Source organism: Corythoichthys intestinalis, chromosome 10 (genome assembly GCF_030265065.1).
Source record: "Corythoichthys intestinalis isolate RoL2023-P3 chromosome 10, ASM3026506v1, whole genome shotgun sequence".
NCBI lineage: Eukaryota > Metazoa > Chordata > Actinopteri > Syngnathiformes > Syngnathidae > Corythoichthys > Corythoichthys intestinalis.
This window is the reverse complement of record NC_080404.1, coordinates 52,873,818-53,017,996: the sequence shown is the minus strand read 5'-3', so window position 1 is coordinate 53,017,996 and position 144,179 is coordinate 52,873,818. Positions and strand designations below refer to the sequence as shown.

General features: G+C 39.7%; 2 protein-coding genes across 2 annotated transcripts; one reads left to right on the top strand and one right to left on the bottom strand.

Annotated features, from left to right (window-relative positions):
- The first annotated feature begins 34,951 nt into the window (after positions 1–34,951).
- ppp1r3cb (protein phosphatase 1, regulatory subunit 3Cb) lies at positions 34,952–39,904 on the top strand. The gene is made up of 2 exons (XM_057847389.1): positions 34,952–35,119; positions 38,803–39,904. The coding sequence occupies exons 1-2, from the start codon at positions 35,106–35,108 to the stop codon at positions 39,707–39,709; spliced, it is 921 nt and encodes a 306-aa protein (XP_057703372.1). The 5' UTR covers positions 34,952–35,105; the 3' UTR covers positions 39,710–39,904.
- A 30,606-nt stretch (positions 39,905–70,510) lies between these two features.
- Positions 70,511–140,873, bottom strand: hectd2 (HECT domain containing 2). The gene is made up of 22 exons (XM_057847387.1): positions 140,487–140,873; positions 129,985–130,108; positions 122,032–122,170; positions 119,618–119,720; positions 119,467–119,556; positions 119,330–119,394; positions 116,973–117,018; positions 116,793–116,902; positions 113,954–114,102; positions 113,762–113,885; positions 112,273–112,369; positions 112,096–112,203; positions 111,896–112,028; positions 109,411–109,502; positions 109,082–109,146; positions 105,940–106,033; positions 103,536–103,610; positions 92,798–92,885; positions 88,704–88,810; positions 86,213–86,328; positions 80,054–80,197; positions 70,511–73,878 (listed from the first exon to the last, which is right to left on the bottom strand). The coding sequence occupies exons 1-22, from the start codon at positions 140,550–140,552 to the stop codon at positions 73,758–73,760; spliced, it is 2,256 nt and encodes a 751-aa protein (XP_057703370.1). The 5' UTR covers positions 140,553–140,873; the 3' UTR covers positions 70,511–73,757.
- Between the last annotated feature and the right edge of the window lie 3,306 nt (positions 140,874–144,179).

The window sequence follows — 144,179 nt, the reverse complement described above, 5'->3', positions numbered from 1 at the left end:
GAATGCCTAATTTTATATTCTTTGTAGATCTTTTGAAATCCCTAACCAGACTCGTAAGGGTCTACAATCTTCTTTCTGAAGGACTCAGACACCATTGTGTTTTCTCTCACTTCAACAGTCAGGGGCACGCCAAACTAAATGTGAGATTTAAATAAGACAAGCCTTCTTGACTTCATGTTCTAATCATGTGAACTTGATGTGATAGCCCTGTGTGTGATTTTAGCTATTTTAAGTGGGATTGAATGTGGGGGTGTCCTAATTTATTCCTCAACAGAAATTGCAATACTGTATATTAAATTACATTTTACAGAAAGTTATTTTAAAAATTAGGGCTGTCAAATGTATCGCATTAACAGGCGGTAATTAATTTTTTTTAAATTAATCAAGTTAAAATATTTGACGCAATTAACGCATGGACGGAATGACCCGCTCATGCATTGCCTCAAACAGTTTACAATAATGCCGTTTTAGCACATTGAGAGCAAAAAGGCAGAGAAATGCGAGTGGACACACGAGTTCATTGGACTGCGCCTTGTATTTGGCTTAAGCTTTGGCAGCCACTACTAACAGTCATGGTTGCCCAACTTCCCATCATGTATTTGGGCAGAGCAGGAGACGATCTTTTTCTTAACAAGCCTAATTGAACACAACGCAGAACATGCTGTATACCATTTCCAGCCACTACTGGCAGTCATGGTTGCCCAACTTCCCATCATGCATTTGGGCGGAGCAAGAGACGATCTTTTTCTTAACACACTTAATTGAACACAACGCAGAACATACTGAATACCATTTGCAGCCATCACTGACAGTCATGGTTGCCCAACTTCCCATCATGTATTTGGGCAGAGCAGGAGACGATCTTTTTCTTAACACACCTAATTGAACACAACGCAGAACATGCTGTATACCATTTGCAGCCACCACTGACAGTCATGGTTGCCCAACTTCCCATCATGCATTCGGGCAGAACAGTTAAGTCACTACAGTATCATTTAGTGAAAGCACAACAAAAATAATATTCCTATCTCTCCAAAAACTAATATTCACAAAAAGAAAAGCGCTATATGCAAAGAGAACTGGCATTCCCAATCAAATAGCTATGCAAAATACACATATATGTTAATAATGTTAATGCCATCTTGTGGATTTATTGTTATAATAAACAAATACAGTACTTATGTACAGAATGTTGAATGTTTATGTCCGTCTTGTGTCTTGTCTTTCCATTCTAACAATAATTTACAGAAAAATATGGCATATTTTAGAAATGGTTTGAATTGCGATTAATTACGATTAATTAATTTTTAAGTTGTGATTAACTCTATTAAAAATTTTAATTGTTTGACAGCCCTAAAAAAAAATATATATATATATATATATATATATATATATATATATATATTTTCAGTTTTAATTGTTTAGTTCTATTAATTGAATCTCTCAAGATTGTTAAAATTGATATTAAATATCCATATGACCAAAATGTTAGAAAACACACAGGTTTCCATAGGGTGTCAAATTTTTTCCACATGACTGTATGTTTGCTGTATTGTGTTGATGAGTTTTATGTCGGTGTGCATCGTTGTTTGGTGTGTGTCTGTCACGGTTTGTATGCGCTTTGTGTGTTTTTATCTCATTGCGAAATGTTTGCCATTAAGTATCGTCTTTCGGGTTTTGTTCGGTGCGGTCGCGAACTCGGGGCGGGGGGCGATTAGGCCATGTTCTGTAGCCGCCGCGATCTGCGCGGCGGCGGCTAATTGCCTCCGCGGGACGGCGGCCGTGACAGCTCGGCGGCGAGGAATGGCACACACAAGGTCACACACAAGGTCAATTGTGTTCACGCTGTCAATTGTCCGCTAATGAACACGGACGCCTCGTTAGCTCGGGTTCAGCGAGTACACAAACGGCGGCGCGGCCCCACAAGCCTGTTTCACGCTCGGCTGCTCGCCGGACAAATCATATCATCGCAACTTTCGTCATTCCGACGTCAGCCCGAGTCATCGGGAAAATGAAGCGCCGAAAATTCTGCCGGCGTCGGACAGAAACGCGCTATCTTAGCTTAGCGTGATGTGCCTATGTCACAGTAACTCGAAACACAAAAAAACAACATGTTAGTACAAGTTATAGAAATTTTATATTAAAACCCCTCTTAATGTTTTCGTGTTAATAAAATTTGTAAAATTTTCAATCAAAAAATAAACAAACTACTAACATTTATCTTTTAAGAACTACAAGTCTTTCTATCCATGGATCACTTTAACAGAATGTTAATGCCATCTTGCTGATTTATTGTTATAATAAACAAATACAGTACTTATGTACAGTATGTTGAATGTATATATCCGTCTTGTGTCTTATCTTTCCATTCCAACAATAATTTACAGAAAAATATGGCATATTTTATAGATGGTTTGAATTGCGATTAGTTACGATTAATTAATTTTTAAGGTGTAATTAACTCGATTAAAAATTTTTATCGTTTCACAGCCTTAGTATTGATTGATGGTTGATTTGTTCGATTCAAACCTTTGTTTTTCTAAAAACTTGTAAAGATTCAATTTTGAAAACTTCAAGAATAATGCTAACTCCGATGAAGGTCAGACTTTCAGTAGCAAAATTAGTGGTGTGTTCCCCACCTCCACAACATTGACGTCTTTTTACATAAACTCTCGGACAACTTTTTTTTTTCATACAGTTTGTTGCGTCCACGTGAGTATAATTCATTGATATATAACTCGATTAAAATTTTTAATCGTTTGACAGCCCTAGTTTGAATGCAAAAATAAATTTGAAACTAAAAAAAATGCATTTGAAAGCCATTTTTCTTAGAATTGTGTTTGTTTTTTTAATGAAGCAACTTTTTTGATTCAAGTAATGTTGTACTTATGTACAGTATGTTGAATGTATATATCCGTTTTGTGTCTTATCTTTCCATTCCAACAAAAATTTCAGTGGCGCCTCCAGAATTTTTTTATAGGGGTGGCCAGATGGGTCCACTTAAAATCTTGGGGTGGCCAAGACTAAAAGCCATAATTTCAGGTTTTCATTATATTATTGCAGTAAAAAGGTCAGGGGAAAACTATCAGAAAGACTTAAGGACACGGCTACTGATATACTTTGGTGTATTGTGTAATATTTGATGTTACTAATGATTTAATGTGCATAGTCCATAAACTGTCCAGTCAACATTTTGAGTTCCACAACAATTCTGTTTTATTGTGTTATGCATATGTTAGGCATAAGGTGTACATTTAACTAGGGCTCTCAAACGATTTAAATTTTTAATCGAGTTAATCACAGTTTAAAAATTAATTAATCGTAATTAACCGCAATTCAAACCATCTCTAAAATATGCCATATTTTTCTGTAAATTATTGTTGGAATGGAAAGATAAGACAAGACGGATATATACATTCAACATACGGTACATAAGTACTGTATTTGTTTAATATAACAATAAATCCAAAAGATGACATTAACATTATTAACATTTATTCTGTGAAAGGGATCGACGGATAGAAAGACTTGTAATTCTTAAAGGATAAACGTGAGTTTGTATATTGTGACTAAATATTGCCATCTAGTGTATTTGTTGAGCTTTCAGTAAATGATACTGTAGCGACTTAACTGTTCTGCCAAAATGCATGATGGGAAGTGGTGCAACCATGACTGTGTGTGGTGGCTGCAAATGCTATATCTTCTCTGCGTTGGGTACACTACATGGTGTTAAGAAAAAGATCAACTCCTGTCATTCTTCCCCACATCGCTTCCCACAATAATTATAGTTGCTGTGGGAGAGATGACAAAGCTTTTGCCAATTAAAAGCACGGCCCCAATGAATGCTTGTATCTACTCCACTCTGCCTCTTATCTCTGTATATAAGTAAAACGGCGCCATTGTAGGCTGTTTGCGGCAATGCGTGAATGAGTCGTACCGCGAATGCGTTAATTGGGATAAATATTTTCATGTGATTAACTTTTTTTAAATTACCGCCCGTTAACGCGATAAATTTGACAGCCCTACATTTAACAAAACATAATAAATGCTTTCATTTGGGATGAAATGCATAACTGATGCTACAACAATCTAACGATATACTGACAAGCGGGGTGGCCAGTGGGGGGGCCAACCAACCCCCTGGTGGCACCACTGAAAAATTTACAGAAAATTATGGCATATTTTATAGATGGTTTGAATTGCGATTAATTACGATTAATTTTTAAGCTGTGCTTACCTCGATTAAAAATTTTAATCGTTTGACAGCCCTAATTAAAATCCCTCTTAATATTTTTGTTTTCGGCCATGTCCCTTTTCTTTTTGTGAACATGATTTTTTTGAGAGATAGGACTATTATTTTTGTTGTGCTTTCACTAAATGATACTGTAGCGACTTAACTGTTCCGCCCAAATGCATGATGGGAAGTTGGGCAACCATGACTGTCAGTGGTGGCTGCAAATGGTATACAGTATGTTCTGCGTTGTGTTCAATTAGGTGTGTTAAGAAAAAGAACGTCTCCTGTTCTGCCCAAATGCATGATGGGAAGTTGGGCAACCATGACTGTCAGTGGTGGCTGCAAATAGTATACAGTATGTTCTGCGTTGTGTTCCAATAGGCATGTTAAGAAAAAGATTTTCTCTTGCAACCGCCCAAATGCATGATTGCATGATTGTTCGTAGTGGTCGCCAAAGCTATATATTAAATCTGGATATTTGATTAATTAAATAGTTAATTAATTATTAGTCAAATCATCTTTTACATGACAATACTATTTCAGCCTTTTTGTATTGTGTCACAATCTTAAAACTAGGGCTGTCAAACGATTAAAATTTTTAATCGAGTTAATTACAGCTTAAAAATTAATCGTAATTAATCGCAATTCAAACCATCTATAAAATATGCCATATTTTTCTGTAAATTATTGTTAGAATGGAAAGATAAGACACAAGATGGATATATACATTCAACATACGGTACATAAGGACTGTATTTATTTATTTCACAATAAATCAACAAGATGGCATTAACATTATTAACATTCTGTTAAAGCGATCCATGGAAAGAAAGACTTGTAGTTCTTAAAAGAAAAATGTTAGTACAAGTTATAGAAATTTTATATTAAAACCCCTCTTAATGTTTTCGTTTTAATAAAATTTGTAAAATTTTCAATCAAAAAATAAACTAGTAGCCCGCCATTGTTGATGTCAATAATTACTTACACAATGCTCATGGGTGCTGAAGCCTATAAAATCAGTCATACCCAAGCGCCAGCAGAGGGCGACAAAACTCCATAAAACACAATTAACAAGTGGGCATTTCACTCTACTGTCATTTAAATCTCTCTGAGCGGGACATGAGCGTTATTTGCGTCAAATATTCTAAAGGGATTAATTTTAAAAATTAATTACCGCCCGTTAACGCGATAATTTTGACAGCCCTAAAAATTACTATAACTTGTACTCAAATTTATCTTTTAAGAACTACAAGTCTTTCTATCCATGGATCGCTTTAACAGAATGTTAAAAATGGTATTGCCATCTTGTGGATTTATTGTTATAATAAACAAATACAGTACTTATGTACAGTATGTTGAATGTATATATCAGTCTTGTCATATCTTTCCATTCCAACAATAATTTACAGAAAAATATGGCATATTTTATAGATGAATTCCGATTAATTACGATTAATTAATTTTTACGCTGTGATTAACTTGATTAAAAATGTTCATCGTTTGACAGCCCTAAAATATATCGATCGCTTCCACACACATCCAAGCGGTTCATTTCATTCAGGAGCGTAAAATACAGCATCTAATATGAAATAAACATGTTTTTTTGTGTCACAGGCACTTTAAAGTCACATTTTGTTGTAATATTGCATACTTTACGTAAAATGTATGTATGCAGTACGTAATTGCAATAGTTTGAATCACCTCAAAATATTACGTAACGTATGCAAAGTTATGTCAATTCGTAAAGTACAATTAGCCGTGCTACATATATTGCGTAAAGTACGTAAACTAACATAATCTTAAAACTTTAATTTTGTAATATTACGATTTTAATCTCATAATGTTACAATTCTTTTCTCGTAATATTACTTTATTCTGTTAATATTACAACTTCAAAAACAGTCAATTGAGTGCCCTCTAAATGTAAACAACATTTGGCTCGCGTAAAAATTACATTTAATTTTTTATATGTTGGATTAAATGTAATCTGAAATTTGTTGCATTGAACATCACAACAATATCTTGGATGATGCACCGTTGAGTGTGAGAGCGGCGTCCCAGATGAAAGTGGGATATGGTAAAACGTGCCTTGAAGCAACAAAGCGAGCGATGACGAGGAAAAGAAAAGACGGAGAAGAATAAAGAGGTGTTTTGTTCGCGGTTGGCCTTTTCCACCCGGGACACCCCTGGTGGCACGTTCAAGCGGCCGGGCCCGCGGCCAATCGCCTGGTCCCGCTTGCCCCGTCACCCCGCATCATCGGGGGTCAAAGGCTGCCGCGCCTCCCAATTAACGAGCCGACGAGCCCCCCTGGCGGCCCCCCGGTCATCGCCGACCGCCCAAACGCTAGATATCGCCCTCACTGGCGCCCAATCGGTTCGTTTATTAATCTAGAAAACGGAATTTTTGTTGAATTTGCTTGGGGACGCAACGTTCTCCCGGCCGGTAACTTGTTCCCAATTTCCACTGGAATGAACCGTGGTTGGAATTGACCTAATTGACTTGATGTATCCGCCTTTTGGCTTTGGTAGATAAAGCCGTTTTTGGCATTGACCGTTAGACAGCGAAAAACTGTGAAGAAAAACCTTTTCTCAATTTTCGGGAAAACCTGTGAATAATCAGTAAACTGTTGAAATCAGAAAAAAATACGGGAAAAAATATTAGGACTGTGATAAACAGAAAAACCTTGGAAAAAGTGCAAAAAACTGAAATCGAAAAACCACAAAACCGAAACCTGTGAAAAACAGCACAAACCGGGAAAAGTGAAAATTAGGGTTGTTCCGATCATGTTTTTTTACTCCCGATCCGATCCAGATCGTTTTAGTTTGAGTGTCTGCCGATCCCGATATTTCCCGATCCGATTGCTTTTTTTTTTGCTCTCAATTCAATTCCAATTATTCCCGATAATTTTTCCCGATCATATACATTTTGGCAATGCATTAAGAAAAAAATGAATACAACTCGGACGTGCATATACATTCAACATACAGTACATAAGTACTGTATTTGTTTATTATGACAATAAATCCTCAAGATGGCATTTACATTATTAACATTCTTTCTGTGAGAGGGATCCACGGATAGAAAGACTTGTAATTCTTAAAGGATAAATGTGACTTTGTATATTGTGACTAAATATTGCCATCTAGTGTATTTGTTGAGCTTTCAGTAAATGATACTGTAGCCATTTAACTGTTCTGCCCAAATGCATGATGGGAAGTTGTTGAGGTAATTATCGAGATTTGATTGATTAAATATTTGCTTGATTGATTGATTGAATGTTTGCTTGTGTTCATATATACCATAAATAATACATATTGCCATATTTTTCTTATTAATATAACCAGTAAATGATTATTGCTTGCTATACTAGGTTGTAGTATAATGCTTAAGTGTTACAAAGAGTAAAAGAGGGTCGGGATGACAACTGCCTTGCTTCATGGCCGCATCATTGCGTAACTAGACCTTCCGAGACATCTTCAGCACCTGGCGTCTGGACTTTCGTCTAGACCTTCGAGGACAATTTTCCATCCGAGGACATCTTCCATGGCCACAGTGTTGCATAACTGAAGTGTCTGGGTAATTTTGACTGTTTACATGATTGTTTACATGAGCCTTTGCTTACACACGTGTACTCACTTAGTTCCACCTACATGCACACACATATCCAATCAAAATCAAATGGGTGTCTCCAGCTTGCTTCCCCCTCCCTCAGGGCGGCATCCATTTTGTATTAGGACAAACCCCTAAATAAAATACCAAGGAGGATTTTTTATTAAGATCAATTTTGGTGACTGTCACTAGTCACTCTTTTGCTCTCCTTGGCCAAGAAAATTGAGTGTCTTCTCTCCTTATTTTGGGGTAATTTTATAATGTCTACCTCAGGATCTATTTTTGAACTTGACAGAAGTGCAACCATGACTGTGCACCAATTGATATATCTTCTCTGCGTTGGGAAATAACATTGGGTGTTAAGAAAAAGATCAACTACTACCTTTATTCCCCACATTGCTTCCCACGATATATTTAATTGTTGAGAGAGGGATTTTAAGGCTTTAGCCAATTAAAAATGGCTTCAAAGACTGCCAAAATCCACTCTACTGATTTTACGTTGCCCTTTAGCTCTATATATTGGTAAAACGGCGCCATTATAGATTAAACGCGACAATGCGTGAGTCGGTCGTGCAGCGCAGGCGTTAATTGCGTTAAATATTTTAACGTGATTAATTAAAAAAATATATATTACCTCCGTCAACGTGCTAAATTTGATAGCCCTACTTTGAGCCAAAACTAAAGACTCTAGATGAGTGTAAGACATTTTGTTGGTAACGTTAAATACAATTAGAAAACGTTTTAATTAAAAAAATATATATATACATATTAAAAAAAGGCATGTCCGATATTTTTTTGCCGATTCCGATACTTTGAAAATGACATGATTGGACCGATCACGCCGATCGATCGGGACATCTTTACTGAAAATCCACAAAAAAAAACCACAAACAAAAAACTGTCATGTTGGAAGACCCAGTCGCGACCCATTTCCAAAGCTCTAATTGAGGGAAGGAGGTTATTCCCCAAAATCTCACAATACATGACACTGGTCATCTTCTTCTTAATACAATACTGTCGTCCAGGCCCATATGCAGAAAAACACCCCCAAAGCATGATGCTATCACCCTATGTTTCACAGTAGGGATGGTGTGGTACTTGTCATTCTTCTTCTTCCAAACACTATGAGTGAAATTAAGACCAAAAAGGTCCATTTTGATCTCAAATGACAGTGTTGCTAATAACAGCGTTAGAATGTAACGGCGTTACTAACGGCGTTATTTTTTTCAGTAGTGAGTACCGTAATTTCCCGAATATAACGCACACTTTTTTTCCCCAAAATCAACTTGTAAAATCATGGTGGGCATTATAAACGGCTACATGGATGGAGACACAAATATATATACTGTATATGTATATATATATATATATATATATATATATATATATATATATATATATATATATATATATATATACCGATTTTTTTTTTTTTTTTTTGACACGGCCACGTTGTGTTGAAGAAACGTATGCGGCGATCCGTTGCCGAACATTACGGTACGTGACGTCACCATTTTGTTTCGGTAATACTTCACTCTGATCGGCCGAATGATTTTGTCTGTGTTAAATTCTGCTTTTTTCACTCTTCATAAAGCACAGCATTTAGTTTCTTGAACTCATTTGAGTCAACGTTTATTGCAGCTCCGCAACTCGGACCATAACAAACCTAATAACAGACTTCCTGTGTGTGTCCTTCAATTGTATCTGTCCCTCGGGAAACTCAAACCCAAATAACAATAGTTCCTATTAGAGGATCACGTCATTTTCAAAGTATCGGAATCGGCAAAAAAAATATCGGACATGCCTTTTTTTTTTTTTTAAATATATATATATTTTTTAATTAAATTGTTTTCTAATTTTATTTAACGTTACAGATAATATGTTACACTCATCCACAGTCTTTAGTTTAGTTTAATTATATTTTATTTTTATTATTTCATATACCCACAAGGTTTATTTACATTTCGAAAACCAGAAACCATTCATTTACGAATGTGATGTGCACTTTAGTTTACATATTTAAATGTTCAGATATTAGGATTTGAATGTGGCAAAATAACATGTTTTTTCTCTCAAATATATTGTTATTAAGGGCGTAACGGTACATGTATTTGTATTGAACCGTTTCGGTACGGAGCGCTCGGTTTGGAACGGAGGCGTACCGAACGAGTTTCTGACGTAATGTAACCCTTACTTTTCGAGGCTGTGAGTCGATCGAGTTACAGTTTCTTTGTGTAGATTATATTTACTCCGTCTTCTTTTCTGTAATGAAGACCAACGCGTTACGACAGTATATATAACCCAGAAACGTCAACAGCGCGACAACGTGGCCGCCGCGAGAACGCAGTGAAACGCGGGCGTTAAAATCAATCAGCCAATGCAAACCAGTCGCAGTGCGGCCGCGTGTTAGACGCCTCCCAGAAGCGGCTCAACGCAACACACGCGAAAAGAACGACAGAGTTTATTATTTGACGTGAGACGCGACCATCCTGCGTCAATACTACTACCGGTAGCTAGGATCGGGCAGACCGGAAGTCACTCGTGTAAAAATACAGTGGATCCGGTCGATTTTCAGACTAAGATGCAATCGTAACCCACTTTTTGAGTCCATCAGATCTCTTGAGTGGTAGATCGGGGCACAGTTGACTTGTCTTTGTTGATTTACTGCTGTTTTCTCTGCTATAATAATAACCAACACGGCCCCGTGTTCAATACAAAACCCTCCTACCACAACAAAACAAGTAGGAACTAATATCCACATAGGAACTAAAGTTATACAACATAATAACATACAATATAAATGAATACTACACCACATTTGTAAAATATAAACACATAATAAAATAAATAATAGGCCATTTGAATAAAATAAATTTAAATGAGTTAAAACACTATGGAGGTAGATTTGTGTCTTTATTATTCAATCCCCCCCCAAAAAGTTGCCTCAATCAAAATATTTATTTTCAATCAAAGAAAAAGTACCTTCAATCAAAAAATATGTGTTTGAATGCAAAAACAAATTTGAAACTCAAAAAAATGTATTTGGAACCTATTTTTCTGTGATTATTTTTTTTTTAAATTATTAATTATAATATAATAAATATAATATAATAATTATATTATTATAATTATATTATAATTATAATAATTATAATTTAAGTTTTTTTTTTATTGAAACAACTTTTTGACTGACGTAATGTAGTTATGCCTTTGGACCACATTTTGGCCAGGACATTTGTGTCTTTATTATTCAATCAAAAAATAAGTTGCTTCAAACAAAATATATATATATTTTCAACAGAAAAATCAGCTAAATCAAAAATTTAAAAAATTCAATCGTAGAAAAAAAGTTTTTGAATGTGAAAAATTATTTGAGACTCAGAAATTTGCATTTGAACACTTAATTTTTCATTGAATTTGTTTTCTTTGATTGAAGCAATGCTTTTTGTGTTTTGGCCATATTATGGGTAGTACATTTGTGTCTAAATCATTCAATCCCAATAAAAGTTGATTCAGTCAAAAAAAAAAAAAAAAAAACTATTTTTAATCAAAGAAAAAAGTCACTTGCAAAAATAATTTTTCTTTTGAAAATATTTTATTTGAAATCTTTATTTCTTTTTATTGAAGTGTCACTTTTTTGAAAAGCAAAAAGTTTTTTTGATTGAAGTGATTTTTCTTTTGAAAATATATATATTCTTTGACTGAATAATAAAGACACAAATATCCTGGCCAAAATGTGGTCCAAACGCAAAACTACATGACGTCAATCAAAAAAGTTGTTTCAATCAAAAAAACTTGACTTAAATAAAAAAAAAAGAGAAAGAAAAATAGGTTAAAAATACATTTTTTGAGTTTCAAATTTATTTTTGCATTCAAACACATTTTTTGATTGAAGTGACTTTTTCTTTGATTGAAAATAAATATTTTGATTGAAGCAACTTTTTTTGGATTGAATAATAAAGACACAAATCTACCTCCATAAAACACCTTTAATTAAATAATAAGAATAATACACAGATCCTGCTTACACAGTTAAATTTATTAATTTCTGTGTGGCGCTTTAACTTGAGAAAATCCACCAATAAAGCTTTTGAAAACCGTTCATAAGAAAAAAAAAAAGATTCACTGAGGTATTTCATTTGTAAAATACATGTTAAAATATTTGTCATTGGGATTGCTTTTCTCTTTAGCAGAGGACTTCTTTTTTCTTCTTTCGTTCAGAAAGAAAGCTGACCAATATGCGGGGTCTGAAAGGCAAATTGTTGTTGGATTATTATCTTGAAATACCCGCTACTTTTTCAGCAGAATTCCAGCTTTGTATAGGCTAATGTTCCTATTGTTGAAAGCACAAAAGTGTTTTATAAACAACTAGCACATTTATATTTTGCATTTTGTTTTCTTACTGTACCGAAAATGAACTGAACCGTGACCTCAAAACTGAGGTACGTACCGAACCGAGATTTTTTTTGTACCGTTACACCCCTAATTGTTATAATCATTTGTTTCGGATGTACTGTAATTATTTTCTGTATAAAAATTAATTTGGTGTTGTAAAAGTCTTTTTTCAAACTTGAGTCTTGAAAAAGAGGGGGTGTCTTATAATCAGGGCCGTCTTATATCCGGGCCAATATGGTAATATATGCAGAGGCGTCGCGTCCCATTAGGCAACCCAGGCAATTGCCTAGGGCCCCCAGCCAGCAGGGCCCCCCAGAGGGCCAACAGATTTAGCACACGCAGCTTTACTGCACTGTCGCAGCGACAAGTGTAGGGAGTGTTTCAATACCATGGAATCATTTGGCAGATTATCTAACGATTCTGTTATCAATCCCAATCAGCACGAACCATGTCACTTAGATTATACATGTTTAAGACAGTCCAATCAGCTATTAATAACACATGATTGTTTTTAAGAGTGACTCACCAAGTACTCTCTGGAAAGTCCTTGCCGAGTTGTTTTACGTTGATTTTCACAGGCCACCTCAATATTCATGTGACTACTTAAAGAAATGGTGATTTTTCCCAAAAAGTCTATCAATGGTATCCATCGTATTCCTCGTCGAATACTCTATATGCATCTATAATAATCCTAAACAATTTAATTAGCAATTTTAATACTCTTTTTAGCAAGGTTCCTTGGGTATGCGTTCGTTCCAATAGCAACCAGTCCTGTTATTGTTCAAAGTCACAAGCGCTGCGTATTCTGGGAGCGAGAATAGGCGTAAGGCGCGCATTTCGAGCAGAGTAATCTGAGTGCGTCCATGAACAAATGTAAGTACATCCATATGAGTCAGTGAAAAGTGCTTAGTTTTTGCCACTTTTATGGCCAAGATGACCGCATGTGCACGCAGCGCGCACTCGCACTCCGCCACCTTTGTGTTCATTATACTGCGCGAGTATGTATGTGTGTCACGTGACTCGGAGTGAGAGTGGGCGGCGATCTGGCCTTTTTTTTAATTGGCAAAATGAAGAGAAGTTATCCTTCTGGAAGTGAAAAAAGGGGAAAAAAAGCAGAAGAGGAGAAAAGGAAGCAAGACTGCGTTGAGCGTACTATGTTGCTGTAGTTTTATGTCCGAATGTAGTAGAAGCACTGCAGACTAGTAGTAGTACTTTTTAGAGATGTCCCGATCGATCGGGTCCGATCATGTCATTTTCAAAGTATCTGAACCGGCAAAAAAATATCGGCCATTCCTTTTAAAAATTTGTTGTTGTTTTTTTTTTTTTTAATTAAATCGTTTTCTAATTGTATTTAACATTACAGACATAATATGTTACACTCATCCAGAGTCTTTAGTTTAGGCTTAAGGTAGGGTTATCGAATTTATCCCGATAACGGCGGTAATTAATTTTTTTAAATAATGTATCACGTTAAAATATTTAACGCAATTAATGCATGCGTTGCACGACCCACTCACGCATTGTCGCGCTCAATCTGTAATGGCGCAGTTTACCTATATAGAGAGATAACAGGCAGCGTAAAATGAGTAGAGTGAATTTTGGCAGCCTTTGGAACCTTTTTTTAAATGGCTAAAGCCTTACAATCCCTCTCCCTATGATTAGAAATATCATGGGAAGCAATGTTGGGAAGCAAGGTAGCAATTGATCTTTTCCTAAACACCTTATGTTATTTTCCAACGCAGAGAAGATATATCAATTGGTAGCACTATGCACAGTCATGGTTCCACTTCCCATCATGCATTTGGGCATGGCTACAGTATCATTTACTGAAAGCTCAACAAATACACTAGATGGCAATATTTAGTCACAATATAAAAAGTCACAAGTCTTTCTATCCGTGGATCCCTCTCACAGAAAGAATGTTAATAATGTAAATGCCATTTTGAGGATTTATTGTCATTATCAACAAATACAGTACTTATGTACTGTATGTTGAATGTATATATTCGTCCAAGTTTTATTCATTTTTTTCTTAATGCATTGCCAAAATGTATATGATCGGGAAAAATTATCGGGAATGATTGGAATTGAATCGGGAGCAAAAAAAAAAGCAATCGGATCGGGAAATATCGGGGTCGGCAGATACTCAAACTAAAACGATTGGGATCAAAAAAACATGATCGGAACAACCCTAGTTAGGAGTTCATAAACGCTTACAATTTCCTTTCGCCGGACACGCAAAATGACGCCGCGGGACAGATTTGCCCCCCGGGTCACCAGTTTAACACTTCTGGTTGTAAGTGGCGATATGTTAAAATGACTGTAAAATGATTGGAGCAAATCTGGTTCATCGCCCAGACCTGTACAAGTCAAGCGCATCCTTGGCCCCCGCCACCTGAAGGCGGCGGTCCCGCGGGGGGTATTTTTTTGCGTATACGGGCAGCGGGGAGGCTTGCGCTGGCCGTTGTCCCGGCGCTAACTGTTCACCCTTGTAATGAGATCATGCCCGCTGAAGGCTCCGGAACAAAAGGCCGCAAATTGTCATTAAATGCGCAGCGCTGTGGCGGCGCTGGGCCGGCGCCCTTTGATCGGCCAAGCCTTTCACGGCCGCTAATGGCTCCTGACAGGCGCCGCCAACAGATTCTGTGACAAACTTGTCGATCCGGCCGAGGGGATTTTTGAACTTTGCCCGCTCCCGCGGTCCGGTCCGGCCCGGGCCGGCCGGCTCTGTCAAACAATCACATCCGTGACCCAATTGAGCACTGGTCCCTCCTCGATAACCTCAATGAGCTCTATGTTGGCCCGCTTTGTTTCGACGCTCATTAAACACTTGCCTGCTTCCTGCCTTCAATACAAACACTGAGGGTAGGCGGGGGCCCGGGGCGCCACGCACGGGCCGCGCCGGGGGGGCCTACGGCATTCGGGGCGCAGGTGCAAGCGTGGAGGGACGGAGCCGAGGGACTTTCCCACCGAGCGCTCATTAGGTCATGACAATCTGCTCTGACAAAGGACACGTCGTGACCCCCACCGTGCGCCCGCTTATCTGAATATGCCTTTTATAAGCACGCATACAACTGATGCTTAACCCCCGGCCGAAGAACGATGGAGATCGCCGGCCTAGTGAGAACTTTTGCACGTCGACTTAGTACGGGATGTGAAAACCGCCTGGAAGTTGCACTGAAGAGCTTCCGCAGGCTCAACAAAACAAAATGTTGGCCCACGACGGTTGGAATGTGGCGCGAGCGTACCGGTGCGACATGACTCAGGCGACAGCTGAGTACCAGACTCTTTACCTCTTCTGATGAGTGTAGCGCCGATTCCGATATTAGCGATACAGCACTAAAATCACATCATCGGTATCAGGGAGTAAAAAATTTTAAACGCTCCTATGCTGCGCAATATCCACTCTTAAAGATGCAACTGCCGAAGCTGCCCCACCCAAGATGGCTGCTGTAAAAAAAAGGAGCGCTTCAAGAAGATGATAGACCTCCAATCGTGTGGTATTCAATCATCCTTCTGCTAGGAATTTAAATTAATTTATCACTAGTAGGCGTCCAATCCACTGGAGCGGTTAGCAGCGGTCGGGACGAGGATCAGCACCTCCGAATCCAAGACCACGGTCCTCAGTTGGAAAAGAGTGGCGTACCCTCACCGGGTTGAGGATGAGATCCTGCCCCAATTGGAGGAGTTTAAGTATCTTAGGGTCTTGTTCACAAGTGAGGGTAGGAAGGAGCAGGAAATCGACAGGCGGATCGGTGCAGCGATGCGGACTCTGCACCATTCCTTTTTGGTGAAAAAGGAGCTGGGCCAAAAGGCAAAGCTCTCGATTAACCAGTCGATCTACATTCCTACCTTCACTTATGGTCAAGACCTGCGGTTCGTGACCAAAAGAACAAGATCCCAGATACAAGCGGCCGCAGGGTGTCCGGGCTCTCTCTTAGAGATAGGGTGAGAAGCTCGGTCATCCGAGAAACGACTCAAGGTCGAGCCGCTACTCCTCGCCTTGAGAGGATCCAACTGAGGTGGCTCGGGCATCTGGTTTGGATGCCTCCTGGACGCCTCCCTGGAGAGGTGTTCCGGGCATGTCCCACCGGCGGGAGGCCCCGGAGACGACCCAGGACACGTGGATTTGAAATGGTCCACTTTTGTGCGACCTATCCCGTTAAGACTGTCAAGTTAATGCCTGACTCGAGTCGGAAAAACACGAAAAAATCAAGACCTGCGGCATGAACCTAGCCTATAGCCTCTCTCAGCTGGCCTGGGAATGCCTTGGGATCCCGCCAGAGGAGTTGGTTGAAGTGGCCGGGGAGAGGGAAGTCTGGGCTTTCCTTTTAAAACTGCTGCCCCCACGACCCTATCCTGGATTAATCAGGAGATGATGAATGGATGGATGGATGGATGGATGGATGGATGGATGGATGGATGGATGGATGGATGGATGGATGGATGGATGGATGGATGGATGGAGAACGAAAAGTGGTATTTGGTAAAAAAAAAAAAAAAAAAAAAAAAGCCATATCCCAAAATGCATTTTGCCACATACCAAAAAAAAATGCCACATACCAAATAAAAATGCCACATAACAAAATCCATTTTGCCACATACCAAAAAAAAAAAATGCCACATTTTGCCACATACCAAAAAAAAGCGCCACATTTTGCCACATACCAAAAAATGCTACATACCAAAATCAATTTTGCCACATACCACAAAAAAAAAGCCACATACCAAAATCAATTTTGCCAAATACCAAATACAAATGCCACTTACCAAAATCAATTTTGCCACATACCAAAAAATGCCACATAACAGAATCCATTTTGCCACATACCAAAAAATGCCACATACCAAAATCCATTTTGCCACATAACAAATACAAATGCCACTTACCAAAATCCATTTTGCCACATACCAAAAAAATGCCACATACGAAATAAAAATGGCACTCGCCAAAATCCATTTTGCCACATACCAAAATCAATTTTGCCACATACCAAACAAAATATGCCACATACTAAAATACATTTTGCCACATACCAAATAAAAATGCCACATACCAAAATCAATTATGCCACATACCAAATAAAAATGCCACATACCAAAATCAATTATGCCACATACCAAAATCCACGTTGCCACATACCAAATAAAAATCCCACATAACAAAATCCATTTTGCCTCATACCAGAAAAATGCCACATACCAAAATCAATTTTTCCACATACCAATTACAAATGCCACTTACCAAAATCCATTTTGCCACATACCAAAAAAATGCCACGTAACAGAATCCATTTTGCCACATACTAAATACAAATACCACATACCAAAATCCATTTTGCCACATACAAAAAAATCCCACATACCAAAATAAATTTTTCCACGTACCAAATACAAATGCCACTTACCAAAATCCATTTTGCCACATACCAAAAAACATGCCACATAACAGAATCCATTTTGCCATATACCAAATACAAATACCACATACCAAAATCCATTTTGCCACATACCAAAATCAAATTTTCCACGTACTAAATACAAATGCCACGCACCAAAATCCATTTTGCCACATACCAAAAACTGCCACACACCAAAATCCATTTTGCCACATACCAAATAAAAATGCCACACACCAAAATCCATTTTGCCAAATACCACTTTTAGTTCTAGCTGCCCCTCTTGATGGATGGATGGACGGACGGATGGATATCCAATCCGTTGGAAGTATGAGGGCTAAAGCAAATGTTCATTCGCTGTCAGCCCATCGTCTTTAAATGGAGAGGACATCTAGCACCGTCAATGTCAGCCAATGAGTAAATAGCAGATGCTTTGACATTGATCAAATAATCTTTAAAAAATCTGCTGCAAAATAAGATCATTATGAATTCATTTGAATGTCACTGTAATGACTTTGATGGGAACGTCGCCCCTACCAACATACCCACCCTGAGGCCATGTTGGTAGGGGCGAGAGGTTTTTATGCTTTTGCTGTGAATTGAAATGAGTTTATCACTAGTAGACATTCAATCCATTTGAAGTGGGATGGTCGTAACGAATGAATGTTTGACTGGGTGTTTGAATTGGTATCGGGAGCCACTTATACCTGAACTTTTGTGCTTATGCAACAAACAGAATCTAAGACTAGACATTCCTTGCGGGTCCCCCCAGGGGGGCGCTGGAGAGCATCTCTTTGAAGACATGATGATTTTCCTGCCAGACTTCAAGGCCCGTGTTGGTAACCTGGAGGCTGTGATTAGAAGGAACAAGAGAGGAACCGACCGGTTGGACTTCTGCGTTAATCGCGTCGCGTCAATCCCAAACCTGTCGGAACAAAGCTCCGTCATCAGACTCCCAAATTCACTTTTGCTCTTTTTTGAAAGGCCCGTGACTGACCCCCTCCTTCCCTTCCTCGGATCCCAGAGGCCCCCGGGGCGACGAGCTCACGCTTCCTCTCGGCCCCTCCCCCACAGGAAAGACCCCAGACTGGGATCGGTCGGGTGCCCCCCCATCCCTCCCGCCTTCGGAAATACCTGAGCTGATCCAAGATGCACGCGCGTGCACCTCCGCCACGTGGGGAATTTCTCTTATTTTGAAAAGAAGAGATTCCAGCCTCTGACTTCCAATCGGCTAGTAACGTTATTCTAACCTTGAATAAGCAAAACGCGAGTTTGCATTCTTTGAGTGTCGTTACAGGTTGCTAAAAGTATCAATTCTTAAATGTCATTTCTGGATATGATATTTGATTGCAAAGATAACGATACTCAGGGAACCTGGCAGACACAGTAATAGGGTGGTTGATGGGTCCCAGACTTATTTTTTATGGTGTGGCTCCTGGGGCGTAACCCCCTATTCGCCTGGTTTCTGGTTGCCGGGATATCGGGGCTCCGGTCCTGCTCCACCCCGCGGCAGCTTCTCGGCGCGTTCCTGCTTCGGCCTTACCCTCTCTTTTCTGCCTGGGTATCCTCCTTGGACTCCGGCTGGGTGCCGGTGGGTTGGCGGGGTGTCACCCACTCTGGGTGGGGACCTTGTCCTGCCCAGAGTCAAGTGGGCATGGGAGTCCTGCGGTGTGCCGTGTTCCTTGGGGGGTTGCGGCAGTGACTGGTGAAGGCCATGAAGGACCACCCTGGCTCCCAGGGGGGATGACGGCAGCCCCCTTGCTGGAGCTGCTGGAGGAGGGACTGGCTGCGCTTGCTCACCCTCTCCAATTGGCTGGGGGGGACGTGGCCCTGGGGCGGCCCACACGTAGCATTTTCACTTGTCTGCAGGACTATCACAAGTCTGATGGGATTCACACATGACTGGGTGCAATTAGACACACTCAAGTAGAAAAACTATCGGTGCCAGGCTTAGTAATCAGGCAGCATAGAATCGGATGTCAACATATCCACACTTACATGTGATTCCCTTCCCTGCTCGCTCCTTTCTCCTATAAACGAAACACAATGAATCATCATCACAATGGGAGTACATCAGACTCCCATGTGATATATTAAAACTTCAGACCAATAGTACACTCAGATTCCCATTCTCAATGTCATGCAACTGAACAGGATAGGTTAAAAATTTAATAGAAAAAAAACTTTATTTAAACATTACTGGCTTTTTTAAAACATAGAAGGTGTTTCAGATATCTTTAGCTTCAATACCCTTTTTAATTATTCTTTGATAAGATATATGTGAAAAATTATCACCCCCCCCCCCAAAAAAACAGCAACATTTTTTCAGTTTAATCTAACACGTACATATCTATATCTGCCGTCATCGCTCAAGAGAAAATGGCATCGGTTCGCGCATGCGCAGTAGCAATCCACCGCGATCTGATAGCCCATCACGATTGGCTAATGACACTCCCAGTTCACATAGGTTGAACGTCTATCCAGGAGTGAAAGTCAAAAGTCTGAGACGGAACGGGGCGGAACGATGGTTTGATCCCGAAAATATGACAGCAACTGTCAAACCTACATGTTAAAAAAAAAATGCCACACACATCTCCAAAAAGAATTTAATAATGTCAAATTTACATACATAAGTAGTAACAACAAGCCCAATGAAGTGCTTGTGTAGCGTCTTCAATTTCCACCTATATTTATTATTTATTTTTCCAGCATTGACCTCCACAGCAGCAGCAGATGTCGGAGTCTGACGAGTTGCGTCGATGTGCACATGCGCTCAGCTAACCACCCTCCCTGGCCTGTACTCCAGTTATCCGTTCAATTGGCTGACATACTGACATGTGAACAGCATGGATAGTTAGCTCTGATTGGATCAAATGCACATGTTTTCTAGGACAAAAAAAAAAAGAATTAATTGAAATAATGCGATAAAAAAGGGCAGTGCTACAGAAAATTGATCAGGTCTTAAGAGAAAGTAAAGAGTTGAAGAGACTTATTTTATTATATTTGGTGGGGAGGTTCAGAACATAATGTTAACCTTATAATGCCGGACCCCAGAAATATTGAACAGAAAATTCAGATTTTTCAATTTGAAAGCTTTATGTGGTCTTAAACGTACTAAAAAAACAATTTGAACATTTTTTTTTTAATTTGTATATGGCGGAAAACACTCAGGTGACTTGAAGTTCTGCTCCGAGACCCCCAATTTGGCCAAATTTTAAAATTGTTCTATATGCATGTGTGATACATAATTGGAAAGCTTAAAACCTTAATTTTCTGGGGGAAGAAAACATTTGAACAGGAGGACATTTTAAAAAATATTTTTTTAGGGCTGTCAAAATTATCGCGCTAACAGGCGGTAATTAATTTTTTAAATTAATCACGTTAAATTATTTGATGCAATTAACGCACATGCCCCGCTCAAACAGATTAAAATGCACAGTGCAATTGTGTTTTTGGGAGTTTTGTCGCCCTCTTCTGGTACTTGGGTGCGACTGATTTTATGGGCTTCAGCACCCATGAGCATTGTGTAATTATTGACATCAACAATGGCAGGCTTAGTTTATTTTTTGATTGAAAATGTTACAAATTTTATTAAAACGAAAACATTAAGAGGGGTTTTAATATAACATTTCTATAACTTGTACTAACATTTATCTTTTAAGAACTACAAGTCTTTCTATCCATGGATCGTTTTAACAGAATGTTAATAATGTTAATGCGATCTTGTGGATTTATTGTTATAGTAAACAAATACAGTACTTATGTACCGTATGAATGTATATATCCATTTTGTGTCTTATCTTTCCATTCCAACAATAACTTACAGAAAAATATGGTATATTTTATAGATAGTTTGAATTGCGATTAATTACGATTAATTAATTTTTAAGCTGTAATTAACTCGATTAAAAATTTTAAACGTTTGACAGCCCTAATTTTTCTAAAACCCTAACTCGTGGTGAGAGCATGAGAGAGCACAATTAAAGACACCATAATTTTAATGAGATATTATCGCGTACTTACCTTGTTTCAATCCAAAAACTCCATGTACCATGTCTCACCTCCTGTCAAGACACAACTGTGAATGGCCACAGCCGGACTTTTGGGGGATTTTATGGGTGAAACACGGTAATATAACAAGGATCACAATGCAGAATTCGCAGACATAAAGGAGTGGTCGAGATTTTCTTTTTCAAATATTTACCATTTTAAACTTTTCAGTTTTTCTTTGTTTTGATCAATTATTTATCACTTAAAATATCCGGGGAAAATGCAACAGTAACAAAAAATAAAAATAAAAATACAACTAAGCGATAGTTATGAGGTAGAAATCCGAGACTTATTGACAGACACAATTTTTTTCATTGTGATGTAATTTGTTTAAAACTTTGAAATATGCGAGTGAATAATTTTACAAAGACGTTTTTTTTTTTTTGCTAAATATTAGACATCAATTAATGATTCTAAGTTAAAAATGATAGACATTTCGAATAATATATATAATTACTTACCTTCTTTTTATGGCTGGGTTGAAACAAAACCGGTTTCCAGGGTAAATTCGGACAAATTAAAAATAGTTTGGGGACTTAATGCATATAGACACATTGTTCAATCAAACACAACGGTTCATTAGGCTTAAAATACAGCAGTTTATTTGAAAGAGGGGTACAAGAGCAGAAACTACTTTTTCAGGCTTGTCTGTGTTTTCCGCCATATATATGTTCTCTAATTGTTATAATAAATGATACATTAAGCATTACATGCAGTTCTCGTGGTTAAACAAATATAAGTAAAGTGAGATTGAACTCAAAAAGGTTTTTAAACATTTCTGACTGCAATGAGTCCAGAAATGCTTGTCTCAAATGTGATACATTTGGCAGTATACAGTAGTTTATGTGTGCACTTTGGACTTATTTTTGTTCATTTACCTATGTTAGGCTACTTATTTCCTTATAATATAAAAAAAAGTCAATGTTTGTATTATCTTCAAAATATATTCCATTTGACTGTGCATAATGTAAGTCATTTGTGCTTATTTTATTTTGTGTATGTTACTTTAAAATACAATTTTCAATGAAAATCAGTGTTTTGGACACTGTAGTTTCTCGAATTCTCAAATTCTATTTGCCGACGAGTGGAAAACAGCTCTTTTGACGCTTCATCGCAGTGTAGCAAAACATGGAATGATGGCGCCATCTGACGGCTGCTTGAATGACTGCAACACACAAAGCTCATCTCATTTCTCCAATCAATCCCTCTCAATGGTGTACCGCAGAGCCGTATAAAGAGTCGCGACACTCTTTGATGTCGCCGCAGGTGGTCACGTGGTTCCTGTAGGGTGTGGGTAGTAGGGATGGGCGATACCAGTGATTTTGGATTCGATCCGATACGAAGTAATACCAAGGCCAAATATCGCGATCCCGATCCGATTTCGATACCGGAAGTTCATATATATATATATATATGTATATATATATATATGTTAGGGCCTTAAGCACGTATCACGATACATTGAGCAGATTTACCTCGATAACGATAAATGACGATAAATTTACCCAAGCAGACTGTTATATAATTTGAAAATCTGAATCAATGCATGAAATACAGATTAACCGTTTCTTGTTGATTTATTTACCAGCTTTCAATTTAATATACTTAACAATTGTATATGCAGTCTAAACATTAAGTATACAAAAATTTATTGCAAACAATAAGAATTCAAGCATGAACATTTGAAACAGCTTGTATGGCTTGAACAATGTACATCGTCAAAATCAATATGCCTGTGCAAACATGTCATTGTAACACAAATTACTTACAGCTTGAACAGTACACTTCAAAAAGACAATTTATTGTTAATGGCTGCTGTGACATAATTACTCAACACAAGTGTTTACTGCAAGGTTTCAGGTTTTTTTTCCCCAGTGCATTTTTTAATACATACACATACACATTAAAACTGCATTGATCTAATGACACAGAATTAAGCACATACAGAAAAATAGCTGGGGCCATTAAACAGTTATATTATAATTTTCACTGTTAGATTGTACTTTATGCTGTATGCTTCACCATCACAAAAGCTATCAGAGAAATCACACACAGACAAGAGATACACAATAACGTGATAAACTAATGCTGCATTCCAGAGAAGTGGGAAGTCGGATTTATCGCACTCGGATGGTATCAGTTCCGACCTCAAAGCGTTCCAAGCAAATGTAAACAACAAAGATGGCTGATCGCGACGAGGTGTTTTTTATTTTGGCCGTCCAAAGACATTTTGACCTCCAGCGAACCTGCCTTCCTATAAGCGATCAAATAATAGAGGGAAAACGACGGCTGCGTTATAGCCCACGCTGTAAACTGCCTTTTTTTAGTTACATCCTTTGCTGATCGTCAATATAAAAACATAGCACAACAAAGATAATTCACTGTATGAGAAAAAAATACATGGCGTCGCAAATAAACTTGATTTACTTCATTATTGTGTTATCATTCAATACATTTTCATGAGCGCCATTTTGTCCAGTGACGTCAGATTGAAGCAACTTGGAAGTCGGGGTAGTTATTTTTTCTCCGACTTCGCGACTTGGACCTGCCAGTTCGAGTGGCGTTCCAATGATATCTTCCTACTCGGAGGTCGGAAAAGTCCGACATCCCACTTTTCAACGCAGCATAATTGCTAGATGCAGTCCGAGACCAATCCACTCATTAAGTTCAGCTGTTTCGACAAGTTTAGAGCCGCTATCCGACTCCATCACGTTCATTTGTAGCGTTAACCGCTAGCGTTAGCCACTAGCGTTAGCCTGTGGCTTGGCTACCAGTAGAGAGCATTGAAAGCATCCTCTTTGGAAATCGTGAGAACAAGGGAGGACAGCGAGTGAAAGCCCGTCTGGGTGCCGCCAAGAGTCTATTTAATATCGGGTGAAAGTTTGGCGAACCTCCCTTAAGCAACACTCCATCACGTTTGCTTGTAGCGTTAGCCACTAGCGTTAGCCTACCGGGCTTATTTGTTTGGCTTCCTGATAACCACGTGACTCCATACGTAAGCACACTGTCTGCTTTCTTAAAGGGGAATGAACATAGCCGAACAACACAGAGTCAAAGCGGGATGAAAAGACTATATTTTCTTGTTTTATTAAATTACCGAATTTACCGTCATGGTCAAAATGACGTCGGTCATCGTAAAGAATTTCGGTAACGGTAAATTTTCGGTTTACCGCCCTGCTCTAATATATGTTATATAAACCCTACTCACATGACGTCACAACCACGCCCACGCGCCATATTGTCCGTCAACTTGTCGTGTTGACGCATTACCGCTACGTAAATTCCTCCTATTATGGCATGTTTTTCTGCTCGTTAACATTAATAATCAAAATGGTGAAGGCGTGTGTGGCGGCCGGTTGCAATAACAGAGAAGATAGACGGAGAGACTTGAAGTTCTACCGAATTCCGAGAGACCCGCAGAGGAGAGCGAGATGGACTGCTGCAATTCGACGAAAAAACTGGGCTCCAAACGATTACCACAGATTATGTAGTAGTCATTATATATCTGGTAAGATGCATTTAATATATATTTCGAGGGTTTGGGCCTGACAACCACAATTAAGATCATTGCTAGGCTAATCGCCGACAACATACACTCAGACGTTGTGAATGAACTACCTGAAAATATATAATTATAAGAGGATAATAAGACAGTTGTCATACAATTAATTAAAGATACACGATAATATCGGTCACCGATAATTATCGGTCGATAATGGCAATTATGACGTCACACAGATAATCCAGATAATAAAAAAATTCAACCGATAATGCAATCTGATAATTATATACTTAATTTTGCCTCCAAATGTGCGCAACCGAAGAATTCAGCACGCCTCCTCAACCCCTCCCCTATCTGAAGCCCCTGAGGGAGGAGGGGTTGAGGAGGCAGAGTTACAGGACAAGAAGTAGTTGAATATTAAAGCGGCTGTTACTAAAAAAACGACGCTCTCGCCATCTGCGAAACATGTACCGCAGAAGTTCCACGAGGCAGAAAGAAAGCGTCCTCATTCAAAACCACTAACCCAGCTGCCATTTAAAACTGCAAAGATTTTTGGAACGAATACGAGGCTGCTGCTAGCGGGAATGCTAAAGCTATTGTAAACACTAACTAAGGGGCAGTTTACATGGCGACTCTGCGACACAAAGACGCAATGACTGAGTAGCGGAATTGCCTCGCGTGCATATGGTGTCGGCGAAGACGGAAGGCGAAGACGAAAAATTCTGAATCCTGCCTCGAAAGTGGAAGAATTCGATTGCGGGGGATTGAGGGGGGCTTGCTTCGCATGCATATCAAAGGCTACTGCCGCGCCGGACCCGCGCCGATAACGTCAGCACTCCTACACGTCACATTGGGCGTGCGCAGCGGTGCTATTTAACATTAAAAATTGCAAATGGCGGAACGTCGGCTTTAATTTACTGTTTTAATAATATTTTAAAATTTAAATATGTTGAATGTTTCCATTTTTGTGCCTTTTGGTGCAAAAGGAAAATGCCATTGCTTCGAATGGGCGGGCATGTTTTCTTCCGGGCTGAGGAGCCCCGTGGGGTCAAAGTGCATCAATCGCTGTCGCCTTGTAAATCTGCACTGCCATCTAGGGATTGGCTTGAATACTACATCGTTTTCATGCAGAATTGCGACATTGTTCGAATGGAAACGAAACCATGTAAATGCACATTTGAAATTTTTCGTCTTCTTGGAGAGTCACCATGTAAACGGCCCCTAAGTTAAACTACAGGGCTTGTGACGATACAGAGTCGGGCTGTTTGGGAATGCAGCCCAAGGCGGGTGGTAAATTCGCATCTAAGGCTAAACACTGGCACGACTGGAGACCGACAGTCGGCAAGTAGCCGTCTTCAGACTTAGCCTGATGCTCTGGCCGGTCCGGTTCCCCGGCTTCGGGACCTCCGGCGAACACCCCAGTTTCTCGAGCGTTCCCCCACGGCGTGCGAGCAGAGCCAGGACTCGAATACGCCGCGGTGAACCGGCTGGGGCGGGCGGATTATCCGGTACGAACGTAGCTGCCGCCGAGACGAGACATGTTGTTGTTTTTTTTTACCTAAATGACCCGAGAACCAAAGCCCTGGATAAAAAAAATAATGCAGTTTATACGACCACCATTCTTCATGAAAAAGTGATGTCCAGTAAGGAAGCTTATCATGACGGCACAGTGGTTAGATGATAATTTAAACATGGAGAAAACGAAGTAAGCCAGTCAATAATGCATTCAGTATGTAAAATGACGAGCGGTCAGATGACTTTGTAACGCTGCCTTTATTTTCGGCTTAACAAAACTCAGGCACAAAACAGCACGCACGCGGATGCGAGCTCCAACTCCGTCCAAATAGTACTGCCGTGTATCAGTTTAGCTGCTGTAAAGCAAATGTCGTGAAAGCTGCAAATGTAAACAAAACGCTGCAGAATGGGTACATGACATCTCGCTCTTTTGAGTTAATCATTTTCACAGTGTGCAAGTGTGCAACAAAGCATATAACATTAGCAATCACTTTTCAAATTATTTAACTTACTTCTCTGATCAGGGAAGTCACAGTAGATAAACAGTCACAGTAGATAATCAAATTCTTAAATCTATATTCTGTAGTCACAAATATTATTCAAAATCTTTCCTTCTTCCAAGTTTTTTTTTTTTTTTAGGATTAAGTATAATAATGTATTGCTTAAAACAAGGCTGTTAAGACTATTTTCAGCTAGCTATTTTTCTTCCAAGAAATCTGAGAGAAATTCACTTGAAGCGATGGCAGATAATTTCACTTATTGCCAATAGATTTACACTTAAAACTGACTAGCTTTAAGGAGGTGTGTTTTGCAGTGTATTAATGTTATATATGTTAGGAATGGCTTACTTTTAAAGGCATTTTTGTGCAACTTAGGTATTTACTCTTTAAGTTATTGTTGCCAAAAGTTTACCATTACTCAATGTCAGGCAATCTGTCATTATTTAGATGTTTGAATTGACGACTTGTTCATATTTTATGTTTAAAAAAAAAAGAGCAATAAATTATATTTTTGCACAGTAATATTTTCTTTTGTGTATACTTAAAAATTTTACATAAATCTTTTAATAGAATTATCGGCTTGACGTTATTGGTTATCGGTTGGAATGAGGAGGAAATTATCGGTTATCGGTATCGGTTGAAAAATGTATTATCGTGCATCCCTACAATTAATTTACAATTTCACTATTGAGGTCAAAAGCCAAAAAATAAGTTCAACTAGGGACAATCTGGAGTAGTGCTATCGCACTTCATATTTATTACATATTATATATGTATGTAGTGAGAGTGCTATCGCTAAATCATATAAACATTAAAAGCCCTAGCTCCATTGACAAATGACATGAAATACATTAGACTTGACAGTGGATGTTAGCAAGAACAAAAGATTTTGAATAGAAAATTTCGTAACTCACCTTCCCGAGCACAAGATAGATTCCTGCCGAATTTTCGTGGACGAGGACCTGTTTCACCCAACCAGCAACAAAGTATTTATAAGCCTCCAAGCTCTTAAAGTTTTTCAAACTTTCGTGAGAATAGGCTGATTTTGTGTGGAGAAGATAGTTGTAAATATCAGGGTAGCAGATGTCAGGCAGAGACGGCGAAGACAGCGGGTCGAAAAACATCGATTTAGGCATCAAATATGGATCTGGCGAATGGATAAACTGAAGCTTTTCCACATAACGCCTTTTATGCAACGCATCCAATGAGTTTACAGCGTCAGATAACACCGGGGCTTCCATGAATTGCTCTATAAATTGCACGACTAATTGAAACCATTGAGAATAGGGCTTTAAAATGACGGACAATATGGTGGCCGGATACAGCGACATGTCATTTTGTGACGTAGGTGAGTAGGGTCTATTGCCGACATTGGCAGCCATATTATTGTTTTATAAAATAACATGAAAGGAGGAAGGTTGTTGACCTATTACCTTAGTTTGAGGAGTAAATGGTCGTATGGCAAAGTTATGGTGTGGTGAGCAATGTAAAAAAAAAAAAAAAAGAATCTTATTTTTAGTCCAAGTCTGGGAAAATGAGACAAAAAAGCTCAGTTCATCACATTGGATTATTTCATTTAGCCTATGTAAAACAAAATACTGAAAGCGTACAGTTTCTTCCATTGATTTCAACATGATGTAAAGTTTTGACCTCTAATAGACTAATAATACAGAGGCTATGTTTAAGAGCTCCATCTAGTGTTAAAACTGAAAAGTGCAACGGGTTGTAGGCAGAATTTCAGCTTCTTGTGCGACCACTATTCATTGATATTTTCATCATTTGGGCAACGTAGTTTGGACACCACTGCACTATGCAGTCAGGCCAGTAGGTGGTGCTCTCGTTTATGGACTTTTGTGAAGTCGTGTTGCTGTGCGTGTAGCTGTGTTTGACTTGGACCGGGACACGGCGTGGACTTTGGTCCTCGGTGTCTGTCCACGACGTTTGAACATGCACTCTGTCTAGCAGCGACACGGCCGTCGATTGGCTCCTAGGTTCGGTCAGGTGACACTTTAAGTAGGTCAGACTTCTCGTTCCCCCTGAGCGGGACTCAAGCCGCGAAAGCGGTTGTCCAATGGTCTGTGCGGGACGTGCTATCTTTTTATCTCCAGCGTGTACTAAAGTTTTACTGAGGTCTCGCCCCGGCGGCGACCTCGTTGATGCTGCAATCTTTCGCTAAGCAACCGCAACAATGACACACCTCTGGTTGATATGTTTCTCGCTTGGGGGGTTGCGCGACGTTTGGAACGGTGCCCCACATGTCAATAGACTGTGGAACGACCTGACCACAAAATGGTCTCCAAATATGTCGTCCAATGTTTGCTGACATTGATTTTGTTATTATTATTACCGACATGAGACTTGACAAGCTGTTCTTTTTGTATTTATTTACCCAGTCCTCTAACGTATTACATAATATTTCTGCGCCATGAACAGTGATACACGTCCAATCCAAAATGTCCAAATGGATTGGACGTCTAATGCAGCAATGACCTACCATAACTTAATCAATCTACAATACATTATGGTACAATTCAAATGTCAATTTTGGATTTTTTTTTACAGTATTTTGAGCGTAAAGTCACCCAAAATTGACAGGAAGTGACCAATGATTGCCCAAAAAAACAGGAAGTCTAATGTCAATGTTAACGAATGAACAAATGTTCATTCTCTGCTACCCTCCTGCTTCAAATTGATTGGACGTCGACTCATTTCAGTTCATGGCAGAAAAATGATTGGAGGCCATACGATATGCATAGCTTGCGGCCATCTTGGGTGGGGTGACCCATACATACAGAGGGGCATATAGTATTTAGTCAACCACTAATTGTGCAAGTTCTCCCACTTGAAAATATTAGAGAGGCCTGTAATTGTCAATATGGGTAAACCTCCAGGATCTTGAAATGCTTCTTACAAAGCCACTCCTTTGTTGCCTTGGCTGTGTGTTTGGGATCATTGTCATGCTGAAAGACCAAGCCACGTCTCATCTTCAATGCCCTTGCTGATGGAAGGAGATTTTCACTCAAAATCTCTCGATACATGGCCCCATTCATTCTTTCCTTTACACAGATCAGTCGTCCTGGTACCTTTGCAGAAAAACAGCCCCAAAGCATGACAATTCCACCCCCATGCTTCACAGTGGGTATGGTGTTCTTCGGATGCAATTCAGTATTCTTTTTCCTGCAAACACAAGAACCTGTGTTTCTACCAAAAAGTTCTATTTTGGTTTCATCTGACCATAACACATTCTCCCAGTCCTCTTCTGGATCATCCAAATGCTCTCTAGCGAACCGCAGACGTGCCTGGACGTGTACATTCTTCAGCAGGGGGACACGTCTGGCAGTGCAGGATTTGAGTCCCTGGCGGCGCATCGTGTTACTGATAGTAGCCTTTGTTTCTGTGGTCCCAGCTCTCTGTAGGTCATTCACTAGGTCCCCCCGTGTGGTTCTGGGATTTTTGCTCACCGTTCTTGTTATCATTTTGACTCCAAAGGGTGAGATCTTGCATGGAGCCCCAGATCGAGGGAGATTATGAGTGGTCTTGTATGTCTTCCATTTTCTAATAATTGCTCCCAAAGTTGATTTCTTTACACCAAGCGTTTTACCTATTGCAGATTCAGTCTTCCCAGCCTGGTGCAGGTCTACAATTTTGTCTCTGGTGCCCTTCGACAGCTCTTTGGTCTTGGCCATAGTGGAGTTTGGAGTGCGACTGACTGAGTTTGTGTACAGGTGTTTTTATTACCGATAATGAGTTAAAACAGGTGGCATTAATACAGGTAACGAGTGGAGCCTTGTTAGACCTTGTTAGAAGACAGCCAGAAATATTGCTTGTTTGTAGGTGACCAAATACTTATTTTCCTCTCTAATTCGGAAATAAATTATTTAAAAATCAAACAATGTCATTTTCTGTTTTTTTTCCACATTCTGTCTCTCATGGTTGAGGTTTACCCATGTTGACAATTACAGGCCTCTCTAATCTTTTCAAGTAGGAGAACTTACACAATTGATGGTTGACTAAATACTTATTTGCCCCACTGTATTTTATTAGGGCCCGAGCACCAACAGGCACGAGGCCCTTTTGTTTTGCAAAGGATTATTATTGTTTTTTCATGGCAAATGAAAATGGCCAATTTGGAGGTCTGAACATGCTCGAAAACACACCAAAATTTGCACATACATGCGACCAGGGCCGGCCCAGCCTATACGCAGACTATGCAGCTGCTTGGGGCCCCTACAACTAGGGGGCCCCCCAATCTGGCAATTGTTTAATTTATATTCTATTTTGTTTACTACAGTTTGCTTTATTTGACTTTTGTGAGTTTTGATACTTGATTACAAGCTTAAAAAAATAACTTCCTTAAATTCTTTCTTTCCTACTTTAGAAAAAGGTTTGGCGCTATCTACTGTAAGTACTGACAATCATTGGGGGTGAGAAGTTTGAAGTATGCAGTGCAACAAAATCTGATTAATATACAAATTATGGACGTATGGGTCGGATTGCATGTATGGGTTTCACAGTACACTGTGACGAAATGGTGGGCCAAAAATATGGGCCCCTTTGCCTTATTTTGCTTAGGGCCCCCAAATGGCCTGCATGCGACCTCGCGTAAATTTCGATAATTTTGCAAGGTTGGGGAAAAATGTCACAAAATGACTAAGTGGCGCCCCTTTGAATTTTTAAAAAAGGCCTCTCATTTAGGTTTTTTCAACGTAGCGCGATGAAATTTGGGGAGTCAATACATTGTGCAAAATTGCTTCAAAAAGTCTCTTCCACGCATAATCCAAACACAACAGGAAATCGGGTATTTTTTGATTGAATGTTAAAAAACATGCAATTTTAGTCGAAAACCAGCGTGCAGGTTTGAGACCTGGCTTCTGGTTTTTGAAATGTAAATAAACCAATCAATTGTGATAAAACATCAAAATTGCAATAACTGCATTAACCATCAAAGTGAAGTCTAAATGTAACTGTAGTCTTGAAACAAATCTGAATAAGGAAAAACACTGCAATAAAATAATGCAAACTGGTTAAACTTGAGAGTAGCTGAGATCTGTCATGACAGAACATCGCTTCAATGATATCTGGCACCATCTAGCGTCGTGAATGGGGAGAGTAGCTGAGATCTGTCATGACAGAACATCGCTTCAATGATATCTGGCGCCATCTAGCGTTGTAAATGGGTATAATGTCTCGAGCCCCTCTTTTTCAGTCTTATTTCGATGCAAAAAACGCAGTCTTATATTCAGGCCAATACGGTAATGTAAAATATTTGTGTCATTCAACTAGTCCTCAGTCGACATATCACAAATGATTTTGAAAATATTTTACAAAGGTTGAAAAGTTACCTAGTGTTGCTTTAAAAAGCATCGATGTATTTGACAGTGTATGTCAACTAGGTACTTTAACTGTAAACATGTGCACAAGAGAGGACGCGAGGACACCAGGCGAATACTTTTAAAGACGCGTGAAGAAACAAAAGAGCGCCTGAGGACAAGGCAACACCTATAGAGACCTACAGATATAAATATATGGACACTGTATACTGTAAAAGATGGCATGCGCACAGACCGTCCCAGCCGGGATCAAACGCGCAAAGGAAAGTCTTCTTATCACAAGTGCTCTGTAAACATGTCCAATATTGATTGTGTCTCTAATCTGTTCAATAAAATAAATGTTCAGACAAGCGTTGGTCTTGTCCATGTGAACGTGCTTGCCACCTGACGTGAACTTTTACACGCTGCCTATGTCTCTGTCCTTATTTTCTGATGATTTAACCCCTGTATTTACATTTTGCAAAATAAACCACCCATTACAAACGATGCCAATGTGTGTTGGGAGTCTTTGCTAGCTGACTATATTTACTAAAGCAACTGAATTGCGTTTGCAACTTCAAGCATTACAAGTATGTAGTAATGTGTAGTACGTGGTGCGCACGAGAAACAATCTGGTGCGCACCAGACAGTATGTGGTACGCACTGGAAACTATCTGGTGTGCACGAGAAACCATTTTGGTGCACACCAAATTGTGTGTGGTGCGCACTAAAAACGATCTGGTTCACACCAGATAGTATGTGGTGTGCACTAGAAACAATCTGGTGCGCACCAGATGGTATGCGGTGTGCACTAGAAATAATCTGGTGCGCACCAGATAGTATGTGGTGCGCATTAGAAACGATCTGGTGTGCACCAGATAATATGTGGTGAGCACTTGAAACCATCTGGTGCGCACGACAAACAATCTGGTGCGCACCAGATAGTATGTAGTGCGCACTACAAATTTTCTTGTGCCTACCAAATAGTATGTGGTGTGTACTAGAGACAATCTGGTGCACATGAGAAACAATCTGGTATGCACCAGATAGTATGTGGTGCGCACTATAAACTTTTTGGTGCGCGTCAGATAGTATGTGGTGCGCACTAGAAACGATATGGCTCCTCCCGTTTTGCGCTTGCCATGGACCGCTTCTCATTAGAGATGTCCCGATCGATCAGCATCGATCACGTCATTTTCAAAGTATCGGAATCGGCAAAAAAATATCGGACATGCCTTTAAAATTTTTTTTTTTTTTTTTTAAATTAAATCGTTTTCTAATTCTAATTAACGTTACAGACATAATATGTTACACTCATCCAGAGTCTTTAGTTTAGGCTTAAGGTAGGATTATCAAATTTATCCCGTTAACTGCGGTAATTTTTTTTTTTTCAATTCATCACGTTAAATATTTAATGCAATTAACGCATGCGCTGCACGACCCACTCACGCATTGTCGCGTTCAATCTGTAATGGCGCCGTTTGACCTATATATAGAGCTAAAAGGCAGCGTAAAATGAGTAGAGTGAATTTTGGCAGACTTTGGAGCCTTTTTTTAAGTGGCTAAAGCCTTACAATCCCTCTACCTATGATTTGAAATATAGTGGGAAGCAATGTGGGGAAGAAAGGTAGTAATTGATCTTTTTCTTAACACCCTATGTTATTTCCCAACGCAGAGAAGATATATCAATTGGTACCACTACGCACAGTCATGGTTGCACTTCCAATCATGCATTTGGGCAGAACAGTTAAATGGCTACAGTACAATTTACTGAAAGCCCAACAAATACACTAGATGGCAATATTTAGTCACAATATACAAAGTCACATTTATCCTTTAAGAATTACAAGTCTTTCTATCCGTGGATCCCTCTCACAGAAAGAATGTTAATAATGTAAATGCCATCTTGAGGATTTATTGTCATAATAAACAAATACAGTACTTATGTACTGTATGTTGAATGTATATATTCGTCCGAGTTTTATTCATTTTTTTCTTAATGCATTGCTAAAATGTATATGATCGGGTAAATTCATCGGGAATGATTGGAATTGAATCGGGAGCAAAAAAAAAAAAGCAATCGGATCGGGAAATATCGGGATCGGCAGATACTCAAACTAAAATGATCGGGATCGGATCGGGAGCAAAAAAACATGATCGGAACAACCCTACTTCTCACACTTGACTGCTCTACCCACCTCTGCCAACGAACCACGTGGCAATGACGCCCCCATTCCCAGTGCCGCCCCCGTTTTACAGACCACAGAAAGACCCCTATAAAAATAGTCGCTTACCATATCAAATCGACCGGCAGAGGGCGCCGCTCGCGCGTTTAACTTGCCGCCATCTTGCAGAAGTGGAGCGACCTGGAGAAGCTGTCCCGCCCCCCTTCGGTGCCGCTCCCTGATTGGCCACCTCGGCAAGCTTGCAACGCTAGAAAGTCAGGAGAGCACAACAGCTTCGCCACTGGCTGAAAAACTGCGAGACCAGCGACCCGGCGAGGGGGTGGAGGAGAAAAAAAAGACTCGAGCATGCCCGGAATGTTCTAGAAGCCATTTCTTGCACTGCTGGGATCTCATCTTTACGTTCCCATGAGTTCTGCCAGGTGAGAGCTCCATTCGCGAGACTTTGGCACAACTGCGAGTCGTTCATTTGCCGTAGTCACTTGGTCACGTCGCTTCCGCTTTCGGGGGCCACGTCCTGTTGCGAACAACTCGTTTGGCTACTTTTCATCTGCTTTGAGCAGAAAAACAAATTTCTCAGGCTTGCACCGAAAGTTCAATCGACTTTGTTGCTTGCTTCCAACACCCCCCTCCAAAAAAATAAACATTAAACACTCTCCACTTAATTTATGTTGACACTGATGACGTAGATTTGTATCAAATTTAATTAGCTCTCATCCCTTGTCAAAATGTCCTCAACTGAAAGAGTTTAAAAATGGAGTAAGATTGCACTTTTCTTCCAGAAAGTCATGTCACCTGGCTACACCCAAAATGACGCTAGTGGAAATGGCATATTTGACCGACCTATATTTAACTCTTAGCTAGCAATTTACAAAAAAAGTTTGTTCCTCTCGCAGAAAGTACAAATATTCACAATAACTGTCGCCAGCAAACTCTATAGTTGCCCGAAGAGGTGCCTGACGTTAAATACTCTTTGGTTCAAGCATTGAAAGCATCAGTAACGTGAAATTGACCCCTTGATTAACCGAGAAAATAATTAACAGTACAATAAACCGGGTGCATTTTCGCTCAAGGACTGCCATTGACGGCGCTAGACGTCCAATCTAATGAAACTAATTTGAATTTGGTGCAGAAGAATGAAAAGACCTTTCATTGCCCCTACCAAAATGGCCTTAGAGCGGCCATGGTGGTAGGTATGGAGCCCCCCCAAAGGGACCACGACAGAAATAAAATAAATTCAAACAATCTGGTACGCACCTGGCATTATATAGAATGTAAGCTGGCAGACATTTGCTATACAAGTTAGCCATTTTTTCTTATGTTGTACTTTGATACTAATTTTTTTTTTTATATTGATTGAGGCTAAGATCAGGAGCTAGTTGAGCCCAAGATTGAAGTAAATAAAGCTCAACTAAATTTTGTAATATTGTTTTTAGCACGCTGAAACTAAGCCTGGGTGATATGACAAAAATGTTCTTATCAGTCGATCCCGATATTTTTTTTTCTTTTAAATTTGAGGTCTGATTTTTGCCGCTGAATAAGTTGACGAAACCCGATACTGGTTTAACCGATCTTTAATGTCAGAACAAAGATGCATGCATGGTTAACAACTACTAAACAGCATTTCAAAAATATAAGAAATATTGCACAACATTAAAAGTTAACAAAACGCTGAACATTGCACAAAATCTGATGTAGATGTGATGCAATCCAAAAAAAATAAATAAGCATAAATGGACAAACTTATTTTAATTTAAACTCAGCAACATGTTAAATTCTTTTGTGCATGAAGTTGTAAGAGTGTCTGACAATGTCAACAAAATATGCAAAAGAAAATGTTCAGTTTAAAAAATGTGAGAGATACACAAACCAGAAAAATAAGTTTGTCCACAGTATCGAGCTCTGGCGTTCACGTCGCATTAGCGCCCTATGGTGTACGGGTGGTTTAATTATTACAGTTTAAATCTTATCGATTTTTATCAAACGTTTTTTTTTTATTTCTGTTGACAAAAATAATATGACGATAAATATTGTTATTGGTTTATCGTCCAGGTTAGCCGAAGCTGCTGGTGTCCGACGGGTGCCTGAGCATAGCCTCAAATGATTTACAGTGGTCCCTCAGTACTTCGCGCTTAAAACCTCGCGCTCTCAGTCCAGCGCCTTTTTTTTTTTTCTTCTTTTTTTTCCCAATTGAAAAAAAAAAATACAGATGAGCTATCCCAAGCCGATCACGTAGTCCCACTCTCACTACCACCCTCCATCCCGCTCTCTGTTGGTCAGGCAATGAGTGCACTGGAATTGCTAATTAAAGTTAACGATGATTGACGTTTAATTTTTGAACTTGCCAAAGAAGCGGAATTCAAAGCGCTGCATGCTTCAGTCATCATTTAACTTGTTAAACAGTTGCTGTGGCAACTCATTGTGTGTAATTGTCATTGTGTGCAGCTTGAGTGAATTTGAGTGGGCTCACTCAATGAAACATTTCATAAAATCATGTTTCATTTCATTCTAAAATCTCAATTTTCTGGGGAAAGAACCCTTTTGAACAGGGGGGCATTAAAAAAAAAATCTATACCCCTAAACCTTAACTCAAGGTGAGAGCATGAGAGAGCATAATTAAAAGAGACCATGATTTTAAAGAGATCGCGTACTTACCGTGTTTTGATCCAAAAACTCCGTGAAGCATGTCTCACAGAGTGTCAAGACACAGCTGTGAATGGCCACAGCTGGATTTTTTGGAGATTTTATGGATTAAACACGGTAATATAACAAGGTTCGCATGCAGAAATCGCAGACATCAATGAGTGGTTGAGATTTTCTTTTTCAAATATTTACCCTTTTAAACGTTTTTTTTTCAATTTTTTCAATTTTTCTTTGTTTGGATTTTTTATTATTTATTATCTAAAATATCGGGGAAAATGTGACAGTAACAAAAAAAATACAATTAAGCGATAGTTATGAGGTAGCTATCCGTGACTTATTTACAAACGCAATTTTTTTTCATTGTGACGTAGTTCGTTTAAAAGTTTAAAATATTTGAGTGAATAATTTTATAAAGTTTTTTATCAACTAAATATTAGACATCAATTAATGATTCTAAGCTAAAAATGATAGACATTTTGAACAATATAAGTACTTTCTTTTTATGGCTGGGTTTAAACAAAAGCGGTTGCGCTACACCTGTAAACGGGGGTTTCCAGGGTAAAACGGACAAATTAAAAATAGTTCGGGGGCTTAATGCGCCATGAATCTGCTATGGCAGCATATAGACATATTGTTCTATCAAACACAACAGTTGTTTTGGCTTAAAATACACCACTTTATTTTAAAGAGGGGTGCAAGAGCAGAAACTTCTTTTTCAGTCTTGTCTGTGTTTTCCTTCATATACTTTTTTTTTTTTTTTTTAATTTAGGGAAAAAGTGAAAAAACATCTAATACATATACATCTTTCCAATGCTAATTTTAAATGAGTACATTGAACATAATTTTTGGGGGGTTGGGGGTGGTTACTTCGCAGTTTTTCACATATCACGGTGCGTTGTGGTCCCCATTAACCACGAAAAATGAGGGATCACTGTAAAAATAAATAAATAAATAAATGAAGATCTTACATAAGAACAACTGGCTAACTTGCATGGCAAAAGTCCGCTAGCTTAAATGCTATATAATGTTAATGTTTACCAAATTGTTTCTGGTGCACACAAGATGGTTTAAATGTCCCTTTAGGGGTGCCGTAGATAGGCTATCAAAGTCAATGCAATGACATTAAAATGAAGTCATAACAAGCTTATTTCTTTTAAAGGATTTTTTAATCAAAGTCAAAGCATTTGCCTTTTATTCAGTGACTGCCCAATGGATTAAACGTCAATTCGGGGGAAAAAAAGTCATTGAAATTCACAGTGGAAAGATGATTGGACGATCGGCGGTTGGAAACTAGATCTAGAGAAGTACATACTGCATAGCATCGGCACGTTATTTCTTTGTACTCCCTGATGCAGATGTCATTTTTCGTAGCGTACGGGTCCAATACTAGTCAAAAGCAGTTCATTTTGCCATATTGTTCGTGATGGAGTTGTTTCTAAGCACGTCCCTTCCTGTGTGGCAGCCTTCTCAGGTCTTTCAGTCCGTCCGCGATGCCCGGCCCGGTCTTGCCCATGGACGTGGCAGTGCGCTTCTACATCAGCCACTCTCCTCCTCCTCTCAGGGGCTTCCTCGGCTCCTACGAGGCCCCCCGCCGTCGGAGCAAGCGTGAGCGGGCGACGGCGCTCAGGCCCTGCCTTCAGAGGGCGGCGGCGCTGGACGAGGGCTGGAGCGCCAGAGGCCAGAAGAAGAAAGTGGTGTTCGCCGACTCCAAGGGAATGTCGCTCACCGTTGTTCGCGTCTTCTCTAAGAACGAGGAGGAACGTTGCGGCGGCGCCGGCGAGGAGCTCCAGTTCGACATGAGCGACTTGGAGAACGCGGCCGCCGAGCTGAAGATCCAGCCGGCCCGCGGCTTGGCGCTGGACTTCAAGCAGCCCTCGGCCGACTACCTGGACTTTCGGAATCGTCTGATCCGGGACTCGGTCTGCCTGGAGAACTGCTCGCTGCAGGGGCGCTCGCTCACCGGCACCGTCAAGGTCCGCAACGTGAGCTTTCAAAAGTCCGTGCTGGTGCGGGCCACCTACGACTCGTGGGCCAGCTTCGTGGACGTGGACTGCACCTTCATGAACAACGTCTACGGCGCACACGACACAGACACATTCGCCTTCGCGGTGGACCTGCCCGAGGACATCCCGCCGCATCACCGCGTGGAGTTCTGCGTACGTTTCCAGGTCCCCGACCGGACCTTCTGGGACAACAACGATGGCAAGAACTACACCCTCAAACACGCAGGCTGGGCCAGCACTCAGGAGGACGTGAAGCCTGCCGCCAAGATCCCGGAGATGGACCCGGACCAGCTGGGGAGTCCGCGCATGTGCAGCGGCTTCTTCCCGGGCTGGCAAAGCTGGAACCACGCCGTTCCCTACTGGTGAACCTTCTTTCAGACTCTGAAATCTCTCTGCACCTTGGACGCGTTGTCGGAAGGCGACGGCGTTTTGCCGTATGCGCTTCCGCGGCTTTGTGATTTGCACACAGACAGACTGGGACGAATGCGTGAAGCGCAATCAAGTTTTACTTTTTCTGCAAATGATTTTGAGTTTGGAATAAAAGTTTCTATTTAAACACTGCTCCTGTGTTTTTTTTCACATGATGGCGGCAGCGTTGCTGTGTCACATTTCAAATGTTGAATAGGTGGTTTTGCTGTGAATTGGAATGAGTTTATCATTAGTAGACATCCAATCCGTTTGGTGTGGGTAGCTTTAACACTCAAAACAAGATGTAGAAAATGCTTTGACTGGATTTAAAATAAAATATGTTTAGGATGTTATAAATTTGCAGTGTAGAACATCAAAAGTAACTTCAGTTACTTTGCTGAATAACTACTCTTACAATGAAATAACTTGACTTTCTAACTCACTTTTGGGTGAAGTAATTTGTATCTGTAACATTACATTTTTTAAAAGTAAGATTTACAACACAGATTGGTCACACCCCTAGACGCGACATTGCAAATCATCACAGCTGAGACAATTGAAAACATCACAGCTTGACACGAGGCGACACAAGTTGATGTGACGCAACCCGACAGGATTCATTTCCTTTGAATGTTGCATGACTGATTTGAGAAATATTTCAAAATGCCCGAGTTTCGCCAGACACATCACATCCTGTTGAGAGCGCTCATAACATTCCGAGTTGACACGCAAGTCTTCATCGGGCCAAGGAGTGTGAACTTGCGGTATGGCGGCGATGACCTCAACTCTCTTTACAATCAGCAGTACTCGCTAAGTGTGACTTGTTTGCTGCAAGTAAAAAAACAGGAAATGTTTTTGTTTTGATGAAGAAATGATTGTTTAACGCTAGTGCCGCCACGGTTACTACAAATCATTTCCATACCTAAAGATTCGATCAATCAATCAACTTTATTTGTATAGCACATTTAAAAATCCGCCAAGGAGACCAAAGTGCTTTACATAGCATAACAGCAAAATAAGTCAACTTTGAAAGATAAAACAAACACATAAAATAAAATAAATAAAAGACGAGGTCATGAACTGTCATTGCACATTAAAAGCTGAAGAAAAAATGTTTTAAGACGTGATTTAAAATCCGTAAGTGAGGGGGCCTGTCTAATAGTAAGTGGTAATTGGTTCCACAGCCTGGGCGCCATCACCGCAAATGCACGGTCACCCCTAAGCCTCAGCCTTGATCTTTGGACTACTAGAAGCAGGTGGTCAGCTGATCTGAGGGTTCTGGTTGGAGTTTAAGGCTGAAGCAGTTCTGACAGCTATGGCGGCGCATTATTCAAACATTTAAAACCAAATAATAATATCTTAAAATTTATTCGGTAATGTACCGGGAGCCAGTGAAGAGATGCTAAAATCGGGGTGATATGTTTGCGCCTGCGGGTTCTAGTTAGGAGTCGAGCAGCAGAGTTTTGTACAAGTTGCAGACGGGCCAGTGCCACCTGACCGACACCTGCATAAAAAGAATTACCGTAATCCAGCCGAGTTATGACAAAAGCAGGAATCAATTTTTCCATATCAGAGCATGAAACAATAGATTTCACCTTAGCAATCTGGCGAAGCTGATAAAAACAGTCCCGTACAACACAATAAATCTGCTTCTCAAATTTAAAATTAGAATCAAACTGGACCCCTAGATTTTTGACATAATTCTTAAGAAACTGAGACAATGAACCGAGGTCAACATTCAGGGAGGCCTGGCTACTTGGTTTGAACACCATGACTTCAGACTTGCTGTCATTCAAACTTAAAAAATTACATGAGAGCCACGACTTTATATCGTTGAGGCATTCAATAAGTTGACAGAAAGTGCCATTTTGCACCATTGGAAAATAGATCTGACAGTCATCAGCATACAAATTAAATAAAACACCATGTTTCCTATTAACAGAACCAAGAGGCAATAAATAAAGCGAAAATAAAAGAGGGCCGAGAACAGATCCCTGGGGAACCCCGTGTGGAAGCGATGCCTTTTTGGACATGAAATTGGCCATTTTCACACAAAAACTCATTCATTCATTTAGGTAAGACTTAAACCATTCAAGAGCGACAAAAGATTGTCTAAAACGTCTAGTTTGGGCTTCAAAACACTACTGTATGTAAATTCTCTAATACACATATTAGGGGTGTGACAAAATATGGATATATCGTGACACTTTAAATCCTAAAAGGTTATTGATATGCTCCTGCCAAGAATCAATTGAATGTTTTAAAAACGTGTCACTGTTTAAAAACAATTTGCTACCAAAATCTTCGACCATTAGTTTACTCTCTGTTAAATCTTAGACTGCCATTAATGGCGCTAGACGCTTTAGACTAGCAGGGGTGAATGAATAAAACCAGAGCCATAGAATTCATCAGGGGCGCCGTATAGGGGTGAAGTGATATGATTTCTAAGGGCCCATGCTGATGGGGCCCACAAAGAAAATTAGAACATTAGGTAATCGTTTGCAAATTTAAATATGAATCATAATTTTAATAGGAATAAAACGAACGGTTTCTTTTTCTTGTTTTGTTTTTGGCAAAAAGTAAAAGTGTTGAGTGTTGTTGCATGGCTGCCGCCACATTGACTAACAGACTAGCATTGTACTTCGACATATTTACATAAAATAAATGCAAATTGCCCTTTTTTTTGCTCATTTAACCAAGAATCGAGACTGTTTTACATCCATATCTATAAAGAATTCAGGGGATTTTAGCATTTATTCACAAGAATTTTCAACGGAGAAAGCTCTTTGTTTACATATGGTGGCTGCTAATTTCCTTACAGACTTGCCTAATAGTTCGCAATGTTTATGTAAAATAAATGCTACCTGTACGTTTTTTTTTTTGTTTTTTTTTTTGCTTTTAACCAAGAACCGAGACTGTTTTACATCCATGTCTATAAAGAATTCAGGGATTTAAGCATTTATTCACAAGAATTTTCAATGGAAAAAGCCATTGTGGCAGCCCCCTTATCAAAACACAGAGCTAACAGACTAGCATCATTGTTCGACATGGTTACGTAAAATAAATGCTAACTGCACGGCTTTTTTGCTTTTAATCTGAATCGAGACTGTTTTATGTCCATATCTATAAAGAATTCTGGGATTTAAGCATTTATTCACAAGAATTTTCACTGGAAAAGCTCTGTTTACATAAGGCAGCCGCTAGCTATATTTACTAACAGACTAGCATTGTACTTCGACATATTTACGTAAAATTTATACTAACTGCACGTTTCTTTGTTTTTAACCAAAAATCGAGACTGTCTTATGTCCATATCTGTAAAGAATTCAGGGATTGAAGCATTAATCCACAAGAATTTTCAACAAAAAAAGCTCTTTGTCTGTGATTACACTCGGTCAGCTTTGACGGCCTCGGCCCCCTATTTATCGGGACCGTGCAGGCCGCTCCCTGTGTCTCGTCAATACATTATGACGTCTATGTACACAATTTAGAAATATCCTTTTTTTTTTTTTTTTTTTTTTTTTTAACTTTTTGTTTTAAAAAGGGAAATGTAACCATTCTTAAATGTATTTTACCCATTTAAAAAATAATAATTAAAAAATATACATATATCCTCAGATTCCTGTCGTTTTCAATGAGAACCTAACCCTAACCCCTTAACAGTAAATATTCTTTCTTTTTAATGTTTAGTTTTTAAACTGAGGGGAAGGAAACACTTAAAATTTATAATTATAAGTTTTTAATTATAATTTATAATTTTGAATTGAAAAAATATATAATTTTAATGAAAACAATATAAGGTAAATATTATCAGATTTTTGTAATTTTCTTTGAAAGCTAAGTTAAACAGTAAATATATTTATTTTGTTATGTTTATTTTGTAATGGGGAAAGGAGCCACAAAAAAATATAATTTTAGTTATTTAGATTTTTTTTTTAATTTAAAAAAAAAAAAAAAAAAAGTTAAATATTCTCAGATTTCTGTAGTTTTCAATGAAAGCAGATGTAAATATTCTTATTTTCTTTAATAGAAAAGCGCCGGCGTCGCCAGACATACTATTTTCCTAGGGTACGTGCCCCAGTATTGTTCTGCAGTGCCCCAGTATAAATTTCACCTGTAAAAGAAAAATAAATACTTTGGAGTTTTAAGTCTACATAGCATAATCTACAGAATGCGCCTATTTAATATCGTCATGATATTCTATGCACTACCTATACACAATCTGGATATGGCTGCTTAATGTGGTAATTTATGCATGTAATTTTGGCTGTGATAGGCATATGTGTGACACTTCCGGAAAGCACCATTGGGAGATATGCTGCGTTCAAGTATCTCGGGAGATCTGAGCTTCCAAGTTGAAAAACCGTTCTGATGTGTTGTAAAGTCGTAATGTGGGGTAAAAAACCATGAGTGCTATATAGAAGAGTAGCATATTTTATTGCTTCAACGATACATCACAAGTTGAGTGACTGCTTTGCGCTTTTTATAGACACCATTCAATAGAAATTCATTTTTTCGATGGTTTGAACAACACATGAATGCAGCATCATTATTTCATTGCGGGTGAGTGCCAATCATACAGTCCACGGTGCAAATTTTATCTTCCCACCTGCCTAACAGGTTAGTGCCAAATAAACTGCCCATACTTGATACTCGTTTTTACCACTAAGTTGACGTTTGTTTGGTCGCCAATTCCCATGAATTGTGAATTTAAATGGTTCAACTTTACTCTCAGGCAGTTAACTGCTGTAAACTACTCTGTTGGGTAATTGAAGTAGCAGATTAGCTGTCGTCTTTTAGCTAGCTTGCTATGATTACAATGACAATGAATTGCGATTTGAGTGAGAGGCTCTCACTCGAGCGTTGTCTAATATTGTGTTAATATGATGCGTGGTACTTGAACTGTATGACTATTGATGCGGTTTATTGCTATTTGTTTATTTGACAAAAATTAGTAGAATCAATCTGTATTAATTAATCGCCTATCTTTGTGATACAACCTCTCACAATTTTGTATGTGTGCTCATCATCATTTGCAGCTGTATTACAAGCATTTTATTTGTTACTGCAGTCCCTGTAATCTGAAAAAGATGTATTGTTTTTTATTTATGTTTGACTCAAACAGCATTACTCTTGCAAATGGATATTAGAAAGTTATTTAATGCCGCAAGGAGGAATCAGAGAGGTAAGCTAGGTGACATAGGCGGAGTTTGACTTTGGGGGCGGGGGGGGCATAACATGTTGATGACCCCAAAACGCAGCGTCAGCAATAAAATTAACTTACAAGAATATTAATAATAATAAAATGACAATGAGCGTTTTTTTGTTTCCCGTCATTCTTGAGGGGAATTCTAAATCAGGGTGCTTAGGGAATACTTTTCGCCAATATCGTCAACCATTGAATATGGTACGCCTGCCGGTGTCTTGCCAATGTAGTTACCCCACTCAAAAATTGTATCCCCTAGGTGGAGCAATATGGAGGTAGATTTGTGTCTTTATTATTCAATAAAAAAAAAAAAAAAGTTGCTTCAATCAAAAAATGTCGCTTCAATCTAAAAAAGTGTCTTCGAATGCAAAAATAAATTTGAAACTCAAAAAAATGCATTTGAAAGTTATTTTTCTTTGATTGAATTGCTTCAATCAAAAAAAAAAACTTTTGATTGAAGTAATGTTGATTTGTGTTTGGGCCATATTTTGGCTAGGGTGTTTTGCCTTTATTATTCAATCAAAAAATAAGTTGCTTCAAAAAATGTATGTTTTCAAAAAGAAAAATCACTTCAATCAAAAAAAAAAGAATTTCAATCATAAACGTTTTTGGATGCGAAAAAAATATTTGAGATTGAAAAATTTGCATTTGAACACTTAATTTTTCATTGAAAAAGTGATCTTTAATTGAAGCAATCCTTTTTGTATTTGGGCCATATTATGGGTAGGACATTTGTGTCTAAATCATTCAATCCCAAATAAAGTTGCTTAAATAAAATAAAAAAAATATTTTCAATCAAAGAAAAAAATCATTTGAAAAATTAAATTGCCTTCCCCTATTTTTTATTTTATTTTAATTTTATTTTTTTGGGTGAAAATTATATGCAAAGCAAATGACCGTCTAAGATGCTAGTCACATGATCTGTTCGAAAAATAATTTTGACCCGTTATGAAAATATTTTTTTTTTGTTCATTTCATTCATTTGTGTTAGTTTTATTGCTTTACAACTTTTATATATATATAGGAAAGTCAATTTCATGCAATGACACTTTTCGGTCACCAGGAGGGGCCTGCCCCCCCTTAAAATCCGCTTATGCTAGGTAACCCACCTAGGCAACATAAACCACTTTTAGGTCGCAACCTTCACGTTGAGAAAACACTGTTACATAACAGTTACAGTGATGTATCCTCATTTCTGTCCAGACAAAGTACAGCAGCAGAGTGCAGGAAGAGGTGAAGGAGAGCTGGAAGTTGATGAACATGAGCAGAGGTGAACTGACGATCAACAAGGAATGTCCTAGTTTTGGTTTTGAATACTGATGGCTGATATACAAAAAAAGGCTTTTTTTTTTTTTCAGAAACATGTCTTTGATTATATGTACATAGTTTAAAGCTTTATTTCTGACTTTTTATGATAGATACACTGCTGACCAAAAGTATTGGCACCCCTGCAATTCTGTTAGATAATGCTCAATTTCTCCCAGAAAATGATTGCAATTACAAATGCTTATGTAGTAATTTCTTCATTTATTTTGCTTGCAATGAAAAAACACAAAAATTAATGAAAAAAAAATCTATCATTATCATTTTACACAAAACTCCCAAAAATGGGCCGGCCAAAAGTATTAGCACCCTCACCCTAATACTTTGTAGCACAAACTTTAGATAAAATAACTGCGAACAACCGCTTCCGGTATCCATCAATGAGTTTCTTACAATGCTCTGCTGGAATTTTAGACCATTCTTTTTTGGCCAACTGCTCCAAGTCTCTGAGATTTGAAGGGTGCCTTCTCCAAACTGCCATTTTCAGATCTCTCTACAGGTGTTCTATGGGATTCAGGTCTGGACTCATTGCTGGCCACTTTAGAAGTTTCCAGTGCTTTGTCTCAAGCCATTTTCTAGTGCTTTTTGAAGTGTGTTTTGGGTCATTGTCCTGCTGGAAGACCCATGACCTCTGATGGAGACCCAGTTTTGTCGCACTGTTATGCTGCAAAATTTGTTGGTAGTCTTCAGATTTCATAATGCCTTGCACATGATCAACCAGTCCAGTGCCAGAGGCAGCAAAGCAACCCCAAAACATCATGGAACCTCCGCCATGTTTGATGGTTGATGCCATTTCCCAAAAAGCGCTACTTTTGTCTCATCTGACCAGAGAACATCTTCCAAAATGTTTTTGACTTTATTAGGTACGTTTTGGCAAACTCCAGCCTGGCTTTTTATGTCTCTGGGTCAGAAGTGGGGTTTTCCTGGGTACCCTACAATAGAGTCCCTTTTCATTCAGATGCCGACAGATGGTACCGGTTGTCACTGTTGTACCCTCAGACTGCGGAACAGCTTGAACTTGTTTGGATGTTAGTCGAGGTCCTTTATCCACCACCCGCACAATCTTTCGTTGAAATCTCTCGTCAATTTCTCTTTTCCGTCCACATCTAGGGAGGTTAGCCAAAGTGCCATGGGCTTTACACTTATTGGTGACACTGCGCACGGTAGACACAGGAACATTCGGGTGGTTGGAGATGGACTTGTAGCCCTGAGATTGCCCATGCTTCCTCACAATTTTGCTTCTCAAGTCCTCAGACAGTTCTTTGGTCTTCTTTCTTTTCTCCATGCTCTATGTGGTACACACAAGGACACAGGACAGAGGTTGAGTCAACTTTAGTCCATTTTAACTGGCTGCAAGTGTGATTTAGTTATTGCCACCACCTGTTATGTGCCACAGGTAGGTAACAGGTGCTGTTAATTACACAAATTAGAGAAGCATCATATGATTTTTCAAAAGGTGCCAATACTTTTGTAAAAAGTAAAAAATCCCTATTCTCTCTTGTGTTTTTTCATTGCAAGCAAAATAAATGAAATCATTTGTAATTTTAATTCTTTAGAAAAATATGTATTAAATAAGAAAATCAAAAGGTAAATATTCTCAGATTTCTGTAGTTCTCAATGAAAGCAGATGATCTTAACACAATTTTTTTTTTCATGTTTATTTTTTTAAAGGGCTAAAAAGTAACAACTTTCCTAAAATGATATTTTTAAGGTATTTTTGTAAGAAATCCAATTTCTGGAAATGTTACATAATCTTCAACTTTTTGGGATTCTAAATAATGCACATTTTCAGCTCGACTGTAAAGCCCAGCTAAGCAGATGAGCTGATAATTCAACTCGTGTTGAAAAAAAATAACGATTAATCTGCTATTATTGCTCAAAAACATCTAATACAAATGCTCCAATGTTGTGAGCTAAATCTGACCGTCAACTTGCAAATGTAGGTGAGTGTGGAAAGTCCTTGTTTGCTTATGTAAGTGCTGTGTGCAAAAAATGCCGAGTCACTGTGAAAACCAATAAAAAGGATTCGATGCCAGGGTCGCTGCCGCCGCCCAAATGTGCGTGCCAGACGTCTTATGCAAGGGTCATGTGCGAGCACGCGACGTCTGTTTGAAATATTGCAAATGTCCGTGTGGACTATTGTTTGCCGTGCAGGTCCTCGATCCTTTGATCAAGCGCGGAAATGCACAACATCCACTTTTTTGCACGCTCGCTCGTACAAATAGATGATCATCATATGGCCTATTTTTCCTATTTGTGTCATACAGACAGGTTAAACTTGGTTCGCTGAGGCTTTCTCAGCAGTGGAGAGTGGGCGGGACTTTACCTGAGCGCCAAGCGGGCGAGGCCCGAGCCTGTCCTCGTTGCCCCGCCCCTCCTTTTTTCTGCTTACATAAGCAAAAAAATTTTGTTGCGCAAATATTTTTTGTTTGATTTCATTTAAATGTCATTTTATTTCATGGAGCCTTAAAAACTTGCAATTCTGAGGTCAAAGGTCAGGCGTTGGCCTCGCCCCTGACTTTCTGCTTACTATAGGCAAAAAATGTTGCCCAAATATTTTTATTCAATTGATCTTGCATTTTACTTCATGAATTATTAGCATGTAAGACTCACGATTCTGGGGTCAAAGGTCAGGAATCAGTCTTCCTGTGCTGATTTTTCTTGTCTGCTTGGCTTTTCTCCAGGTGCAGTCGTACCTGTACTTACGAAATTAATTGGTTCTGGAATTATTTTCTTAACTTGAAAACTCTGTAAATAGAGACGCGTTCTCCATGTAAATGCCCTAATCCGTTCCAATTCCCTCAAAATTCAGACATAAATCAATCTTGTATAATGCATAAAACTACATGTTACAATTAGATTATTGCACAATAAACATAAAATCTGAGTTGTGCGTAATGTAAAAAAACAAGAATAAAGAATAAAATTTAACACTCATGTAAAGCTGTCGGAACACGAGGGGCTAATGAAGAGGACGGTGGGATACACATACAGTAGAGGTCCCTCTTGGCCAATTGGATGCCAGGAATGCTGGGCAATAGCCAATGGCAGAGCAGCTGTAAGTATGTTACGTCCAGTAAACTCTGCGAGCCATACTGTATTTCTACCTTTTGTATCCTGAAATTTCTTTCTTAACAAGAGTCAATATTTTCCCGTTGAGGTGTGTCTTAACCTGTAAAGTCTGTATGTAGAGAAGTTCTTAAGTAGAGGTACCACTGTACTTCGGTTTCATCGCGTATTTGTTGAGTTAGTTACTAAAAGAACAAAATGTATTCAGGTAGTCCCCGGTTTATGAACGAGTTCCGTTCCTACGCTGGCGACATAAACCGAGTTTCCGCGCAAGTCTGAATTAACCCTTTTAGTACCCTTAATCTCAAAATAACTATCCAAAAACAAGTATTATACGTAATATTAATATTCCTCCCTTAAAGCAACACCAGGTAACTTTTCAGTTTTGGTTGATTTTAGCGACGCCGGTGGACAAAAGTGGTAGTGTTTTTCCTTTAAGAAGACTGCGTTTCCCATGAGGACCAGCGCACACCCGCACAGTGTCGTAAAATCATGATCTCCCGGTCGCCTGCAGCTGTATTAAACAACATTTCTGTTGCCAGCGGCTGTGTGAAGGCAAGGCAAATATATTTATATAGCACAATTCAACACAAGGCAATTCAAAGTGCTTTACATCACATGAAGATGATAGAAATCACAATAAAATCAATAGAACGTAAAAACAAAGACAATCGAAATAGGAAATAAAATTATACACAAAAATCGCATTAAATCACGAATAGAATAAAAAATACAAAAAATTAAATAAAAACTACTACTACTGCTAATAATTTAAATCAGCAATGGAGATAAGAATAGAAAGCAAATAGATTGAAATATATAGACAGTTATGGATAAGCAGTGCTAAACAAAAGTGTTTTTAGCCCTGATTTAAAAGAGCTAACAGTTTGAGCATACTTCAGACCTTCAGACACAGACATGTAGAGTTGTGTGTCATCTGCATAGGTGTGATCGGAGATGTCATACTGTTCCATAATCTGAGCTAGGGGAAGCATATAGATGTTAAATAAGAGTGGTTCAAGAATTGACCCTTGAAGGACTCCACACGTGAATTTAGTGCGTTCTGACTGATGGTTTCCGATGTGAAGGATGAATAGTAACGAGGAAATGAATCCGGTTGTGGCTAAACAATAGCATATGACGGTTAGAACCGTGTGGCTTAGTGGCTAACCTCCTTTCTTTATACTTCTGTCTTTATATCGAAAGAGGGAACTTACGTTTGCCGTTAAGCAGTCAGCATTTTGTATGGCAGGGTTCTTGCCACCCTCCTCAAAATTAATTGGTGTCGGTGAAAGCGATACGGACCCCCTCAAGATATAAAAGAGGTGTCAATCAACTAGTGGTCAGTCAACATATCACGTTATGAAAATATTTTATAAAGGTTGAAAAGTTATCTAGTGTTGCTTTAAAATCGATCACACCATAGTTCTTCTTACAACTGACATTTATTAATTTGTCACCATCAAACTATGAACACACATTTGGAAAATACAATCATGACAGAGCGTATAATAAATCAATAAAGCCATATTTGCATACAAAAACATACCTCAATGTCTGCACAAAAATACCGAGGGAAATAATGTCCAGATCTTGGCTAATTCAACAAGGAAAACGGCAGCTATTAGTGGCATCGATCCAGGGATGAAAATGAACGCTGCTGAATAAGCTAGCAGGCTAATAGTGAGCTAACGGGGTCATCGCCAAGCCTGCGCTGTTTACAGTTTCTCTTACTACTTGGAATGTTAACTGGCATTCACCCCGCTTCCCAAGTGCAAGCAATGCTCGAAACCAACAAAGTAGTGGTTGCGTGACGTCAAACAAGTCCGAGTGCAACAAAGGAAAGTGGACCTCACATATAGTATAATGAAATACGAGATATTCACAGCAATTAGTAATACTGTACTTCCCATCAATGCTAAGAGTTGGCAGACAAGACACTTATGTGACTTAAAAAAAAAAAAAAGAAAAACGACTGGAGACAAAACGACTGGCGAAACTCCAGCGTCGTAAAGTCGAAATCACTTAAGTCGGGTACATCGTAACCTTGGGACAACCTGTATTAAAAAACGGGGGTACACGTCCAATCTCTTGGAACTGGGAGGGTTGGCAGCCAATGAATGACAGAAACAGGTGAGCTGGCATTGGAATCAAGACACCCAGCAGCTGATCCGACAGGTTGGAGTTGAGTTACTTTTACAGCAGCTGTCACTCACGTCGGGATCGGAGCATTCTGTTCAGTACCAATATGGAATGTACACATCACATGCTGCGATAAAAGTCCGCATGGATGGCTTGAAATAACTGTGAAGTACAAAGGACACCCAAAGGATTTAAATGAAGTGAATTTGCGAGGTTACAAAGAGCTAAAGGTATGAGATGAATTTTCGGAGGCCTGCAAGAACTGAGGATGACCTTAAAGAATTGAAAAGGACTGAAACTGATGCTGGGGACATTAGGGATTCAAAAGACTTGCAAGAACTGAAACTTGGAAGGACGTGAAGGATTTAAAAGAACTGTAAAGGATCTAGTAGACTTGAGATACCTTTGAACAACTTAAAATGACTGAAATAGATCTTGGCGATCTAAGACTGAAAAGAACGGAAAACGTTCCTTAGTTTAGAAGGACTTACAGGAAACAAAATTGACATTGGGGACATCAACCGTTTTGAAAACATGGGAAAATAAAATAGATCTCAGGGAACATATGGAACTGTAAACTGAAAAATAACTGAACCTAATGTCAGAGACCTGAAGGAATTGGAAGAAATACAAATGATCCTGGTATTTCATAGAGCTGGGAATCTTTGGGCACCTAACGATTCGATTACGATTACGATTCAAAGGCTCCGATTCGATTATAAAACGATTACTGATGCACCCCCCTCCTTTTTTTCCCCTCTTTTTTTCTTTTTCTTTTTTTTTTTTTTTCTTTCATGTTTTGTACATTAGTTCAAAAATTGTTCAAAAATCCTTTCAGGCTAAACCAAACTACTATTTCAGTATCAAGTTAACATAACAGTAAACAAATATACAAAAATAACAGTAAATAAAAAAAACTCCAGTCCCCATTCTGTATCAGCAGCTTTAAACTACATTCAATTAATTTAATGTTGTGAATGAACTGTTACAGTTGTTAGAATTGCTCCCGTTATTCCATAATTTCCCTTCTGTCTACTTTTGTCAAAGTTTTAAAACTATTTCATCATTTAAAGATAGATTCAAGACAAGATTCCGCCGATTTAGGAGTATTTTAGATAAAAAGTTAATTAGGTTCGCTACAACAGAGCCTTTTAGAGAGATCTACTGCTTTAAGATGGCGGCTGTTTACTTACGCCGGAAAGTCTGTCATTTCGCATCTCTGTTTAATAACATATGTTCTAACAGCGACGTCGTCTGTCATTTTGCATCTAGTTTTACAAATATATGATATCTACTGTAGCCGTATGTTTGTAGCAACTAGCAACTGGGCGTTGCTTGTAGCGGGTGTCAGCTGCAATCAGGTATGATTGTTTTTTTTATCTAGCGGCATGAGTTGAACATAATATTTACTCTCGGTCCGTTCCTCATTGCGTCCCAAAGACCGCGCTATGTTTTACTTCCGTTTTACCTGGTATAATTCAATAATCGGAATTTTGATATTAGTGAATCGTTCTTGAATCTTCCACGGCCGAATCGCGAATAATCTAAGAATCGGAAATTTCGCACGTCTCTAGTATTTCGTAGGCCTGAAATACCTCTGATGGACTTGGCACGGATCTCGAAAACCTACAATACTCTAGAACTGAGAAAACAGAAAATGCTTCTAAATATCAGAAAGGCCCGAAGCCCCTTTAAGGACTTGAAAACTTGGCAACCTGAAGAACTTGAAAGAACTAAAGTTCTTAAAGGGAACCTCAGACTTAAAGACTTGTAGGCTTTATAAGCCACAGTTGTTCTTTTTTACTGAAATATTTTATTAGAGATATACAGCATTGGCTCGAATATAAGACGGTGTTTTTTTGCATTGAAATAACACTGAAAAAGAGGTGGTCATCTTATATTCGTGGTCTAGACATTATACCTATTCACGACGCTAGATGGCGCCAGATATCATTGAAGCGATGTTCTGTCATGACAGATCCCAGCTACTCTCAAGTTTAACCAGTTTGCATTATTTTATTGCAATGTTTTTCCTTATTCAGATTTGTTTCAAGACTACACTTTGATGGTTAATGCTGTTATTGCAATTTTGTTGTTTTATCACAATAGATTGGTTTATTTACATTTCAAAAACCAGAAGCCATTCATTTACGAATGTGATTGCACTTTAGTTTACATGTTTAAATGTTCAGATATTAAGATATGAATGAGGCAAAATAATATGCTTTTTCTCTCTCAAATATATTGTTATAATCATTTGTTTAGGATGTACTGTAATTATTTTCTGTATAAAAAAAATAATTTTGTGTTCAAAAAGTCTTTTTTCAAACTTGAGTCTTGGAAAAGAGGGGTCGTCTTTTAATCAGGGCCGTCTTATATTCGGGCCAATACGGTATATACTATTGCCATTGATTTAACAATATATAACATTTAGTATATGTTTTGACCTACGGAGGGTGCCATGTTTTACTTGCGCAATGCATGCTGGACGTGATGCCGCGGTTGGGCTGGATTGGGACAATAGCTGTGCTAGCTAGCAAGCAAAGCTAGAATGACAACCAGCATGATTTTGTCACATTCTGCTGATGGCCAGAATTTTTTGTTAGAGCCGTGGGGTGAGTTCCCAAAGTTGTACCTGCATCCAATTCCAGCTTATTAGCAGTGTCTTTGAACCGATCCTAGGCAGCTTGCCGAGATATTGACTTGCTGCCATTTGACAGTTTGTATTCTAGACCCTTTCGTTGCACGTTGCATCTTATCCTTGGTTTTTCGTTCGTCTGCCTCCCACCGCGGTTTTCCCTCTTTTTTTTTTTCCCGAACTACTGCCACGGACCCTTTTTGTGTCTCCCTTTTCCCGATTGCGTTTTTTTGTGTGTGTGTTCAATAAACCCTTTTACGCAGTCCCCATGTTATTGTTATCTGCTTACCTACGCATTCGTGGACCGTAACACTGTCAGGTTCTGCCATACAGAGAAGACAGACAACGCATGTGGGTTGCGATTGCTTTATAAGGAAATTCATGACTCTGCCATCATGCGGAAGTATAGTCCTGTAGTCTACACGCTTGTCTGTCACGCGGGTTCGCATGCCGCTGAAGACCTTCATTTAATTTTGCTTTACTTTTGCTGCATGTTTTGTGAAATTTCGACAGTGCTTTCCAGCTCATTATTTTTCTGCTCGGGTTCAAATTGGAAGGTCAGAACCAACGACATGTTTAAGTAGCTAAAGAGTGACACTGTGGAAGCACGGCAGCGCAGCCCAGTGGCATCACCGCCCGGAGTGCATTGAGTCGTCAACAACAATGGTGACCAACTAGGTAAACTAATTTTATAAATTTTATTAAAACAAAAACATTAAGCGGGATTTTAATATCAAATTACTGTATTGGCCCGAATATAAGACTGTTTTTTGCATTGAAATAACACTGAAAAAGAAGGGGTCGTGTTATATTCGCAGTCTAGACATTATACCCATTCACGACGCTAGATGGCGCCAGATATCATTGAAGCGACGTTCTGTCATGACAGATCTCAGCTACTCTCCCCATTCACAACGCTAGATGGCGCCAGATATCATTGAAGTGATGTTGTCATGACAGATCTCAGCTGCTCTCAAGTTTGCATTATTTTACTGCAGTGTTTTTCCTTATTCAGATTTGTTTCAAGACTACAGTTACAGTTAGACTTCACTTTGATGGTTAATGCAGTTATTGCAATTTTGTTGTTTTTTCACAATAGATTGGTTTATTTACATTTCAAAAACCAGAAGCCATTCATTTACGAATGTGATTGTACTTTAGTTTACATATTTAAATGTTCAGATATTAAGATTTGAATGAGGCAAAATAACATGCTTTTTCGCTCAAATATATTGTTATAATCATTTGTTTCGGTTGTACTGTAATTTTCTGTCTAAAAATTAATTTGGTGTTCAAAAAGTATTTTTTCAAACTTGAGTCTTGAAAAAGAGGGGGTCGTCTTATTCAATTTTATTTGTATAGCCCTGGATCACAACAAGGACGTCTCAAAGGGCTTTGCAGAGGCAATATGATACACAATCAGAAACAGCAAAAGAAGCAACAAAGATGAATAAATAAAGTTCAAGTCCTGGGTATTCCCCATCCTTAGACCCTCCATGTCGGCAAGGAAAAACTCCAAAAACTCCAGTCTTCGGGAGAAAAATGAGAAACCTTGGGGAATACCACAGTCAGGAGAGATCCACTCCTAGGACGGATAGACGGGAAGCCCCAGGACCGCTAATGGGAATTAGCAGGCGAAGTTACAGTCCGTAAAGATGCAGTGGAGTAAAGGAACAAGAGGAGGTCCATCTAGCCAGATGAGACGGGGGTAGCAACGAGGACGTCCATCCAGCCAGGGCTCCGGACAGTCAGGAGGCTGCAGCTGAAAAATAGCCCCTCCCCAGAGGGGAAGGGGGAAAAGGGACACCGGGTGACTAGTGATGAAGAGACTAGACAACTAGATATTAACATTGGAAAATAGAAATAAAGTAAGATAAGTGGTAGGTAGAGTGAGAAAAAGGAGATAGAACTCAGTGGCTGTACTTCCCCCAGCATTATAGCTTCTAGTGCAGCTTAGACTAAACTGTGAGTCTACTCCGACTTCAACTAGCCTGACCATAAGCTTTGTCGAATAGGAACAATTTTAATCTAATCTTAAATGTGCAGACTGTCTCGGCTTCTTTAATATTAGCTGGAAGCTGATTCCATAAAACGGGTTTGGTGGCTAAAGGCTCTAGCTCCGACAGTACTTTTAGAAATCCTGGGAACTACCAGTAGACCTGCATTCTGAGAGCAGCGTGTTCTGTTGGGGCGGTATGGAACCTGAGCATCAGTGAGATAAGATGGCCCCAACCCATTAATAGTCTTAAATGTAAGAAGGAGGATTTTAAATTTAATTCTAAACTCGACTGGAAGCCAGTGAAGGGCCTGTAGCACAGGGTTGATTTGCTCTCTTCTATTGGTTCCTATTAAAAGTCTTGCTGCTGCGTTTTGGACTAGCTGAAGACCTTTTAGAGAACTTTTAGGACAAGCTGCAAGTAGGGAGTTACAGTAATCCAATCTCGATGTAACGAACGCGTTAATTTTTCTGTATTGCTTTTAGATAAAATATTTCTAATTTTGGCTATGTTGCGATCTTATAATCAGGGCCATCTTATATTCGGGCCAATACAGTATTATAACTCGTTTTAGCATTTATCTTTAGGAATTACATGTCTTTCTATCCGTGGTTTAATCTTGGACATTAAATGACCTGAAAGACCAGAGAAGTCCTGAAGACTACAAAAGTGCTTCTGCCGTTTGGTCTATGGATTTTTCTCCTGGAGATTTTCATCAGATCTGAGGTGACCCACTTGAAATGGATGATTAGGGCTAGGCCGTCTTTATCTTATCTCATTCTATTTTCACTCCGGCATTCTTTGGTCTATCTCCACTTATCTCCGTTTATCTACACTCTAGATTAGCTTCTAAAGTTAGCACTAGTCCGCTCTGCGTTGCGAAAAATCACACTTGCTTAAAGTGTTACGATGATCAGAAGATGTATGCTGATTAGTGCTAGCTTGTCTCAATTGTTTTACAGCCTTATTTAGCATTAAGCTAACAGACTTCGCATGGACGAAATAATATTGTAGTGTTTGTCTTTTAACTAAACAAAGCTAGTAAATAGTCATGTGATGGCATTACATCCACGGTCAGAGTTCAGTGGTCAATTTCAGGGGCATGGAATCAGCGGTGTGTGTTTATGTGTGTGTTTGTATGGCCGCGTGAAGGTGACGAGAGGCCCCATCAGGCACGTGACCGCTGAAGATAAGAAGAACCTTGATGGATTTGGACACCACAGGTCAAACATTGATCACTATAGCTCCTTCATGCTGATTGGCTGACAAATCAGCAGAGGCCTTCACTTCCTGTGTATTGATGTCCACAGCAATGAATGAGTTCAATGGGGTACACACAGAAAGACTGCTGATTTTCGTACAGCTCTAGTCCTGTATAGTACTGGAGAGGATTAAATTTCTTCGTTTTTCTGTTCAAAAATTTTGTTTTTAGTTGAGGTTTTGTTTGTGTTTGTGTTAGTTTTTCATTGATACTGGACATTTGTTGACCCTGAAATAAGATTAATGCTCAAAAAGAAATACTCACTGTATATTTTGGACTGAAAGTCGCACCAGGCAAAAAATGCGCAATGAAGAGGAAAAAAACATACTGTATTTTGAATTGATTTGCAACCAATGGGCGCACCATATTAAAGGCGCAGGCTCATTTTTGGGTGATATTTTTTTATTTACTACACACAAGGCGCACAGCATTGGGCACATGAAAAACATGCTAGTGCGGATGCTAGCCCGCATGCTAGCCTTTTTTTTTTTTTTTAACAGACAGCGGGAGCAAAATTGAGGTCAATTGTACTTATTTAAAGAATTTAACAAAGTACCTACATCAGTCTTCATCAATCCACAAATCCATCAAAGTCCTCATCTTCTCTATCCGAATTTGAACAGCTGGGCTAGGTCTCCATCAAACACGGCAGCTCAACTTTTCTTTATGCAGCGTCTTCCTCTTAGAAATCACCATAGATAGCAGTTTCTTTTTGTTTCGCGTAGCTGATAGCTCTGAGTTTGAACTGGGCGTCGTAAGTGTGTCTTTTTACAGTAGATGCCATTTTCGGGGGTCCCTCGCCAAACCAATATTGTTTAGCCGAACGCACACACTCGAACGTTACAGCTACTGGGCGAACGTCCCGTAACACGCAACCTTCTCCCTTTAAGGTTCTCATGCGGTTCTCACTTACGTTTGCCTTTTCAAAAATTGCTCAGTCAGACAGACACATTTTGGTACTCAGTCCACATAATAGGCGCACCACATTATCAGGCGCAGCATCCATTTTGGAGAAAATTTTGACTTTTAGGTGCGCCTTATAGTTGTGAAATTACGGTGTGTGTGTGTGTGCGTGTGTGTGTATACTGTATATTTATATGGCGGAAAACACAGACAAGACTGAGAAAGCAGTTTCTGCTCTTGCACTCCTCTTTAAAAGAAACTGCTGTATTTTAAACCAAAACAACTGTTGTGTTTGATAGAACAATATGTCTATATGCTGTCATAGCAGATCCATGGCGCATTAAGCCCCCTAACTATGAAACTGCCATGAAACTGCTATGGCAGCATGGAGACATATTGTTTTACAGAGGTTAATTTTAAAGGGGTGCAAGATCAGAAACTGCTTTTTCAGCCTTGTCTGTGTTTTCCGCCATATATGTATATATATATAATGTTTTCGTCTGTGAAATTAAAACGTTTTAGTCAAAAAAAAAAAAAAAAAAAAGGTTTCCAACAATTTCGAATGACCATAGACAGACGAGCAGATATTGTAGCGTCTACAAGGACAACGCCAACTTGGTGATGATAATACAGGTAGTTCCCTTGGTTACGACGTACTCAACTTTTCTAAGCCAGATTCTCGTCTGGCTGCCATTGATAGCGCTAGACATCCTATCCGTTCGGAGTGGCAGGCTGGCAGTGTATAAAAAAAACATTCATATTGTTTGTCTGACTGGCTATGTGTACAGTATATCGTAGACGTGTAACAATACTGTATAGTGTTTCTTCAAACTATACAGAATTGCCCCTTCATGTAAAAATAAATTAAAATACATGAGCTTAGTTTCAAATGGCATAAAAAATAAATAAATGAGGATCTAACTACAACAAAAGAACACTTAGCTAACCGGCACAACAAAAATTCGCTAGCTTAAATGCTATGGAATGCTAATGTTGTTTTACAATGCGCTTAACAAATCATTCTAACTCATATTCCCACACACAAAAAAAAGGCTACATATACCTATAAATTACGAATGCATTCAAAAACATTAGCTCAAACAAAAACTTATGTTGGTCTTAACAGGGAGCAGCTGGATTCAGCCATGTTAAATGGTGTACTTCATATTCACTGTTGCAAAGAGAGGGCAGTGTATCCACCCAAATCAATAAAACAAAATGCAAACACTTTCAAAACAAACCATTACAACGCCACTCTAAATACTCGAAGCAGCAAAATTTGTTTCGAAGCTTTGTTCCAATCAAATTACTCAAGTTAATCGATTAATCTTTGCAGCACTAGGTACATGACGCATAAACAACAAACTGAAACCTAGTGTTGGGAATCTCTGGCATGAAGCCGATTCGATATGTATCTAGATACACAGGTTACGATTCGATTTAAAAACGATACATTTTTAAGGCCGAGCGATTCGATACGATTAGATACAGTTTAAGAACGACACGGTTCGATACAGAGTGAAAACGATACGATAGTAAACATTTGTTGTGTGTTTTCGTACAGTATTTTAAACATATAAAAGACCACATTTCTAATAGCAAAATTAACAAAATTTCATACCAATGTTATGTTTTATTATTTATGAAAAAAAAAAATAAGGCTGACTATATGACCGTCATTTTGTTGGATGGGATTGATAATAAAATAAAACTCCAGTGACAGACAACAATAAAGTGCAGTAATTTAACTACTGTATTTCCTAATATTAATTATATGCAGCAGCTCTAGAAAAAAAAAGAATTAAACCTGCTAGTGTTATCATAAATAAATGATAAATTGTGCTTTACCACTGGTATAACTGGGGGAATAAAAACATGGCATTTTAGACAGACAGGTCAATAATCATTACTTTAACCTTATACACAGCAAAGTCATTCACTTATTTTACAGCATTCACATTTTTTATTCCTCATGACTGTCCATATCTTTTTTGAAGGGCAGATTTTTCTTGAGGTGGATCAACTAATCCACATGTTCATGTTTAAGTAGACTGCGTTTCGTGGAAACAAAATCTCCAGAGGGTCGCGCTGCCCTTTCCACCATTGTAGTGAGTTATTTTTCAACTCATGATCTCTGTACCGCTCCACACTTCACATTACTCTGTCCAATGCGAACAGATCTGGCTGCCTTCATCACTTCAAGGTCCGACTTTTGTTTTCCTGGGTGCATTGAAAATCAATCGCTGCACGTCGCTGGCATCAGTGCTTAAACTGTCCATTGTTTTAGCATGTCGCTTCGTTGCCACTACTAGTTTCGTTTTGGGCTGTGAAGAAAACACTACGGAGCATGCGTTGCAGTGGTTTTGTTAGCTCTTGCGTTGTTATGACACGCCCGTGACGATCGGGTAATGACGGCGACAAGTAGCAGTTCTGCTGAAATGCATGGGAAGTTGAGGCAACCACGAGTGTGAGTGGTGCTTGTCCATATTGTATGCGTGCGGTCTCAATCTAAGTGCGCTTTGTGGTGAATGACACAAGCGCAGCATGTGAAGTAAAAGCTAAATTGTTATCATATTAAGCAATGCATTGAGCTAGGCATTAGAAGCCGATTCTTGTGCTCGCGATAGCCGGATTCTAGAGGTGTGCAAAATTTCCGATTCTTAGATTATTCGCGATTCGACCGTGGAAGATTCGAGAACGATTCACAAACATCCAAATTTCGATTATTGAAATATGCCAAGTAAAGCGGAAGTACCACACACTCAGCGCAGTCTTCGGGACGGAACAGGGCGGGAGTAGCTAAACATCATGCTTCTCATTACCCGTCCCCTCGGGTAATGCCAACGCTCAACTCACGGCTCTAGCTCAACTCATGCCACGAGATAAAAAAACACAACAACATACCTGACTGCTGCCGAAAAGCTGCTACATGTAGAGCTACATAATGTTATGGTAGATATCATTTATATAGGACTAGATGCCATATAGACTCGGTAGCGGTAGCAGCACATCATCAAAAAGCTAGATGTGGGCGTTAGAAACGGCCGCCATCTTAAAGCAGTAGACTTCCCTCCAAGGCTGTTGTAGCGAACCTTCCAAGCAAACCTAATTAACTTTTTATCTAAAATACTCCTAAATCGGTAAAATATTTACTTGAATCTATCTTTAAAATAGTTTTTAAACTTTCACATGTCAAAAGTAGACAAAAGGGAAATTATGGAATAACGGGAGCAACTTTAACAACTTTAACGGTTGATTCACAACATTAAATTAATTGAATGTAGTTTAAAGCTGCTGATACAGAATGGGGACTGGAGTTTTTTTATTTAATGTTATTTTTGAATATTTGCTTACTGCTATATGTTAACTTGATACTGAAATAGTAGTTTGGTTTAGCCTGAGAGTATTTTTGAACAATTTTGGAACTAATGTACAAAACTTAAAAAAATAAATAAATAAATTTAAAAAAAAAAATTTTAAAAGGAGGGGGGTGCATCAATAATCGTTTTATAATCGAATCGGAGCCTCTGAATCGTAATCGTAATCGAATCGTTAGGTGCCCAAAGATTCCCAGCTCTACCGGATTCTATCTCTACTATCGGTTCATTGAATATTTAATGGCTAATTACTGTCGAATGGTAAGTTGACTATCGATACAGCTTTATCTCTCACCTGTAATCCTGGATATCCGGTCGTATCGGTTTATCGTTCTCAAGCTTACTGAAAATGTGCCTGGTATGTTAATATGACATAGCTATTAAAACTTATTCAGAAAACTGTAGCATAAATAACCTGCTAACAAGTTTACCAAACTATCAGTATCACTCCAAATCACTAAATGTGTTCATAATTCCACACAAAAGTCGCACCCCTGGCCAAACTATGGAAAAAACAAAAAAAAAAACACTGCTTAATAAAATGTGAATAAAAAGAAAACCCATACCATTAATTTTAAAAACAGATTAACTAGTGATGGCCAACAATAAATCTTTAAAATACCCCCCCCCCTCCCATAGTATTTAATGTGTGCCTTATAAAAGTTTAATAACATTAAACGTTTTTTTGGATGACCAAAAAGTGACTTATTTTGGTCATTTAAATAGGCGTAATGATTAATTTTATTGATTCTTAAGTTAATAAAGTACACGTACTGTACACATAAAGGGCAAACATGTATGGACACAAACAGATCAAACATACACACAAAACTATTGACTTAAACTAATTGGTGTGTGTGAGATGTTGTCAATCATATTTTTGTGTGCCTGTCCCGGAATGTCATGTCCTGTCCTGTCTGTGCACGTTTGTGGGTCCGCCCACTCTTTCAACACATGTGAAGCCTACACACGTTTTTTTATGCAACATATAGTCTCTGTTCGGACACTTAATGGACTGTGGGATGCGTGTGTGTACATAAGTTGTACGTTTATGTAACGAAATATTGCGCGTGGTTTGTCTTCAAACGTGTAACTAGTGTTGCATCGATACTAGTGCCGGTATCGTTACTAATACGGCACTAAAGTGACATCGTATATTGGAGTACTGAGGAATAACCTGCCGATGCTGTGCAATTTGTACTTTTGGGATCTCGTTCCCAAAAATCCCAACCATAGGTTGCCCTACCCAAGATGGCCGCCAGCTATGCACGCCACTGTGAAAAGGAGTGCTTGTCGCCCTTCCCAAGATTATAACAGGAGAAGGGTCCACTCGTGTGGTGTCCAATCGTCCTCATGCTGTGAATTTCACTGATTTTATCACTAGTAGACGTCCAATCCATTTGAAGCGGGGGGGCTGAAAGCAAATGCTCATTCAAAATGGATTGGATGTCTAGCACCGTCAATGGCAACCAATGAGTAAATAGCAGATGCTTTGTCAGTGGTAAAATAATCTTTTAAAAATAAGTTGTGTAATTAACTTTTTAAGCTTCTGCTGTGAATTGAGTTTATTCGATGTGCAATCTATTTGAAGCGGGAGAACTGATAGCGAATGAGCTAACAAACGTCCGTGCTGCCAGCCCCTCCACTGCAGATCGGTCTGGCACATCGATCAGGACTAATATTGGCCCATTCTTCTCTACAAAACTACTGTGGTTCTGTCAGATAACTGGGATGTCTGGCATGAATCGCTGTCTTTAGGTTATGCCACAGGATCTCAATTGGATTCAAGTCTGGACTTTGACTTGCAGCATCCAGCTCCTTTTTAGCTGTCTGACAGACAGCCTCAGGTTTTTCTGCAAAACTTTTGAATTCATTCTTCCATTAATGATTGCAAGTTGTCCAGACCCTGAGGGAGCAAAACAGCCCCAAATCAGTATACTCCCTCCACCATGCCTCACGGTGGGGAAGAGTTGTTGATGTTGGTGAGCTGTTCCATTTTTCCTCCACACATGACGTTGTGTGTTACTCCCAAACAATTCAACTTTGGTTTCATCAGTCCACAAAATATTTTCCTAAGGATTTTGTGGCGTGTTCAAGTGCGTTTTTGCAAACATTAAACGAGCAACAATGTGTTTTTTAGACGGTAGTGGCTTCCTTCTTGGAGCCCTCCCATGAACACCATTCCTGGCCATTGTTTTACACATAATTGACGTGTGCACAGAGATATTAGACTGTGCCAGTGATTTATGTAAGTCTTTAGCAGACGCACTAGGGTTCTTTTTTACCTTACTGAGTATTCTGCGTAAGCATGTCGCGATATGCAATAAGTCCAATTATTGCACAGCAAATAAAAATGAGGGCGGTAATTCGCCGGCTGCGATTTATCACCGCGTGCATGCATGCGTGCATACATATGTGCGTGTTTGTGCTGTGTGCACTTGGCACACATGCGTGTTGATTACATATGAGACTCCTGTAGCTTTCACAGATGTTTATTGGCCATCAACGCGCCGTAGAATTAACGTTCAGATATTCAAAATAAGGAAAAACACTTCTATATTAAACATTGTAAAATGTTAGCATTGCTACATTAAGGCTAATGGAAAAAAAGACAACGTACTAACCACTTTAGTCTGCTATAAAACATTGACAGTCTTCTCCATAACGCAAAATTGCAGTTAAATGGTGACACATAACACATGAAAACTCGCTGGATTAAAGAATTTGCAAGCGATGCGAACATTTCAAAATAAAAGCCAAACCCTAACCTAACCTAAAACCCTAACTAGCTTTAAAATGACTCATTATGCATTGCACGTTTTTTAAAATATTTTAATATAGTTTGTGTTTTATTTAAGAATAACAATTTATTGCATTTCAATAGGTGATTTATTGGGATGTATTATCACTACATTCGTGGTTGAATTGGTTAAAAAAACAGGCAATCATATCGCTATAATTTATGAGACAATACATCGCCTATCAACATTTTTTTTATCGCGACAGGCCTAATTCTGCGCTGAACTCTTGGCATCGTCTTTGGTGGACGGCCACTCCTTGGGAGCGAAGCAAAAGTGCCAAACTCTCTCCATTTGTAGACAACTTCTCTGACTGTCGATTAATGAACATTTAGACTTTTAGAGATGGTTTTGTATCCTTTCCCAGCTTTATACAAATCAACAGTCCTTAATCGCAGGTCTTCAGACAGGTCTTTTGACCGACCCGTGATGAACATCAGACAATGCTTCTCATCCAGACAGTTCTTACCAGGTGTGTGTTTTATGTTTTGCAGGGCAGCTTTAAACCTTTCATCAGTGATTGGGCACACACCTGGCTTAAACTATTTGGTAAAAATTGGTTTCAATTGCTCTTTAAGTCTCCTTAGGCAGAGGGTTCACTTACTTATTTTTCCTCCTTCTGTCATTGTTTGCATGTTACCCTTATTAAAATATGAAAACCTATAAATGTTTGGGTGTTTTTAGTTAAGTTTTTTCATCTGTGTGATTTTGACAAAGATTATATCACATTTGGTGATTTTATGCAGAAATCTTAGAAATTCCCAAAGGTTCAGATACTTTTTCATACCACTGTAATTAGAAAAAAATATCGTTTGTTGTGTTTTTCAACTTTTATCAGTCCAGTATCGGCATTGGTATTGGGAAGCAAAAAATGGCATCAGTGCAACACAAGTTGTGATATCGACTTGTGTGAAATTGTGTCATGTTGACATCTTTGTTTTTTTTTTTTTTTTTTTTTTAATAGCTGGAAAGAATGTTGACAGCCATGTTGTGTCACTATGGGCCTAAGAGTCAAAGTGGGGAGGAGCTTAGGGGGAGAAAGGAGCGGGGCTGATGTTTGGCGGACGCGGTATGCGAGAGGGAAAGTTTGTTTCCAAACAAGATGAGAACAAACAAAGCGAGGACTTTGAATGGAGCCTGAAAGGGGGGCGACGGATTCCTGATGTAGGCTAAGTAAAAGAATGTCAATACTTAAATGGCCAATAAGAACTTGGCCGCACCACTGAATCCTGATGGAAAACAGATCAATGAATAAAAAAGGTTCTTTTGAGGTCATTGCCTGAGAAACTGGCAATGCGTTGACTATGCTGTCAAACAAGATAAAAACGAGAGTTACTCAATGACTACTTTGGCCATGGCCTACTTACTCCATATACTCACTTCCTGGAACTATACAGTGTGAATGCTCAATCTAGCTCAATATTTCTTTATGTACTTATATAAGCATACCTACCTAAATACTATTTTACTCATTGGCTGCCAATAACAGGCCTAGTCGTCCAATCCATTTTGACCGGGAGAGGCGAATGAACGAACAAGCGCCGTCAATGGCACTAAAATCATCATTTTTCATTGTATACATTAATTTTTTTATTACCGTCATCCACATCAATAGACGTTACATAGCGTTAATTTATTATTTTCTATTCTTTACAGGGCAAGTGATGATTTTTAGTAATAAAAATAATAATAAATAAATTGATAAATAAGTTAATGCTATCTGGAAACGATCTAATAAACATTAGCATTATACATCAATTAAGCTAGTAGACTCTCACTGTGCAAGTTAGCCAATTGTTGTAAACATTAGCATTATATAGCATTTAAGCTAGCCGACTTTTGCTATGCAAGTTGGCCAATTGTTGCACTGTTTCAGTTGGCTTTTTATTTTTAATCAATGTTTACAATGGCTGTCTAACTTGCATGGCAAAAGTCTGCTAGCTTAAATGGGTAAAGCTTACTTTTAGTGGTCCCTAACTGTCGACCAACACATGCACTCCCCTAAACCCAACCCTGACTGTTACTGTTCCTATCTGTCGACCAATCCCATGCATTCCCCTAAACCCAACAGTCAAAATCACACAGATGAAAAAAACGGTATCTGCTTTAACTTAAACCACCCAAAAATTTATAAGTTTTCATATTTTAATAAGGATAGCATGCAAACAATGATAGGAGGAAAAAAATAGGTGAACCCGCTGCCTAAGAAGTCTTAAAGAGCATATGAAACCAATTTTTACCAAACAGTTTAAGCCAGGTGTGTGCCCAATATCTTATGAAAGGTTTAAAGCTGCTCTGCAAAACATAAAACACACACCAAGTAAGAATGTATTGATGAGAAGCACTTTCTGATGTGCATCACGGCTTGGTCAAAAGACCTGTCTGAAGACCTGCGATCAAAGATAGTTGATTTGTATAAAGCTGGAAAAGGATACAAAACCATCTCTAAAAGTCTGGATGTTCATCAATCGACAGTCAGAGAAGTTGTCTACTAATGGAGAGAATTTGGCACTTTTGCTTCTCTCCCAAGGAGTGGCCGTCCACCAAAGACGACGCCAAGAGTTCAGCGCAGAATACTCAGTGAGGTAAAAAAGAACCCTAGAGTGTCTGCTAAAGACTTACAGAAATCACCGGCACAGTTTAATATCTCTGTGTACACATCTACTATATGTAAAACTTTGCCCAAGAATGGTGTTCATGGGAGGAGTCCACGGAGGAAGCAACTGCTGTCTCAAAAAACATTGTTGCTCGTTTAATGTTTGCAAAAAGTCGCTTGGACACTCCACAAAAGTTTTGGCAAAATATTTTGAGGACTGATGAAACCAAAGTTGAGTTGTTTGGGAGTAACACACATCATCATGTGTGGAGGAAAAATGGAACACCTCACCAAAATCAAAGACTCATCCCCACAATGAAGCATGGTGGGGGGAGCATCATGATTTTGGCCTGTTTTGCTACCTCAGGGCCTGGAAAATTTGCAATCATTAATGGAAGAATGAAATCAAAAGTTTTGCAGGAAAACCTGAGGCCGTGTGTTAGACAGTTGAAGCTAAAATGAGTAAATGCATTCGTCAAATCAATGAATGGATGTGCCAGAATTTTCTCCAGTTAAATGTGGAGAAGACAGAGGTGATCATTTTTGGGCCAAAAAAGGAAAGGTCAAAGATAAGCAGCCAACTTAGCACAATGTCACTTACAGCTACAAATCAAGTCAGAAACCTTGGCGTAATTATTGACTCAGACCTAAAATTTGATAGCCATCTAAAGTCCGGCACTAAATCCGCTTATTACCACCTAAAAAATATAACCAGAATTAAGGGGCTTCAGACTCAACAAGACATGGAAAAACTTATGCATGCATTCATTTTCAGCAGATTGGACTACTGCAACGGTATATTTACAGGTCTTGATAAAAAATCAGTCAGGAAGCTGCAGCTAGTACAGAATGCTGCATCCAGAGTCCTCACAAATACAAGGAAGCTGGACCACATTACACCGGTTTTGAAATCGTTACACTGGCTTCCAGTGAGTCAAAGGATAGACTATAAAATACTACTGCTCGTCTAGAAAACACTTACTGGCCTTGGACCAAAATACATGCTTGACTTGTTAGATTCCTATGAGACATCTAGACCCCTAAGGTCGTCTGGAACGGGTCTTCTGCATGTTCCAAGAACAAGAACCAAGCAGGGTGAGGCAGCATTTAGTTATTATGCTCCTCACCTCTGGAACAAGTTACCCCAACGTCTGAAGTATGCTCAAACTGTTAGCTCCTTTAAATCAGGGCTAAAAACGCTTTTGTTTGGCACTGCATATCCATAACTGTCTATATATTTCAACCTACCTGCCTTCTATTCCTCTTGTGCTTATCTCCATTGCTGATTTCAATGATTATTAGTAGTAGTAGTTTTTGCTTTATTTTTATTTTTGTTTTATTTTTATTTATTCATTTTTATTCTGTGATTAAATGCGATCATTTGTCTTGGTTTTTACGTTGTGTTGATTTAAATGTGATTTTTATGGTCTTCATGTGATGTAAAGCACTTTAAATTGCCTTGTGTTGAATTGTGCTATATAAATAAATGTGCCTTGCCTTGCCTAAAAAGGAGATTGATGCTGCAACAAGACAATGATCCAAAACACAGAAGTAAATCAACTTCAGAATGGTTTCAGAAAAACAGAATACACATTCTGGAGTGGCCAAATCAAAGTCCAGACTTGAACCCAATTGAGATGCTGTAGCATGATCTAAAGACAGCGATTCATGCCAAACATCCCAGGAATCTGACTGAAGTACAGCAGTTTTGTAGAGAATAGGCCAAGATTAGTCCTGATGGATCTGCCAGACCGATCTGCAGTTACAGGAAGCGTCTGGTTGAAGTTATTGCTGCCAAAGGGGGGGCACAAAATATTAAATGTGATGGTTCACTTAGTTATTTTTCCCCTTCTTTCATTATTGTTATGCTATCCTCATTAAAATATGTTTTAGTTAAAGCAGACACTGTTTTTTCATTAGTAACAGTGAGGGTTGGGATTAGGGCAGTACTTCTCAAATAGTGGGGCGCGCCCCCCCAGGGGGGCGCAGAGCGATGCCAAGGGTGGCGCATGTGACCTCGGGGAATATGCTTTTTTTTTTTTCCCTTTTTTGCCATACTAGAATAAATTGTACTTGCGCATCCACTCAGTGGATGGCAGTGGCGCTCTCATTTTCAAAGTGCGCGCAGTATTTTTGAAGTAAGCAAGAGCACAAAGACGAGAGATATGAAGAGCTGTGCGCTGTTTTCGAAAGCCGTTTTCTGGCCGGACTCACGCAGCGATCCACTGTCTTCTCCGGTTCTCACGTGTCCGCCTGAGACGTGCCATTTTCGGCTTGGGATCGTCACGACGACCGCCGTCACCTACGGTTCTCCCTCGGCCGCCGAGAATGTGCTTTTTTCGGGCCGTTTGCCTTTTGGCTTTGACATTTAATACAGTGGTAGGTGAGGAAAGACCACTGTTTACTGTGTCTGAAAAAAACATGATTGTAGCTGACAGCCGGAAGCCAAATCAATTAAGACGCCACTTAAAGACTTTAGACCCCAATCTCATTGATAAGCCGCTTGGTTGTTTTTCAGCGAAAACGTGCCGAATATTGCCAATAATCGTGTTTTATAAGTAAACCAGTGAGCACTGTTAGCATGCTCAGTGGAAAATAACCCCACACTATTGCAAACTGGAGGTGATACTGTGAGCAGCGAGCAGCGAAAATAAAAACTGTCCTTTTGTCCAAAGACACTTTTTTTTCCCTTTTTTTTTTCCTTCTATTCAGTTTTGTTTTTTCGGTCAATTTTTTTGGCATATTGTCCTCATGAGTTAACGTTTCTAATCAATTTGAATTTGTTATTATTTACTGATTTTATTTTTCAGTATCAAATGTTAAAAATGTACTTGAGTGTATTTTTACAGTTTGGATGTGACTTTTTTTTTTTTAAATTCAGGCAAATTGATGCACGTTAAGTGACAAATGATACTATTTACAGTGGCGGCAGAGTTTGGGGGGGGCGCGAAACATTTACGCCTTCCTTGGGGGGGTCGTAACAGAAAATAATTGAGAAGCACTGGATTAGGGGAATGCATGTGATTGGTTGACAGATAGGTACAGTATCAGTGAGGGTTGGGTTTAGGGGAATGACTGTGTTTATAGCATTTAAGCGGTAAAGCTTACTCTTAGTAGTCCCTAACTGTTGTCTTTGTCGACCAATCACATGCATTCCCCTAAACCCAACCCTCAGTGTTATTGTTGGGTTTAGGGGAATGATGTGATTGGTCAACCCAACCCCACTGTTACTGTTGGGTTTAGGGGAATGCATGTAATTGGTCGACAGTTAGATGACAGTTAGGGACCACTAAAAGTAAGCTATACCGCTTAAATGCTATATAATGTTAATGTTTACAACAATTAGCTAAGTTGCATAGCAAAAGTCCGCTAACTTAAATGCTATACAATGCTAATGTTTACAACAATTGGCCAACTTGCATAGCAAAGGTATGCAAGCTTAAATACTATAAATAATGCTAATGTTTAGAACAATTGGCTACCTCGCATAGCAAAATTCCGCTAGCTAAAAATGATACATGGCGGAAAACATTCAGGTGACTTGAAGTTCCGCTCCGAGATCAGTGGAAAGCTTAAAACCTCAATTTTCTGGGGGAAGAATTTTTTTTTAAAAGGAGGGCATTTAAAAAAATAAAAAATAAACAGTGAAACCCTATCTGGAGGTGAGGGCATGAAAGAGCAGAATTAAAGATGCCATGACTTAAATGAGGTACTGGAATTTAAAATGAATAAAAACAGCTTCAGCAAAGATTTTTAATGTCACTTTTACATCAACAAACAGGAAGTGGACACGCTCGTCTCACCGAAAGTAGCTTCTCTGGGCTAAAAAAACAAAAAAAAAACAATGTTGACACACTGCTCGTCAACACTTCTAATCAATTCGGCTTCCTGTCACCACGTTTTAGTTATGTTCCTGTTGTCAGCTTCCCATCATCAGGTTCTAGTCGTCAGGTTCCAGAAAACATCTTCTGATCGTCAGGTTCTAGTCATTGTTTCCCATCAACTAGTAACAGCTAGATAATGGTTGTCATCTTTAGATTCTGGCCCTCAGCTTCCAGTCATCAAATTTAAGCCGTTAATTTCTAGTGGTTAAGTCCTGTTGTCAGTTTCTTTTAATCGGGTTCTAGTTACTTCCAGGTTTTCATGTTCTGTTTATCAGCTTCTTGTCATAATGATCTAGTTATTCCAGAAATTAACTTCTGATCGTCAGGTTTTAGTCATCTAGTAAGCAGGTTCCTAGGAATCCACTTTGGGTCTTCAAATTCTGGTGTCAGGTACTGTACTTGTCAGTTGGTTCTAGTCATTGTTTCTAGTCTACAGGTACTCGCTAGTTAAAGGTGGTTATCGCCAAATTCTAGGGTTTCATTTCTAGTGTTCACATTCTGCTTCTCAGTTTCTCTACATCATGTTCTAGGTAATAGGTGCAGATTTTCATGTTCTGTTTATCAGCTTCCCATCATCAGGGTCTAGTTGTCAAGTTCTAGAAATCATCTTCTGATCCTAAAGTTCTAGTCAGCAGGTACTAGGAATCAACTTTGGATCATCAAGTTTTGGTGTCAGGTATTGTTACAAGGTTCTAGTCAACAGGCACTCGCTAGTTAAAGGTGGCCATCGTCAAGTTCTAGGCTTCAGTTTCTAGTGTTCACGTTCTGTTTCTCAGCTTCTATACATCATGTTCTAGATAATAGATGCAGGTTTTCATGTTCTGGTTATCAGCTTTCCATCATCAGGACCTAGTTATCGGGTTCCAGAAATCATCTTCTGATCCTCAGGTTGTAATCATCTAGTCATCAGGTTCTAGGAATCAACATTGGGTTGTCAAATTATGGTGTCAGGTACTTGTCAGTAGTTTTGAGTCAACAGATAATTCTAGGCTTAAGTTTCAAGTGTTCACGTTCTGGTTCTTAGTTTCTCGTCATAATGTTCTAGGGAAGGGTGTACGTTTTCATGTTCTGTTTATAAGCTTTACATCATCAGAGTCTGGTTATCAGGTTCCAGAAATCATCTGCTGATCCTCAGGTTCTAGTCATGTAGTCAGCAGGTTCTAGGGTCATCAAATTCTGGTGTTAGTTTCTCGTCATAATATTCTAGATAATAGGTGCAGGTTTTCATGTTCTGTTTATCAGCTTCCCATCATCAGGGTCTTGTCATCAGGTTCCAGAAATCATCTTCTGATCCTCATGTTGTAGTCATTTAGCCAGCAGATTCTAGGAATCAAGTATGGGTCGTCAAATTCTGGTGTCAGGTACTTGTCAGTAGGTTCTAGTCTACGGGTAATTCTAGGCTTCAGTTTCTTGTGTTCACGTTCTTAGTTTCTCGTCATAATGTTCTAGGGAAGGGTGTAGGTTTTCATGTTCTGTTTATAAGCTTTACATCATCAGAGTCTGGTTATCAGGTTCCAGAAATCAACTTCTGATCCTCAGGTTCTAGTCATGTAGTCAGCAGGTTCTAGGGTCATCAAATTCTGGTGTCAGGTACTTGTCAGTAGGTTCTAATGATTTTCTTCTAGTCAACAGGTACTCGCTAGTTAAAAGGTGGTTGTCGTCAAATTGTAGGCTTCTGTTTCTAGTGTTCACCTTCTGGTTTTCAGTTTCTCTTCATCAAGTTCTGTTGCTTTCAGTTTTGCAGGTGAGTTGCAAGTTCTGAGGTTCCAGTTTTTAGGTCTTGGGGTCCAATAATCTGGTTTTAATTGTCAGGTTCTGGTAATCAGCATGGAGTTGTAAGCTCCTGGTCACCAGCTTCTACTTCCTGGGTTCAAGTTAACCTTTCCTCACTTTTAGTTGTTAGAGTGTCGGTAGCTTTTAGCAGACGGGTTCAAGCCATCAGATTTGATTAGTAAAGTCTTCAGGGCCTCGTTGTTACTCGCCATGTTGTGCTTGCCACTTTGTCGTCATCTGGTTCTAGTCATCGCTTTCTGGTGGTCTCCTTCTCACGGCTATGATGTTGACTTGCGGAGCCCTCCGGAGCGAGAGAGACAAAGAAGTTTTGTGAGCGAGCGAGTGAGCAGCTCGTGGTTGCCGTGTTCACGGGGGGCTGTTCTGACCCACATTCACCTACTTGGCTCCTAGCCAGCACCATTTTGGGGCACTGTGCGAGTTACCTTGGAAACCAGGCCAGAAAAACAGAGAGGCGCAGCCAGAGTTTGAGGGAAGAACAACTTTTCTGAAACCTATCCGCCTTCTGGTTTATTTGCCTAGTCTGCTTCCAGCTCGGTCTACTGCAAAGCTAATGCTAAAGTTAGCCCGCACCAGTATTGCAGGTGTCAAGTCGTCTAGTGGTGAGAATGTAGTCAAACGTCTTCAGAAATCTAGTTGCCTGGCGTCATTTTTTTTTTTTTTTTTTTGCGTTTCAGTGGCACTTCCTGTTCAGTCTAATGCTAAGCTAGTGCCGAGGCTAACACGCGTCAGTGACAATCAGACAGCCGTCAATCAAAAGCTTTCAAGTGCTACGACGTCACAACACGCCGCAATGTCAAACGTGACAAATACTCGAGCCTGGCAACATTTTTGCACAACAGCTGCTAACTTCCTTAGCGAGTAGCTTAGCTCTATTTGCATCTCGATGCGACGAACACGGCGGCACTGCGAAGCGCTTGCAGCGCTAACTTGTCCGGGAGCTTATAAGCCATCCCGTTAAATAAGAGCAGAAATAGCTAAACAAATAGTTGGAGGCGTGGCCGGCGAGGGCGGGGCGGAGTCACTCCAGGCCAAACCCCTCCGCATTAGAGATGGCGATGGTGAGTTTGTGTTTGAGTTCCTTCCTGCTGCGGTACGGCGGCAAGCAGATCTGATTGAAGCACGTGTGTGACACAGGAAGCCTGAGGACATAAAAATTCATGTTTAGAAAGACGCTTATTTCAAGAGGAAGTGTTTTTTTTTTTTTTTTTTTTTTTTTTTTTTGTGTTGCACCAACTTTTTGGCACCTGATACCGATTCCGAAATGGTGTGTGGTCTCGAAAGATATTGATACTGTACCCATAGTGTGTCTTTTGTGATGTTTTCGTCAACGATGACGATAACGACAATATTTTGTCAACGAACATTTAGCGTGGAGAGTGTCATCTTAAACTCTTAGACTTTAACTTCCACTTTATTTACATACAGTTCGTGAAGCTCCTATGTGATACATTCAAACTTTTCAGAACGTAAGGACACTCAAATTCCTATTCTCCATATGTAAGCAGCTGAACAGGACAGGTTTAAAAAGAAGGACGATTGGACATCTATCATCATCATCGAAAGCGGTGTACGTAGCTGGCGGCCATTTTGGGTAGGGGGACAAGTAGTAGTTGCAAACTAGTCCAGAAAAAGTACATATTGCAGAACATCTGTGTCAGTGTTGTTAATCTTAATATAAAAAATTACTTACAGTTACAAATTACTTCTCTCAAAAAGTAATTGAGTTAGTAACTCAGTTACCAATCAATGTCAGCGTAATTACTCGCCAAATAACCGACGTTTCTTTTCATGTTGTACACGTTATTACATGATCCATTCAATATTATCTTTCACATTAAATATGTTTATATTGACTGATTGAATTGAACGGTTTTTCATTCCCCCCCCAAAAAAAACGTAGGTCACATTTTCCTTTTTTTTTTTTTTTTATTTCACCTATATAACAGTGTTATGGTGTACAAACTATAACTTTTAAATGCTTTGAGAAATAAGCGTTAAGGTTTTTCCTGTTGTACTGAACCCGCACCGAACCGTGATATGTACTTACATATTTTTCAATATGCAGTTGAGACTGAATCTCTTCTCTCACCTATCTTTGATTTAGTTGTTTTGCTTAAAAAAATAAATCAAGGTTTATGGATACATCATTCAAGAAAAGTTTAGGGCAAGTGACTATTTTTTTGGTACCGTAATTTCCCGAATATAATGCGCACCCCAAATTTACTTGTAAAATCTAGGGGAAATTATTGTACCCGTTTATAACGTGCACCCTAATTTTAGCACCAATAAATAGAAGAATACAAGAAAACAGAGCTCGTGTACAGATACAAATGTCATTTTACCGAATGGTGAAACACAGCATAAGCATAGCATATTGGTAGTTCAAAACATTACCATAAAATGACAATATTTACGGTAATAATATGATTTGACAACTTCTCCAACTTACCGGAATCTAGGAGAAAACAAAACAGATGTGACTTTTCTTTTAAAGGCTATTGTATAACTTGCTCATTTCATCATGATGAATAAATGTTTCTTCCATGGATTGATACGGTAAAATGAAAGTGAGAACGTCAGTCGGAAATCCGTGAGAGCTCATCACTGTCAATACGACAGTAGGAACGTAGGAACTATTGTTATTTGGGTTTGAGTTTCCCGAGGAACAGATATAGTTGACGGACACAGGAAGTCTGTGTGCTCACGTTTGTTATGGTCCGAGTTGCGGAGCTGCAATAAACGTTGACTCAAATGAGTTCAAGAAACTTAAGTCTGTGCTTTATGAAGAGTGAAAAAAGCTGAATTTAACACAGACGAAATCATTCGGCCGATCAGAGTGAAGTATTCCCGAAACAAAATGGTGACGGCACGTAGCGTAATGGTCGGCAACGGGTCGCCGCATACGTTTCTTCAACACAACGTGGCCGTGTCAATAAAAAAAAATCGGTTTTTATATATATATCTGTAATATATATATATTTGTGTCTCCATCCATGTACCCGTTTATAATGCGCACCATGATTTTACAAGTTGATTTTGGGGAAAAAAAGTGCGCGTTATATTCGGGAAATTACGGTAATTAAAAACTAATTATTGTGATATTGTAGCATATATAAGTACAAGGCCAACTTGGTGATAATAATGCATACTCAATAGGAATTCAGTCCATTATTTTCAATTAATTGTACCCACCTGAACGACATGAACTGTATGCAAAAAAACAAAAAAAAGTTGCCCGAGAGTTTAAGATGACGCTCGCCACGCTAACTGCTAATTCTGGTGAGAACGCGAATGCTATGCTAACACTCCAAGCCACCTAGCATCGCGTCTTCAATGGCGTCACATCCCCCTTCCCTCCTCCCACTCTGCTCTCTCCGTGTCTTCCGCATCATTCACCCAAATTCTAGTAACATGCGTCTTCACATCCTCAGTAACTGAAACGGCGTTGCAAAGATGGGAAAAGCAATTGCTGTAATTTTCGGTCTATAAGCCACTACTTTTTCGTCCTCATTTTGAATTCTGCGGCTTATAGTCCAGTGCATCTTATTTATTTATTTATTTATTTGGATTATCGAATTGGCCCGAATATAAGGCGGCCCTGATTATAAGACAACCCCCTCTTTTTCAAGACTCAAGTTTGAAAAAAGACTTTGAACACCAAATAATTTTTATACAGAAAATAATTACAGTACGTCCGAAACAAATGATTATAGCAATATATTTTACAGAAAAAGCATGTTATTTTGCCTCATTCAAATCTTAATATCTGAACATTTAAATATGTAAACTAAAGTCCAATCACATTCGTAAATGAATGGCTTCTGGTTTTTGAAATGTAAATAAACAAATCTATTGTGATAAAACAACAAAATTGCAATAATTGCATTAACCATCAAAGCGAAGTCTAACTGTAACTGTAGTCTTGAAACAAATCTGAATAAGGAAAAACATTGCAATAAAAACTGGTTAAACTTGAGAGTAGCTGAGATCTGTCATGACAGAACATATCTGGCGCCATCTAGCTTCGTGAATGGGTATAATGTCTAGACCTCGAATATGGGACGACCCCCACTTTTTCGGTCTTATTGAGAGTAGCTGAGATCTGTCATGACAGAACATATCTGGCGCCATCTAGCTTCGTGAATAGGTATAATGTCTAGACCTCGAAAAGAAGACGACCCCCACTTTTTCGGTCTTATTTCAATGCAAAAAACACTCTTATATTCGGGCCAATACGGTATTAGGTAAAACTTTTTTGACAGCGGCGTCATAAGACCGTCATAATTATGACATGACACTATCATGGGCATTAATCAATGATTATGACAGATGTCATTAAGTGTGTTCTGGCAAATTATGTCACTAACTCCATTTATGTCCAGCTCTTTTACGTCCATTCAAAAGTGAGATATTTGCCAGATGACACAAAATGACAGGTCATAAGCATTCATTAATGCTCATGGCAGTGTCATGTCATAATTATGATGGTCTTATGATAGTCTGATGGTGTCTCCTTCAAATAAAGTGTTACCAAATTCCATAATTTGCAATTAATGAAACAACTAGAACAGTAACTGAAGAAATAATCAGGACAGGACATGAATTTTGATTTATTTACATCTGTAGCGCTGCAATGCACAGTGTTGTCAGTAACGCATTAGTTAGTAATGCGTTACTGTAATCTGATTACTTTTTTCAGTAACGAGTAATCTAATGCGTTCATTTTTCTACACCAGTAATCTGATTAAAGTTAGTTTCCTTAGTGTCTCTGCGTTACTATTTTTTCATTGCCTCATAACCTATGTAGAATGAAGAATATTGTACTCATGTACGAAGAGCATTTTGAATAGAAAATGCTAAAATAAAAGGTTCCCGGTACGTGTTTCCATGACAACCTCTTAGCTATTTCCTGTTTTGGTCTCGCGTCATGTGTTGTGGGACTGAGGCGGGTGGACATTTGTGCCGAATATTGAGACGTTGAGAGGGAATGTTGATCTGTGGATATCCATGAATGAAGGTGAGTATTTTTCCCTTCATTCTGGAGGGTATCAGCAAAAGGTTGGACCCCTAAATGCGCGTCCATTTCGTAGCTTTGCCGTAGGAACGATGGGCAGTCGTCGCTCCAAGTTGGCAAGCTTTGTTTAAATCACATGCGTGTTGCACATTCATGCCGTGAGGTGATGTGTTCGTTTGGCATCTGTGGGATGTGTTGTAAGTCCGACTGAGTGTAAAGTGCTTAGTTGCTGCCATGTTTTGTGGCCAAATTGACCGCGTGTATGTTGAGAGGAGTACTTCCGGGTTGTTCATGTGCACGGCTGCACGCGCATCCGCGCCCGCCACCACCTTTGTGTTTATATACCCTACCCACCGACGTCACAAAACCACGTGCTCGCTGTATGGTTCCGCCCACTTGTCCGGCATTTTGTCTCTGTATTAGCATTGGTTTCAATTGATCGAGGAATTTAAAATGCATTTCATGGAAGACCCGGTGCTTTCTGATACCGTAAACTCACTGGATGTGTTGCATAAAAGGCGTTATGTGGAAAAGCTTCGTTCTATACAGTCGCCAGATCCATATTTGATGCCTAAATCGATGATTTTTGACCGGCTGCCTTCGCCGTCTCTGCCTGACCCTGATATTTACAACTATCTTGTCCACACAAAATCAGCCTATTCTCACGAAAGTTTGAAAAACTTTAAGAGCTTGGAGGCTTATAAATGTTACGTTGCTGGTTGGGTGAAACAGGTCCTCGTACACGAAAATTCGGCAGGAATCTTGTGCTCGGAAGGTGAGTTACGAAATTTTCATTTCAAAATCTTTTGTTCTTGCTAACATCCACTGTCAAGTCTAATGTATTTCATGTCATTTGTCAATGGAGCTAGGGCTTTTAATGTTTATATGGATTAGCGATAGCACTCTCACTACATACATACGTGTATGTTGTCGGCGATTAGCCTAGCAATGATCTTAATTGTGGTTGTCAGCCCAAAACCCTCTAAATATATATTAAATGCATCTTACCAGATATAAAATGACTACTACATAATCTGTGGTAATCGTTTGGAGCCCAGTTTTCTCGTCGAATTGCAGCAGCCCATCTCGCTCTCTCCTCTCCGTGTCTCTCGGAATCCGGTAGAACTTCAAGTCTCTCCGTCTATCTTCTCTGTTATTGCAACCGACCGCCACACACGCCTTCACCATTTTGATTATTAATGTTAACGAGCAGAAAAACACGCCGTAAATAGGAGGAATGTACGTAGCCGTAACAGGTCAACACGATGTGTTGACGGACAAGTGGGCGGCACCAGTCAGGAGAGCGGAGTTGTGATGTCACGTGGGTAGGGTCTATTGCACTGTACAATCCACTTGTGTGTTGTTGATTATTGTGCCGCCGGTTTGCATTGTTTTACATTGGCACTGATATGCTGTTAACCATAACCCGAAATTCAGAAGTTTTGACATTCGGCTCAATCTTAGAGTTAGCGGGGTTTAATTGGTCGGTGGCGTTGATTTCCCCAAATTCCAAGCAGTTTGTCAGATATTTGTTAGTTTCAGGGCTCTGGAGTAGACAAGCTTGCGCGAAATTCTGATATTCGCCTTTAAATTCAATCATCGGAAAGTCAATTACATGTGATGATATTTTTCTATTGTCATTCTTATTTTGAGGCGGCAAAGGGAGAAAAATGGGTAAAAAGTAACTGATAATTACTTTTAAAGTAACTTAGTTACTTTGATAATGAAGTAATCAGTAACTAGATTACTTTTTTGAGGCGTAATCAGGTATTAAATTTTTCAAGTAATCTGTGACAACACTGGTTGGGAGGCATGTTGGATGGCAACAGTGTTGACAGCAGGTGGCAGAAGAGGCTGACTGTCTCCCCCAAGAGAACAGTGATGACCAAATGAAGCAATGAAGCTTCGCAGCTAATTAGTTCAAAGCTTCATGGTGGTTTATTTAGTCTTATGATGCCGCTGTCAAATTAAGTATTACCGGTTGATATCTTTTGGTGTAAATATCCCATAATACAGTGAGGACACGTTTTCGTGTCAAACTTGGTGGGTAGCGGCTTATATATAGTCAGGCGCGCCTTATTGTCTGAAAATTACGGTAATTAGATTACTACTGACAAAAATAACAAAACTGATCGTGGTGTTATATCTAAGTACTCCTCGATACCGATGATGTCATTTCAGTGCGTTATTGGTACAGACAGTATTATCGGTGCGACACTAGTTTTTTCACATGGTCCGAAAGGGGGAAAATGTGGTTTTGAATAATGCCATAACAGAAAAAAATCACAAAGTGTCGGTACCAGTCGGTGGGGGCGTCAATCTTGGAAATTTTGAAGTTGAGGTCAGCCATTCCTCCCACCGGAACGCGGTCGCTTCCTGTCGCGAAGTGAAGGAGCTTCTTTTGAAGATCCACGGGGAACGACAGCACCACCTCCCAGAAAATCCTACATGAACACAACTTGCCTTAAAAAGTGGACTTACGTAATAACGTCACTATGTACCATCATAATAAGCTATTGAATTCATTGTTAGGGCCCGAGCACCAACATGGTGCGAAGGCCCTATTGTTCTGCAAAGGATTATTATTATTCTTTCTTCATGGCAAATGAAAATGGCCCATTTGGAGGTCTTAACATGCTCAAAAATTCACCAAAATTTGCACAAACATGCGGATTCGAGAAAATTTCGGTAATTTGGCAATGTTGTGAAAAAATGTCAAAAAATGGCTCAGTGGCGCCCCCTGGAATTTTTAAAAAAGGCCTCTCCATTTAGGTTTTTTCAACATAGAGCGGTGAAATTTGGGGAGTCGAAACCTTGGGCCAAAATGCTTCAAAAAGTCTCTTGCACCCATATTCCAAACCCAACAGGTGTTTTGGATTGAATATTGAAAAACATGTCACTTTTGTCGAAAACTAGGGTGCACGTTTGAGACCATTGCACCGAGGCAGTTAGTTGGATCCTCCTCAAAATTGGTGAGACTCTTCATGAGACATATGAGATGTTAAGTTATCAAAATGGTGAGTTTTCAATCACGGGCCTGGCCTGGGCGGAGTACCAAAGTCTGGTTTATTTGGGGATTAGGGTTAGGGTTTAGGGGTAGGGCTTCTTCAGGGCAAATGAAAATGGTCAATTTGAAGTTCTGAACATGCTCAAAAACTCATTAAAATTTGCACATATCAAAATGGTGAGTTTTCATTCACGGGCTGACCTGTGCGGGGCGTTTTTTTTTTTTTTGTGTTAGGTTTTAGGGTTCACACTCTGCTACTTCTTCTGTGGGAGAGAAAAAATACGATGTACTTTTCAATGACATATATTAGGGATAAATTGGTTCATCTGATGACAGCAGTGAAGAACTGCTTTGACTCATTAAGGCTGTTGCTTCACACTCTGCTACTTCATCTGTAGGAGAAAAAAAGATACGATGTATTTTTCATTGTGCCAAAGTAGATGGGGTGCCAAAGTCGGACATTTTTTTGACAAAACACCAAATTCAGAAAATGACTAATAACTCCCCCATACAACGTTCAATCTGTTTCATATTTGGCATGTACGTGATGTATCCCAGCCTGAACTCGACTTTATTGAAATATCACCCATTAGGCCTGGCGCCCCCTGCTGGGAACAGGAAATGGCCTTTTTTACGAGACCGACTCCTCCTCGAAGGGTAAAAAAAACCTAATGACCCCCCAAAAAAATCACCGAAAAGAAATTGGAGAAATCAACACAGGACTCCCGAGGGCCCGTTGAGTCCTGCTTGCAGGGCTAGTTATTAATGTTGCTACAACCCCTAGCAAAAAGTATGGAATCACCAGTCTCTGACGAGCACTCACTAAGACATGTTATTATGTAGAACAAACCTAGATAAAAAGCTTGAAAAAATAATGAATTAGTTCAAAAGTGCAATTCCTTGGCATTCAGAAACACTAAAACAAATGAATAAAAAACAATTGTGGTGGTCAGTAAATGTTACTTTTATACAGCAAGTGCAGGGAAATATAGAATCACTCCATTCTGAAGAAAAAAATATGGAATCATTCCATTTTGAGTAGAAAATACAGACACACACAGTCAATTTCCTTTCCTTAACTGGGCCCCTGCCTCAGATTAGATCTGCTTGTTAGTCAACAGTTAAAAACAGTGCAGTTATCACACCTAGGACGGCTGCTGGACTAAGTGGATTCACAAGAATCATGGCTCCAACAAGAGAGCAGTCTCTTGAGATCAAGGAGAGGATTATCAAACTTCTTGAAGAAGGTAACGCTACACGTATGGTTGCCAAAGATGTGGGCTGTTCGCAGTCAGCTGGACCAAGTACAAACAGCATGGCAAGGTTGTTCAAGTTCAGCGTACTGGTAGACTGAGGAAGACATCCAAACATCATGACAAACAAGTAAAGGCCATGTCTTGAAAACAGAAGATGTACTACAAGACAAATGAAGAAGAAATGGGAGGAAGCTGGAAGCAAGGTATGTGACAGAACTGTGCAAAATGGCTTAAAGCAGGGGTCCCCAAACTACGGCCCGCAGGCCGGATACGGCCCGCCTCCACATTTGGTCCGGCCCCTTGAACAATTTTTTTTTTTTTTTCCGTCAATAGTGTTATTTATTTCCTGGTTTTTTTTCTGTGAAGAACCCAGAGAGGGTTATTTGGTTATTATCGATTTAATTAATAGTGTTATTATTGTTTATTATATTATTAATAGTGTTATTATTATTTATTATATTATAATTTATTAATAGGGCTGTCAAACGATTAAAAATTTTAATCGAGTTAATCACAGCTCAAAAATGAATTAATCATAATTAATCGCAATTCAAACCATCTACAAAATATGCCATATTTTTCTGTAAATTGTTGTTGGAATGGAAAGAAGACAAAAAACGGATATGTATACACAACATACATTACATAAGTACTGTATTTGTTTATTATAACAATAAAGCAAGATAGCAATAGCATTATTAACTGTTAAAGCGATCCATGGATAGAAAGACCTGTAGTTCTTAAAAGGTAAATGTTAGTACAAGTTATAGAAATTGTATATTAAAACCCCTCTTAATGTTTTCGTTTTATTAAAATGTGTAAAATTTTCAATCAAAAAATAAACTAGTAGCTCGCCATTGTTGATGTCAATAATTACACAATGGTGCTGAAACCCATAAAATCAGTCGCACCCAACCGCCAGCAGAGGGCGACAAAACACCCAAAAACACAAGTAACAAGTGCACATGACACTGTGCTGTCATTTTAATCTGTTTGAGCGGGGCATGTGCGTTAAATGCGTCAAATATTTTAACGTGATTAATTTTAAAAAATTAATTACCACCCGTCAACGCGATAATTTTGACAGCCCTATATATTATATTTAGAGGTGATTTTCAAAGTATCGGAATCGGCAAAAAAATATCGGCCATGCCTTTTTTTAATATATATATATTTTTTAATTAAATCGTTTTGTAATTGTATTTAACGTTACAGACATAATGTGTTACACTCATCCAGAGTCTTTAGTTTAGACTTAAGGTAGGGTTATCAAAGTTATACCGATAACGGCGATAATTAATTTTTTTAAAAATGTATCACGTTAAAATATTTAACGCAATTAATGCATGCGCTGCACGACACACTCACACATTGTCGTGCTCAATCTGTAATGGCGCCGTTTTACCTATATAGAGAGATAAAAGGCAGCGTAAAATGAGTAGAGTGAATTTTGGCAGCCTTTAGAGCCTATTTTTAATTGGCTAAAGCCCTACAATCCCTCTTCCCCCGATTAGATATATCATGGGAAGCAATGTGGGGAAGCAAGGTAGCAATTGATCTTTTTCTTAACACCTTATGTTATTTCCCAACGAAGAGAAGATATATCAATTGGTAGCACTACGCACAGTCATGGTTCCACTTCCCATCATGCATTTAGGCATGGCTACAGTATCATTTACTGAAAGCTCAACAAATATACGAGATGGCAATATTTAGTCACAATATACAAAGTCACAAGTCTTTCTATCCGTGGATCCCTCTCACAGAAAGAATGTTAATAATGTAAATGCCATCTTGAGGATTTATTGTCATAATAAACAAATACAGTACTTATGTACTGTATGTTGAATGTATATATTCGTCCGAGTTTTATTCAATTTTTTCTTAATGAATTGCCAAAATATATATGATCGGGAAAAATTATCAAATGATTGGAATTGAGTTGGGAGCAAAAAAAAGCAATCGGATCGGGAAATATCAGGATCGGCAGATACCCAAACTAAAATGATCGGGATCAGATCGGGAGCAAAAAAAAACATGATCGGAACAACCTTAATTATATTATATTGTATTATATTGTTATTATTTTTTTAATTGTATTTACTTTTTTTCCGTGAAGAATCCAGAAAGGGTTATTTGAGTGTGGCTTTCTGAAAAACAATAAATTTTTACATATAAGCAGTCCTGCAATCGTCACACCTTTTCTGTTGCAAACTGACCCCGGCCCCTCATCAGAGAAGGGAAAAGTAATGTGGCCCTCGCAGGAAAAGTTTGGGAATCTGGAGTCAAATTATGTGACAGAACTGAGCAAAATCGCCCTAAAGGAAATGGGATTTTCATACAGGAAAGCTAAAAGGAAACCATCATTAACACTTAAACAGCACCAAGACTGCAGTGGGCTAAGGAGAGGCAATCATGGACTGTGAATGACTGGATGAAGGTTATTTTCAGTGATGAGTCAAGAATCTGCATTGGATAAGGTGATGATGTTGGAACTTTTGTTTGGTGCCGATTCCAGTGAGATTTACAAAGATGACTGCCTGAAGAAAACATCAAAATTCCGTCAGTCCTTGATTATATGGGGCTGCATGTCAAGCAAAAGCACTGGAGAGATGGTTGTGGTTAAATCTTCAATAAATGCACAAGTTTACATTGAAATTTTAGACAGCTTTCGTATCCTTTCAATGGAAAATATGTTTGTCATTTTCCAAGATGACAATGCATCATGCCACAGAGCTAAAACTGTTCAAGCATTCCTTGGAGAAAGACTCATCCACACAATGTCATGGCCAGCAAATAGCCCAGATCTCAACCCTATTAAAAACCTGTGGTGGAAATGGAGAAAAATGGTCCACAGCAAGGCTCTGACCTGCAAGGATGATCTGGCAACTGCAATCAAAGAGAGTTGGCACCAAATTGATGAAGAATACTCATCAAGTCCATGCCTCAGAGACTGCAAGCTGTCATAAAAGCCGGAGGTGCAATTAAATACTAGATGTGGTTATTTCTTTGTTTGTTTCTCATTATTCCATTTTTTCCCCTCAGAATGGAGTGATTCTATATTTATTTCCCTGCACTTGCTCTATAAAAGTAACATTTACTGACCACCACAGTGTTTTTTAGTCATTTCTTTTAGAGTTTCTGAATGCTAAACAGTTGCACTTTTGAACTAATTCATTATTTTTTGAAGCATTTTATCTTAGTTTGTTCTACATAATAAAATGTCTGAGTGAGTGCTTGTCCGAGACTGGTGATTCCATACTTTTTGCTAGGGGTTGTACATGTTCAATCCAGTTAAAGTGGAAGGGTTGGCAGCGAATGTACATTTACTCACCCTTCCAGTCAAATGGATTGGACATCTATTTATTTTATTTTGTCTAATTTACAGGATGGAAAGAGCCACATAAGTCTATGATCTTCTATAGAACTGAACTAGTTATATAATAAAAGTATGAATATTGCGTTTCCTTGAATTTTTCTGTCAAGTCAGCACTGACATTGTTCTCAGGTCTACATCGTCCTAACAAGTCTTAAAAAACTCATAAATCAAGCTAGTTCGTTATTTCTCCGGGCTAACATAAAATACGAACAATGTCTCCGTTTATCTGGCGGTTTGAAGTGTTTTCATGTCAAGACTAGAGAATGCTAATTTGTTATCAAACGCTCGCTAAGGCCAGCCAAACACATAAACGTGCACACAAACACACGCGTGTAAGCGCGCCGGTGTTGTAAAAGTGAAAGCAAGCTACAGCATGTCAAATATGCAACGTTATTATTAGCAGACGCGTCATTGCTGCTTTGGGAAGTGATGGCACTCGACAAAGTACTTTGACATTGAATGAACCAGTCAGTGGGGAACAATGTCAGTGAGTCAGGGTGGGTGTGTGACTGTGTGCATCAACCTGTGTTTTTTCCAACTGCTGGGCCACGCAAAATAGGACGTGTGTGCCACTTACTGTAGTATGTATTATTTCGCAAAATTAAAATGAATTTAAAAAGAAATACACCCTGGCCAAAAACACTTTATCGTTGATTTTTTAAAAATGAATTCCATAGTATTTAACTTGCTGCTTGCCACGTAGTACAAAGACAGGTGTCCAATTCACTGAAACTGGGGGGGGGGGGGACTGGCTGTGAATGCTCATTTTTCAGTGCCTGACTTTAGCTAGCAGGTATGTGGAACAGGTGCGCCTCACCTGACGGTGGCGTCGGTCTTGCCATAGCCCTCGTAGTGCGCGGCTTTCTGCAGAGCGCTCATGTCCAGCTGAGGGCTGCCGCACACCAACACCTCCACCTCCTCCGGACGTAGCAACTGGCACAAAAACAGAAAACCGCTACTGTCAAACGGGAATGCCTGTCATCAAACCTGTCAAAAATGAATCATTTTAACTGAAACGGCTTTTTTGTTGGTGTCATCATTTTCAAATCACTAAAATTCCACAGTAAAATAAACTACAAAATGCTACTTTTGGAGACTTTCGCTCACTTCCTATTCATTTTGGGGCATTTTCTCATCATTTCTTTGTTCACTCGTTGGCCGCGGTTGGTGGCGCTAGATGTCCAATCCACTGGGACTGAGAGGGGCAAATGAACTTTGGTTCAAGGTATCGGACTTCCTGATTTGAGAGTTGCTTTACAGGAAGTGATGTAAGGCAAGACTTTCCAGCAAATTGCACCACCAGGCTTACTTATGTAAAACAACGTAGTCATGCGCTTAAGTAATTGGAGAGACAGCGAGAATTAAAAGTGGTATTTGGCAAAATTGATTTTGCCAATGTGGCCCTTTTTTGCCATGTGGCTTTTTTTTTTTTTTTTTTTTTTTTTTGCCAATTGGCTTTTTTTGGGGGTATGTGGCAAAATGTATTTTGGCATGTGGCTTTTTTTTTTTTTTTTTTGGTATGGGGCAAAATGTATTTTGGCACGTGGTGTTTTTTGGGCCATGTGGCATAATTGATTTCGGCATGTGGCACTTTTGGGGTATATGGCAAAATGGATTTTGGTATGTGGCAAAATGTATTTTGGCATGTGGCATTTTTTGGGAGCATGTGGCATTTTTTTGGCTTGTTGCCGTTTTTTGTAAGTGGCAAAATGGATTTTGGTATGTGTTTTTTTTTGGGGGGGGGGGGGGTATGTCGGAAAATGTATTTTGGCATATGGTGTTTTTTGGCCATGTGGCATAATTGATTTCAGCATGTAGCATTTTTGGGGTTTATGGCAAAACGTATTTTGGTATGTGGGAAAATGTATTTTGGCATTTGGCATTTTTTTGGCTTATGGCTTTTTTTTTTTTTTTTTTTTTTTTTTTTTTTTGATATGGGGCAAAATGTATTTTGGCATGTGGTGTTTTTTTGGCCATGTGGCATAATTGATTTCGGCATGTGGCATTTTTGGGGTATATGGCAAAATGGATTTTGGCATGTGGCATTTTTTTGGAGCATGTGGCATTTTTTTGGCTTGTTGCCGTTTTTTGTAAGTGGCAAAATGGATTTTGGTATGTGTTTTTTTTGGGGGGGGGTGTAATGTCGCAAAATGTATTTTGGAATGTGGTGTTTTTTGGCCATGTGGCATAATTGATTTCAGCATGTAGCATTTTTTGGGTATATGGCAAAATGGATTTTGGTATGTGGGAAAATGTATTCTGGCATTTGGCATTTTTTTGGCTTGTGGCATTTTTTTGGTATGTGGCAAAATGTATTTTGGCATTTGGCATCTTTTTGGCCTGTGGCATTTTTTTTTAAGTGGCAAAATGGATTTTGGTATGTGGCATTTTTTGGGGCATGGGGCATTTTTTTGGGCTTGTGGCATTTTTTTGTAAGTGGCAAAATGGATTTTGGTATGTGGCTTTTTTGGGGTATGTAGCAAAATGTAATTTGGCATGTGGCATTGTTTTTGTAAGTGGTAAAACGGATTTTGGTAGGTGGCATTTTTTTTGTATGTGGCAAAATATTTTTTGGCATGTGATTTTTTTGGCATGTAGCATTTTTTTTGTAAGTGGTAAAATGTAATTTGGTATGTGGCATTTTTTTTTTGTGGCAAAATGTATTTTGGCATGTGGCATTTTTTTTGGGGGGGGTAGTATCTTTTTGTAAGTGGCAAAATGGATTTTGGTATGTGGCTTTTTTGGCATGTGGTATTGTTTATGTAAGTGGTCAAAAGGATATTGGTATGTGGCTTTTTTTTTTTTTTTTTGGTACGTGACAAAATGTATTTTGGCATTTGGCATTGCCACATGGCAAAATCAATTTTGCCACATACCAAATACCGCTTTTCGTTCTCGGCCCTGCTGAGTAATTGTCTGCCAATGACGGTGCTAGTTGTCCAATCAGTTTGAAGCGGGAGGGTTTAATCTCCCACTTCAAATGGATTGGACAGCTACTACTCACGGCAGATGCGTGAAAAGAGCTTTCTTCGCCCCTACCGACATGGCTGCCATGAGGCCATGTTGTTCATTATCTTATAACGAAAGCTATATGTAGTTCAAGCAAAAACATTCTGACTTGAGTGCTGGATGAGGTTTCAGGAATAAATTGATATAAATGTACTTATGTCCGTTTTGATTTGTTTTTCCACAGTGATAGACAAATATCGCAATAGTCGTCTTCAAGTGTAGTATCGGGATCAAATCGAATGAGGACCCGTGAATTGTGATACAACCCTATTGGCTACCAAGGTTATGTGTGTGCTCACCATGAGTGCGTCGGAGGCGCAGACGCTGTGGAAGCCGTGATAGAAGGCGGCAAACTGCTTGTAGATGGATTTATTCAACAGGAAGTCCACATACAGCTGCACGTACTCTGACCGGGAAACACGCAAAACGTCAACGAGGCACTCGAGAAACATGAGCCGTAGAGTCAACATAAGGGAAAACATAACCTGTGTTTACAGGATGAAACAGAGCAGAGTAAGAAGGAATGGGCATAACAAGCAGGTTTGTGCATGGATGTAAGCATGTAATTAAAGGTAAATTAGTATTGTTTGGTTTACAGTGAGCAGGAAGTAGAGCACAAAAAAAAAAAACCTCTCCACAGACCAAATATTATACGGTCCTTGACAAAAGACTTGTCGATTATCAATTTTGTAGAAACAATTGCAAATAACCTGACTTTTAATTATTTGATTGGTTTCAGAAATGGCTCGTATGAAAGCTAAGACCCTCCCAAATGATGTTAAATGTACACAAATATATTTGTTTCACTGAAAAAAGATTTATCATTTAATGAAGACATGAAGGTCAAATTTTGGCAAGACAAAAGTTTTATCGCCTACAGAAAGTAGTGTGAAAATTGAACAAAAAATGTACTTCAAATACAAAAATATGTTACATAACATAAGCGAATTAAGTAGTGGTGCTGTGAGATCCAATTGTAATATTTTGTAAGACTTCCATGGGCTTGAAGGACTGCATCCATGCGGTTCGGCAAGGATTCATACAATTTATTAATGAAGTCATCAGGAACATCAAAGAAAGCAGTCTTGCATGCCTCCCAGTGTTCATCAACATTCTTGGGTTTCGTCGTCCATGCTTCCTCTTTCATCATGTTCATGTCTGGTGACTGGGCTGGCCAGTCCTGGAGGATCTTGATCTTTGCCTTGAGCAACTTTGAGGTAGAGATTGAAGTATGCGATGGAGTACCATCCTGCTGCAGAATTTGTCCCTTTTTATGGTTAGGAATGTAAGAGGCAGCTAAGATTTGTTGATATTTCAGACTATTTATGTTGCCTTCCACCCTGCAGATCTCTCGCACACCCCCATTCTGGATGTAACCCCAGACCATGATTTTGCCACCACCAAACTTCACTGTTTTCTGAGTGAATCTCGGATCCATGCGGGCTCCAGTAGGTCTCCTGCAATATTTGCGGCGACTGTGGTGTAATTCAGTGGAAGATTCATCTGAAAAATCCACCTTTTGCAACTTTTCTAGCGTCCATCCTTTTGACAGGCTGCGGGCGTTGGCAAATGCCACACGGTTTTTTAATCGTCTTTTGTTTAATGCTGGTTTCTGGGCACTGATTCGACCATGGAGGCCATTTCTAGACAGAATTCGACAGACTGTTCTGGTTGAGACAGGGACCTCAGGTGACCAGGTCTCGTGGAGCTCTGCTACAGTGGGAAAAGGGCTGGCTTTGGATTTTCCAGCCAACAACCGGTCCTCCCGGGCAGTTGTCTTGCGGGGTCTGCCTGACCTGGGCTTGTCAAAAACGTCTTCAGTCTGTTCATTTTTTTTTTTTTTTTGTTATCCTCTGTACCTGACGCTGAGATACATTGAAGGTGTCTGCCACACCTGCAGTGGATCTGGTCTTCAGGTTCTTGATAATTAACACTTTGGTCTCAGGAGGAATCTTAGGCATCTTGTCAGAGGTCAGGTTGCAGTTGATGTGGCAGTCTAGTGCACTGGGGTTCTTTTTATACACACCTGAGAGTTAACTGATCCATTATTGGTAACGGGTGAAGCTCTAATCTGGGATTGTGTGCATCATTTGACAAGGCGACAAGATTTATGGCTTTGCAAAAATTGACTCATGTAAACATCAGAACACTTTTCAACAGTTTTGTTTGGCACAGAAATGTTATTCAAAAAACCTGTTGGGATTGAAATTATCCATTTCGTGTAAGGAAATATTGATTACAAATATATTAGAGGGACACTTCAGGTCCATGTGTATGCAAGCGACAAGACAATTGTCAAAATCAATGCGGGGCATATTCAGAAACAGCGATGGCTTTTTTTTATTTAAAACTGACGTCCTTTAAATAGCGTCCTGCTGCATGATTGCATTCTTGAAATCTGTTGGAAAAAAAAAAAACAGGAATTTTTGCGTATTGGCAGACATGAGCAAGTGGCGGCACTGTGACCACAGTGACCAGTGCCATTTTAGTTAACACGGTGAATTCAGGATGAAATTGACAGTATCTCAGCTCAGATTAGGAATCAATGAGTACATGTAAACATAATCACTTTTGCTGTTTTTACTAAAGATGTCCCGATCGATCGGCATCACGTCATTTTCAAAGTATCGGAATCGGCAAAAAAATATCAGACATGCCTTTTTTAATGTATATATATAAATACTTTATTTAAATTGTTTTCTAATTGTATTTAACGTTGCAGAAAAAATGTCTTACACTCATCCAGAGTAGTTTTGGCTTAAAGTAGGGCTATCAAATTTATTGCGTTAACGGCGGTAATTAATTTTTTAAAAATTAATCACGTTAAATAACGCATGCGCTGCACGACCCACTCACACATTGTCGCGTTCAATCTATAAAGATGGCGTTTTACCTATAGATAGCGCTAAAAGGCAGCGTATAATGAGTAGAGAGAATTTTGACAGCCTTTGGAGCCATTTTTTATGTGGTTAAAGCCTTACAATACCTCTCTCAGCAATTAAAAATAACGTGGGAGGCAATGTGGGGAAGAAAGGTAGTAGTTGATCATTTTCTTAACACCCTATGTTCTTTCCCAACGCAGAGAAGATATATCAATTGGTGCCCCTACGCACAGTCATGGTTGCATTTCCCATCATGCATTTGGGCAATAGTTAAATGGCTACAGTATCATTTACTGAAAGCTCAACAAATACACTAGATGGCAATATTTAGTCACAATATACAAAGTCACATTTATCCTTTAAGAATTACAAGTCTTTCTATCCGTGGATCCCTCTCACAGAAAGAATGTTAGTAATGTAAATGCCATCTTGAGGATTTATTGTCATAATAAACAAATACAGTACTTCAGTACTGTATGTTGAATGTATATATTCATCCGAGTTTCATTCATTTTTTTCTTAATGCATTGCCAAAATGTATATGATCGGGAAAAATTATCGGGAATGATTGGAATTGTATCGGGAGCAACAACAAAAAAAAAGCAATCGGAACGGGAAATATCGGGTTCGGCAGATACTCAAACTAAAACGATCGGTAACGGATCGGGAGCAAAAAAACATGAACGGAACAACCCTAGTCATCTTATATTCGCGGTCTAAACATTACATCCATTCACGACGCTAGATGGCGCCAGATATCATTGAAGCGATGTTCTGTCAGGACAGATTTAACCAGTTTGCATTATTTTATTGCAATGTTTTTCCTTATTCAGATTTGTTTCAAGACTACAGTTACAGTTAGATTTCACTTTGATGGTGAATGCAGTTATTGCAATTTTGTTTTTTTATCACAATAGATTGGTTTATTTACATTTCAAAAACCAGAAGCCATTCATTTACGAATGTGATTGCACTTTAGTTTACATATTTAAATGTTCAGGTATTAAGATTTGAATGAGGCAAAATAACATGCTTTTTCTCTCAAATATATTGTTATAATCATGTTTCAGATGTACTGTAATTATTTTCTGTATCAAAATTAAGTTGGTGTTCAAAAAGTCTTTTTTTCAAAAATGAGTCTTGAAAAAAAGAGGGGGTCGTTTTATAATCAGGGCCATCTTATATTCGGGCCAATACGGTAATTCGCTGCCACAAATGGCGATAAGACGTTCAATACATCTGCCACTTCGAATGGACAGAACGTCTATTGCAGTCGATGACATTGAACCGTGAAGGCTGATAAAAGCGGAGAGTCCAAAGGTGAGAGAGTTTGCCCATAAAAGCAGAAAATTCCACCCCGTTGCCGTAAAGATTACGGAGATTCAGCGACGTGACCTCAAGATAGCGACATTGCGCAAGTGGGAAAGTTGACGAAAGAGAGATTCCGGTGCTAAATTTAGCAATTGCGAGCACTCGATTGTTACTAAAGAAGAAGGAAGAAAGAGAAGCACCCTTCCTGTTGTGTTTGGTGACGGGAATCTTGTCTCCTCCGGGCTTCAGGTTGTACGACTTGACCACGCCCATTTCCTCCTGCAACACCTGCCACCCAAAACAAACAAACATGTTTCAAGTTACCGCCTTGTGTCTCATTCTGTTTAGCCCAGGCATGTGTTGAGAAAATTTGTGGTAGTTAGTGAAAACAAAATGCTTAGGTTAAAAACTCCCAAAAGATGTCCAATCCCTTTGAACTGAGAAGGGTGAGCAACGATCAGCCAGAGAGTTAACCCTCCGGTGCATAGGGGTCACTACAGTGGGCAGCTACTAAAACATACCTCTTTAATCCATTGGTTTGTATGGTTTTACTGCATAGCAACCTCTAGAGTGCTCTTAGCTGCTATACTCTTTTGAGGTCAATTCAGTGATCAGTTGGTGTTACTGCAGGTAAATCAGGACTGCAGCTATTTAGAAGTCGATTCATCGATGAACTAGTTCGAATAATCGAGTAATGCGATAAGGAACAAAAAATTTAAATACCTGTGCTGAGCCTCAAACGGTATAAAAAAATAAATGAGTGTCTATGTACAACAAAAGACCAATTGGCTAACTTACGCAGCAAAAGTCCGCTAGCTTAAATGCTATAAAATGCTAATGTTTTATGTTTTTTTCCACTGCTCTTAACAAATGGTTCAGACACATATTCCCCACAAAAAAAAATACGGCTAAATATACCTATAAACTAAATTAAGAATGCATTAAAAAAACATTAGCTCAAACAAAAACTTAGCTTATGTTGTTCTTAACTGGGAGCAGCTGGATTTAGCCATATTCACTGATGCCTTTAGTAGGCTGTGTATCCAACCAAATCTATAAAACTAAATGCAAACACTTTCAAAACAAACCATTACAAGTCCACTCTAATTAAATGAATATTCCAAGCAGCAAAATTTGTTTCAAAGCTTTTTTTCTAATCAAATTACTAGAGTTAATCAATTAATCGTTTCTGCACTAGAATAGTTTCTTCATTGGCTCACTAGACATCCAGTTCATTTTGATCTAGGACTGCAGCAATCGATTATTTTAGTAGTCGATTCATCGATGAACTAGTTAGTTTGAATAATTGAGTAATCGGATGAGGAACATAAAAAATTAAAATACATGAGCTGAGCCTCAAACGGTATAAAAAAATGAGTATTTACGAGCAACATAAGAACAATTGAACATTTTCGGTGTTCATTCCCCTGGTGCGTCCCCGGCGACGAGCACTCCTGCCGAAACTTGCTCGCCGCCGGGGGCTGGCGGATCGGTGAAGGCAATCAACCCCGCCGCCCTGTGTGACATTGAGTCGGGGTAGTTTTGTGTGTTTTTTTTTTTTTTTTTTTTTTTTTTTTGGTGTGTTCGAAAGGCGAGGGAGAGATTTGGAAGAGCCGCTTGGTTCGGATTAGCATGTCGCCGAGCTCTCATCCTTCTTTTTTGTTTATGCTCTTTCCTCAGTCTCCGAGACCCTGGCAGGGAAATAACAAGAGCCGGACTAACTCTGGTAGCATAAACTACCTTTCACGAGGTTTAAGAAGTCAGCAGTTTTGACCATTGTGCAATAATTTAGCCCTGTCGTACTGAATAAATGCATTTTTAATATTTCATATTCCATTTAGTATAAGACTTATTTGTCATGACTAGACATGTGCCGGTTACCGGTTTCAAGGTTTCTTGAATTTATAGACATCTCAAATCATGGTAACTGAAATATGCGAAATGAATACATTTAAAACGTTGTACAACAGTATTTTTACACGTGTGAGTAGCTTCATTAGCACAAACACAACAGAATGTGAGGAAGCCATATCCATGAAGACCATGAAAAATAAAACATTTTCCTTTCAAATTCAAAATACAAACTAACTAAAAACTAACAAAGACGAATGTTAGCCTAGTCTTATCTGGGAGAGCAACTTCATCGAGGTTATAAATCTCTTGGTCACTGAGAAACAAGCTTGTATGAAGGGAAAAAGAATAGCATCAAAGATCGCTAATTGCGACAGATGATCGTGACTTAACCAAAAATGCACGTTTGCTGGAAAAGGACAGGTCTCACTCCCAATGTTTTTTAGATGAAATTTTTACACAATATTTACATTTTAACTTGTTAACTTTATGTCTTTTTAACACAAAGGCATGGCATGTGGACTAGAGTTGACACAGTGACTGAAAATGGCCAAACTTCACTTGAGCTTTTTGCCACCTCAAAAAAAAAAAAAAGTTGTGCAGTAAATAGTTTTTAATTTTATTTAGAAGTGTTTTTTCCTTTTTTTTTATTTTTTTATTTTTTATAGCAAATATTTTTATTCTTGCTCAAATCTTGAGCAACCGCAGCTGTGCCTGTTGGTAGTTGGTAGTATAAGTTCTATTCATTTTAATTTTATTTAAAATGTTATTCTTTTGTTTAGTTATTTATCTAATCTAACATTATATTCATGTTACAATTTGCAAAGTTCTGAAAAAAAATTTTAAATCCGAGATTTTTTTTTTTTAACCCATACATCTCAAAATAACACATTTTGGAGCTATAATTGCAATACCGTGGTACCGTGAAACCGCGGTATTTTTGCCCAAGGTTATCGTATCGTCAAAATCTCATACCAGCACATGCCTAGTCATGACCACACCATTTATATAGCAATCGGGGGAAAAAATACTTAGATACAAAGAATATCCTGTAAAAATACTGGAGTAGAGAGGTATTAAAAAAAATGACATTTTGTGTTGCAAATGAAGTCTGCTCTAGTCATCAGTCTCGTGTTTATTGTCTCTGTTGCCTTTTTCTCTTTCCGAATCTTCGTCCTCCTCCAAATACGACTCAAAAATATATGGCTGTATGTCACATACTTCCTCTGGATCGACAATATCGTTTGAAAAATCCACACTTGAACCCGAATCGCTGAAAAACACTTTCTCCTCCATTGGGCTCAATGCTAAATCCACTGAAATGGAGGCGCCAGAGTGCTATAATGACAGGAGGAGCTAAACGGCAGATTTCAAGACTCATTTCTCGTCATCGGCGCTTTGCCAAATTGTTGTATATAGTCAAATCGTCTCAAAATATGATTTTAATTGCAATAATAATTCTATTTAAGATTTTTTGGGCATGTCACATGCACTTTAGGTTTGCCTATGACCATTTGGATGATACAGAGGAGTCATGGGAGCAAGTTTTGTGGTCAGATGAGTGTAAAATAGAACTTTTTGGTCATAATTCCACTAACCGTGTTTGGATGGAAGAAGAATGATGAGTACTATCTCAAGAACAACATCCCTACTGTGAAGCATGTGGGTGGTAACATCATGCTTTGGGGTTGTTTTTCTGGGCATGGGACAGGAACGAGTGCACCGGATTAAAGAGAGGATGACTGGGGCCCTGTATTGTGAGATTTTGGGGAACAACCTCCTTCCTTCAGTCAGAGCATTGAAGATGGGTCGTGCCTGGGTCTTCCAACATGCCAATGACCCGAAGCACACAGCCAAGAAAACCAAGGAGTGGCTCTGTGGGAAGCATAACAAGGTTCTAGCATGGCCTACGACCCCTAGCAAAAAGTATGGAATCACCAGTCTTGGATGAGCACTGACTCAGACATTTTATCATCACCTTGTCTAATGTAGATTCTTGACTCTTGACAAGGTGATGATGCTGGAACTTTGGTTTGGTGCTGTTCCAGTGAGATTTACAAAGATGACTGCCTTAAGAAAACATCAAAATTCCCTCAGTCCTTGATGATATGGGGCTGCATGTCAGGCAAAGGCACTGGGGGCACGTTTACATTGAAATTTTAGACAGATTTCTTATCCCTTCAATTGAAAATATGTCATTTTCCAAGATGACAATGCATACTGCCACAGAGCTAAAACTGTTAAAGCATGCCTTGGAGAAAGACTCATCCAGTCAATGTCATGGCCAGCAAATAGCCCAGATCTCAACCCTATTAAAAACCTGTGGTGGAAATTGGAAAAAAAAAAAAAGGTCCACAGCAAAGCTCCGACCTGCAAGGATGATCTGGCACAACTGCAATCAAAGAGAGTTGGCACGAAATTGATGAAGAATACTCATCAAGTACATGCCTCAAAGACTGCAAGCTGTCATAAAAGCCAGAGGTGGTGCTACTAAATACTACACATGTGTTTTGATTGTTATTTCTTTGTTTGTTTCTCATGATTCCATATTTTTTTCCTCAGAATGGAGTGATTCCATATATAGCTCCCTGCACTTGCTCTATAAAAGTAACATTTACTGACCGCCACAATGTTTTTTTTATTCATTTCTGAATGCTAAAGAGTTGCATTTTTGAACGAATTCATGATTTTTTTCAAGATTTTTATCTGAGTTTGTTCTACATGATAAAATGTCAGAGTGAGTGCTCGTCCGAGACTTTTGATTCCATACTTTATGCTAGGGGTTGTAGTCGGTCTCCAGACCTAAACCCAATGGAAAACCTTTGGAGGAAGCTCAAACTCTGTGTTTCTCAGCGACAGCCCAGAAACCTGACTTATAGGGGTTATAACCTGACTTATCCCTCCTGCAGTGTGTGCAAACCTGGTGAAAAACTAAAGAAAACGTCTGAGTTCCGTAATTGCAAACAAAGGCTACTGTACCAAATATTAACATTCGTTTTGTCAGGTGTTCAAACACTTATTTGCAGCTGTATCACACAAATAAATCGTTAATAAAAATAATACACTGTGATTTCTGGATTTTCCTTTTGAGATTATCTCTCTCAGAGTGGACTACAATGAAAATTTCAGACCCCTCCATGATTTCTAAGGCTAGGTTCATACTGCAGGTCTTCAGATCCGATTTTTTTGGCGTGCCCGTTCAGACTGAGTTGGTCCATTGATCCCGTTCAAGTATCACGCATGCGCGCTCTTTCGAAGTCCGAGATGCGCTCAGCCAAGTGACCGGCATGCGCAGAAGCATCAAAACAAATTACACATGCTAGCTGTATGTCATTCCAGGGTGATCATATTTAGATTTCCAAAAAAAAGACACAAATAACACATTAATAATCCCCGTTTAGTCTTATAGTAAAAGTTTATATGGACTGCATACACGCACACACATACAGTGCCTTGCAAAAGTATTCGGCCCCCTTGAATCTTGCAACCTTTCGCCACATTTCAGGCTTCAAACATAAAGATATGAAATTTAATTTTTTTGTCAAGAATGAACAACAAGTGAGACACAATCGTGAAGTGGAACAACATTTATTGGATAATTTAAACTTTTTTAACAAATGAAAAACTGAAAAGTGGGGCGTGCAATAATATTCGGCCCCTTTTACTAAGAGTGGCAAGAAGAAAGCCATTTCTCAAAGATATCCATTAAAAGTCTCGTTTAAAGTTTGCCACAAGCCACCTGGGAGACACACCAAACATGTGGAAGAAGGTGCTCTGGTCAGATGAAACCAAAATGGAACTTTTTGGCCACAATGCAAAACGATATGTTTGGCGTAAAAGCAACACAGCTCATCACCCTGAACACACCATCCCCACTGTCAAACATGGTGGTGGCAGCATCATGGTTTGGACCTGCTTTTCTTCAGCAGGGACAGGGAAGATGGTTAAAATTGACGGGAAGATGGATGCAGCCAATTACAGGAACACTCTGGAAGACAACCTGTTGGTATCTGCACAAGACCTGAGACTGGGACGGAGATTTATCTTCCAACAGGATAATGATCCAAAACATAAAGCCAAATCTACAATGGAATGGTTAAAAAATAAACGTATCCAGGTGTTAGAATGGCCAAGTCAAAGTCCAGACTTGAATCCAATGGAGAATCTGTGGAAAGAGCTGAAGACTGCTGTTCACTAACACTCTCCATCCAACCTCACTGAGCTCGAGCTGTTTTGCAAGGAAGAATGGGCAAGAATGTCAGTCTCTCGATGTGCAAAACTGATAGAAACATACCCCAAGCGACTTGCAGCTGTAATTGGAGCAAAAGGTGGCGCTACAAAGTATTAACGCAAGGGGGCCGAATAATATTGCACGCCCCACTTTTCAGTTTTTTATTTGTTAAAAAAGTTTAAATTATCCAATAAATTTTGTTCCACTTCACGATTGTGTCCCACTTGTTGTTGATTCTTGACAAAAAATTAAAATTTTATATTTTTATGTTTGAAGCCTGAAATGTGGCGAAAGGTTGCAAGGTTCAAGGGGGCCGAATACTTTTGCAAGGCACTGTAAGCCTTGACGTGTGTGCGTCAGTTTACCCAAACTTGGCCATGTAAGCAATCGTGAAAAATTGCTCATTCGGCGCACAGAATGAAAATCGTAAATTGTCAGGCTTATCCTTTTCCTCATTTTATTTTTTTATGACTGTGGTCAATCCCGTTTCGTGCCTAAAAGCAGAGGTCAAGCTAGAAGCTAATGCACAGCTACATCGCTGCCGTCGTTTTTTTTTTTTTAAACTTTGTTAACAATAAATACAAATATACAAACATAGGGTGAGACAATCCACACATCGCTGCCGTCGTTTTTTTTGGGTTTGTTTTTAAAACTTTGTTAACAATAAATACAAATATACAAACATAGGGTGAGACAATCCACACATCGCTGCCGTCCTTCCTGCCGCTTTCGCTATTTTCTGACGGCATTGCGTCATAAATACCAGACATAAATAATCCCCGTTTAGGCTTATATTCAAAATGTATATGGATCGATCGCGTGTTCAAGGCAAGCTAGGTGCTAACACACAGCTGCACTGCTACCGTAGCGTGCCATCCTCTTGCTCTTTGGTGATGTAATTGCTGCATGAATTCCGATTTGGGAGACTTGCCAGGTCAGACCGCGAGTGACGTTCTTGAAAAAAAATGTGGCCCAGATCAGATTTAAACCACATACGAAAGTGACCCAGATCGGATTTGAAATGGTCCACTTCTATGCGACTCTTCCCGTTCAGACCGTCAAGTTCACTTAAGTCGGAAAAACACGAAAAAATCGGATTTGTGCATTAAGACCTGTAGTATGAACGTAGCCTAAGCGGAAGAACTTGCAAAATAGTAGGGTGTTCAATTACTCATTTTTTCTTCATGGTATATGATATATTTGTGTCCAATATACAGAAATTTATGATTAACATTGTGCGCTAGTAGCGTTCTGCTTAATGATTGGCTCAAGACAAGAAAACTGAAAGTGCATTTATTTTGGTCTTGCTGTGCCAGCAAGATTGGAAAAATTTCCCAAACCCTTACAAACTGACGGAACCCGTTTCTCTTGAACTTTTCAAAATACCGCAAATGACTCTGCGGCATCCTACTACCTTAAGTCGAAATGGCGTTGTCCTTGATGATCCATCATGTAATTCCTGTTTTATTGGATGTTTGTAAATGCTGTAACTTTGTTTAAAGTGAACAAACAAGGCAAATAAAAACATGGCGTTAAGTGAGTTAACTCATTGGATGCTATAGACTTCCAATCCGTTTAGACGTCAGTCGCCTTCAATGGCAGTGATTCAAAACTGAAAGTGCATTCCTAGCCTGCTTCCAGCGGAGTCCGATAGGCCTAAAAATAGCTGACTTTTAAATGTTTAGAATATGCTGAACATGAAATACTCTGATCTCATGGTACGATGACTAAATTCACTTTAGAAAGTGACTTTGGAAAGTAAGTCACGCCCAAGTAAAGGCAGCATCATTATGTGAACGCCTGAAGCGAGGGTGTGAGAGTGTGTGGCTAACTAGCAAGCAGGAAGTGGCCGCAGCCCAAACTTGAACTCCGTGACACAATCGGAATTCAAGTTAACTCCTTGGCTGCCGTTTACGTTGACTAGCCTGGAAACCAAGTCTGACTTTGGCCACGTAAAAGACCCTGAACATGGCACGTCCGTCTGGTTTTCTGTTGTTGTGGGGATGCTTTGCAAAGCAAGATAATATTCCTGTTATATACAAGTAGTACCTCTACATCAGTGTTGTTTACGTCAATGATGATGATCACGAAAAAAAAAAAAAAATCAACAAACACTTTTTTCATAACGATGACGCGATGATAACAAGCTAAAAATTTGTTTTGGGAGCATAAAGCATCACGAGATGAATGCCAGTTTTCGTCTGACGAGAACGAGACGAAAATAAACAATAGTTTCTGTCACATTCACAATGTGTGACATTTAATATGTAGTTAGACTGCATCCTAGCAGTGTCTGGTTGTGTCACTCATGTGACGTGCTGCGCTTGCCCCTCCCCGAGGAGGTAAGCTTTGCTTTCTTATCTTGGGTAGAGAGAATATGAAATGTTGCTTTAGCCTTTAAGGTCTGTGCTGAGTGATCATCAAACGCTAAATGGAACTCGTAGTGTTAGCATAGCATTCACATTAGGCTAATGCTAACGGCGAGCATCCTCTAAAACTCTCGGACAACTTTTTTTTAAATACGGGTCGTGGTGTCCAGGTGGTTATAACTAGTTATATGAAATAACTTAGAAACTTTAATTTCCCAAGAAATTACCATGGGGCTTTGCTGTGGTTGACATCCAGTGGGGCAAATAAGTATTTAGTCAACCACTAATTGTGCAAGTTCTCCCACTTGAAAATATTAGAGAGGCCTGTAATTGTCAACATGGGTAAACCTCAACCATGCCAGACAGAATGTGGGGGGGAAAAAAAACAGAAAATCACATTGTTTGATTTTTGAAGAATTTACTTGCAAATCATGGTGGATTTGCAAATAATCCACCCCGTGGCATCAAAATGATAACAAGAACGGTGAGCAAAAGTCCCAGAACCACACAGCGGGGACCTAGTGAATGACCTACAGAGAGCTGGGACCACAGTAACAAAGGTTTCTAACAGTAACACAATGCGCCACCAGGGACTCAAATCCTGCACTGCCTGACGTGTCCCCCTGCTGAAGAAAGTACACGTCTAGGCCCGTCTGCGGTTTGCGAGAGAGCATTTGGATGATCCAGAAGAGGACTGGGAGAATGTGTTATGGTCAGATAAAACCAAAATAGAACTTTTTGGTAGAAACAGAGGTTCTCGTGTTTGGAGTAGAAAGAATACTGAATTGCATCCGAAGAACACCATACCCACTGTGAAGCATGGGGGTGGAAACATCATGCTTTGGGGCTGTTTTTCTGCAAAGGGGCCAGGAAGACTGATATGTGTAAAGGAAAGAATGAACGGGGCCATGTATCGAGAGCTTTTGAGTGAAAATCTCCAATCAGCCAGGGCATTGAAGATGAGACGTGGCTGGGTCTTTCAGCATGACAATGATCCCAAGCACACAGCCAGGGCAACAAAGGAGTGCCTTCGTAAGAAGCATTTTTAAGTCCAGGAGTGGCCTAGCCAGTCTCCAGATCTCAACCCCATAGAAAATCTGTGGAGGGAGTTGAAAGTCCGTGTTGCCCAACGACAGCCCCAAAACATCACTGCTCTAGAGGAGATCTGCATGGAGGAATGGGCCAAAATACCAGCAACAGTGTGTGAAAAGCTTGTGAAGAGTTACCGAAAACGTTTGGCCTCCGTTATTGCCAAGAAAGAGTGCATAAGAAAGTATTGAGATGAACTTTTGGTATTGACCAAATACTTATTTTCCACCACGATTTGCAAATAAATTCTTTAAAAATCAAACAATGTGATTTTCTGTTTTTTTTTCCCACACATTCTGTCTCTCATGGTTGAGGTTTACCCATGTTGACAATTATAGGGCTCTCTAATATTTTCAAGTGGGAGAACTTGCACAATTAGTGGTTGACTAAATACTAATTTGCCCCACTGTAGATCTATCAAATCACTTCCTGTTGATTTGGGGGACATGTTCTGTTGATATCATGTTACTTCCTGTTGATTTGGGGAAATTCTGGGACACGTCCTGTTGATATCAGGTCACTTCCTATTTCTTTGGGGACATTTCAGGCACACGTCCGGTTGCATGGCTGTCAATGGCATGGACTTGCATGGGTGCCAGTTGAAGCCCATGTACACAGATGCCAATGAGGACTATCCACGTCCTTGCCATTGACAGCCATGTATGTTGATTCTATTGATGCCAATGTACCTGGATTCCATTGACGCATGTGTAAGTCAGTGCCATTGACGGCCATGTGCGTCCAAATTTCCCATTCATTTTTAATGGGAAAAAAACCTGTGTCCCCAAACCAACAGGAAATGACCAGATATCAATAGGACGTGTCCCCGAAATGTCCCAGAATCAACCTGGGCGGGTCTAGGATCTGTATTTCCCACAGTTAAGCCCCATAGTAATTTCTCCAGAAAAAAATAATGCACTGTTTTAATGCCAAGTGTGTATTATCGCCAAGTTGGCGTTCGAAAAGAAAAACAATGCATCAGGGAACGCCCTTTTTTGTTCCAGCAATAACGGTTCTGACATTATAACCAGAATTGTTGATGAAGCGCTAGCTTAGAAAGCCTATGGATAACATGCTGGCAGGGTCAAAAATCATTGGGGTTTGGTATGTTTCGAGATTTTTTTTTGTGGGCGGGGCCAAGGTAGCTGATGAAGAAAAACTAATTAGAATCTTAATTTCATTATTAGGTTAAACAAGAACAATTTCATAACATATTGGCTGCCATTGACACCAAAAGACGTCCAATACATTTGAACGTTCGTTCATTCGCTGCCACCCTTCCGCTTTAAATGATTGGACATGTCATTTAATGAGGGGAAAAGTCCACATGACCGGACACCTATACGTGCAAACTAATTGAATGGACTAAAAGGCAGTTTGAAGACATTGGCTGTGGACCTGGAATGTGAGGTAAAAGTCCTCCTCCACGTTCCCGTCGTAGTCAAGCAGCTCCTCTAAACCGTGAGCCAGCTCCTGTTCATAACACAAACACATGATTTATTTGGAGTCCAAGTAAAAAGCTGCTCTTGTTGCACCTCTCTTACACAACTACTGGCACACTTTTAGCACACAAACCCTCTCGCTAATGGCTGACCTTTTGCAAGGACTGTGTTCTTTGCCTCCAGCTAACTTTAACACAAAGACTCAAGCAAAAGAGAGCGAGAGCGCACTTGCACTCCGTACACAAAAGCGCCAGTGTGCCGTCTGACCAATTTGACTTTGTCTCCCTCTGGCGGAAGCTCGGAGAGGTGCGGCATGCGTCAGCTTAGGTCGCTTGTCACCACAAGAGGTCAGTCTCGGGTTCATAACGGTGTCATATTTCGCTAGAATGTCATGTTATGTAAAATTCACATTTTAAGTAAAATATTTGGATGTTGGTTGTCGTTTTTTCCGTTTAATTAAAAAAAAAAAACACACAAATTAATAGAAATGAACTAAATACAAATGTTAAAATACGAACCAATCAATTCATAAAATATAGTAAAAATAAACATCCTGAAAATGTATTGTGTGAATGTATTGCACACATTTTTTAATGATTTAAAATGCAAAATTGCGTTTTTTTTTTGTTTTTTTTTACCATAAATGTATTGTGTGTCAATAAATCAATACATAAAAAAATTAAAAATACATTCATATGACAGCAAAGACTCAGGTGACTTAAGGTGCCGCTTTTAGACCCCCAATTTGTTCAAATTTTAAACATTGTACTATATGCATGTGTGATACATCATTGGAAAGCTTAAAATCTCGATTTTCTGGGGGAAGAAAATTTTTGAACTGGAGGGTGTTTTTAACCCCTAATCCCGAACTCGAGGTCAGAGCATGAGAGAGCACAATTAAAGACGCCATGATTTTATAAGATATTATTGTGTACTTGCCTTTTTTCAACCCAAAAACTCAATGTAACATGTCTCACCGAGTGTCAGGACACAGCTGTGAATAGCCACTGCCAGACTTTTAGGGGATTTTATGGGTGAAACATGGTCATATAACAAGGGTCGCAATACAGAAATTGCAGACATCAAGTAGTGGTCGAGATTTTCTTTTTCAAATATTTACCCTTTAAAATGCCCCCCCCCCCCCCCCCGCCCCCAATTTTCTTTGCTTGGATCGATTATCATCTAAAATATCGGGGAAAATGCAACATTGACAAAAAAAAAATACAATTAAGCAATAGTTATGAGGTAGATATCTGTGACCTATTTACAGACACCATTTTTCTCATTGTGATGTAATTTGTTTAAGTTTAAAATATGCCAGTGAATCATTTTAGTCTTTTTTTTAACCAAACATTAGACATCAATTAGTGATTCTAAGCTAAAAATGATAGACATTTCAAATAACAAATATAATTCTTTTTATGGCTGGATTGAAAATTAAGCGGTTGCGCGGTGTCTGTAAACGGGGGTCACCAGGGTAAAACGGAAAAATTAAAAATACTTTCTTCATAATTCTTAATGCCTCATGAACCTGCTTTGGCAGCATACAGACATATTGTTGTATTTCAAATAATAAATATAATTCTTTTTATGGCTGGATTGAAACAAAAGTGGTTGCGCGGTGTCTGTAAACTGGGGTCTCCAGGGTAAAACAGAAAAATTAAAGATATTTTCTTAATAATTCTTAATGCCCCATGAACCTGCTTAGGCAGCATACAGACATATTGTTCTATTTCAAATAATGAATATAATTCTTTTTATGGCTGGATTGACACAAAAGCGGTTGCGCAGTGTCTTTAAACGGGGGTCTCCAGGGTAAAACGGAAAAATTAAAAATATTTTCTTAATAATTCGTAATGCCTCGTGAACCTGCTTTGGCGGCATACAGACATATTGTTCTATTTCAAATAATAAATATAATCATGGCTGGATTGAAACAAAAGCGGTTGCGCGGTGTCTGTAAACTGGGGTCTCCAGGGTAAAACGGAAAAATTAAAAACAGTTTCTTAATAGTTCTTAATGCCCCATGAAACTGCTATGGCAGCATACAGACATATTGTTCTATTTCAAATAATAAATATAATTCTTTTTATGGCTGGATTGAAACAAAAGTGGTTGCGCGGTGTCTGTATAGGGGGGTCTTCAGGGTAAAACGGACAAACTAAAAATAGTTTGGGGGCTTAATGCCCCATGAAACTGCTATGGCAGCATACAGACATATTGTTCTATCAAACTCAACAGTTCTTTTGGCTTAAAATACACCAGTTTATTTTAAAGAGAGGTGCAAGAGCAGAAACTGCGTTTTCTGTGTTTTCCACCATATAATAGAATAAAAACTAATTAAAAATGACGTGACCTACCGGCATGATCTGCTGCAGGTCGTCCAAGGTAGCTGTCGCCATCCCGACCAGGGCGTTCTGGTCACATGGCGCGGTGGGCGGAGTCAGTAGCTTCCTGCATTTTACATGCAAACTAATCAGGGGTTGGTCGTAACGCGTTACATGTACTAGAGTAACTTTTTTGGGAAAATGTATTTCTAAGAGCAGTTTTACTAAGCCATAAGTTTTTACTTTTACTTGAGTAGATTTGTGAAGAAAAAAACCCTACTCGTAGTCCGCTACTTTGGGCAACACAAAAGTCGTTACATTTTTCCTCTTTATTCTACGTATTAATTTTTAAATATTTTTTGGCTAGCAATGCCATTGCCAAGAGTAGTGCTACTAATTTCACCATTGAAAAATAGCAACAACAATAATCACATGACTCCATTACACCAATCAGACGCAAGCTTGCCATTCTATGATCAGGCCAGTCTGTTCAATCCCGTGGTGCCTTTAAAGCACCGTAAAAAATGAAGTATTTCACATAGAGCGATGCCCTCAACATTACTCGAAAGCGCGGATTTAAATGTCTCTCCCAGTTTTTATTTGGCAATGATTGACCACAGAAAACCGGAGATATGATCCTTTTAATCGCATTATAGAAACTATGAAGGAACTACAGTATTCACTATTTAAACTAGGAACTATTTTCTCCACTAGAGGGCAGAGCACTCATGCTCTTTGGACGAACAATGCTTCATTTATGTCTTTCTTTTTTCTCTCTTGCCGGAATTCAATGTTTTTTTTGTTTGTTTGTTTTTTTGTATTTCATTGGCTTAGTGTGGTTTTTTAATGGGTTATTGTATCATTATAACAACAGTTAATAAAGATAAGTTTGTGCTTAGAGGAAAAAAATGTAGGGATGTCAAACGATTAAAATTTTTAATCGAGTTAATTACAGCTTAAAAATTAATTAATCGTAATTAATCGGAATTCATCTATAAAATATGCCATATTTTTCTGTAAATTATTGTTGAAATGGAAAGATAAAACACAAGATGGATATATACATTCAACATGCGGTACATAAGTACTGTATTTGTTTATTATAACAATAAATCAACAAGATTGCATTAACATTAACATTCTGTTAAAGCGATCCATGGATAGAAAGACTTGTAGTTCTTAAAAGATAAATGTTAGTACAAGTTATAAAAAATTTTATATTAAAACAAGGGCTGTCAAACGATTAAAAATTTTAATTGAGTTAATTACAGCTTAAAAATTAATTAATCGTAATTAATCGCAATTCAAACCATCTATAAAATATGCCATATTTTTCTGTAAATTATTGTTGGAATGGAAAGATAAGTCACAAGACGGATATATACATTCAACATACGGTATATAAGGACTGTATTTGTTTATTATAACAATAAATCAACAAGATGGCATTAACATTTTTAACATTCTGTTAAAGCGATCCATGGATAGAGGGACTTGTAGTTCTTAAAAGAAAAATGTTAGTACAAGTTATAGAAATTTTATGATAAAACCCCTCTTAATGTTTTCGTTTTAATAAAATTTGTAAAATTTTCAATCAAAAAATAAAATAGCAGCCCGCCATTGTTGATGTCAATAATTACTTACACAATGCTCATGGGTGCTGAAGCCTATAAAATCAGTCACACCCAAGCGCCAGCAGAGGGCAGCAAAACTCCATAAAACACAAGAAGTGAGCGTTTCACTGTACTGTCATTTAAATCTGTCTGACCGGGGCATCTGCGTTAATTGCGTCAAATATTTTAACGTGATTAATTTAAAAAATTAATTAACGCCCGTTAACCCGATAATTTTGACAACCCTAATTAAAACCCCTCTTAATGTTTTTGTTTTGATAACATTTGTAAAATTTTCAATGAAAAAATAAACTAGTAGCCCGCCATTGTTGATGTCAATAATTACACATTGCTCATGGGTGCTTAAGCCCATAAAATCAGTCGCACCCAAGCGCCAGCAGAGGGGGACAAAACTCCAAAAAACACAAGTAACAAGTTGGCATTGCAGCATGTGCGTTAATTGCGTCAAATATTTAATTAATTTTAAAAAATTAATTACCGCCCGTTAACGTGATAATTTTGACAGCCCTAAAAAAAAATACCATTGTTTAAATAAATAAAAATAAGCAGTTACTCACAATGTTACTCAATACTTGAGTACTCTTTTCGCTGGATACTTTTTTTACTTGTACTTGCGTACATTTTTTTGGATCACTACTTTTACTTATGTAATATTTAGGGCTGTCATACGATTAAAATTTTAATCGAGTTAATTACAGCTTAAAAATTAATTAATCGCAATTAATCGCAATTCAAACCATCTATAAAATATGCCATATTTTTCTGTAAATTATATATATATTCTGTAAAATAAATTGTTGGAATGGAAAGATAAGACACAAGATGGATATATACATTCAACATACGGTACATAAGAACTGTAGTGGGCACTCCGAAGCGTCTACTTTTTCCAAAGCTAGACAGCTAGTGAACGACGCCTTAATAATCAGACTTCTTCCTTTTTCATCTGATTTATTAATAAAATGGCCTCAAACCATTGTCCTCTTGAGACCGTCGTAAAACTACAAAAAAAAAAGTACACAAGCATTGCATTAGCAACAACGTTGGCTTAGCACGCTACACAGATTCACTAAACAAAAACAAAAAGCGTCTCATACAAAAAATATAACATTTCGCTTACTAACATAATATGTACATTCTTTACAACAACCATACTTACGGACAAATCTTGTCCAAGGATCATATAAGCACAACATTACAACGTAGGGGTCAGCCCGAGACGTCGTGCAGCCATATTGAACACGTAAGAAAACAATAAACCATGTCGCAAAGCGACCACAAGAGTTCGCTGTTAGCACAAAAAGCCTTGCTGTAAAACTTACCAAAAGGCGGAATACTGTCTGAGCGGGACATGTGCGTTAATTGCGTCAAATATTTTAACGTGATTATTTAAAAAAATTAATTACCGCACGTTAACGCGATAATTTTGACAGCCCTAGTAATATTATTCTAAAGTAACACTTCTCTTACTTGAGTAAAATTTTTTCTGATCATGTTTCCGTGCCATGGACGGCGCTAGACGTCCAATCCTTAACACTAACCTGTAACAGTAGAGTGGGAAGTGGATGTCCAGAGCGATGCTGTTATAAACCGCCAAGCCCATCAGCTGAGCACAAATTAAGGTGTAAAACGTACCCTTGTCGCCATGGCGATCAAATTGCACAGCAAAGACTTAAGTGGACCACGTACACATTTCCCACAATGCCTTCATTCCTTCCACTTTCCCTCAAGCACACGCAATGGGAAAGCTGGCGGGGAGAAGGCAGCTATTAAGTTATGTAACCTTTCTGAGAGCTACCAGATGGCCGACAGCAGCACACGCGTGAGTGCGCGAGCCACGGAACAGTAGAAGATTGCGTGTGAAGGATACGGTCCCGATGAGCTGAAACTCTGAGTAGTTGTTGTCGCACTTCCAGCTGCTGAACCAATGGCAACGAGACTCCTTCATGTACGTGAACATGCCTGCAACACACACACGCGCGCGCACGCTTGTCATCATCATGACAAAAAACAGCTGTTAACAAGGAAACATAGAAGGATGGGAGGGGGTAAAAAAAGAACAAAAAGGAGGACCAAATATGGATACGGGAACGTTAAAAAAAAAAATACAAAAATAGCGCCAAAAGAAGATGTAAAAGCAGAAAAAGCAAACAAAGGATATGGTTAATAAAATGGGAGCAAGGTGGAGCATTTAAGAAGGACAATAATAAAGTCATTTTTATGTCAAAACAACCCCTCTGAAAAGAACTTGAAAATAGAAAACTGAACCTGGCATGAAATGAAGAACCTTCCAAAACCAGTTTGAAAGAAGAAAATAACAGAAGCAGAAAGAAAACAATATTAAAACTACAAATGAACAACAACAAAAACACCAACTACAGGGGCACTCTGAGAGGGAAGTTAAATTTTAATGATCAAGTTATCATGAAATTCCTATGACCTTTGACCTCAAGACGCCAAAATGAATCACCTCTTCTATTTCACACACACTACATCACATCTTCCGTTTCATATTCCAAACATGTCCTAAAACTGTCTGTTCTTCGTTCTTGAATTATCTCAAACGCGAACAAAACTCTTTGACCTTTGACCTCAACACCCCAAACTGAATCACGTATTCCGTTTCATAAAACATCCAGAAAATTTGCTAATAATCCCTATTTGTCCAGGTTATGTTGAACACAAACAAAACTCCGTGACCTTTGACCATTCATTCCTTCATCCATCTTATGAACTGCTTATCCTCACAAGAGTCGTGAGGGTGCTGGAGCCTATCCCAGCAAACAAAGGGCAGGAGCCTGGGTACACCCTGAACTGGTTGCCAGCCAGTCGCAGGCAGACAACCAATCAATTCCGTACACACTCACACCTGTGGACAATTTGGAGTGTTCACCTTTGACCTTATGACCCCAAATTTAATCACCTCTTCCGTTTCATATTCCAAACATATCATAAAAGTGTCCTTTCTTTTTTTTTGAGTTATCTTGAGCGCAAACAAAACTCTTTGACCTTTGACCTCACACCCCGAGCTGAATCACCTCTTCTGTTTCAAAAAAACATCCTGCAAATTTACTAATAATCCCTGTTTGTTCTTTAGTTATCTTGAACACTAAACACAAAACTCTTCTGACCTTTTACCTTTCATTCATTCCTTCATCCATCTTATGAACTGCTTATCCTCACAAGAGTCGTGAGGGTGCTGGAGCCTATCCCAGCAAACAAAGGGCAGGAGCCTGGGTACACCCTGAACTGGTTGCCACCCAGTCACAGGGCATGTAGAGACAACCAATCAATTCCGCACACACTCACACCTATGGACAATTTGGAGTGTTCACCTTTCACCTTATGACCCCAAATTTAATCACCTTTTCCGTTTCATATTCCAAACATATCATAAAAGTGTCCTTTCTTTGTTCTTGAGTTATCTTGAGCACAAACAAAACTCTTTGACCTTTGACCTCAACACCCCAAACTAAATCACCTCTTCCGTTTCAAAAAACATCATGCAAATTTACTAATAATCCCTATTTTTTTCTTCAGTTATCTTGAACGCCAAACATAAAACTCTGACCCTTGACCTTTCATTCATTCCTTCATCCATCTTATGAACTGCTTATCCTCACAAGAGTCGTGAGGGTGCTGGAGCCTATCCCAGAAAACAAAGGGCAGGAGCCTGGGTACACCCTGAACTGGTTGCCAGCCAGTCGCAAGGCATGTAGAGACAACCAATCAATTCCGCACACACTCACACCTACGGACAATTTGGAGTGTTCACCTTTGACCTTATGACCCAAAATTTAATCACCTCTTCCGTTTCATATTCTTAACATATCATAAAAGTGTACTTTCTTTGTTCTTGAGTTATCTTGAACACAAACAAAACTCTTTGACCTTTGACCTCAACACCCCAAACTGAATCCCCTCTTCAAAAAACATCCTGCAAATTTACTAATAATCCCTATTTTTTCTTCAGTTATCTTGAACAGCAAACACAAAACTTTGACCTTTCATTTATTCCTTCATCAATCTTATGAACTGCTTATCCTCACAAGAGTTGCGAGGGTGCTGGAGCCTATACCAGCAAACAACGGGCAAGAGGCAGGGACAAACAACCAATCACTAACACGCTCACACCTACGGGCAATTTGGAGTGTTCACCTTTGACCTTACGACCCCAAATTTAATCACATCTTCCGTTTCATATTCTAAACGTATCCTAAAGTTATCATTTCTTCCTTCTTGAGTTATCTTGAACAGAAACAAACGAATGGAACGCATACTACTTGCGGAGGGCATTAAAATAAAAAAAAAAGAACCTGAAAAAGAATCCAAAAGAACCCAGAAGTGGCACTGACCGTAGTCGTCGCGAAAGATCTGTCTCACGAGCAGCAGAAACCACTCCTTGGTCAGTCCGCCCATGTCTAACCCCGCCTCCCCGACGAAAGTCACACGCAATTTCTTCTTCAGGTCGCAGCGCTTCCGGCTCAACTGCGGGATCGACACGAGTTGAACAATGACGCACATGGAAACGAACCACGACAATTTCTCGACTCACCTCATCCAGCGAGTCGGCTAGGAGTTGCGCCCGTCGCACTTTGATGTTGAGAAAGAGGAGGTTCATGTCCACGCGCTGACGTCTCGAAACTTTACTCACCAGGCTTTGCTGCGGGGTGGCCAAAATGTTAGTGGCAGGATTGCCGAAACTCCAGGCGGCAGTGACGGTGGCGCTCACCCTAGCCCGGCTGATCATCTGTTGCTCCGAGTCCTTCTGGATGATGGCCTTCTTCACCGCCGTGGACAAGATGAAGGGAAACTGACAGAAGGAAAACCTGAAGCGCAAACGACAACATTGGCAAGCATGAACATACTCAGTTCCGAGTTCCGAAACTTTGTAATATAAATAGTCTAGATTAGAAACTGTAGAAGATATTTCATTATCTAGCTATTATTTATTACTACTATTGTTAATATTTATGTGTGCCCTTCAATGATGCAACAATATGTATTTATTCGTGTATTGGTTAGGGAGTTACCAGAGTAAGGAAAAGTGGGCCCCTGCCACCATCATTGCTCAAACTGGGCCTGTTTCCTACACAGTTCAGACAGCTGATGGTGTTTGGCGTCGCCATGTGAATCAATTGTTGGGAACACCAAACACTACTCCAGAACTGTCTCTTGATTGTGATGTGTAATTATACCAGAAATGTCTAGCCTACCGGATGTGTCAAAAATACCAGAAATGTCTAGCTTACCGGATGTGTCAAACCCAAACAATCCTGCTGTAATTGTGTCTAATTCAACCAATGCACAAACGGAACCTGAAACGGTATCGGAACCTGTTTCCACAAGTGGAAAATCGGAAGTGACTGTTGAACGTCGTTATCCTGCACGCGACAGGCGACGCCAGATAGATTGGGTTTATCGTGCAAATACAAAATAAAAATTCCCAAGTGTTTCTTCAAACTATGCAGAATTGCACTTTCAAGAGCAATAAATGCATTTAAAAATAAATCAAAATACCTGAGCTTAGCCTTGAATGGTATAAAAAAAAATTGATACATGAAGATCAACGTACAACAAAAGAATAATTGCATAGCATTTACTTGCATAGCAAAAGTCTGCTAGCTTAAATACTATAAAATGCTATTGTTTTTTTTTTTTTTTTTTTTTTTTTTTTTTTTTTAACAAATCACTCAAACATGAATCCTCAAATTCCCTAATCGAGTTACTCGAGTTAATCGTTGCAGCACTGGTATCGGTACTGATACGGCACTAAAATGGCGTCATCGGTACCGGGAGTACTAAGAAACAACGTGCTGATGCTTTGCAATATGTACTTTTTGAGATCTCCCAACTAGACTAATACTCAAGATGGCCACCAGCTACACACGCCGCCGTGAAAAGGAGCGCTTGTTGCCCTTTCCAAAAGGATGATAGACGTCCAATTGTGTGGCGTCCAATCATCCTTCTGCTGTGTATTTCAATGGGTTTACCGCGTAGTCGACATCAATGGCAGCCACTGAGCAAATAGCTGATTCTTTGACATTTATCAATCTTCGGTTTAAGCTAGTTGTGACTTCATGTTTATGTCAATGCATTGGCTTTGATGGGAATGTTGCCCCTACCAACATGGCTGCTCTGAGGCCATGTTGGTTAGGTATCTGCTATGTGTTATGTGTGTTTGCCCGTGTGTCATTTGAGGCGGCGCGAGTCTTTGGGACCTGCTGGAGTTTCCGTAGCTCTGCCAGGTTCGGTACTCCTCCATGAAGTCGATGTGCTCCAAGGTGATGTTGTAGAAGTCGCTGAACGGCATGATGGGAGGAGACGACACGCTATTGGCGGCGTCTGCGAGAGACGATGACACACACCAAGTTGAATTTTTATCGTGATTCGAAGCGGGTAGGCGCACTCACTGAAAAGGCCGAGCACTTTGGCGGCGGACGGGATCCACCAGGAGCACTTGGAGGCGGGCGGGAGCTCCTCGGGCTCGGCGGGAAAAAGTCGAGTGGAGATGAACTGCAGCAGCCGCTCCACCAGCTGACGGAAGCGACGCGTCGACAACCTGATCGGAACGAAAAGGGTCATCATCTTCACCGTCAACGTCACCATCATTGGGATCAACGAGGTATGTTCAGTTGCTGGTTTCAAGGTTTACCTTGGCATGAAAACATCACGGTTTCAAAACCACTAAAATTTTCTGTCATACAGTATTAGCAATTTTTTCATGTCCCAAAAAAATAGCGACAAATCCGTGGCTTTGAGCTGCAGCGCTCATCCCTCCCCCTCTGGTTGTTGCTTTGTCCTGTGTCCGTCGGTGACACAACTCTGTCGCTGTGGCGTAGACACAATGACTGAAGGTGGTGAAACTACACCTGAGCTTTCCCCCTCAAAAAACACAAAGTCGCTAGTATGGGAGTACTTCGGCTACAGTAGAGAAACAGACTGCCACGGCTTAGAGGAGGAAGGACAGCAGGACCTCCAGCATGATTTCACATTTACGTGACCATCATCCGTCACTTTACACAAAATTTAAGGTAAGTTAACGCTATCATGAACCTTTCCCACCAGCTATGAGTTTACTCCAGTGTCTAGCGATGGTAAAACAATTACTATAACGTAAGCTTGTTAATGAGGCAGATAACGTCGCTAGTTAGCATGCCAAGTTGCCTAACTAGTTTTCGCTCTACCATTAGCCTACTTTTTCTTCCACCACTGTAAACATTTTCATAATACAGCCTGTGGTGTTTTTTCTCTCAGGCGACTTTGTGTTGAGACAGGGTGTGTGTGTGGGTGTATGTGCGCGTGTGTAATATGTGTAAATAATGATACGAGTCATACACAAGCGCGCTGTCTCTGCATTAATATTCAACCAATTTATATTAACAGTAGTAGTGGTATGTGTTAAACAATATGGGATCAAATGATTACATGTATAAGTCCAGTTCTATATTACCAAGGATTCTTATTGTAATGTTGAGCAACTTGAGCTGTGGCTGTATTTTTTGTTATTTTGTTCATGTATTTTAACATTATATTCATGTTGATGCTCCAATTTGCAAATATGTTGGGAAAAATAAAAGTATAGTAGAGTAGTAGTTAAAGATGTCCGATCACGTCATTTTCAAAGTATCGGAATCGGCAAAAAAATATCGGACATGCCTTTTTAAAAAATTTTTTTTTATTAAATCGTTTTCTAATTGTATTTAACGTTACAGACAAAATGTCTTACACTCATCCAGAGTCTAGTTTTGGCTTAAAGTAGGGCTATCAAATTCATCACGTTAACGACGGTAAGTAATTTTTTTAAAATTAATCACGTTAAAATATTTACCGTAATTAATGCATGCGCTGCACGACCTACTCACGCATTGTCGCGTTCAATCTATAATGGCGCCGTTTTACCTATATATATAGCTAAAAGGCAGCGTAACATGAGTAGAGTGAATTATGGCAGTCTTTGGAACCTTTTTTTAATTGGCTAAAGCCTTACAATCCCTCTCTCAACATTAGAAATATCATGGGAAGCAATGTGGGGAAGCAAGGTAATAGTTGATCTTTTTCTTAACACCCTATGTTGTTTGCGTTTTGTTTCCCAACGCAGAGAAGATATAGCAATTGGTGCCACTAAGCACAGTCCTGGTTGCACTTCCCATCATGCATTTGGGCAGAACAGTTAAATGGCTACAGTACCATTTACTGAAAGCTCAACAAATACACTAGATGGCAATATTTAGTCACAATATACAAAGTCATAAGTCTTTCTATCTGTGGATCCGTCTCACAGAAAGAATGTTAATAATGTAAATGCCATCTTGAGGATTTATTGTCATAATAAACAAATACAAATACATGTATGTTGAATGTATATATTCGAGTTTTATTCATTTTTTTCTTAATACATTGCCAAAATGTATATGATTGGGAAAAATCGGGAATGATTGGAATTGAATCGGGAGCAAAAAAAGCAATCGGATCGGGAAATATCGGGATCGGCAGATACTCAAACTAAAACGATCGGGAGCGGATCGGGAGCAAAAAAACATGATCGGAACAACCCTAATTTGAGGGCATGTAGTTACATGGCCGTCAATGGCATGGATGTATATTGGCATTAATGGCAGCCAGTGTCCCAGTCAAATATCAATGGGTTTTAATGGAAGGTTTTTGGACAAAAATCACAACCGCCAATAGAGATATGTTTTTTGGGGTTTACCAAAGTTTTTTGCAGGCAGGTCTGGGTTGGAAATCAATACAGGTAAATGGAAGATTTTGTGCCATTTGAAATGAATGGCCAGATTTTTGGCAAATTTCAGTGGAACCATACGTTTTTGGCACTTCCGATTGACATTGGATCACTTTCTATCGGGTCACGTCTTGTTGATTGAAGGTTGAATCCTGTCAAGGCAATTGACATACATGGCCGTCAATGGCATGGACATAAATTGGCATCAATGGCGTGGACGCACATGGTCAATGGCCTCAACTAACCCTAACACAGTTCCTTCCAGTAATCCTAACCCTAGTTATAACCCTCACCAGCTATAACCCTAATTCTAGCTGTGACACACTGTTACGTTAACACTACAGTTCTATTCATATATTTTGGGATCACTTCCTGTTTTGGGGCCATATTGGAGTCACTTCAATGGCGTGAACATACACAGCCGTCATTGGCATGGACGTTATCTTAACACGCTTTTCTGACATATTCGTTGGTATTGTCATCCCAATCCGATTGTAAAGAACGCTTACTTTTTCAGCCAGTGGACGAGAAAGTGATGATCAGCTTCAGACAAGGCGGCCATTTGCCTCAACAGGTGAGCGTATATCACGTACGTGCTGGTGCTGGAATACTGGGGGTTCTGACACATATAGATATGAGCATGTGATAAGTAAAAGGTAAAAAAAAAATGGGGATGATAAAAGTCTCACCTGAACCAGAATGAAGTATGCACGCAGATCGTCTTTAGTCCGAGGTCTGAAATGGCACAAAAATCAAAAGTCCAATAATCTCTTCTCCTAATGAGTTTGTTGCAAGTAAACGTCTGATCCATTTGAAGCGGGAGGGTTGGCAGCGAATGAATGTTCCTTTGATGCCAACCCTCCCGCTTCAAATGGATCGGATGACTAGTGCCATCAATGACAGCCACTGTGAAATAGCAGATGCTTTGACATTGATCAAATCATCTTTTGAAAATCAGTTTAAGACGGTGTTGGAGGCAGTCTTTCAGGTCCTCCGCGTGTTCGTTTTCAATTCAGTTGAGACGGCTAGACTGGATTGCAGAATAAAGACTGGAGGCAAGAGATCATTACTGCGAAGTTTTAATTTCAGAAATTTCTGTTGTATTCAATGACAGAACAAAGCTGTGTAGAGAAATGCACACTGAACAGAGAGCTCGGCGTTGCTTATATGGTGTACTTAAAAGGAAGTGTGTCTGTCTGGTGATTAACTCATCTTGCAAAATAGGTCATGAGCCTTGCTGGTTGGCAGTTAAAAGTCCATGATTATCAGAGGCAAAACTGTCAGCGGTTTTCTGTGAAAAACAACTGTTCATGCTTACAAGCATATCAGAAGATTGCATTAGGCGAGATGTATACTGACTTCAATAGTTATGACGCGTTCGCATCGACTTCCGTCTTTATAACGAATGGGGAAAGGCGGGAATTGACGTACAGTTGTGGTCAAAAGTTTACATACACTTGTGAAGAACATAATGTCATGGCTCTCTTGAGTTTCCAGTTATTTCTACAACTCTGATTTTTCTCCGATAGAGTGATTGGAACAGATACTTCTTTGTCACAAAAAACATTCATGAAGTTTGGTTCTTTTATGACTTTATTATGGGTGAACAGAAAAAAGTGATCAAATCTGCTGGGTCAAAAATATACATACAGCAGCGCTAATATTTGGTAACATGTCCCTTGGCCATTTTGACATCAATTAGGCGCTTTTGGTAGCCATTCACAAGCTTCTGGCAAGCTTCTGGTTGAATCTTTGACCACTCCTCTTGACAGAATTGGTGCAGTTCAATTAAATTTGATGGCTTTCTGACATGGACTTGTTTCTTCAGCATCGTCCACAAGTTCTTTTGAAACACACTTTTGATGTGTGTTTGGGGTCATTGTCCTGTTGGAACACCCAACTGCGCCCAAGACCCAATCTTCGGGCTGATGACGTTAGGTTATCTTGAAGAATTTGAAGGTAATCCTCCTTCTTCATTATCCCATTTACTCTCTGTAAAGCACCAGTTCCATTGGCAGCAAAACAGCCCCACAGCATAATACTACCACCACTGTGCTTGACGGTAGGCATGGTGTACTTAGGGTTAAAGGCCTCACCTCTCCTCCAAACATACTGGGCATTGTGGCCAAACAGCTCGATTTTTGTTTCGTCTGACCACAAAACTTTCCTCCAAAAGGTCTTATCTTTGACCATCTGATCAGCAGCAAACTTCAGTCGAGCCTTAAAGTGCCGCTTTTGGAGCAAGGGCTTCCTTCTTGCACGGCAGCCTCTCAGTCCATGGAGATGCAAAACACGCTAGACCGTGGACACTGATACCTGTGTTCCAGCAGCTTCTAATTCTTGGCAGATCAGCTTTTTGGTGATTCTCGGTTGAACCTTCACCCTCCTGACCAATTTTCTCTCAGCAGCAGGTGATAGCTTGCGTTTTCTTCCTGATCGTGGCAGTGACAAAACAGTGCCATGCACTTTATACTTACAAACAATTGTTTGCACTGTTGCTCTTGGGACCTGCAGCTGCTTTGAAATGGCTCCAAGTGACTTTCCTGACTTGTTCAAGTCAATGATTCGCTTTTTCAGATCCATGTATGTATATTTTTGACCCAGCAGATTTGATCACTTTTTCTGTTAACCCATAATAGAGTCATAAAAGAACCAAACTTCATGAATGTTTTTTGTGACAAAGAAGTATCTGTTCCAATCACTCTATCGGAGAAAAATCAGAGTTGTAGAAATAACTGGAAACTCAAGAGAGCCATGACATTATGTTCTTCACAAGTGTATGTAAACTTTTGAGCACAACTGTATGCCGTAAAGCAGTCAGCACATTTGTAGTTTTTTAGTGTGGCAGGATTCCTGCCACCCTCCTTAAAGTTAATTAGTGCCGGCGAAAGCGATACAGACCCCCTAGAGATATAAAATAGGTGCCATTCAACTAGTTGTCAGTTGACATATCATCACAAAGTTTAGGAAAATATTTTATAAAGTTGTTGCTTTAAAAAATGAAAAATCATGAAATTCTGAAATGAAAATAAGTTCGTCTGCTCACCCTTTCCACTCTCTCAACAGACTGTTGATGATTCCTTTCAGAACAGACTTCTGGATGTCCTGAGGCTGCGTGCACACACACAGAAATTCGTATGAATCACGTGACAGGACACACGTGAATGTGTTCGTCGGACTAACCGTTTGGAGCAGAGCGTCATAGACTGCGTTGACAAACTTGGCGTTGACTCCCGAGTCGTCGATAGTGTCGAAGGAGGCGTTGGCTTCCCGCTAGGGGGAGGAGCTCCGTGGTCAAAACGATGCGAACGCCGACCGAGCGGTCAGCTCTTACCTTGAAAGCGGCGTTGAGCTCCACAAAAGAGTCGAAGGTTGTCAGGTAGAAGTCTCGAACCTCGCGCCAGTCGCCCGACAGCGCCGCCCGCTCCGTCTCCTCGCTGATGACACACATGAATCAAGTGTCGTGCAGCACGTGTGTATACAGTCATGTGAAAAAATTAGGACACCCCATGAAATATTCAGTTGTTTATTAAAAAATGTTCACATATCAATGTTAATCTTGTTTTTCTTTTTCTCTGGAAAAGAAAGTGATTTAATTGCAGGCATTGTTTCACTCACTAAACCAAATACCGTATTGGCCCAAATATAAGACTAGGGATGGGAATTGATAGGATTTTTGCGATTCCGATTCCATTATCGATATTGCTTAACGATTCGATTCTTTATCGATTCTCTTATCGATTCTAATTTGGGGGAAAAGAAGAACAAACGTTTTCATTGGCATCGAGTTTGTTTAATCAGAAGTCACAACCTTACAAACTTCAAAGATCAAAAGAGATCAAAAGAGGCCCAAAGCCTCAATGTTAACTGTGGCAATAAGTGGCAAATACACAAGAATGTGTAACATTTTACTGAAACATTTATCTAATAGAAATAAAAAATATTGATATATATTGGCAGATAGGTTGTTGTTCTGCCTTTGGCAATATGTGTTAAAGCAGGGGTCCCCAAACCTTTTCCTGTGAGGACCACATAACTTTTCCCTTCTCTGATGAGGGGCCGGGGTCAGTTTGTAACAGAAAAAGTGTGACGATTGCAGAAGTGCATAAATGTAAAAAATTACTGTTTTTCAGAAAGCCACAATCAAATAACCCTTTCTGGATTCTTCACGGAATGAAAGTAAATAAAATAAAAATAATAATTAATAATAAAAACACTATTAATTAAATAGATAATAACCAAATAACCCTCTCTGAATTCTTCAAGGAAAAGGCCAGGAAATAACACGATTGAGAAAGAAAAAATTTCAAAATGGCCAGACCAAATGTGGAGGCGGGCCGTATTTGGGCCGCGGGCCGCAGTTTGGGAACTGCTGGGTTAACGTGTATCATTTACCATTACATTGAAATGCATGCCTTTTAGTTTTTGTGGCGCTTACACGCTCAAGTGGGGGCGCCCTTGCGCTTCCTCACGCGAAGAAGAACGCGCTCACGTGAAGAAGAGCGCGCTGACACCCGAAGAAGAAATGCCGCGTCCAAGCGAGTGAGCGAGTTAGTAAGAGAGGGAAACACTTCTACGAGCCTACGTTCTTTGTTAATGTTAATATCTACAGAGGCAACGCCTGTATGTATCATCTTTTGTGTTGTTGTTGTTGTGTTTCTACTCGCGATCGGACACTTAAATCCAGTTGTGTAGTGGTTTGAACGATGTGCTAATGCTAGCGAACGAATGCTAACCATTTGTTATTACTGTTATTAGCAGCTAATCATCGCTGATTTACGTTGATGCAAACCTGTTTGTTATTGGGGACGAAATTGATTTGTTTCATTTCTATTCTTAGTTTCACTCTTCAAGTGATGGTTGAATAAAGTCAGCAAATTATACCAACGTCTTCTGCATCGTCATTTGGGAGTTTAGCTAGCTGTATAGCCAGGAGTGAGCCTTAGCCTCTCTGTGAGGACAGCGCAGTCGTATTCCCTCCCGATGCAGTTATCTCCACCTTGCAACGACTGCAAGTCGCTTTGTTGTAATTTTTCCTCGTGAAGTGAAGACACACTTTCGAGCGTTTGAACCTACGTGCTGTCATTGTTATGTTTATGGCTGCAATGCTCGTGCTTACCCGTCGTAACCTTTCATTTTCACACTCTTTCCTGGTGAAGTGTAGTCAAACTTTGGAGCGAGTGGTTCTTGGCGCCATGCTAGTTTAATGCGTCTGGACAACAAGACACGTCACGACGCAATACGCGTCTTTAGGAATCGTTAAAGGGATCGTTAAGGCTTTTTCATTGTGATGTCGAGGCCTGGAAACACTCGGAACCGGTTCCGAATTGGAATCGGATTTCGATTCCCATCCCTACTCATAAGTGTCTACAATCTTCTTTCTGAAGGCCTCAGACAGCTCCTTTGATCTCACCATGGTGTTTTCTCTCACTTCAACAGTCAGTGACACACAAAACTAAATGTGAGGTTTAAATAAGGCAAGCCTCCTTCAAATCCTAGGTGTGGTTTTAGCCATTTTAAGTGGGGTTGAATGTTGGGTTGTCCTAATTTATTCCTCAACAGAAATTGCATTTATGTACCGTTACATTTTAATTGTTAAGTTCTGTTATTTGAATCTCTTAACATTGTAGAATTGATATTAGATATCCATATGACCAAATATGTTAGAAAACACTCAGGCTTCCATAGGGTGTCCTAATATTTTTTACATGACTATGTGTGTGCGATGCACAGGTGTGGTTGTCTCACAGGAAGTCTTTAATGTTCTTGTTCCGCGAGGGGATGACTGGGTCGCACGGGAACGGCGCTTTGGCTTCTGGGTGCAACGTGTCGATGGATGCTCTCTGCTTGGTTCGCGTCAAGCTGCTGATGGGAGGAAGCTCACGCACTAGACAACAGGGGTGGCATAAAGGACATTTTACCCAAGTAAATATAGCTGTAAAAGTAAAAACGAGCTAAATTCAAATTCACTCAAAGTGAAAGATTCCAAATACAACATCAGAATCACAGTAAAAATGTTTTTTTTGAATTGTTTGTAAGACACGCACACCTCCCCACACCCACACACACACAGTGTGTTTTATAATTAGTCTCCTTGTTTGGAGGTTGCTATGGCAATGCTGCAGGAGCATTGTGTGCGCTGTAGAGGAAGATAAAACAAAAAAATACTTAATAGGAAACATCATCTAGTCCCACTTGACCACTCGGACCTGGAGATGCGAACTTCCTGTGAGGAGGACAGTTGGGTTGTATTTTTATTTTTAAATGAAGGACTTCCTGTATGAAGGTTAATTTCAAATTAAAATAAAGTCAAGGGAATTTCTGTGTGGCCGTCACAAGAGAGTACAAAAAAAGTAAAGCTCATTGTGCACAGAGCATAGACTTTAGTGCTGCAACGATTAATCCATTAACTCGAGTATTCGATTAGAAAAAAATATTCAAATTAAATTTTGTTGCTTCAAGTATTCGTTTAATTAAAATGACGTTGTAATGGTTTATTTTGAAAGTGTTTGCATTTAGTTTTATTGATTAGGGTGGATACACTGCCCTCTGGTCTGCCTCTTTTCACATGGCTGAATCCAACCCGCTCCCTGTTAAGACCAACGTAAGCTAAGTTTTTGTTTGAACTAATGATTTTTAATGCATTTCTAATTTGGTTTATAGGTATAGCCGTTTTTTTGTGGGAATATGTGTCTGGACAATTTGTTAAGAGCATTGTTAAAAAAAAACTAGCATTTTATAGCATTTACGCTAGCGGACTTTTCTATGTAAGTTTGCCAATTTTCTTTTGTTGTACATAAATCCTAATTAAAAAATATATATATACCGTTTGAGGCTTAGCTCAGGTATTTTTAATTTTTCATGTTCCTTATCCGATTACTCGATTATTCGAACTAACTAGTCCATCGATTAATCGACTACTAAAATATTTGATAGCTGCAGCCCTAATAGACTTCATAATATATTGACATGACATGGGATCCATAGGGGGCCTATTTTCAAAAACTTGAAATATTTTCAAAACCAAAGCTGCTACTAAAGATGTGACGATCAATCGGGTCCGATCACGTCATTTTCAAAGTATCGGAATCGGCAAAAAAATATTGGACATGCCTTTTTTTAATATATATATATATATATATATATATATATTTTTTTTTTTATTAAATCGTTTTCTAATTGTATTTAACATTACAGACAAAATGTCTTACACTGATCCAGAGTCTTTAGTTTTGGATTAAAGTAGGGCTATCAAATTTATCGCGTTAATTCTTTTTAAATTAATCACGTTAAAAGATTAAACGCAATTAACGCATGCGCTGCACGACTCACTCACGCATTGTCGCGTTCAATCTATAATGGCGCCGTTTTACCTATATATAGAGCTAAAAGGCAGCGTAAAATGAGTAGAGTGAATTTTGGCAGTCTTCGGAGCCTTTTATAAGTTGGCTGAAGCCTTAAAATCCCTCTCTCAACAATTAGAAATATCGCGGGAAGCAATGTGGGGAAGAAAGGTAGTAGTTGATTTTTTTCTTAACACCCTATGTTATTTCCCAACGCAGAGACGATATATCGGTGCCACTACGTACAGTCATGGTTGCACTTCCCATCATGCATATGGGCAGAACAGTTAAATGGCTACGGTAATATTTACTGAAAGCTCAACAAATACACTAGATGGCAATATTTAGTCACAATATACAAAGTCACATTTATCCTCTAAGAATTACAAGTCTTTCTATCCGTGGATCCCTCTCACTGAAAAATGTTAATAATGTAAATGCCATCTTGAGGATTTATTGTCATAATAAACAAATACTGGATGTTTGTGAATCGTTCTCGAATCTTCCACGGCCGAATCGCGAATAATCTAAGAATCGGAAATTTTGCACACCTCTAACAAATACTGTACTTATGTACTGTATGTTGAATGTATATATTTGTCCGAGTTTTATTCATTTTTATTTCTTAATGCATTGCCAAAATGTATATGATCGGGAAAAATTATCGGGAATGGTTGGAATTGGATCGGGAAATATCGGGATCGGCGGATACTCAAACTAAAACGATCGGGATCGGATTGGGAGCAAAAAAACATGATCGGAACAACCCAAGCTGCTACCGACCTAAAACCAAAACAGGCACCTCCCTTAGGCATGTATGAGTCTCCATGAGCAACGGCATAAAAAAATTCAAAGCCGTTACCATAAAAAATCCCGCTTAATTATTTTTATATAAGTATAAAACAACTTAAAATGGCTATAAAATTCTCAGATTTTACTCTAGAATCTAGATGCACAAAAATCACCAAATGCAGAGATAATCACCTATATTTTCAGGCTTAATAGCAATATTTAACATATCATATACGTTTTTGCCCAAAAAGCAACTTAATTTTTTTTATTGACTGCAAGTTTTCAACAGCTAATAAAGCACTCAATTTTTGGTGCAACTTAGTACTTGAGGAAAACATGCAGAATGAAATTTAAACATTATATAAATAGATCAATAAATTAGGGCTGTCAAAATTATCGCGTTAACGGGCGTTAATTTTTTTAAATTAATCACGTTAAAATATTTGACGCAATTAACGTACTCCCCCCGCTCAGACAGATTTAAATGACAGTACAGTGAACTGCTTGTTAATTGTGTTTTATGGAGTTTTGCCGCCCTCTGCTGGCGCTTGGGTGCGAGTGATTTTATAGGCTTCAGCACCCATGAGCATTGTGTAAGTAATTATTGACATCAACAATGGCGGGCTACTAGTTTATTTTTTGATTGAAAATTTTACAAATGTTATTAAAACGAAAACATTAAGAGGGGTTTTAATATAACATTTCTATAACTTGTACTAACATTTATCTTTTGAGAACTACAAGTCTTTCTATCCATGGATCGCTTTAACACAATGTTAATAATTTCAATGCCGTCTTGTGGATTTATTGTTATAATAAACAAGTACAGTACTTATGTACAGTATGTTGAATGTATATATCCATCTTGTGTCTTATCTTTCCATTCCAACAATTTATTTTACAGAATATATATATAATTTACAGAAAAATATGGCATATTTTATAGATGGTTTGAATTGCGATTAATTGCGATTAATTACGATTAATTAATTTTTAAGCTGTAATTAACTCGATTAAAAATTTTAATTGTTTGACAGCCCTAATATAAATATATTAATAAATTCTACATACAATCCCAACTTCTTATAGAATCGAATCGAATCGAATAGAATAGACCTTTATTGTCATTATAAAGTTGTAAAATGAAATTGTGGAGCATCTCCCTTTACAGCGCATGATAACAAAAGTTTAAATCTCAAAAGTGACTTGCAAGTATAAAGTATGAAATCTAAATAAACATAAATACAGTGGGGCAAATAAGTATTTAGTCAACCACTAATTGTGCAAGTTCTCCCACTTGAAAACATTAGACAGGCCTGTAATCGTCAACATGGGTAAACCTCAACCATGAGGGCCAGAAAGTGGAAAAAAAAAAAACAGAAAATCACATTGTTTGATTTTTAAAGAATTTATTTGCAAATCATGGTGGTAAATAAGTATTTGGTCAGTACCAAAAGTTCATCTGAATACTTTGTTATGTTCCCTTTGTCGGCAATAACGGAGGCCAAACGTTTTCTGTAACTCTTCACAAGCTTTTCACACACTGTTGCTGGTATTTTGGCCCATTCCTCCATGCAGATCTCCTCTAGAGCAGTGATGTTTTGGGGCTGTCGTTTAGCAACACGGACTTTCAACTCCCTCCACAGATTTTTTGCGGGGTTGAGATCTGGAGACTGGCTAGGCCACTCCAGGACCTTGAAATGCTTCTTACGAAGCGACTTCTTTGTTGCTCTTGCTGTGTTTGGGATCATTGTCATGCTGAAAGACCCAGCCACGTCTCATCTTCAATGCCCTTATTGATGGAAGGAGATTTTCACTCAAAATCTCTCGATACATGGCCCCATTCATTATTTCCTTTACACAGATCAGTCATCCTGGTCCCGTTGCAGAAAAACAGCCCCAAAGCATGATGTTTTCACCCTCATGCTTCACAGTGGGTATGGTGTTCTTCGGATGCAATTCAGTGTTCTTTCTCCTCCAAACACGAGAACCTGTGTTTCTACCAAAAAGTTCTTTTTTGGTTTCGTTTGACCATAACACATTCTCCCAGTCCTCTTCTGGATCATCCAAATGCTCTCTAGCAAACCACAGACGGGCCTGGACGTGTACTTTCTTCAGCAGGGGGACACGTCTGGCAGTGCAGGATTTGAGTCCCTGGCGGCGCATTGTGTTACTGATAGTAGCCTTTGTCACTTTGGTCCTTGCTCTCTTTAGGTCATTCACTAGGTCCCCCCGTGTGGTTCGGGGATTTTTGTTCACCGTTCTTATTATCATTTTGACGCCACGGGGTGAGATCTTGCATGGAGCCCCAAATCGAGGGAGATTATCAGTGGTCTTGTATGTCTTCCATTTTCTAATAATTGCTCCCACAGTTGATTTCTTTACACCACGCGTTTTACCTATTGCAGATTCAGTCTTCCCAGCCTGGTGCAGGTCTACAATTTTGTCTCTGGTGTCCTTCGACAGCTCTTTGGTCTTGGCCATAGTGGAGTTTGGAGTGTGACTGACTGAGATTGTGGACAAGTGTCTTTTATACGGATAATGAGTTAAAACCGGTGCCATTAATACAGGTAACGAGTGTGGAGCCTTGTTAGAAGAAGACCTCTTTGAGAGCCAGAAATATTGCTTGTTTGTAGGTGACCAAATACTTATTTTCCACTCTAATTTGGAAATGAATTCTTTAAAAATCAAACAATGTGATTTTCTGTTTTTTTCCCACATTCTGTCTCTCATGGTTGAAGTTTACCCATGTTGACAATTACAGGCCTTTCTAATCTTTTCAAGTTGGAGAACTTCCACAATTTGTGGTTGACTAAGTACTTATTTGCCCTACTGTATGTGTTAGGATTTAAAGAACAAATGTAAGAATTTCTAGTTTGGAGCAGCAAAATAAAAGCACTTCCTGTCAGGTGGTGTATTCGGCTTTTCAGAAGTAGAAGCACTCGCATGAGAACGTGCACTTTTGCTGAGTCGCGGTTCCAGTCAGGCCATCGTGACGCGGGATGACGGCAACTATAGCTGTCGCCGTGGCAACCACTAATCAAATAGTCACCTGGAAACCTTCATCTTCATTAGTGGCGTTCGACTTTCAACCATCTATCTGTCCATCTAAATCTTTCCCTTTAGCGCAAATCTTCAGGCACCTGTCGGCGTGACGACCGGGCAACGGTCGTTGTCGTGGCGACCCTTGACGACAACCGTCGCTTTGAAGCTTCAGCTGCAGGAATAACAAATGACACCGCTTTGCGCTCACGACAACATCTCCCGGTCCAGATGAGTTGGACATTTATTTTCGTCAATGGGTGCTTCTAACTCATTCAAACACATTGACAACATTCCTACTCTTGTAACGGCTTTAACCCTTTATAGGACAGTCATTGTTATTAGAGCCAGTTTCTCATGGAGAAGCCTGAAAATCAAATAGAAGTGACCCAGAAATGCCCACAAATCAACAGGAAGTGACACGTAAACCCTTAAAAGGTTAACAGTTATTTCAGAAATCGACTCTTCGGCTGCCACTGACGCCGACAGACGTCCGATCAATTTGGACCGTGAGGGACTGGCAGCGATGGAACAATTGCTGCCCGTAGACTTCATGATATATTGACGGGGCGCGGGGTCGATTAATAGGGGGCCTGCTTTGTTGTAATATTTTGGTCACTTCCTGTTGATTTTTGGTTACTGGGGCATCTCACCTTATTCCCCGTTAATTTTCGGTCACTTCCTGTTGATTTTGGGGCATTTTCAGGTCACTTCCTGTTAGTTTTCGGTTACTTGGGGCAATTCACGTTGTTTTCTGTTAATTTTCTGACACTTCTTGTTAATTTTGGGACATTTATGGGTCACTTCCTGTTGATTTGGGGCATTTTCAGGTCTATTCCTGTTGGTTTTTGGTTACTTGGGGCAATTCACGATGTTTCCTGTTAATTTTCCGACACTTCCTGTTGAATTTGGGGCATTTAGGGGTCTCTTCCTGTTGATTTTGGGGCATTTACAGGTCACTTCCTTTTGATTTTTCGCTTACTGCTTCATTTCACGATGTTTCCTGTTAATTTTTGGTCACTTCCTGTTGATTTTGGGGCATTTACGGGTCACTTCCTGTTGAGTTGGGTCATTTTCAGGTCACTTCCTTTTGGTTTTTCGCTTACTGCTTCATTTCACGATGTTTCCTGTTAATTTTCAGTCATTACCTGTTGATTTTGGGTCATTTACGGATCACTTCCTGTTGATTTGGGGGCATTTTCAGGTCACTTCCTTTTGATTTTCGGTTACTGGGGAGTTTCACGTCGTTTCCCATTAATTTTTGGTCACTTCCTGTTGATTTTGGGTCATTTACGGGTCACTTCCTTTTGATTTGGGGGCATTTTCAGGTCACTTCCTTTTGGTTTTCGCTTACTGGGTCATTTCACGATGTTCCCTGTTAATTTTCAGTCACTACCTGTTGATTTTGGGTCATTTACGGGTCACTTCCTGTTGATTTTTGGGGCATTTTCGGGTCACTTCCTTTTGATTTTCGGTTGCTGGGGCATTTCACTTCCTTTCCCTGATAATTTTCGGTCACTTCCTGTTGATTTGGGGGATTTTTCAGGTCACTTCCTGTTGGTTTTCGATTACTGGGGGCAATTCACGTTGTTTCCCATTAATTTTCAGTCACTTTGTTTTGATTATGGGGCCTTTATGGGTAATTTCATGTTGATTTTCGATTTTGGGTTACTAAGCAGGAAGTGACACAAGAATATCCCCAAATGAATAGGAAGTGACTCAAAATCAAGAGGAAGTAAGCTTTAAACGTCCTAAAATAAACAGTAAGTGACCTGTAAATGCCCACATTAGACTGGCTGTGAATGCTGTGGTTTCAGTGCTATTGACGATGCAAGACGTTCAGTCCAGTCAAAATGAATTGGATGTCTAGCACCATCAATAGCAAATAATAAGCTAAGGTAGACATGATTGTAATGGAAGGTTTTAGTAGCAACCTGTATGGACTTTTTTTTTTTTTTAAACAGTGAAACCTTTTTAAAATGATATATCGATTCTTGGTGGGTGCATATTGATAACCTTTTGGGCTAAAAAGTATTGTGATATACTAGTGGTGTGACATTATATCAAAAAGGTGATATATCACGATTCTTTGTCTCCCAAAAGGTTATCAATATGCTCTCACCAAGAATCAATACCAACCGGTTACTACAAAAATCCTCTACTAAATGGTATCTGTGTTAGCTCGTTGGCTACCATTGACGGTGCAAGATGTCCAATGCATTTTGACTTGGAGGGTCATATAGATTGGACGTCCGGCGCTGTCAATGTCACCGAAACAGAGCATAAACAACCAGTCTTTCCGGTTTGGGGGACATTTATTCATGTTCATTTTAGGGCATTTACAGGTCACATGAGTCACTTCCTAATCATTTGGGGGCGTTCTTGAGTCACTTCCTGTTCGGTAACCCAAAATCAACAGAAAGTGACCAAAAATCCATATATTGTAGAATGATTTTCAGGCACATGTATCTGTACCCCTAATACATACTATGCAGAGTTAAGTGCAAAATGGCGGCGGACTGACCGTGTTTGAAGCCCAGCGGGGTGGCGGCCATGTTGCCGTCCGGGACCCGAACCCTTCTGTGATTTAGCGTGTTGATGAGGCTCCCCAGAGACGGAAGCGGAGGCTTGCATCGGACCCCCGACGTCTGCCGCACATGACAACATCATCCTCAAATACGACATCATCCTCTTATTTTTGCGAAACATCTGTCACGCCTCAAAATACGAGCGCCATGACTCCAGAGCTGTTGCAAAATTGTTGTGAGTGGGCTTGCAAAAAACATATGTGTTAGTGTTTGCGCCGATACTACCGATAAAATGAAAACAATGGCCCAATGCGACGCATTACAGTGGGGCAAATAAGTATTTAGTCAACCACTAATTGTGCAAGTTCTCCCATTTGAAAATATTACAGAGGCCTTTAATTGTCAACATGGGTAAACCTCAACCATGAGAGACAGAATGTGGGGGAAAAAAACTGAAAATCACATTGTTTGATTTTTAGATAATTTATTTGCAAATCATGGTGAAAAATAAGTATTTGGTCAATACCAAAATTCATCTCAATACTTTGTTATGTACCCTTGGTTGGCAATAACGGAGGCCAAACGTTTTCTGTAACTCTTCACAAGCTTTTCACACACTGTTGCTGGTATTTTGGCCCATTCTTCAATGCAGATCTCCTCTAGAGCAGTGATGTTTTGGGGCTGTCGTTGGGCCACACGGACTTGCAACTCCCTCCACAGATTTTCGATAGGGTTGAGATCTGGGGACTGGCTAGGCCACTCCAGGACCTTGAAATGCTTCTTACGAAGCCACTCCTTTGTTGCATTGGCTGTGTGTTTGGTATCATTGTCATGCTGAAAGACCCAGCCACGTCTCATCTTCAATGCCCTTGCTGATGGAAGAAGATTTTCACTCAAAATCTCTCGATACATGGCCCCATTCATTCTTTCCTTTACACCAGGGGTCCCCAAACTTTTTCCTGTGAGGGCCAAAGAACTTTTCCCTTCTCTGATGAGGGGCCGGGGTCAGCTTGTAACAGAAAAAGTGTGACGATTGCAGGAGTGCCTAAATATAAACATTTATTGTTTTTCAGAAAGCCACAATCAAATAATCCTTTCTGGATTCTTCACGGAACAAAAGTAAATAAAATAAAAAAAATATAATATAATATATAACAATAATAATAATATATAATAAAAACACTATTAAATAGATAATAACCAAATAACCCTCTCTGGGTTCTTCACAGAAAAAAGCCAGGAAATAAATAACACTATTGGGGGGGGATTCAAAATGCTCTCTAGTGTTGTTCAGGGGGACTAGTGCTTTTCCTCAACCCATTTTTATTTTTTTATGACTGTTGTCGAGCCGTTGTCAAGTCTTCCCCAAAAGCCGTGTTCACTGCAAGCTTGGCGCTAATAACGCACAGCTGAAATCGGATTTGGGACACTGGACGGTACAGACCGCCGCGACAGTCTGGACTTCTATGCGACTTGTCCCGTTCAGACCGTCAAGTTACTGCCTGACTCGAGTCGGAAAAACACGAAAAAATTGGATTCGTGCATTAAGACCTGTAGAATGACAATGCTCTCCAAAGCTTCCTAACGTTTCCGTGTTTGCTACACCTGAATGCTAGTTCGGAAATTTTTTCCGAGTAAGGCCAACGACGTCATGCATCAAGAGAGACAATAGCTAATTAATATGCTCACTCGCCATCCTGTAGTCTGGGGTGTGATTTGCAACCTGTCAAAATGACGGATGGACTTCAGTTTTTTCCGGCACCGTTTTAAAAAAACGGTCAATGACGGAAAATATTCGGTTAACGCGACCCCTGGTGTAAGCTACTTCATATGCTGGTAGCAGTACTGCTGACCAATCTGTGTGCGGGCCAGACGTTATTGATTTTATGACAGAGGCTGGGGGCCGGATGAAATTTGACAAAGGGCCGCATTTGGTCCCCGGGCCGGACTTTTGACATGTCTGCTTTACACAGATCAGTCGTCCTGGTCCCCTTGCAGAAAACAGCCCCAAATCATGATGTTTCCACCCCCATGCTTCACAGTGGGTATGGTGTTCTTCGGATGCAATTCAGTATTCTTTCTCCTCCAAACACGAGAACCTGTGTTTCTACCAAAAAGTTCTATTTTGGTTTCATCTGACCATAACACATTCTCCAAGTCCTCTTCTGGATCATCCAAATGCTCTCTTGCGAACCGCAGACGGGCCTGGACGTGTACTTTCTTCAGCAGGGGGACACGTCTGGCAGTGCAGGATTTGAGTCCCTGGCGGTGCATTGTGTTACTGATAGTAGCCTTTGTTACTGTGGTCCCAGCTCTCTATGTCATTTTCTAGGTCCCCCCGTGTGATTCTGGGATTTTTGCTCACCGTTCTTTTTATCATTTTGATGCAATGGGGTGAGGAGGGAGTTGAAAGTCCGTGTTGCCCAACGACAGCCCCAAAACGTCACTGCTTTAGAGGAGATCTGCATGGAGGAATGGGCCAAAATACCAGCTACAGTGTGTGAAAAGCTTGTGAAGAGTTACAGAAAACGTTTGGCCTCTGTTATTGCCAATAAAGGGTACAAAACAAAGTATTGAGATGAACTTTTGGTATTGACCACTTATTTTCCACCCCGATTTGCAAATAAATTCTTTAAAAATCAAACAATGTGATTTTCTGTTTTTTTCCCCCACATTCTGTGTCTCATAGTTGAGGTTTACCCATGTTGACAATTGCAGGCCTCGATTATTTTCAAGTGGGAGAACTTGCACAATTAGTGGTTGACTAAATACTTATTTGCCCCACTGTATGTACTTTTCAAGAAATAGTTAGCATACCCAAGATGGCCGCCAACTATGCACACAAAAAGGCACACTTGTCACCCAAGATTGAGATAAACGTCCACTGCGTCAACTGAAATGAGTTTTATCACTAGTAGATGTCCAATCCATTTGAAGCGTGAGGGTGCCAGAAAACATTCAGTCGCTGCCAACCTTCTCATTCAAATGGACTGGACGTCTAGTGCTGTCAGTAGCAGCCAATGAGTTAAGCAGCTTATGACCCAGCCGTGGAAGCAATTGCAGTGCTATGAAAAAGTATCTGAACCTTTTGTAATTTCCGACATTTCTGCATAAAATCACCATCAAATGTGATCTTTGTCAAAATCACACAGATGAGAAAACAGTGGCTGCTTTAACTAAAATCACCCAAACATTTATAGGTTTTTATATTTTAATGAGGATAGTATGCAAACAATGACAGAAGGGGGAAAATAAGTAAGTGGACCATCAATTTTAATATTTTGTGGCCCACCCTTTGGCAGCAATAACTTCAACCAGACGCCTCCTGTAGCTGCAGATCAGTCTGGCACATCGATCAGGACTAATCTTGGCCCATTCTTCTCAACAAAACTGCTTCAGTCAGATTCCTGGGATGTCTGGCATAAATCTTTAGGTCATGCCACAGCATCTCAATGGGGTTCAAGTCTGGACTTTGACTTGGCCACTCCAAAAGGTGTGTTTTGTTCTTCTGAAACCATTCTGAAGTTTATTTACTTCTGTGTTTTAGATCAGTGTCTTGTTGCAGCATCCATCCTCTTTTTAGCTTCAACTGTCTGACAGACGGCTTCAGGTTTTCCTGCAAAACATCTTGCAAAACTTTTGAATTCATTCTTCCATTAATGATTGCAAGTTGTCCAGGCCCTGAGGAAGCAAAACAACCCCAAATTATGACGCTCCCTCCACCATGCTTCACAGTGGGGATGAGTTGTTGATGTTGGTGAGCTGTTCCATTTTTCCTCCACACATGATGTTGTGTGTTACTCCCAAACAGTTCAACTTTGGTTTCATCAGTCCACTGAATATTTTGCCAAAACTTCTGTGGAGTGTCCAAGTGCCAACAATGTTTTTTATAGACAGCAGTGGCTTCCTCCGTGGAGTCTTCCCATGAACACCATTCTTGGCCATAGTTTTGGAGATATTTAAATATTGGATGGTGCCAGTGATTCATGTAAGTCTTTAGCAGACACTCTAGGGTTCTTTTTTACCTCTCTGAGTATTCTGCGCTGAACTCTTGGCGTCATCTTTAGTGGACAGCCACTCTTTGGGAGAGAAGCAACAGTGCCAAGCTCTCTCCATTTGTCGACAACTTCTCTGACTGTCGACTGATGAACATCCAGACTTTTAGAGATGGTTTTGTAACCTTTCCAAACTTTATACAAATCAACAATCCTTGATCGCAGGTCTTCAGACAGCTCTTTTGACCGAGCCATGATGCACATCAGACAATGCTTCTCATCAAGACAATTATTACCTGGTGTGTGTTTTATAGTGGGCAGGGCAGCTTTAAATCACTCATCAGTGATTGGTCACACACATGACTTAAAATGTTTGATAAAAATTGGTTTCAATTGCTCTTTAAGTCTCCTTAGGCAGAAACAAACGTATTTTTCCCCCTTCTGTCATTGTTTGCATGTTATCCTCATAAAAATATGAAAACCTACAGTGCCTTGCAAAAGTATTCGGCCCCCTTGAACCTTGCAACCTTTCGCCACATTTCAGGCTTCAAACATAAAGATATAAAATTTTAATTTTTTGTCAAGAATCAACAACAAGTGGGACACAATCGTGAAGTGGAACAACATTTATTGGATAATTTAAACTTTTTTAACAAATAAAAAACTGAAAAGTGGGGCGTGCAATATTATTCGGCCCCCTTGCGTTAATACTTTGTAGCGCCACCTTTTGCTCCAATTACAGCTGCAAGTCGCTTGGGGTATGTTTCTATCAGTTTTGCACATCGAGAGACTGACATTCTTGCCCATTCTTCCTTGCAAAACAGCTCGAGCTCAGTGAGGTTGGATGGAGAGTGTTTGTGAACAGCAGTCTTCAGCTCTTTCCACAGATTCTCCATTGGATTCAGGTCTGGACTTTGACTTGGCCATTGTAACACCTGGATACGTTTATTATTGAACCATTCCATAGTAGATTTGGCTTTATGTTTTGGATCATTGTCCTGTTGGAAGATAAATCTCCGTCCCAGTCTCAGGTCTTGTGCAGATACCAACAGGTTTTCTTCCAGAATGTTCCTGTATTTGGCTGCATCCATCTTCCCGTCAATTTTAACCATCTTCCCTGTCCCTGCTGAAGAAAAGCAGGCCCAAACCATGATGCTGCCACCACCATGTTTGACAGTGGGGATGGTGTGTTCAGGGTGATGAGCTGTGTTGCTTTTACGCCAAACATATCGTTTTGCATTGTGGCCAAAAAGTTCCATTTTGGTTTCATCTGACCAGAGCACCTTCTTCCACATGTTTGGTGTGTCTCCCAGGTGGCTTGTGGCAAACTTTAAACGAGACTTTTTATGGATATCTTTGAGAAATGGCTTTCTTCTTGCCACTCTTCCATAAAGGCCAGATTTGTGCAGTGTACGACTGATTGTTGTCCTATGGACAGACTCTCCCACCTCAGCTGTAGATCTCTGCAGTTCATCCAGAGTGATCATGGGCCTCTTGGCTGCATCTCTGATCAGTTTTCTCCTTGTTTGAAAAGAAAGTTTGGAAGGACGGCCGGGTCTTGGTAGATTTGCAGTGGTCTGATGCTCCTTCCATTTCAATATGATGGCTTGCACAGTGCTCCTTGAGATGTTTAAAGCTTGGGAAATCTTTTTGTATCCAAATCCGGCTTTAAACTTCTCCACAACAGTATCTCGAACCTGCCTGGTGTGTTCCTTGGTTTTCATAATGCTCTCTGCACTTTAAACAGAACCCTGAGACTATCACAGAGCAGGTGCATTTATACGGAGACTTGATTACACACACGTGGATTCTATTTATCATCATCGGTCATTTGGGACAACACTGGATCATTCAGAGATCCTCACTGAACTTCTGGAGTGAGTTTGCTGCACTGAAAGTAAAGGGGCCGAATAATATTGCACACCCCACTTTTCAGTTTTTTATTTGTTAAAAAAGTTTAAATTATCCAATAAATTTTGTTCCACTTCACGATTGTGTCCCACTTGTTGTTGATTCTTGACAAAAAAATTAAATTTCATATCTTTATGTTTGAAGCCGAATACTTTTGCAAGGCACTGTATAAATGTTTGGGTGGTTTTAGTTAAAGCACACTGTTTTTACATCTGTGTGATTTTGACAAAGATCAGATCACATTGGATGGGGATTTTATGCAGAAACGTGAAAAATTTTAAAAGGTTCAGATACTTTTTCATACCACTGTACTTTAAACAATGAGTATAGATTCTTTTGCAATCAAATATCGTATAGAAATACAACATTTCAGTATCGATACTTTTGACAGCCCTAATCATGAGCCCCCAAAAATCGGCGCAACACTAGCGTGCGTCCTCATGACATTTCCAGAAGCAAGTGTTGAACATGTGCATTTTTTGCAAATGGAGCGAATTCCCGAGCGCCGAGCTAAACGTGATGACATCATCCGTCTCGGCCGCCACGTGTTGGCTGATGACATCATGCCGCTGAGGTTCCACCGGTTACGTAAGCGTACTTATTGGGCAACGTGCGTTGCAACAACGCCACGGAGCAGTCACTGTCACACTTGGCTGCTGTCAAATGGCACCCGCATGGCCTTCGGGATTTTCATCTGAACTCCTCGGCTGCCATTGACGGCCATAAATGTCCAATCTATTTGACTAGGGAGGGTGGCAGCGCTCATTTTAACATTTTAACATGTAAAGCAGCACTTGGTAATTTTACAAACTGGTCGATTTTAGCGATGCCGGTGGACAAAAGCGGTAGTGTTTTGCCCTGAGGAAGACTGTGGTTCCCGAGAGGGCCAGCGCACACCCGCACAGTGTCGTAAAATCATCACTCAATCTCCCAGTCGCCGGCAGATGGATTAAACAGCATTTCTATTTCCACCGGCTGTGTGAAGGATGAAAAGTAATATGGTAATGAATCCAGTTGTGGCTAAACAATAGCATATGACGGTTAGCAACCGAGTGGCTTAGTGTGGCTAAACTCACTCCACCCATCCTGAACTCGTGCCACCCTCCTCAAAATTAATTAGTGCCGGTGAAAGTGATACAAAGCCCCTCAAGATATAAAAGAGGTGTCATCCAACTAGTTGTCAGTTGACATATCATCACAAACGTTATGATTAAAGATGCAAAAAAATATCAGACATGCCTTTTTTTAATATATATATATTTTTTTTATTTAAATCATTTTCTAATTGTATTTAACGTTACAGACAAAATGTCTTACACTCATCCAGTCTTTAGTTTTGGCTTAAAGTAGGGCTATCAAATTTATCGCGTTAACGGCGGTAATTAATTTTTTAAAAATTAATCACGTTTAAATATTTAACGCAATTAACGCATGCACTGCACGACCCACTCACGCGTTGTTGCGTCCAATCTATAATGTCACCGATTTACCAATATATAGAGCTGAAACGCAGCGTAAAATGAGTAGAGGGAATTTTGGCAGTCTTTGGAGCCTTTTTTTAATTGGCTAAAGCCTTAAAGTCCCTCCCTCAACAATTGGAAATATCGTGGGTAAGCAATGTGGGGAAGAAAGGTAGTACTTGATCTTTTTCTTTACACCATATGTTATTTCCCAATGCAGAGAAGATATATCAATTGGTGCCAATACGCACAGTCATGGTTGCACATCCCATCATGCATTTGGGCAGAATAGTTAAATGGGTACAGTATCATTTTCTGAAAGCTCAAAAAATACACTCGATGGCAATATTTAGTCACAATATACAAAGTCACATTCATCCTTTAAGAATTACAAGTCTTTCTATCCGTGGATCCCTCTCACAGAAAGAATGTTAATAATGTAAATGCCATCTTGAGGATTTATTGTCATAATAAAAGAATACAGTACATATGTACTGTATGTTGAATGTATATATTCATTCGAGTTTTTTTTTTTTCTTAATGCATTACCAGAATGTATATGATCGGGAAAAATTATCGGGAATGATTGGAATCTAATCGGGAGCACAAAAAAAATCAATCGGATTGGGAAATATCGGGATCGGCAGATACTCAAACTAAAACGATCGGATCGGGAGCAAAAAAACATGATCGGAACAACCCTAGTTATAATATTTTATGAAGTTTGAAAAGTTACCTTGTATTGTTTTAAACACTATATTACAGCTCCGTGCATTATCGTACATATCTGTTTGACCCTTAGCCTTGCCCAACCACGCCCCTGCTACGGCGCAACAAGAGCCCCCTAGAGGCGGCGTCCCGGGTGACGCCGCACCTCCACCACCACCCTAAGTTCCGCCCCTGTATTGAGCACACAGTAACGTTGTCAAACTACCAAACTGAAGAAAAACGTCTACAACCTTCCTGCTGTTCAACCAGCTTTAATATTTTTATAACCAAACTCACAGACGGCAATGGACGTCCAATGAATTTTGACTGGGAGGGGCTGGCCCGTATTGGTATCAAGTCTTAAAGTTTTCACACGGTGTTTTATGTTCCTGAATGAAATGGACCGCTTGGATGTGTGTAGAAGCGATCGTTTTATACAGTGGGGCAAATAAGTATCTAGTCAACCACTAATTGTGCAAGTTCTCCCACTTGAAAATATTAGAGAGGCCTGTAATTGTCAACATGGGTAACCCTCAACCATGAGAGACAGAATATGGGAAAAAAATCACATTGTTTGATTTTTAAAGAATTTATTTGCAAATCATGGTGGAAAATAAGTATTTAGTCAATACCAAAAGTTCATCTCAAAACTTTGTTATGTACCCTTTGTTGGCAATAACGGAGGCCAAACGTTTTCTGTAACTCTTCACAAGCTTTCACACACTGTTGCTGGTATTTTGGCCCATTCCTCCATGCAGATCTCCTCTAAAGCAGTGATGTTTTTGGGCTGTCGTTGGAGTTTGACTTTTGGAGCGGGGGGGCACAACATGTTGATGACACCGAAACGCAGTGTCAGCAATAAAATTAACTTACAAGAATATTTATAATAAGTTGACAATAAGCGTTTTTTCATGCTTAACGACACAGCGAAGGCATTAATGGTGAGAGAGCGGTGTGCAGCTAACATGGCAGGATGGGTCTGAGGAGAACTTTAGTCCATCCACGATCAAATGTAAGTTAATATTCCTTTCTTTAAAGAAAATTTGTAGTGTTTACTTTGGAATCGCTGCAGTCGCGGCCATTTTTAATGTTACGCAGATGCGCAGAACAGAACAGTTGCAGTTTTTGACGGGTTGCAAAATTTGTCAGAACACCGGTCCGTGAAAAAAAGACCCAAATCACACCGGTCCGTGGTGCAAAAAAGGTTGGGGACCCCTGCATTAAATCATTAGTAACATCAAATATTACACAATACACCAAAGTATATCAGTAGCTGTTTCCTTAAGTCTTTCTGATAGTTTCCCCTGACCTTTTTACTGCAGTAATATAATAAAAACCTGAAATTATGGCTTTTAATTTTGGGGCGCCACCCCAAAATTATAAGTGGCCCCATCTGGCCACCCCTATGAAAAATTTCTGGAGGCGCCACTGGAATGGGCTGAGTTCTAAATCAGATGAAACCATGACCCGTCGACGTCATCCTCCTGTTGGGGTCCTATAATGGTAGGCGTGACTAAACGGCAGATTAAAAGACTAATTCCTCGTCATCTGCACTTTGCCAAATTGTTGCATGTAGTCGAATCATCTCGAAATATGATTCTAATTCACATCAGGGCCGGCCCAGGCCATTTGGGGGCCCTAAGCAAAATAATGCAAAGCGGCCCATATTTTTGGCCCACCATTTTGTCACAGTGTACTGTGAAACCCATACATGCAATCCAACCCATACATCCATATTTTGTATATTAATCAGATTTTGTTGCTGTGCATACTTCAAACTTCTCACCCCTAATGATTGTCAGTGCTTACAGTAGATAGCACCAAACCTTTTTCTAAAAGAGGAAAGAAAGAAGTTAAGGAAGAACTTTTACTTTTTTAAACTTGTAGTCAAGTATCAAAACTCACAAAAGTCAAATAAAGCAAACTGTAGTAAACAAAATAGAATATAAATTAAACAATTGCCAGATTAGGGGCCCCCTAACGGTCAGGGGCCCTAAGCAGCTGCATAGTCTGCGTATAGGCTGGGCCGGCCCTGATTCACATAATAATGCTATTGAAGACTTTTTTTTCTCCTGCCGAAGGCACTTTAAATTGGAGTGAAGATAAGATCTAATAGCTTTCTCACCATGTTATGCTTTCAACTCATTGGCTGCCATTGACGATGACAGACGTCTAATCCGTTTAGACTGGAACCAATCCAAACGTCTATCGTCGTCAATGGGACGGAAACACGATCATTCAATGTCAGTTTGAATAAATTTATCGCTGTCAGTGGCAGTGAATGAGTTAATAATAGTTGACTTGACAGCTGTTATTGACGGTGATAGACGTCCAATCCATCTGAACTGCTGGATTGGACGTCTATCACTGTCAACGATTGGGTTTTGTCAAAGGGATGAGTGACGACGGCACGAGCGCTCTTACGTTGGAGATCGGCGGAAGCTTGTCTCGCTCTTTGCTCATAAATCCGAAATCTTCGCTATCCATCATCCTTCCTCTTCGTCAACTGTTGCTTTCGTCCCAGTAAAAAAAAAAATGCTATTTAAAGTGTTCAAAAGTATCCCAAAGTGCTCATCGTTGTCTTCTCGCCGCGTCGCAGCCGTTACGCGCGCGCCCACACGTGCGCGCGCAACGCGGGAGCTTCTTCAAATAGAAAAAAATAATAACAAAAACAGGAGTTTTCGTTCGTCAAGCGCACGCACAGGTACGCGCGCCCGCGCACGCAATCAGTGCGCAAAGTCGCCGATCGGTGACCGGAAGTCAACAAGACAGCACGCAGCCAGGAGACGTAGACGGCCGTGGCGGGCCGGCGCCATGTTGGGACGGGGGAGGAGCCTCAAGGTGTAGGAGGAGGAAAAATGCGGGGCGGAAAATGAGGGGGCTTATGCAGGGGTGAAAGTGGGACGGTAAAAAATTCGGGGCGGAACGGTACTTTTGATCCTCAAAACATGACGGCAACTGTCAAAACTCCATGTTAAAAAAAACACATGCATCTCATCTTGGAGAACCAGCGTTGTTCTCCAAGAACAGAACTCGTTCGTAACACGGGGACTACCAGTCTTGTGATGTTTTTTTTTAATATTTCAAACCTGTCCTGTCCAGCTGTTTGACACGGAGAATGTCTGGTTGGTCTGAACAGTTTTAATGTTTCACATTGAGAAGAACAATTTGTAGTATGACATACTCCCATTGTGATCATTCAACATACCTCGTTTATGAAAACAAAGCAGCGAACAGGAAGGTGTGATGGGGAACAGAAGAAAAGAAAAGAAACACAAGAAAAGAAAGAAAAGAAACACAAACAACAACAAGAAATACATTAAACGCCTACACTAATTATGAATATGTTGGTGCTATCATCAGCTAGATGTATTTCCGGTTGACACCATGTGCGGGGCCTGTTGACCAAGGACAGAAGGGGGGGTGGCCTATAAGATAAGTGATAGGGAGGGGTGGAGTGTACACAAAACAACTCTGTGATCTAGAAACTAGTAATCATGTGAATCCCTTGTGAGTGCAAGCCAGTCGACAACCGACCCTACGCTGCCCCATTGCCAATCCCGGCACTAAGCCTCCCACCCGGGCGCGCCCAATCACATCTATCCGGGTGCGAGCCCCATCAAACATGCGACAGCCACGCAGACGAGTGGAGACGCCCGCGGGCGCCACCCCAGGACTACGGCCCCCACCCAGCCAGCCCGGGAAGGGAGGGTGGGTGGGGTTGAGGGTCGGGGGAACCTGCACAGCACATCCCTCCTCTCGCAGCCCAGCAAAGAGGCTATCGTCACCTCCCATGGATCCAGGGTGGTCCCCTGGGCCACCCGCACCTCCATCAATCGGCCTTCAGGGATGGGAAGAGGGGAGGCACCACCAACCCCATGCCCACCTCCATCCGCCCACCCAGCCCACGAGCCGCAGCCCCCCAACCGGCACGCCACGGCACCCCCAACGGCCCACCAAGCCCAGGGCAGGGTCCCCCGCCGGAGCAAGCGAAACCCACCTGACACACCGGCGTCCAGCCAGCGACCCGCGACAGAGCTCAGAGCGGATACCCAGGCAGAGAAGAGAGGGGAAGGTGGAAGCAGGAGAACGCCGCGGGGCGACACGAGATTGGGGCCCCGACCCCCCACCCTCCCGCGGCCGGCAGCCCAGGCAGAGGGGAGGCCACGCCCTAGGAGCCATGCCATAGAGAAAAAGTGTGGGACCCACCTACCACCCTATTACCGTGGCTGCCAGGTCCCCGGCCTGCAGCCATTATTCAACACCATGATGGGATTGTGTGGGGAGGGTAGTGCAATGTAAGCATTAAAATAGAAGAGCTCAGCTTGGGGCAGTGGGACCGCTGAATGGAATTTCACCCAGCTGCCCGTCCCACCGCCCTTAGCTGGAGCTCCCCCATGGAGTATGACGTGTGTGGTGCGTTAAAAAAAGGTGTGGGAATGGCGGGGCCTGCCGTGTATTTTGATGTTTGCATACAGTATCAATTTGAAAAAAAAAAAAAATCTAAATGGACATAATTACAAGTAGATCAATTTATTCCTGAAACCACATCCAGCACTTTACAAATGTACACTAAATAATTGACAAGATATGTCGATAAGGTGCAAACATAATAATTATTGACAGTAACTTCAACTGTAAAACACTGCTCAATGAGAGAAATTTCATTTGGGGGTCCCATCATCAGCCAGTACTTCAGTGCGTCTTGTGGTTGATGAATCTGAGAATGAGATTTGTTTAATTTTTGTTGTCATTTCCTCCTTTTCATTTCCTTCGGACATTGCTGCCATCACTTCAATTATACACTCTTTTATTATTTCTCCATCAGAGAATGGCCTCTTATGAGTGGTCAACACCCACGACACTCTGAATGAGCACTCCGCTGCAATTTGTTGTTGTGTCATAGATTTAACAATAACCTTGCTTGACTCTTGATATGACTGCTTCAACCTTTTAATTTGTTGCCTTCTCAGTTCTGATTTAGGAAGAAACTTATCTTTGAAAGAGCTGTGCTCTTTAACATAATTTCACATTTTCACTTTTAACAGCGCAATTGTCTTTTAGCATATTAAGTACCTAGGTTTGATACTTAAAATGCATATTATTTATCATTTATTTATTATATCATTTGTCAGTCAATTCCTCATAAAACGGCGATTTTCGTTGTCCACTTTTCTTCCCTTGGTCAACTTTGATCATGACATTTTGTTAGATTCGGTCTTCTACTGGTGCCATATAAACAAACATTGCAAAGTGCCGGGTGCGACTTGTGTTTCACACTGCTCCATTCCGTCCACTCTAGCAGCATGCAGGCTCTCTCAGCCAATCAGCGCATCCATGCACTGTCTCTCAGCCAATCAGCGCATCGTTGTCATAGAGATGACAACCGAAGTGGGAACATGGAGGATATTTGACTAAAAATGAAACAGAATTTAGCGATTAAATAGTAGCGCATAGCAACAGATCGGCGACTCATACAAATAATATAGGTTAAAAAAAAAAGTGGGGTTTTTTTCCCGTTTTTTATTTTGAAAATTGCCATTTGCTCTGGGTCCACAGAGAGGTGTGCCGTGATCAGGTTGTGGACCGCGGTCCGCTAATTGAGGAACCCGGTCGACACAATAGCGGAATTCATCCTAAATAAGCTGTGATTGTATATATAAAAATGCTCATTTTGATTTTGTTGAGTAAAATTAAGATGATTCTGCATGCTTTCCTCAAGTATTAAGTTTCTGATGTGAAAATTCAGTTATTTATTAGCTTTTGAAAACTAAATTCAAATAAATTTAAGTTGCTATTTTGGACAAAAACTGATATAATATGTTGAATATTGCTATTGATCCTGAAAATATAGGGGATTATCTCTGCATTTATTTTTCTGCATCTTGCGTAAAATTTTGAGAGTTTTATAGCCATTTTAAGTTTTGGTATACTTGTGTAAGAATGATTAATCGGGATTTTATTAGGGAATGACTTTTATCTCACTGCTCATGGAGGCTCATATATGCCTAAGGGAGGTGCCTGTTTTGGTTTTAGGTCACTAGCGCGAGCGGTTTTGGAGATGTTTGAATTTTAAGTTTTGAAAATGGGTCCCCTACGAATCGGACCCAAGCCCCA

Coding starts and splice junctions, on each gene's coding strand:
- hectd2 (XM_057847387.1), bottom strand. CDS start 140,552: ATGATGGATAGCGAAGATTTCGGATTTATGAGCAAAGAGCGAGACAAG. Junction 106,034..109,081: donor TTCCCACTCTACTGTTACAG/GTTAGTGTTAAG, acceptor TGTAAAATGCAG/GAAGCTACTGACTCCGCCCA. Junction 73,879..80,053: donor ATTGACGCCCCCACCGACTG/GTACCGACACTT, acceptor TTATGTCCTCAG/GCTTCCTGTGTCACACACGT.